Here is a 144,179-nt window from a genome sequence, read left to right on the forward strand (position 1 = left end):
TTCACAGCTGTCTCAATAACTGCAAGCTGCCCAGGCCCTTAGGACAAAACTCAACCATAACATTTCCACCATCATGCTTCACAATTAGTAAATTCTTTCATCCAAACATGTCTACTGTTATTGTGGCCAAACAAGTCTATCAGTCAAAAGGCCCGGCCTTTGCTTCTATGTTTAATGGCAAACTGTAATCTTACATTAATTAAATGCTTTACCCTGGTACACCTTATATGCAGTTCAAATTTGTGCAATCTGTTTCTCATTGCAAGCAACTTGATACCAACATTTTCAAGTGTTACCTGCAGAAGTTCTGGGAACTTGCTTTAGAAATAAACTGTCAGCTCTTGGATGAATTTGCTTTGATGGTTAATCTAGAACTATTAGTGATTGTTTGAAATATACACTTCTTGTGAATAATTTCCTTACAGTGCAATAATTCATTTCAAATAATTTGGAGATCTTTTTAAAATCCTTTGCCAGACTCATAGGCATCCATAGCCTTTGTTTCTGAGGTCCACAGAGATATCTTTTGATCTTGGCATGATGACACCATACAAGTCAATAGAGAAGAAAACACCAGACCCAGGATATCTGCAGTTTAAATAAGACAGTCAGGCACACCTGAAGACTCCCTAAGGGGGTGCTATTCATCTAGAACACCCAATTATAATTTTATGGCTCTGAAGTGGTGATAAATGTAGGGGTGTACTTGCTTTTTCAATGTGACAAATCTACACTTTTGTTATTTTAGATTAATGAAATTAATATATCATGTCAATTTTATGTATCATTTGCTCAAGTATAATTACCTTTGGGGCGGCACGGTGGCGCAGTGGGTAGCGCTGCTGCCTCGCAGTTGGGAGATCTGGGGACCTGGGTTCGATTCCCGGGTCCTCCCTGCGTGGAGTTTGCATGTTCTCCCCGTGGGTTTCCTCCGGGCGCTCCGGTTTCCTCCCACAGTCCAAAGACATGCAGGTTAGGTGGATTGGCGATTCTAAATTGGCCCTAGTGTGTGCTTGGTGTGTGGATGTGTTTGTGTGTGTCCTGCGGTGGGTTGGCACCCTGCCCAGGATTGTTTCCTGCCTTGTGCTTTGTGTTGGCTGGGATTGGCTCCAGCAGACCCCCGTGACCCTGTTTTTGGATTCAGCGGGTTGGAAAATGGATGGATGGATGGATAATTACCTTTGTCTGTAGGCATTATTTGTATACAAATCTAATGTTTCCCTGTTGAAAAATTCAACAATTTCAATGGGGTGTACTTAGTTTTTCACATGACTGTTGTCATACATTCACATCAGAGGACCTCCTTGCAGGCTCAGTCGATGTATCTGATAACCTTCTGAGATGAGAGGCAACTCTGCTGTTAACATTGTCGTCTCCTTCTTTTACCCACAGTGCACAGTAAGGGCAACTGATCCTGTCCATTCCGGTCCAGCCGCCATAAAAACTCGGGCATCCCAGAGAGAGGCATTATTTACTTGCTCAGAGCTCCGCTAGCAAACATGTAGTAACTGAGGCGTCTGTGGGTGCATCAGCATAAAAATAACAATGCGCTGCACTGAACTGACCCCAAACCTATTTCCTTGAGTCTCCCAAGAGTTCCAGTAGAAAGACATTGGGATGGTGAATTGAAAGCAGCTCAGGAACGATTCTAGGTGCTTGTATCCATTTAACAGAAAAAAGATGAAATGGTGAAAAGATACTAGGAGCCAGAGGGTGGCTGTAAAGCCATTAATTATTAATTGTACTATTTTTACATGACTATAGGATAACACAGTGTATTTGCTAAACTTTTAATTTCTCCCTAATGTGCAGTGGCGCATCTAGGGGCGGGCGGAGGGGGCGGTCTGCCCGGGGCGGCACATTTTTGGAGGCGGCATCATTGGCCAAAAGGCACAGTACAATTCATGTGTAAGCAGTAGGGTTCGGAAAAATATCACTCATGAATGAAAAAAGTAAAATTCTCTGATTTTTATCCACAAATGCTTCAAAAATAATTTTCTGACTGTCCTTCTGTGATGGCAAAATAAACATAAACATTACACCGATAAGCCATCCATCCATTGTCCAACCCACTGAATCCAAACACAGGGTCACGGGGGTCTGCTGGAGCCAATCCCAGCCAACACAGGGCACAAGGCAGGAACCAATCCCGGGCAGGGTGCCAACCCACCGCATTACACCGATAATATTTTCTAGAAAGATAAACAACTAATTTACAATTTATAATTTCGTTTCATTATCAATCCGAATGCATTCTAGTTCTGCGCAAACAACATCCCCAACTATCACTTGTACACTACACCGTTTCTGGTTTTCACAGCGTAATTATATTAAACTAATAATTAGAACATGGCTTATAAGTGCATCTATACTATATTCTTGTCTAGATGATGCTTATAAATAATTATATGTGAAAAATTATTGCTGTTTCTCTATATATGAGTAAGTCTATACAAAATTTATCTTAGTTTTTCTCTTTACATCATTTTAATTTTCCATTGAAATAGGTTAACATATTCAGATACAGTATGTTGGAGGGGGCAAACTGAGGCACCGCCTTGCCCTGAGCGGCACGAACTCTAGCTATGCCACTGCTAATGTGTGTCAGCTTCAACAAAGTTGCACTGCATGACAAACAGGATCCCCTTCTTTTACAATTTTAGATATTTCAATTTACTGCCACATCTTCAGTTACCTGTAATTGTGTGCAGCCATGCTTTGTTCATTTGAAGTAACATTTTTATGGAGTTAAAAATTTCTAGACCTTTGAAAACCTACTTGTAAATTAATAGTTTGAAAACATATCATAATGTCTATTGAAGTCACCCCTGTGTCATCCCAAAAAACAGTGGCCTTGACTTTCCATTTGAAGAGGCAACCTCAAACTGATTCTTCTTCCAAAGAAAAATGGAATGAACCTGTTCTACATACCTTGCTTTGGTTTTAAGGTTAAAAAAGATGGACCTGTGCTTCACATTCAGCCTCTTAATGGGAGGGAAATCTAAACACACCTCTTTCCACTCAGTTTTGTGAATCGAACAATGTAAATAAGAACAGGATATTCAGCCTAACAAATGACCGGTGATTAAGCTTTGCGGAACTCAACCTGCACCAACTTTGAAATCTCAAAAGGCATCAATGATGCTCTTCACACTTTATTTAATTTTGAAAGTTCAGTTCCAAACATTGTTGTTGTAAGCCTTTGATCCTCACAGATGAGCTCATCACACTCAACCAATGCAAGAGTGACTGCAGTTGTTGGCTGGTGAGAGCAACACATGTTGATGAGCTCCACTTGGCCTTTCTCAGAACCTGCAGTCCATGAAGCCCAATGAGTAATGGTGCTTTTATCAACAGTAGTGTCTCCTTTCTCAAAACACAATAACTTCATGAAGAAATTTTCAGAGACAACTACACATGTTCCATTACTCTACAATAGGAAGCAGGACATTTTCAATTAACCGCTGAATAAGTTCTACACATCTAGTGATACTTTGACTGAGGCAACCATCATATTGTATGCTTTGTGTCCTTCCATGTGTTATGTATTTTTGAAAGGCAAGCTAACTTTCCAATATGTTTGGACCTTTCTTTGTGGGATGCTCACAGAGGTTTCAATATTAAAAAAAGAAAAAGAAAATAAACAGGCATATTTCCTTGTACTATGTAAAGTAATAATATCTGGCAACATCAGAAGTATAGGTGAAAGATAAGAGACACTCATACATCATCTTTGAACTCCAAATAACGGCAAGTGTCTTTAAAACAAGTGTGTTTAATGTGGTAAAGTTAAACATATGAAGGAATAATTACGTGGACAACACAAATAGAAGACATTGACAAGAAAAACAAGTAAGCTATTGCATCTCTGGCTGTCCAGGTCTTCAACTATGTTGACTTTATGTGGCTATCCCACTTGCCCACCTCTTCTATACTTCAGTTCAGTGCAAAGTTTTCATCTGTTTCTTTGTTACTCTTTCCAAACTTTGGCTCATCATTTTCCCATTAGTAAACTCTAAATTCCCGAGGCTCTGGTAGCAATAAACATTTGATCTTCTGGCTAAGCCCTGCAATCTTCTTGTTGTGGATGTCTTTCCATTTGCTTCAGTGACACTAAGCTGCAACTCCATTCAGTGGCTCCTGGTGTCTGCACTGTCATGTCTTACATTGATCTTAAACTGATAGGACTCCCAGAACTCTTTGAATTGGACTGCTCTTGCTTGAGTTCCCACCTAGCTCCATTCATTGTTTGCTACAACTGAGTGCCTTCTACACAATAGCATGTGTGACCTACTTCTGGTGATTTGTCATTGGTTTCATTACCTCTTTAAACAGAAGGTTAGAAATCCCTGGATCACCTGTTCTCTAAGTTCTTAGAGGAACATTGCATGTCTCCACTCAGGTGTCACTCTTCCTTCCTCTTTTTACAATGCCCCTTGTTCTAGTCCTTGACAAGCATCAAGTACACATACAGAATGCACTATTATCTGGCTGCACACTCCCTTCTGATCAGTTGTCCTGTTTTCAAGCCCTTTAATAGTGTGACTTCCCATGTACAGAAGCTAATTTTACCTAACCAAAAAATTCCAATCATCGTGTTTCTGACCTGTTGCCATTAATAATTTTAGCTCAAGATATGAAATTTCATTTCAATTCATTTCATTCATTTTGGCAAACTTTTTGATCGTAACCTGATTTGAACGTGTTCAGAAATGATCTACTGTACAGATCTACAATCTGCAGCTCCACTTATGGTCACAGTCAAGGTTGACTGATAAATTGGAAATCTACGTCCGCCTTTCTTTGATATTTATGACCCTAGGCAACAAGACCAGCACAAGCAGGAGAGAAGCTTTACACTTTTATTCATGCATTATAGATTAACTATTTCTAACTTAGGGTTCGTAAATGTGCCGAAAACAGAAACATTTAAATAAAAATAACAAATATAAAAATATTAAAATCCAGATGAAAAGCAGTTCATCTTGCAATATGCCTAGATAAGCAGATGGCTCTTCATCTTAGCAAGCTGATCTGTGTCCTGAATTTTCATAGTCCCTGGATGGAATCAGACCTGTAGTAAGGTGATCTGTTTCTTGAATTTATCCCAGACTTGAGCTTTCTTGATGCACCTCTTGGAGTGATGTTATGGCGTTGGTGTCAGCTCAAGTGTTTACATATTCAGGTCTTGTGGCCTTTGACCAGTCCAGGTTAGACATTCATGACTTATGTCCTTGAGCCTCCTACGAGCTCCACATTTCACCTTTGGCTGGCTCTAACAAGTTTTTTTTTTGTCCTTGTAGACTTATAGGCGGTCTCTAGTTTGATGTTCATGCTGGTTCTGATCTGGTATCACTGGGTAGAAAATGCATAACAGATGTTATCTATTTCTGGTTCTGACCTGGTATGTGATAAGTAGAGGATAATGTTATGGGTACAAGATGTTTTTCTTTCTAACTAATAAAGTTTGTTCTTAATACATGCTGTATCAATACTAAGATACATGTTTTACTATTATAAGAAAATCCCAAAGCAAATCACAACAAATGATTGTTTGAAAGTTAATCCCAATATCAAAGAGTATTAATATAGCTTATAACCATACACTGTGCTATAATGGAGATTTTCTGTTTTCTCCACAAAAAAAAAAAAAAAAAAAAAACTCCATTAGTGTTGTGAGTACTGTAACAAATTCTCAGTTTTATCAATTATGACAGATGGCCGGGGCCCATGCCTGGCCGGGACGCCCCTTCACCACATCTGCCAGGGGGACAAGGGTGGGAAGCCCAGTATCTCCCCCTGGACGCTAGATGGCAGCATCCCTGTGTTGCAGCGGTGCCTCAGACTCCCCCAGGGCTTCATGGGGGTTGGTGTTCTGTGCAGATCTGTGGGGTTCTGCAGGCGCCAGCAGGGGGTGCTGCAACAGGAGCAGCTGGCCCCTTTTGGGCACTGGTTTCACTTTACCTGGAAGTGCAGTTGGATGTCGCTAATCAACCACCTGGAGCACTTTCTGGTGCCTGATAAAAGGGAGCCAACAACCACCACTCAGTGGCCAGAGTCGGGTGGAGGTGGACGAAGCTTGCTAAGGAGGAGTGGTGGTGGAAGACAGGAGAGAAAGAGTGCTTAGTGTACTGTTCTTTATTTGGGACTGTGTTGTCGCTGGAGGGATTACGGGGAAGACGTATGAGAGAGTACTGTGGAACACATCGACTACATATCGGTGTTAAATGTTATTCCAACTATACAAATTGGCTGGGATTTTAAAGGAGCAATTTGAAAATCGAAAGGAACTGAGATTCAATGTTTAAAATCCATGCAGTCAGACCACTAAAATGATCTGATTTTGACTTTACTTTGTTTTCCTGTTTAGTTGATCTTTGTTTCACAAGTTACTTTTGGTCAAACAGGATGATTTGTACTGTGTCACCCATGGGAAATCTACAGATAACTAACGACTTATTCCTCAATCAATTGGAGAGGAATTTGGTTACTAGGCAGACCACAGCTCAAAAGTAAGTTCGCCCATTTGATCTTTGAACCATTCCTTATTGAACCTTGCCTCGTGTAATTGCATTATTATTCTGCTGGAACTACATGTTAGAAGATAAGTGAATGATGGCAAAGATTGGTTGCACTTTATTATAATTTTATAATTTCCATTTTTGCTTTGCCATTCAGATCTCACTTCACTTTAATAAGATGGCCCAGTTTGTGCCAGAAACACCCTCCACAAATCCTAACATTATTACTATTTGGCTGTAGATTTTAAATGAAAAAACACCTCAGAGCATGTCTTCTAAAGTTTATGTGCAGTGTTTACAAATACTAATGACACCGTCAGTTTGTTGCCTAAAGTTTCTGGTTCCTAGTAGATTAATGAGAGCCATGCATCGTCAAGTTAGGCAAGATTTGTCCATGTGGTGTGTCCAGTTGCTTCTATTTATTTATTTACATTATTGCTTTATTATTTATCTGGTCTTAGGCTTAGTGAGAAGTGCTCTGAATTGAATGTGCAGTGTAGCCTTGTATCATCAGAATTGCTCTCAACCTCTCTTTATTATTTCACATCAATATATTGTTCTTGGTGGTGAAACCTTGGTTTTTTATTTGTATTTAAGTTGTTATATTATGGATGTTTAAAATTGTTTCAATTGTTTAAAATGATTTAGGCTAATTCAGAGATAGAATCTAACCTTAGAGTATAGTTCACAAGGCAGGATCCAACTCTGGGTGCAATGCAAGTTCATCATAGTTGTAAACCAGGGCTGTCCAACTCCAGTCCTGGTGGACCGAATGGGCTGCAGGTTTTCATTCCAACCCTTTCCCTAATCAGCAAGCCATTTTCACTGCTAATTAACTCCTTTTCCCTTTGTTTTAATAGCCCTGTTTTTAAGGATTCAGTTCTCTGATTGATTTGCTTCTTCATTAAATGGCAGCCAAACAGAAATGAGACATGAAACGAGCCAACAGATGACCAGCTAAATTGGGGCTTCAAACTCCAACCAATTTCACTCCAACCAGTTTCTTAATGAGAAGCCAATTCTTGCTGTTAATTAAAGCCTTCATTGAATATCAGGACTTTTCGCTGCTCTTGTTCTGCCACAGTAAACTGTTGATTTTCTGTTTTTTCTAAGATCACCATCAAGATGTTTTGGTGGCCTGAGTAGACCAACATGACTGAGACCTTCACCTTTCTTAATTTTCAGGTTAGCTGGTCATGTGGCGGCTTGTTTTGTGTCTCATGATTGTTTGGTTGCTCATTAAGGATAAAGAAACAACTGAGGGATCTCAGTCACGTCTATTAAAACAAAAGCAAAACAAGTTAATCAACAGCAAAAACAGCTCACTAATTAAGAAGATGGTTAGAATGAAAACCAGCAGGCACTGCGGCCCACCAGGACCAGGGTTGGACACCCCTGTTGTAAACAGAGTGGTACACATCATGATATTCAGTATAACCTAATATTATGTTAGCTTTCCTGATCACTTCTGAACACTGCCTGGGTGTAGATAGTGATGAGTCCACCGTGACTCTTACCTCCTTCTCATAAGGTGTACCTTCAAATTTCAGACCTCCCATTGTGTATTCAAATCTAAGTTTTCTACATCCTCCATGTAATACTTTACATTTACGTACCTCAAATTTCATCTAACACAGATCTGCCCATGCCTGTGTGCTGTCCAGGCCTCTCTGTAACAATTTAATTGATTCTGTATTATCTGCCCTTCCATCTAGCTTGGTATAATCTGCAAACTTAACCAGCTATTGATGATATTCTTGCCCACTGCTCATTTTTCCTGTTACCTGAAGACACCCTCATTGTGCTGAATTTGGAAAGATTATGACAAAGTCAGTAACCAAATAATGGAATTAAGTCAAAAGATAGACTACAAAATTGTATTCTCCGTGACAAAACAATATTTGAAAACAGTGGTGTGATCTATTCCAAAATTACAAAAATGAAAGCTAAAGGTCCATTATTATAGATTGTAAATCTCATTTTTGGACAAAATCCCTGTAATCGATAAATCTTTAGGATTTCTTTTTCCAACTGCTACATTTAAAAATATGTCCATATCTTCAGAATGTAAGAGCCAACTCTTGGAACAGAAGGCCAGAAATCCCAGTACACCTTTAGAAGATCTTCCCCACTAGATTCTTAGGGGAGCATTGCAATTCTCCACCTAGGATCCATTTTTCCTTCCTCTTCTCAGTGCCCATTGTACTAGTCCTATCAAAGTACCAGGTACACATAAAGGGAACACAATTCTCTCACTGCCCCGTCCTTTTTGCTGTGGCATGACACACATCAGTTGTTCCTTTTTGGAATTCCTGCAATAGCGAGACTTCCCATTTCCAGTGGCTGCAGAATTTTACCTAGCCAAATAAATTGATTTTGTACATTTGTATAGAACGACATTCTCACTGCTCTCCACCACTGATTTTTCCATCCTCATTTTTTGTCCTCTCAGTATCATTCCCTCACACCTCTTCCAGGTTATCTCTCCCTTACTCATTTCTAAGTACATTAGAGGGTCAGCTCAAGTTGGACGGTTGGGAGACAAAGTCAGAGAGGTGAGATTGCGTTGGTTTGGACATGTGCAGAAGAGAGATGCTAGAAGGATGTTAATGATAGAGCTGCCAGGGAAGAGGAAAAGAGGAAGGCCTAAGAGGAGGTTTATGGATGTGGTGAGGGAGGACATGCGGGTGATGGGTGTAACAGAACAAGATGCAGAGGACAGGAAGATATGGAAGAAGATGATCCGCTGTGGCAACCCCTAATGGGAACAGCCGAAAGAAGAAGAAGAAGACTCATTTCTGTAGTCAAAGACATCATCATTACTTCACTGGGCATAACCAAATGTCTTCAAACAGACCATACTAACACCTCTCCTCATAAAGCCCCAATATGTAATAACAGATCAGTCTCTCTCCTCTTCTTTCTATTCAAAGCACTTGAATGGCTTTCTCTAATCAAGTCTCTTTCTTCCGTCTACATGAGAAATTGTTTGATCCTAACCAGTCAGGCTATCAGAGGGGTCATTCCACTGAGACAGCTTTGCTGACTGTTGTCTATACCTCACACAGGAAATGTTTAGAATCACAGCCTGAAGTAATTTGTAAGTCTTTGAAAAGAAATTGCAGTCCCTGAAGAAAATTCACTGCATATACAGTAGGAAAATAAATATTTTGAGAGACAGTGATTGGTCCTTGCATTAACTAATATGTTACTGAGCATCCAAAACAAAGTTTACAAAAAATAAATAAATAAAATGAAGAATCACTTTGTGTTATCAGTACGGAATAAGACAGGAGCCAAACCTGGTTTCAATGTAAGAGGTTTATTTCAGGCCTATTTATAGTAGACGATCAAGCTAACACGCACATCTTAGAGAAAAACCACAAAGAACATGCAAACTGTACAGTGACAATAATTTGACTATCTTGTCATTTCCTCTGTTTTCTCCCCTTCTCCATTTGCATACGTTCTGCACTTCTCAAGAGATTTAAAGAGTGAAGTCACTAAGATGGGGTCAGTTAAACCTGCCTGTAAGATTTGGTGGAGATGGATTTGTCACTTCTTTTCTTGGTGACCCTCTTGTTTTTAATTGAAGGTGAGAGCTGTAAAAAATAACTTTCCTGTTATGTGAATTCAACTAAGTAAAACTGCAACTGTTTCTGTGCAAACTAATTAAATTAATTGTACTTTATTCTCTCTTATCCAGGGTCCTCTGGAGATATCATCATGACTCAGTCTCCCTCAAGTCTGTCTGCACGACCAGGAGAAACTGTCAGCATTAACTGTAAGGCCAGCAGCTCCATTACTGGCAGCTATAAAAATCTTGCCTGGTATCAGCAGAAAGCAGGAGAAGCTCCAAAACTTCTGATCTACTGGTCAAGCACTCTGCAGTCTGGGATCTCAAGTCGTTTCAGTGGCAGTGGCTCTGGACTTGATTACACACTGACCATAAGTAATGTGCAGGCAGAAGATGCAGGACATTACTACTGTCAGCAGGGCTACAGCTATCCTCTCACACAGTGAAACACAGCCGTACAAAAACTTCCTTTACATTTGTGTACAGCTGCAGTTTTTACTTATGTTGGGGCTGAGAAGTCATTGACTTTAGAGTCACCTGAGAAAGTAAAAAAAACGAGAGCTCGGAGGACCATAGAGATGTGAGGAACATGTAAAAATGACCCATTCTGGAAAAGTTTAGAAATATTAAAATAACAAGTCAAAAGTTTTTAATTATCCAATGATACACTATACAAATGATAATGTTGTTTACAAGTAAGAAATTGCCTTTATAGATAGATTAATTCTTTAAGATAGATAGATAGATAGATAGATAGATAGATAGATAGATAGATAGATAGATAGATAGATAGATAGATAGATAGATAGATAGATAGATAGATAGATAGATAGATAGATAGATAGATAGATAGATAGATATTGTTTACATATAGAAGCTCTTTAAATAAATACATACAAAGGTAGATAAGCAAATAATTAAAAAATAAATATACACACATTGTTTGGTCTTAACACACACCAGAATTACAATAAAGCAAGAAAATTAAAAAGAAAGAAAACTTCTGACTTGCCCTCATTGTCACAACGTCACAGTGAGGCATTAAGCAGGCATAATGCTGTTATAAGGGAGCCTTCGAAGCGTTTCTTGAGACACTTCTGATGAATAATTAGTTGGCTGAAAGTCCTCGAATTTTAGTGTATCAGAAACAGGATGTGCAGCATTGTTCAGAATTGCATTGAGTTTTGTTTTAATTGTCTCCTTTTCTACAACCTCCAGGGGTCCAGAGTGTGTCCTATAACTGAGCTTGCCCTTTTAATTATCTTGTTGATTCGGTGGGCCTCTCTTGAAGTGAGGTTACCACCCTAGCACACCACAGCTTAGAACATTGCACTGGCCATCACAGAGTTATAGGAGACATGAAGGATGTCACTTCCCACTCTAAAGGAACACAGTCTATGTTAGAAAAAGGGACTGCTCTGCCCTTTATTATTATTATTTTTTTTTTTTAATTAATACATGATTTTATTTAAATTGCCATCTCTGTTTGTCTGGGTCGAATTTTGCAATCAATTTTTTACCCACTTTTACCAAACCGATTTACTTCAAACTTTGCATGCATGCTGTTCTCTGGTGACAATGCAATATGTCATCAGTTTTGACCCAGGATTTGTACGTTAATTACGTCAAGTTTAAATTTCTTATTTTATTATATTATAGTGAATACACACACACACACACACACACACACATATATATATATATATATATATATATATATATATATATATATATATATATATATATATATATATACTGTATATATACACACACAGTGGTACCTCGGTATACGTCCGCCATGGAATTAGTTCAACTTGGTATACATCCTGTTTGGACGCAAAAGATTTTGCTTGGTATACGACCTTTGTTTGGAATACAACTCGCGTGCTAGAACACCACGTGCTACCCTTGTTTACCTCTCTTGAGACAAAGCCAAGACTGCCTGTGGTATAGCGGGTCTGTATATCCGTGTCATTCTCCGTGGGCACGATTGCACGACTGCGGGGAGTTAATGAGGTAGTTGGAGCGAGTCGCACCTGCACATGTGGGTGCGATCGTTCTCAATTGCTTCATTGGCTTCCTGCGGCTTGTGATTAAGGCACTGCACCCACGGAGGTGCGGGTAGATGTATATATACGGGTCAGCACCAGAAAAGGGGGGATAGATGGATCGAGGAAAAGAGGAAGATAAAAGATGTTAAAGTACAGGAAAGAGCAGTTTTAGCAGGCACTCGACTCTTCTCAGCAAGGTATAGTGAGATTAAATTTTCATTTATTTCATCTAATTGCTTTTGTATTTATGTATTTTAGTATTAAGCAGTGTTTAAATTATTTTATACAACCCCATCAATGTATAATATGCCAATAACAACAGGATTTTTTTTTCATGGGAACGGATTAATCATTTTCCCTTTATTTCTTATGGGAAAAATTTGTTTGGTATAAGTCCTGTTTGGTATAAGTCCAAGGATCTGGAACGGATTAAGGACATATACTGAGGTACCACCTATATATATATAGTGCTTTTAGCCAACACACATATATATGAATAAGTGGTTAGAATGTGGGACCAATACAGACAAACCAATTAAAAAGGAAATCATTTAGATTAATTGATATTGAACTTTTGTCAAATAAAATTATGGGCCACACATAAAACAATTAATTTAATTCAATTTAAATGCATAGATTCCTTAAATGATGAAAACAAAAACAACTCTAATAATTTGAAAATTTCTGCAGGTATAACCATTATCCTAAATATTTTACTCAACTTTTATATGGTGTGTCATTTTCTTTCAATAGTTAAGCTGGTTAGACACTTTAATGAATCTATGCATTTTATTTGAATTAAATTAATTCTTTAAGATAGATAGATAGATAGATAGATAGATAGATAGATAGATAGATAGATAGATAGATAGATAGATAGATAGATAGATAGATAGATAGATAGATAGATAGATAGATAGATAGATAGATAGATAGATAGATAGATAGATAGATAGATAGATAGATAGATAGATACTTTATTAATCCCAATGGGAAATTCACATTCTTCAGCAGCAGCATACTGATATAATAAATAATATTAAATTAAAGAATGATAACAATGCAGGTGAAAAACAGAAAAACAGACAATAACTATGTATAATGTTGAATGTTAACGTTTACCCCTCTGGGTGGAATTGAAGAGTCACATAGTTTGGGGGAGGAACGATCTCCTCAATCTGTCAGTGGAGCAGGACAGTGACAGCAGTCTGTCGCTGAAGCTGCTCTTCTGTCTGGAGATGATACTATTAAGTGGATGCAGTGGATTCTCCATAATTGATAGGAGCCTGCTGAGCGCTCTTCGCTGTGCCACAGATGTTAAACTGTCCAACTCCATGCCAACAATAGAGCTTGCCTTCCTTACCAGTTTGTCCAGGCGTGCGGCGTCTTTCTTCTTAATGCTGCCTCCCCAGCACACCACTGCGTAGAAGAGGGCGCTCGCCACAACTGTCTGATAGAACATCTGCAGCATCTTATTGCAGATGTTGAAGGACGCCAGCCTTCTAAGGTAGTATAACCGGCTCTGTCCTTTCTTCCACAGCGCATCAGTATTGGCAGTCCAGTCTAATTTATCATCCAGCTGCACTCCCAGATATTTATAGGTCTGCACCATCTGCACACAGTCACCTTTGATGATCACTGGGTCTATCAGGGGTCTGGGCCTCCTAAAATCCACCACCAGCTCTTTGGTTTTGCTGGTGTTCAGGTGTAGGAGGTTTGAGTCGCACCATTTAACAAAGTCATTGATTAGGTCCCTATACTCCTCCTCCAGCCCATTCCTGATGCAGCCCACGATAGCAGTGTCATCAGCGAACTTTTGCACATGGCAGGACTCCGAGTTGTATTGGAAGTCCGATGTATATAGGCTGAACAGGACCGGAGAAAGTACAGTCCCCTGTGGCGCTCCTGTGTTGCTGACCACAATGTCAGACGTGCAGTTCCCAAGACGCACATACTGAGGTCTGTCTTTAAGATAGTCCATGATCCATGCCACTAGGTATGAATCTAATCCCATCTCTGTCAGCTTGTCCCTAAGGAGCAGAGGTTGGATTGTGTTGAAGGCTTTAAGGTTTAAAGGGCTCCGCATGATTTTATTTTTAGTCACACATGACTAACAAAATCTTAGTACAAGAAAAAAAATATTTTTTACTTTCTAGTGCATTTTTGAATAAAATGAAGTCACTTAAAATTGCATTTTTGTATTTTTTTGTAACTAATAAAGTTTGTTCTAAATGCATGCTTTATCATTACAAAGATACATGTCTTAATATTATATGAAAATATCACATAATACCACATATAATCAAATCACACAAAACAATTTTTTAAAAGTTCATGCATTTAAGAGAGATGCGATTAAAACTACACATGAAATAAATTCAACAATCCTACCAATTTGACTGGACTACCAATGGTGTCATTTAGCTGACCTTTGTTTTACATTGGCAAATAATGTTGTAAAACAGCACATAATTGTAATTTCTGATCTCATAATATAAGCCATCAAACATAATTATCTGAAAAAGATTGTTCAGATTCCTCCTTGCAGACATTGCTTTCAAAGTTTGCTGCGGTGAGAAGCCTTTTGGATTTTTAAGTTTAACGCCTGCAGCTTAACAGGATTTAATGATTTAACAGAAATCAAAGAGCCGACAGAGCCTTCTACTTTGGTTTGTCTATATTCATCTCTTACACCTTGTCTTCAGTAATGTTTATTAGAACATATTTTGTGAGCTGGTGCCTGTAAGAGTTTTAAATTATTTGCATTACATACATTTTCTTCCTCTCCTAATTTCTTTTTCCCTTACTTCATACATCACAGTGACCGTCCAAAATTCTCAATATATTTTAATGTGAAATTCTTGCATGTTTCTAGTGCCTACAATTCACTTCATTAATAATAATCAAGTGCCCATTTTTAGAACAACTTAGTACTTTAATAAACGCATGATTATCGTGGTATCAGAGAGTGATGACATGTTGCATGTACAGTCAGATGTACAGGTAAAAAATTCACACTGCTCATTATACACAACAGCAGCACTGCTACTACTTGTCTGTCCCTTCTGTGAAACTTTTCTTCACCGCCTGATAAGGTTTATACATTTATAGTCTGAAACCTTGCAAATGTATTTTATCTTAATAATTACTTTGTCAGATTTTCATCATTATACTTATGTTCAGAACTCTTTGAATTATGGCTCACTTTAGGTTCTTGGCTTTAATGGAATGTTTCCTTTGGAATATGTCAATTTTTCTCTACATACAATATAGTGTGACATGTCTTGCCATTGCATGGGCTGTAGGGAGTGGAAGCAGTGTTGAGGTGGAGTTTTGGGGGAAACACTTTTTGTAATGGCTTGGGGCACCTCCCTAGAAAGAGAGCTGAGTGACAGGGATCAGGGTTAATTAATTAATGGAGGCGTGGAGAAAAGGGGAGGAGGTGGTCGGAAGTGTAGTTACTGCTGGAGCGAGAGGAAGACAGCATCAGATTGAGAAGGGAGCGACCTAGTGATGGGCGGAGTGAAGCCTCACGAAGCATCAAAGCGTTTGAAGCAAGTGTGTCGGAAATCGTATTGAAGCTTCAAAGCATTTGACACTGTAAAAACGTAAAATGATGTAATTGAACAAAATGTATGTGTGTAAGTACAGAAAATAGGACAGAATGATCAAACTTGTTTGTGTTTTGCGTACGTGACAAAAAGCATATATACTTTCTGGAAGTTTTCTTTCAATGATGTGTGTGACAAGAAAATATACCTTTAGGGTAAGGACTTTACCAATTGGAATAATACAAAATGAGTCAGGACGCTATTTTTATTGCTTACGTGGTCAACGATCAGGAGACTAGAAAGCTATAAAAGAGCAAGGATATCTGCGCTCGAGGCAGATGAAGTGCGGTGTCCTAGGACTGTATTTCTCTGTCATTTTACCCTTGTCTGGTATGTATCAATAAAAGGTTTTTACTAATTTTAATTTTCTTCTCTGTCTTCAGTCACAAAAAGTGTCCACAGTTTTTTGGCGCCCGGACGTGGGGCAAGAGACGGCCGGTCGACTCCTCCAGCGAGACCATTTCAGTGATCCGTCTTACCAGCGGACTGCCGTCAACTTGAGCGCTCCGGCAGCAGAGCATGCAGCTCCGGCAAAAGTTAGGACTGCCCTGTCCTGAAACAGTTCTTGCGTGAGGAGCCCCTGGTCTCCTCTTTGCTACATCCACGGTGACTGAACGGATTTCCAGACAGAGCTTGCACACTTCCAGGCTGGGGTAAGCACCGGGGAATTTCCGAACATTTTTTTTATTTATTTTCTAAATTACGGGAGGGCGAGTTTCCTGTTGACCGTCTAGTCATATTCATATCTCAACGGGTTGCTTAAGGTGATGGAGACTTGACCCAAGCAGTTTGATGCATACGAAAGGTCTGACGAAAGGATACTGGCCTCACCCATATCCTAGACTCGGCTGGACGTATTGATGTAGTATTCTGCTGAACCGAATCGGACACGAAGTCACCTGAGCTGGAATCCGGGGATGTGAGCGGACAGGCTAACGGGACGAGTAACGGGGTGGTATATATATATATATGGAAACATAAACAGAAAAAGGGCACAGATTGCAGGATTGCTGTTAGGACGGAATAAATAAATCTACATACTAATAGGAATACCGTGTTCTCCTGGGAACTGGGACAGGACCGATAGTTAGGTGTCTCCCCTTGGGACTAAAGAAGGGAACAGTAAGGGAACAGTGAGTGGCACACTTAATACCTCGCTGATTCATACGTACAAGGGATTAGACGAATCAGTATATAGTTGGAAAATTAAATACAGGACCCGGGAGGGCAAGGGGACATAATGGGAACTTATAACAGTAAGCCTGTTAATCGCCGCACAGGGGGATCAAAATCATCAACGCTGGAAGAATTATTTTCGGAGGATCAACAGACGCCCCGTAAAAATGGGTCTCCTAGGAAATTTATAGAAAAGAAGACAGGTTTAGATTTCAAGAAGGCATGTAGGAAATGGAATAGACAGAGTGGTGGGCGTTGGCCGATAGAGGGGACAGGAGATGTAAGTGAAATACAGGAAACTAGGAAGATCCTGTGTAGGAATAAGCAGGGTTGTTATAATAGTGGACCGTATCGAATGGATATGTTCGATAGATGGGAATTAGTAATAAAAGACAGAAATTTAGAAGCAGTACAGAAACAGAATGAATTGTTGCGGGCAAATGAGGGAAAGGCTAAAAAGGAGAAAGAGGAATTACTAATTACATTACAGAAAGTTCAGACAGGCACTGAACCACAGGCAGACGGGAGGAAAAGGAAGAATAATCCAAATAAAGACCCCCTTTATCCTATTATTTGTTCCTCTCCTCAGTACCAACCTCAGGCACCTCCATTATCCCCTCCTCTATCCCCCATTCCGACTGCCCCCCCTGCACTACAACTGGCAGAAGTTTCCCCTGATGATCCCCCAGGCACAGATCACTATGACCCCTCTACCCATCGTGATGACCCACCCTGTACTAGACAAACCCCCGTCTCCAAATGCACTCGAAGTCAAACCTCCACTCACAAACCAGCTCCAACTTTTTTCTCTTCTGATCCTTCACCTTTACTTACTTGCCCTTTAATAGAAGTTCCCAATCCTCATTATAACCCTGCCCATCCAGCCGGACCCCAAAATCCCACAACAGTTATGATAAATCGGAACTGGGACATCCAAGAACTAAAGGATGTCGTGAATGCACTTCCAGATCCAAAGGAAGTAGGAGGACTAAAATTTGTTGAACAACTTGATCAGTTAGATAGCATGTATAAGCCTAACGCTGCTGAATGGACCCAGGTACTTCGTCGAAAGCTTGGGACCACATGGGCCACTGTTTGCAGGGGTGTCCGCAATGACGTTCCATGGGTATGGAACCCAGCTTTAACTCGAGGACAGGGGATTGGTGGAGAAGGCGAATTTAACCCACAATGGGAGGCGTTGAGACAAAATATTGCAGAAAAATATAAAAAAGGAACGGACTGGTCCCTTATTTCTGCTGCAAAACAAAAGAGAGACGAGACGGTTGATGAATGGGCACATAGGATTCAAGACCTTATGGCTAATCACTCAGGCTTGGAAAATGTTGATGACCGCACTCGAGCTGCAGTTCCACCTTTTGTTTCCGGTTTGTGCCTTGATATACAAAACAAGGTCCGCACTTCCTGTATTGAGTGGGAAAGTGCCACGTTTGATGAAGTCAAACGACATGCTGAACATGCCGAAAAACAAACTAAGCAGAAGGAATCGGACTCTCATGCCAAATTATTGGCAGCACAGATGAACTATTATACCAGGAATACTCCTGACCGAGGCCGAGGATATGGCCTTAGAGGAAGGGGACGAGAACGAGGAAGAGGACAAGGTGGTTTTAGAGCTCCTCCTGTTGACCACAATAAGAATCCTTTTATTCCCTCTCCCTTTAATCCCAATGTTAATTCCTACTCTTGCTACGCCTGTGGTGAAACTGGACATTTTCGTCGGGAGTGCCCTCACAGACAGCAACAGCCCCCACCTCCCCCTATTCCACCTGTTTTTTCTGACACCCCTGACCAACAATACTGGCCATAGGAAAACGCAGGGACCTCCAGCCACTCTTTTCAACTACCTTTGCTCACCCATAATTCAGAGACTGATCCTTTACTGACATTGTTCGTTGATGGCACTGAGACTATTTTCTTAATCGACACTGGTGCCACTCGATCTACCCTCTCGCTGGCAAAGGTCCCTGCCTCGAACGAGACTGTTACTGTGCTTACTGCTTCTGGACAACCTCACCTTCTTCAAGTATCAAAACCTCTTCAAGTCCAGTCACGTCCTGGCGGACATACCTTACTGCATCGTTTTCTTTTAAATCAGCTCTGTCCAGTTAACCTTTTAGGAAGAGATCTCATGACAAAACTTTCTCTTTCTATTTCTATGACTGACAAAGGTTTTTTCTGTTCTACCCCCAAGTTGTTGTGTCAAATTGCCCCTTACCCCAAACCCTTTTTTGCAGCTTGGACTTTAGATATTTCCCCACACACCATTCTCCTCAAAGCCCTACACTCTTTTTCCCCCTGTCTCTTTCCCAATTTACAGGCCCCTGACATTTTACACTGTACTGCCCAATACTTCCCTATAGAAGTAGACACCCCCTGGCTAGAATCTTTCCTTACTTCTGGTACTCGCCCCGAAACCCTTCACATCTCCTGTGTTTTTATTTCATCCACAAAGGCAGCTGCTTCTGTTCATCTTACATGCTCACAGTATATATTTTATCTTGGTAGCTCAATGCCTCATATTTCCTTAGCTAAATCACGCACTGTTAAATGGGGGGAAATAGGACCATGGGTAGAAAAATGCCTTGAAAGAACAGACTGGTTACAAGTTACTCCAGGTATTTTTGATACTCCTGAGCGTTTAATAACTAAAGTGGTGTTTCAAACTGATTGTTTAGTACATCGCGCTTTGTGCCGTCCTTCCTCTTTTGCTTGTTCATTGCAAACCACTTTCCCTTCTTGGCTCTCTATGCTCCCTGATTCACTATGGTCCCAGGGAAAGAATGATTATGGAAGGATAGCCCATTGTGAGCCTCTGGTGATCCACCCGAAATCCTCCTTCCGCCCGCACCGTGCCCAATATCCTCTGTCTCCCGAAGCAGAGGCTGGCATCTCCGCCGTACATTCCGATCTCGTCAAACGCGGTGCCATTATTCCAATTGAATACTCTCCAGTCAATTCCCCCATTCTACCTGTAAAAAAGGCTGACGGTTCATGGCGTTTCGTACAAGACTTGCGACAAGTAAATTCTGCCATCTTCCCTAGGGCCCCTATCGTCCCTAATCCTTCCACTATCCTCTCTACTATCCCTCCTTCCGCTCGGTACTTCTCCGTTATTGACCTAGCTAATGCTTTCTTTTCTATCCCTGTACACCCTGATTCTCAATTTTGGTTTGCTTTTACTTTCCAAAACCGCCGTTGGACATGGACCGTCATGCCTCAGGGATACACTGAAGCCCCTTGTGTATATGGACAAGCTCTTGCCCAAAATTTAGAAGGCTTTTGGCCGGACAGAGGTAGTACATTGATACAGTATGTAGATGACATAATGATATGTAGCGCTACGGAAGATGATTGTACAAAAGATACCCAGAAATTGTTGCTGTTTTTGGGGGACAATGGCCATAAAGTTTCTAAAGTTAAGCTACAGCTAATCAAAACAACTGTAAAATATCTAGGTCATGACATTACGTATGGAACAAGAGCTCTCTCTAGCGATCGCATTACAGCCATCCAAAATCTTCCTAGACCGGTCACAAAACAACAGGTTATGTCTGTTTTAGGTATTCTGGACTACTGCAGACAGTGGGTTCTAAATTTTACTGAAAGAGCACAGCCGTTGCAACAATTGGCTAATACTCCTGGCACCCCCCTTTCTGGCCAGGTCCAATGGAATGAACAGGCTGAGAAGGCTCTCTGTGACCTAAAAACTGCTCTTCTATCTGCGCCCGCGCTTGGTTTGCCTGATCATTCTCGTCCATTCACTTTGTTTGTGGACGAAAAGCAGGGATTTATGAATGCAGTACTGACGCAACAACATGGAGATAAACAAAGACCGGTGGCTTATTCTTCTAAAAAACTGGATCCAGTGGCCGCAGCACTTCCTCCGTGTCTTCGTGCTGTGGCTGCAACAACAGAAGCTGTATTAGCAAGCACGGATGTAGTTCTCATGAGCCCCCTAACAGTTAAAGTGCCTCACGCTGTACATTCTATCCTAGTACAAGCCAAAACTTCACATCTCACTACTGCTAGGGCAATACACTATCAGAATGTACTCTGTACTTTGTCAAATGTTACAATTGAAAGATGCTCCACTTTAAATCCAGCCACTCTTCTCCCAATTAACAACGAAGGAGAACCACATAATTGCCATGATGAAATAGCAAAGGTTGTAAAACCTAGAGTAGATCTACAGGAAACACCTTTAGAAACTGGAGAAATGATTTTTGTGGATGGATGTTCCTTGCGATTGAAAAATGGAGCACCCTCAACCAGTTACGCAGTGGTCCAAGGGGACCTCCTGCTGGAAGCAAATCGAATTTCATCAAGCTTGAGTGCACAAGCAGCTGAACTCGTAGCACTCACTCGAGCGTGTCACCTGTCCGAAGGGAAGATCGTAACAATTTATACGGATTCCAGGTATGCTTTTGGAGTCTGCCATGATCATGGAGCACTATGGAAACTAAGGGGATTTAAGACCAGTACTGGCAAACCCATCCAACATCAGAAATTGATCGAATCCCTTTTAGAAGCTATAACCAAACCATCGAAGCTAGCGACTGTTAAATGTCAAGCTCACACAGGAAAACAGGATCCTGTTAGCAAAGGAAATGAATTAGCTGACCACTTTGCTAAAGAGGCTGCATATAATAACACACCAATTTCTTTATTCCAACAGAGAAATGACCAGGACCCTGATAATCAAATTATTTCTTTACAGAGTGCAGCCACGGATATCGAAAGGAGAAAATGGTCCAAAGAAGGGTCCCTCTCTGATGGAGTCTGGACTCATAAACACACTAACAAACCTTTTCTCCCAAAAGCCTCTTTCCCAGGAATGGCAAAAATCGCCCATGGCCTCGATCACGCAGGTAGAGATGCCATGGTTCGAGATGTTGAAAAACATTGGGAAGCTGTAGGTTTCTCTACATATGCAGAGCAATTTTGCAGATGCTGTGCAATATGTCAAAAGTTTAATATGGGAAAAGGTACCCAGGTAAGTCCCGCCGTTACCCCTAATCCAATGGGTCCGTTTGAACACCTCCAAATGGATTTCATTGAACTAACCCCGTCTAAAGGGTACCGATATTGTCTTGTGATTGTCGATGTGTTCTCCCGATGGGTAGAGGCTTTCCCTTCAAAACACAACGATGCCAAAACAGTAGCTAAAGCACTAATTAAAGAGATTATTCCAAGATGGGGTATCCCTCAAAAGTTACAAACAGATAATGGCACTCATTTTGTGAACTCCGTTATAAATGAATTAACCACCTGGCTCCAAATTAATGTGCACCATTATTGTAAATACCATCCCCAAAGCGGAGGCATCGTAGAACGATGCAATGGCACTTTAAAAGCTAAACTCGCAAAAATTTGTGAACAAACTAATTTATCATGGCCAGATGCACTACCCTTAGCTTTAATGGGACTAAGGGGACGGACACACCGACAACTGGGACTATCGCCGTTTGAGATTCTGACCGGACGTCCCATGCCCATTGGCATGGTTGTAGGAAATGTGAATTTGCATACTGTGGACAATGATCTTCTCTCTAGTCTTGCAGGTCTGCGAACCTCGTTGAAGGAAATCCACCAGCAGGTTAATCAAGCCTGGAGGACCAGCCCCCTTTCTAAGGATTTACCAATTCCCTTGGGCACCTGGATCCTGGTTCGAGATACTCGGAGGAAATACTGGCATCAGCCTAGGTGGAGAGGACCATTCCAAATTCTTCTATCCACACCACACGCCGTGAAAGTTGAAGGACTGCCTGCCTGGATCCACGCATCGCATTGCAAGAAATGGCTATCTTAAAAATACTTTTTCTGTTGACTGTTACCCGCACCCTCTCGGGCTACCCAAGGATGGGTGGTGATCTTTATCTTTATAAGGTAAAACAGAACCAGAATCAGAGATACCCGAATATCACAGTCACACAGGGACTCACCACTTCAGTGCAAATTGATTTCTGCTCAATTGTGGACTGTGGAGTCGGACGACAAGAACAATGGACCTGGTCTGATAAATATGTTTGTGTTTCAGCTCCTACGGATTACGAAGACTGGTGCAGTCGGTGGGGTTTAGTCTTTGCAAATACAGGGTCAGATGACTGGGGATATTCTCCTTATAAAAGCCTGCAATACAGCTTGAAGACCCGATTCTCTATAATTAAGGGGCATGCTGTTACTAAATGTGATGAGAATCAATGTAACCCTCTAATTATTACGCTTAAAAACCCTACTGTTCATGATGCTGGCACTTATATTCTTGGGGCTTATGTCTCAGGAACTGACCCCTTAGGAAAATTTAATATTAGAGTACAGGACCCCCTTCTTTCGCCCTCCAACGTTTCCTTTGAAACCTCCACCCCCACCACCATTCCTTTACCTGACGATTCGGCCCCTATAGTTCGCGTGTTAAATCTAACCACTTTAACAAGCACTTTTTCAGTAGAAACTGGTTATGGGGATCAGAATAGATGGTTGCAGTGGGTTCTCCATTCAGCTAAGCAAGTTAATCGTTCTCATTGTTACGCGTGCGCTGCAGCCCGTTCCCATTTAGCTACAGTCCCTTTCCCATTATCTAACGTTTCTGACCCCGCGGGGTTGCCCTGCCTTCTGTACTTATTCACTACTTCCAAGAAACCCCTCTCTGGTTCAAAGTGTTCTAATCTATCTATTCTTTTTCCCCCCACCCATCACATGACTACCCCTATGTTTCAAACTCACGAAGGAAATTATAGATGTTTCAAATCTAATGGAACGACATGGGTAGGAGAATTACCATTTTCTTTCTGTTCTCAAACTTTTCAGGTCAACTTTTCTCTGAACACCGTTCTGTCTTCCTTTCTCCTCTCCCAAACCACTCCTAGATCAGATATTTGGTGGATGTGCCGTAGGTCCAAATTATTTGCCACCCTTCCCCCTAACTGGTCTGGTACCTGTGCTCCAGTCCAATTAGTAATGCCTTTTAGACTTCTATCCTTACCTCCCTCTCACTCCCCATATTATTCCACCCCTCCTTTTTATTTCCGACATACCCGCTCCCTTTTCCATATGCCTACTAATATCTCCTTACATGGCCCTGGAGTATACATAGATGCTATTGGAGTCCCCAGGGGTGTCCCAGACAGATTTAAAGCTAGGGATCAAGTTGCTGCCGGTTTTGAATCTATTATACCCCAAATTACTATTAATAAGAATGTTGACTGGATTAATTACCTTTATTATAACCAACAACGTTTCCTTAACTTCACCAAAGACGCTATTGAAGGCATACATGAACAGCTTGACCGTACTTCTCTGATGACTTGGCAAAATCGTCTAGCCTTGGACATGTTACTTGCGGAAAAGGGAGGCGTCTGTGCTATGTTTGGCGATGCTTGTTGTACATATATTCCTAATAATACCGCGCCAGATGGATCAATAACTCGTGCATTGGCAGGCCTCACTGCTCTCTCTAATGAACTTACCACTAATTCTGGCATTACAAATCCCTGGGATCAGTGGTTTACATCCTCCTTCGGATCCTGGGGACAATGGATAAGATCTGTTTTCATTTCTTTGGTTGTGGCATTTTGCCTCCTCCTCCTGGGTGGTTGTTGTATTATTCCTTTGTTTCGCTATATAATATCTAAGTACTTTACCGCCTCTATGGAAAGGGCATATATGCTACATGAGGAGCACATGTCTCGTATAGCTTCTTCCATTTTCTCCTCCCCATCCCCTTTCCCCCCCCCCTTCCCCTTCATCAACCATTTCAATTTAATTCTACTGCCCACATCATTTTGTTCAAAAAGGGAGGAGTGTAAAAACATAAAATGATGTAATTGAACAAAATGTATGTGTGTAAGTACAGAAAATAGGACAGAATGATCAAACTTGTTTGTGTTTTGCGTACGTGACAAAAAGCATATATACTTTCTGGAAGTTTTCTTTCAATGATGTGTGTGACAAGAAAATATACCTTTAGGGTAAAGACTTTACCAATTGGAATAATACAAAATGAGTCAGGACGCTATTTTTATTGCTTACGTGGTCAACGATCAGGAGACTAGAAAGCTATAAAAGAGCAAGGATATCTGCGCTCGAGGCAGATGAAGTGTGGTGTCCTAGGACTGTATTTCTCTGTCATTTTACCCTTGCCTGGTATGTATCAATAAAAGGTTTTTACTAATTTTAATTTTCTTCTCTGTCTTCAGTCACAAAAAGTGTCCACAACACTCACCTCTCTAGTGGCACCTCCTGGCCATTTTCATTAATGTTACACAAACTCATGATCCACTTCAATGACGTCTGTTAAAACTCTTATTGCTTTTACTTTTTCGCTGCTACAGACTGGCAACAAGGAGAAGGGTTCGTCAGAGGCTTCTAGTGTCTGATGTCTAAAATATATATATATATTGTGGTAACACAGACAGGCGGACACATTGAAGTCACCCAACACACATTTATTTACACCGTCCATTATATACAATAAAGTGCACACAAACCCCAATACCCCAAAGTCCTGGCCAACAACAATGCCTTTCTTTCTCTTCAGGCCGCCTCCTTGCCTCCTCCCAGACCTCATCCTTCTTCCACCCGACTCAAGTTGCTGAATGAAGGGAGGCAGCCCCTTTTACCTACACCCGGACGTGCTCCAGGTGTCCTCCAATGAGATTCCTCCGGCACTCCCCAGTATGGCGGAAGTACCGGCTCTACACCAGGAAGCACTCCAGGTGCCCCTAATCCTCTCCCCCGCAACACTTCCAGGTGTGGTGGAAGTGTTGAGGTCCAGGGCTCCCAAGGCATTGGGGCACCACCTGGCGGTGACCACGGGCCCCTACAGGGTTGAGCTTCAAAGCTCTGTACCTGTGGTCCCCATAGTAACCAGGGTGGTCGCCCCCACGTGGTCTGAGGGAGGCGTAAGCCCTCCTCTGGTCCTCTGGGGCGTCCTGGCTAGGTTGCCCCCCCAGCCACCTGCGACAGTGCCCCACCGCCAGTGAAGACCCGTTGGGCGGAGGGGCTCATCCCGCAAGGGCAGCTCATCCTTGAAGTGGGTCCTACTCCTGAAGCTCCAGGATCCGCTCCTGCAAAACAAAGTGCAGAAACAGGGGCAGAGACGCTGCCTGGACACCACCACCTGGCGTCCTGTCGTGCCTTACACAGGCAGCGCTCCCCCCTCCTACCAGCACCCCGGGGCCTACTCCTTCGGCACCCCCTCCGAGGTTTTTGTACCCCCTTGGTTGGAGCTACTCGCACCCCCGTAGCCTCAGCCAGCTGTGACAATATATATAATTAACGCCGACAGGCAGAATGCATTATACGATAGCAAGAGTTAAACAAAATAAGATGCCTCACTCTTGCATCCCCGGTTCTTTCAATGAATATTTACTTTTGCACTGTATCATTATAATCCATCCATCCATCCATTTTCCAACCCACTGAATCCGAACACAGGGTCACGGGGGTCTGCTGGAGCCAATCCCAGCCAACACAGGGCACAAGGCAGGAAACAATCCTGGGCAGGGTGCCAACCCACCGCAGTCGCTCCTGTTATTAGTATTATAATTAACCCTCATCTTTTCTTGAGATCATATTTAATAGCCTTAAATGTTTTCTTTGGTCTGACTTAATTAAAACGGAGTAGACAGAAAATAAAGGTTTATCCCTGTACTTTGCCATGATATAGGTAAGCACATTTGAAAAAGAAAAGGTGAAATCCTTAAATCACAGATGTTATTAATCGATCAAGTATTGAGATATTTCATTTATTAATAGGACTAAGGACCATAAGCGAGCCGTAATTAGGATTTGAACTCGCGTCAGCACACCTTACCGATGCAGCAGGGTCAACTGCTTTTACGCTTTGAGCCAAAGAAGATCAGCAGACGAGTGAGTGACCAAATCGGTTGCTGACTGTGCAGATATCAATGATGTCATTACGCTAGCGTGCCTCAAAATCACATGACGGGCACATTTGAAACAAGCCTCAAAGCGGTGCTTCAAGCACCAGTGCTTCGAAAGCTCGACACGGTGTCAAAACCTCAGTATCGAGCGGCCCATCACTAGAGCAAACAGTTAAAGAGGTAGATAGGACGAAGGTGAATTATCTTTGTTATTTTGGAGGTGTCCCCGGGTCCCAGACAACGGGTGGTGGTAGGGCACCGTTTATATCGCGGCATATTCAATAAAATGCCAGTCGGCATTTGGAAGACTCCCCAGGACAAGTGGCTCCTGAGTGTGTTTATTCAAAGGGACGTCACATTGGTGATCAGAAGTGGGATTTGGTTATTAGACAAACGGAGTCGTGACAGTATGGAGATGAAGCGAAGCAGCAGTCAAAGTCCGAGTGAGAGTGTATTAAAAGAAGCGTTCACGCCACATATGAGTTAGCATTCATGGAGGAGGGCAGGTTTTCAGCCTGCGTGAAGCATGAGGGCAACATAGAGCCTCCTTTGGAGCAGTTTGCATTTATGAGGCTGAATGCTGTTGAGCGTGCAGATCGACCCACTTTTATGGAAGACGCTCAATGGGAGGCCGGATGGAGTGAAAGGAGTATTTAGTAAATACGTATGGATGGACAGAGGATTATGGAGCAGGGCAGTTGTTGGCACAAGTAGATGGAGAGGCAATAAACGTGTTGGCTGAAGGATTGAGCGAAGGGCGCCGTGGCTAAACAGAACTGTTATGCTGCATGGAGGAGAACAAGTGGCTGCGGACAGATAGGAAGGCGGTGCATGTGAGTGCTGGAATAAAGACATAACGGATGGGTGGGACCGTGTTAAAGATTGTCAGATTTGATGGAACTGGGTCTTGGGAAGCATGCAACACCTGTTTTTGCATGATTGCTTGGGCAAATGGCTGGAGTTTGAGGTGGCACATAAGTTTGTAAGGGGCCAAGTAAGAGTAGCAGCAGAGAAACAGAAGTAGCACTATGACATTTGGGTCCGGGGGCAGCCTTTTCAAGCAGGCGATCAAGTTTGGGTGTTTGGGCCAAAAAGACAGAAGGGATGCTCTACAAAGCTGGACAGTCCTTGGGTGGGATCCTGTCAGGTGGGGGAGGTTGTTTACTGGGTCCAGTTACCACCTCCGGGCAGGAGAGTGTTTTTGCATCAGGACCGTCTGACCAGCTGCCAGGGTTGTGCTCCTTCACAACCCTCACCTATGACTGCCACGACACCTTCCACAAATCCTGACTCAGATGTTACACCACTTGCCCGGCCTGACTCCACTAACAGATGCCCATGCCGGCGAAGACAGCTGCCAAGACATCTGCATGATTATGTGGGATGAGGAGCTGAAGAGGGAGCAGTGTGACGTGTCTTGCCATTGCATGGGCTGTAGGGAGTAGAAGCAGTGTTGGGGTGGAGTCTTGGGGGAACACTTTTTGTAAGGGCTTGGGGCACCTCCCTAGAGAGAGTGCTGAGTGACAGGGATCAGGGTTAATTAACGGTGCGTGAAGGAAAGGGGAGGTGGTGGTCGGAAGTGGTAGATGTTGCTGGAGCAAAAGGAAGACAGCATCAAGTGGTAAAGGGAGCGAACAGTTGAAGAGGTAGATAGGACGAAGTTGAATTATCTTTGTTATTTTGGACATGTCCCGATGACCCAGACAATGGGAGGTGGTAGGGCACCGTTTATATCATGGCATATTCAATAAAAAGCCAGTCAGCATTTGAAAGACTCCCCCAGACAAGCAGCTCCTGAGCGTGTTTATTCGACGGGACGTCACAATAGTATGGAAGATTTTTCCTGCCAAAATTAAATGCAATCCAATTTGTTTAACTACATTGAAAAGCAATACATAACCAAGTGGTCATTTAATTCTGCCATGCTTTTATTGCGTCACATTTTGATACCGATTGGTCATTTGATCACATTCAGTTTTGACCTGATTGACACGTGGTCTCAAACAGAAGTGCAATATGCATGGAGCTGCTGCTAAGCGAAATACAATACATTTGCTTTGCTTTTAGTTATGAGATGTGATCTATGCAATTAATATGCTTTTGTATTGAACCCTGCAGCGGGTGTCAGTCTTTTGTAGATTAACTGTTTTTCTTAAAACACTCTTGATATATATTATAGTTCTGTCTTGCACTCCGTTCAAAACCTTGAAAGACCTCATCTGTGCAGATGGTTTGAACTTATTTTGAACCAATAAATGTTTCCGTTCACCGTTCTTACTACATGCCCGAATGTCATTTGCATTCAGGAAGTTTATTTGCATAGCGGACTTGCTTTGCTGCTTTCTTTGCTTGGTTTAAATGACAGTTGACTTAATTCACTGACAAATCCTTGAGACAATGGCTTCCCAGATGTTGCTGGTGTGCATGGCAGTACTCTATGATTAACAATATACAGTACACTTTACAAATGTCTGTGTGTGACAATGTGTTTTTATCATGTTCATATCTCAAGGAGGGAAATGTATTTTTTTAACAGTCTGTTTAGTAATAAATGAACAATTTCTTTTCAGATTCCAGTGGACAGAATGTTCTGACTGGTACCTGCAGAGACCTGGTGAAAAACCTAAACCTCTGATATATAATGCAAATAACCGTACCTCTGGGATTCCAACACTGTTCACTGGAAGTGGATCAGGGACTGACTTCGCTTTGACCATCAGTGAGATCCAAACACAGGTGTCTATGACTGTCACAAGCCTAGGGATTCTGTCACACAGTGATAAACATTCAATCAAAAACTGCTCCAGTTGAGAAGTGCAGCCACAGCAGGGTGTCACACAGGTGCAGAGAGGCGAACTGACTAAATCAGCAGAACACTGTCGAAAAATAGACCTAGAAAGAGGTGAGTCTCAGAGTGAGGCCATGACCTGCAATGAGAGTGTATTTTGGAACACATCGACTGCATATCGTTGTTAAATGTTATTCCAACTATATAAAGTGGCTGTGATTTTAAAGGAGTGATTTATAAATCAAAAGGAACTGAGATTTAGTGTGTGGAATCCATGCAGTCGGGCCATTAAAATGATTTGACCATGACTTCACTTTCTTTTCTGGTTTGGCTGACCTTTTTTCAGAATTTACTTTAGGTCAAAGGGGATTATTATTATTTTTTTTTTGTTCTTTATTTCGCCTTATACAATTTCTTGTATTAGGAATTTGTTAGTTTTCGCATACCCCTTGGGGTCAGAGCACAGGGTCAGCCATTGTACAGCACCCCTGGAGCAATTACAGGTTAAGGGTCTTGCTCAAGGGCCCAGCAGAGTAGGATCTCTTTTGGCAGTGACAGGGATTTGAATCGGCAACCTTCTGGATACCAGCACAGATCCTTAGCCTCAGAGCCACCACTCCGCTCCCACAAAGGAGGAGATAGGCACTCTGGCCCACACATTGCCTATCTCTTGTGGGATTTGAGCCCACGCCTTGCTGGCCCACTTGTCTGCCTCTTAACCTGTTACGCCAGATGACTGTGACCCCATGGGAATTCTACAGATAACTATAGATAACAGATAGGCATGGAGCTGGACAGTTTGATAACTGTGGCGGAGCGACGGGCGCTCAGCAGGCTCCTGTCAGTTATGAAGAATCCACTGCATCCACTGAACAGTATCATCTCCAGACAGAAGAGCAGCTTCAGCGACAGACTGCTGTCACCGTCCTGCTCCACTGACAGACTGAGGAGATCGTTCCAAACTATGCGACTCTTCAATTCCACCCGGGGGGGGGGGGGGGGGTTAAACATTAACATTATTCAAAGTTATTGTCTGTTACACCTGCATTTTTATTACTCTTTAATTTAATATTATTTATTGTATCAGTATGCTGCTGCTGGAGTATGTGAATTTCCCCTTGGGATTAATAAAGTATCTATCTATCTATCTATCTATCTATCTATCTATCTATCTATCTATCTATCTATCTATCTATCTATCTATCTATCTATCTATCTATCTATCTATCTATCTATCTATCTATCTATCTATCTATCAATGTCTAATTCCTGACTCAATTGGACTGGGATTTGTTTACTAGGCAGACCACAGGGTAAAAGTAAGTTCTCCCATCTGATCTTTGAACCATTCTTTATGGAACCTTGCCTTGTGTAAATGCATCATTATTCCGCTGGAATTAAGTGCTAGACTAAGAAGAGTGAATGATGGCCATGATTGGTTGTATTTGATTAGAAAAACACTATTCATATTTCATATTTATTTTGTATTTGTTTTACCATCAGATGTTGCTTCATTTTAATAAGATGACCCTGTTTGTGCCAAAAAATCCCTCCACAAATCCTGACATTATTATCATTTGTCTGCAGTGTCTACAAATACTAATGACATAGTAGGTCAAGGAGAGCCATGCATCAAGTTAGGCAAGACTTGTCCAATCAGTGCATCCACAACAGAGAGGCTGGATAAACGAGTCTGTCATGTCTGATGATTTGTTCTTCTTTGTTACGCATCCCAATAATTAGTGGAAGTTTCTGCTTGACAGCATGTCTAAGCCTCACTTTGTTTTGAGTCTGTTCTGATATCTCTTGATTTCCAGATTTCTGAACTTTCAGAGTTTGATATGTCCCGTCATTCCTTTGGGGATATTCCTGTGACAACAGTTGCAAATATTATTGACAAGTTTAAGGTCCGTGGGACTATAGCCAACCTCCCTGGATACATCTGCAAGGGTAAAATCAACCCCTGAATGGTCAGAAAGATAGTAACAATGGTAGACAAAAAGCCAAGGATAACTTCTAAAGAGATACAAACAACTCTAGAGTCAAGGTGCATCAATGTCTGATCACACCATCCTCTGCTTTTTGAGTGGCAGTGGGCTCAAGGGAAGAAGACTCAGGAGGACTCCACTGTAGAAAGAAAAATATAAAAAAGCCAGACTGTAATTTGCTTCTGCAAAATGTTTCTGGGAGAATGTGTCCTTTGGACATATAAGACAAAACTGGAGCTTTTTGGCAGGTCACATCAACTCTATGTCCACATTATGAAAAAAAAAGCTTTCAAAGGAAAGAACACCATACCTGGTGTGAAACATGGAGGAGGCCCAGTTATATTTTGGTGCTGCTTTGCTGCGTCTGACATGGGGTGCTTTGAGTCTGATCAGGGAACAATGAAACCTCAAGACTATCAAGATATTCTGGAGCGAATCGTACTGCCTAAGAGCAAAAGCAAGAGAGCAAGATACGTTTATTGTCTCTGTACAGTACAATGAAATATCATTTGGAGCAAGTCTATAGATGTCTTATATAAGAGTAGACAAAAAACTAAGTAAACATTAAACTATGAGAGGCACGGATACTATTAACAATTCCAAATATACACAAAGTAAAAGTAAATGCTGTATGTAGTAAAAGTAAAGGTAAATATGTATGCAACAAGAAATAAAGAGAAAAAATGAACAGATAAGGAAACAAAACATGAAGATAAGAAGTGACCAACTATTTGATTCTCTATATTTTAGTTAAAATTGGGAAATCCTAACAAAATTTCCTATCATAAAGTGATATGAGGAAGAATGCCTTTAGCATTTTAGTGTGCCACCCATGGGGTGCATGTCTCCAAAACTATATTTTCATCAGGTGTTGTAAAACAGTTTTATTGCTATGATTTGCAAGATAAATCATTAGGAGAAGTGGACCTTTATTCATTATTAATTTGAAGAAAAAAAGCTATGCTGGAAATCGAAGAGTCTCTGTTGCCTAATTAAGCACAGAGGGCAAAGACCCTGCTAGCAATGAATATGGCCTTGCAAGTTATAACTTCACTGCATTCTGTACACATGACAATAAATATAATCATTTATTGACTTATCTGCCCTTTTCACAAGACTGGTACTTTGGATGTTGTATGATTTGGGACACTAGGTGGCAGCATTGCAGTGGAATCAATGAGCTTTTTAAAAAAAAAAAAAAAAGTCAAGTAGTGAGACCTTCTAACTGGTGAGAAAAGCTTGAGCATTAGAAGACATAAAGTTGAAAATGAACTGAGTACATAAAGTTTACAATAGAATAAATAGAAGTAGAGTCAAAAAAATGAAAGAAAACAACACATTGAAGTAAAAAAGAATAACATCTAAGCAAAGGAAAGCATGTCAAAGATTACCTGTAATAAACTGCTATATGAATATGAATATATCATTGTGTGTATGTGTGTGTTTGTGTATGTGTGTATATATATATATATATATATATATATATATATATATATACAAACACAGGACAAGTGCAAGATGGGTAAAGAATTACTCTATACCACAAGAAATAAATCATTAAATAAGTAATATATAAATGAATAGACAGTAATAATTTGAAATAGAAAGTATAATAACAATAAAACTAATTATAAAAACAATAGTGACAAGTGTAACAAATATACTACATTTAAATTTGCTACTAGGGACACATCTGAGGAGAGGGGGAAGCACAGAGTTCATAGTCTGGACAGCCAAGGGGCAGAAGCGGTTTAGTACCTGGTAGAACTGGTTTGAATGCTACAGTACCTTCTGCCAGATGGAAGTGGGACAAACAGACCATAGGAGGGGTTGTAGTGGTCCTTCACAATGCTATAAGATTTCTGGATGCAACACTTTACAAAGATGTAGTCAATGGGGAGCAGAGAGGACCCAATGATCTTTTCTGCATTGTGCACCATCCGTTGTAGGACCTTACGGTCAGAGACACTTTAGTTCTCAAAACTGGCAGAGATGTTGCTGGTTAGACAACTCTTGATGCAGCCTTTGCAGAATGTGGTGAGAATGGGGTGAGGTGGAGACTCAGCTGTGCCTTCATGGGAATGGAGTTGGTGTGTTGACCAAGTAAGATTATCTGTTAGGTGCACATCAAGAAATTTGGTGCTCTTGACCAGTTCTACCTCAGAACCCTCAATGTGCAGTAGGGTATCATCGGCATGAGCCTTCCTGAAGTCAGAAACTATTTCTTTCATCTTGTCCACATTAAGAGACAAATTGTTGCACTTGCCCTAGTCCACCAATTGTTGCATTTCCATTCTGTAAGCTGACTCATGTCTATTGATGATGACACCCACCACCAGCCCTGGGGGGTGCCAGAACTCAGAGCAATGGTACTGGAGATGATGTTTGCAATACAAACTGTCTGGGGTCTCTCTGTCAGGTCGGCGTTCGACCGTGTCCCTCGGGGAATCCTGTGGGGGGTGCTCCAGGAGTATGGGGTACCGGACCCCCTGATAAGGGCTGTTCGGTCCCTGTACAACCGGTGTCAGAGCTTGGTCCGCATTGCCGGCAGTAAGTCGAACCCGTTTCCAGTGAGAGTTGGACTCCACCAGGGCTACCCTTTGTCACTGATTCTGTTCATAACTTTTAAGGACAGAATTTCTAGGTGCAGCCAGGGTGTTGAGGGGGTCCGGTTTGGTGGACTCAGGATTGGGTCACTGCTTTTTGCAGATGATGTTGTCCTGTTTGCTTCAGCAGGCCGTGATCTTCAGCTCTCTCTGGATTGGTTCGCAGCTGAGTGTAAAGTGGCTGGGATGGGAATCAGCACCTCCAAATCCGAGACCATGGTCCTCAGCCGGAAAAGGGTGGAGTGCCCTCTCAGGGTTGGAAGCGAGATCCTGCCTCAAGTGGAGGAGTTCAAGTATCTCGGGGTCTTGTTCACGAGTCAGGGAAGAATGGAGCGTGAGATCGACAGGTGGATCGGTGCGGCATCCGCAGTGATGTGGGCTCCGCATCGGTCTGTCGTGGTGAAAAAGGAGCTGAGCCGCAAGGCGAAGCTCTCAATTTACCAGTCGATCTATGTTCCTACCCTCACCTATGGTGATGAGCTATGGGTAGTGACCGAAAGAACGAGATCGCGAATACAAGCGGCTGAAATGAGTTTCCTCCGCAGGGTGTCTGGGCTCTCCCTTAAAGATAGGGTGAGAAGCTCAGTCATCCGGGAGGGGCTCAGAGTAGAGCCGCTGCTGCTCTGCATCGAGAGGAGTCAGATGAGGTGGCTCAGGCATCTGATCAGGATGCCTCCTGGACGCCTCCCTGGTGAGGTGTTCTGGGCACGTCCAACCGGGAGGAGGCCCTGGGGAAGACCCAGGACATGCTGGAGGGACTAGATAGATAGATAGATAGATAGATAGATAGATAGATAGATAGATAGATAGATAGATAGATAGATAGATAGATAGATAGATAGATAGATAGATAGATAGATAGATAGATAGATAGATAGATAGATAGATAGATAGATAGATAGATAGATAGATAGATAGATAGATAGATAGATAGATAGATTATTAATCCCAATGGGATTTTCACAAAGACTATGTCTCCTGGCTGGCCTGGGAACGCCTCGGGATTCTCCCGGAAGAACTAGAAGAAGTGGCCGGGGAGAGGGAAGTCTGGGTATCTCTGCTCAAGCTGCTGCCCCCGCGACCCGACTTCGGATAAGCGGAAGAGGATGGATGGATGGATGGATAAAAATAAACCCTTTCGATCCTCAAGCTAAGGTTAGTAAAGTAAAATGTATTTAGAAGATAAATAGAAATTGGGGTGATGAATTATTTGCACCTGTTTCTTTTTATATTTTTCATTTTCTTTTTAGACTTTAAACTTTCATTTTAACTTTGCACTGTCACCTTATGGCAATAACTGAAATTGTGAATATAGCGATTTGGTTCTGCCTGAGAGAATACACTCGACTTTTATAAGTTGTTGCAACATATTTGACAGAAAGAAAAATAAAATACAATATAACATAATCTGAATTATAGAAATGTAACCTAAAATAACATGGTCTATCAACATAACACAACCCCACCTAATCCAGTTTAGGTTTGCACTGGGAGACAGCCTATCCCAGCATGGCAGTAATTAACACAGAATGCTAGTTAATTGGATTAATTTTTTTTATTTTATTAGTGTCTTTGGGCTGAAGGGAGTCTCATGTATTGTATGTAAAGCACTGGATTCCTATCTTGCTCTCCCTATGTGATAGTCAGAATTCTTAATAAAAGATTGTGCTTGTTTTAAGGTGGCTGTTGACCTCAGCCATCGGGTTGCTCACCGTAACAATGACTAACACTGTAAATGCCTTTGTGTACCAATGTGTTTTTGCGATGTTAATAATACACTAAGACACATTACAGCCTGTTTTGTAACTGATCAATATTGTGTTTTTCAATGGAAAGAATTTTCTGACCCAGACTCCAAAGATTCAGACTGATCCATTAAGACAAAAAGTCTCAATCAAGTGCAAAGCCCAAAGCTGGCAACTACGTGTACTGGTACCTGCAGATACTTGGTGAAAATCCTAAACGTCTGGTCTATCATGCAAGCAAGCAAGCTTGCCTGTGTAATGCATTTTACGGGAAGTGGCTCAGAGACAGACTTCACTTTCATCATCAGAGTTTCACAGAACTCCATTACTGTCACCAGCCTTGGAGTCCAAGCACATAGTGATAAATACTCTATAATAAAAAACCTTTGAGGTTCAGTGATTCAGCTGCAACAGAGCATCAAACAGCTCCAGAAAGGGGAACTGACTAAATCAGCAGAGCAGTGCAGAAGAAGAGATGAGCCTCAAAGTCAAGAGTAGAATGTAATTTAGGAAACATTAATGTATTTATTTGCATTTTTTATTTAGTGTATATATCACACAGTATAAACAATGTCATGTCTAAGCACTTTACACAGTTATAATTAACATAAAAGAAATAAAACCTACTAAAATAAGGATCATATGTTAAAATTCGGGAAATTAAATAACCCTTATGAATCACAAATAGCAAAAAAGATGGCCTTTGTCTGAAAACAGCGTATGATGATGATTTTCAAACAAACTGTGGAAGTTTGCTCCATAAACGTGGGCCAATAGATCCTAAAGCTTGGTCGGTCAATGTAGAGTGTAATAGTAGCTCTATATGGCGCCCGACCCGGCACAGACTGGAGACAGGAGGCAGGCACGTGTAAAATTAACAAATACTTTTTATTTTCTTCGACTGTGAGCGCACGTCTTCCCCGTGACCCACAGGCAATACACAGTCACACCAAGCACTCTTCTTCTCTCACTGGCACCACCACTCCTCCCAGGCAACCTTGTCCTCCTCCACCTGACTCTGGCCGCTGAGTGGTAGTCATTGGCTCCTTTTATAGTCCACCCGGAAGTGCTCCAGGCGCTTGATCACCGAGTTCCGGCTGCACTTCCGGGTGTGATGAATATGCTGCCCACACAGGCTCAGGAGTCCCAAACACAGTACCCCCTGGCGGTGCCTGCGGGACCTAACAGGGCTGCACCCAACTTCAATTCCTAGGGAGCCCTGCAGGAACCTGAGGCACTGCTCCACCCCAGGGGGGGCAGCCATCTAGCATCCAGGGGGAGGTATTGCACTGTCCAGGGCTGCTCCCTCTGAATATAGTGTACAGGGGCGTCCCGGCTGGGTATGGACGCCAGCCGCCTGCCACAAGAGGTATGTTTGTGGGACAGTGAAACCATTATAGGAAGCAGACTGCAGTATCAACAGTAGTGAATAGAGTGAGTAAGTCCTGAAGATATGTGAGTGCAACGGCAGTAGCAGAATTCCATATTGAATCTGCTCCTTAGCAGCCAACAAATGTAAAGAAAAAAGAACCAGGGTCTTGTGAAGTCAGACATGCATGCCAAGGGAGAGTCTTTAAGGTATTCCTATTGCAGAAACCAGGGAAAGGGAGAACATGGTGATGCAGTTGTTGACACCTGTTCTCCCTTTACTTATAGTACAGAGGACTATTTCAAGGAAGAACTGTGACGTTTTTTGTTCTGTTGAATTTGAAGTGACTTCCATCCTATCAACTATCTACATAAAAAGCAGACAGACCAGAATTTGGCATTCATTTCAAAACCTGTGACTGATGGAGAAGGGATTTGTTCATCAAAAGTACATTCATGATAATAAGAATTAAAAAACTCGGACCTTGATGGTCCTGACGATTCCCATTGATTTATTTCTGCACCTGCAATTAAATGAGGCCACTGCCTTGAACCCCAACTCTTCGTCTTGTGTTGTTTGCATCATTACAACAGGAATACTTTTGTGTTTTGGTAAGAACATGTTCAGCATTAATTTGGACATAATGTAGTTTTTGGATGATCTTTTGTGGGAGACCAAGTAATATAACATCATGACCAGCTCAACAGCCTCTAGCATCTATCAACAAAGATAATCCATCCATTATCCAACCCGCTATATCCTAACTACAGGGTCACGGGGGTCTGCTGGAGCCAACCCCAGTAAACACAGGGGAACAAGGCAGGAAGGAAAACCCTGGGCAGGGCACCAGCCCCCCACAGGGCGCACACACCCACCAAGCACACAATAGGGACAATGTAGAATTGCCAATGCACCTAACCTGCATGTCTTTGGACTGTGGGAGGAAACCAGAGCACCAGGAGGAAACCCATGCAGACACGAGGAGAACATGCAAACTCCAAGCAGGGAGGACCCAGGAAGCAAACCAAGGTGTCCTTACTGTGAGGCAGCAGCGCTGCCACTGTGCCACCCCAAAGATAATCTACTGTAAGTTTGGACGTATGCCTGAGGTGATAAAAAGACCATAGCATCTGACTCCTAAACTGGTAATCAAGGAGGACAAAAGAATCATCTGACCATTTGCCGTAGTACAAATGAAACCAGTTTTGTTAATCTGGCATGAAATGCCCACAATAATGGGTTCTGATTTTCTAGATCTGATGGTTTCTGATTCTGATTTACAACTGTTTAGTTACTAGTACATTTTCCTTATCCAGCACTTGCAATCATTCATGTATTTGCTGGTCTAATCTAAAATGGCCATTAGGAGGGGTCTTTAGACAAATCTGTGTGTCTTTGGCAAATCAATGAAAAGACATGTGGCGCCATTGTCAAATCTTACCTATAAGGATAACATGTAAGCCAAGAAAAGAACTAGAAAAAGTACTCATCGCTGAGGATGTTTTGACTTACATTTCCAAAGGTAACGTATTCTTTCCTCCCAGTGTGATAAGTTATGAGGTGAACCATTTTAGTGCAGTACTAGAAATTCCAACATCTCTGAAGTGACACAATAAAATTCAATGCTTAACTGTGTCAAAGCAGAGGTCAAGCACAGTAATTAGACTGCCATAACCCTGACTAAGGCTGGCTCAGCTCTATGGGTAGCTCAAACACCAGATTAAAAAGACTTCATTCTGAGTCTAGATGAGACAGCAACTACAAGTCTCGTCTTCACAAGCACATTACAAAGAAAGGAGAAGTTAGGACTGAGGTGATAATTAGATAAGATATCAAAAATCAAGATCTGTGCTTTTTAACCCTTTAAACTCTGCCTCATTTTTGTCCATTTTCTGCTACTTTGATTCAGCTAGCTACAACTTCATCATCCTTCATTCAGTATTTGTGTTCTACCCCTCAAAACAAAGGTCAGACATTTCTCTTTCAGAATTTTTACACCAGGGGAATTAATTATGCTGTCACACCAGATTAAGCTGTCCAACTCAACAAACATTTTTACCAAAATGAGAATTTGAATGTTATTCTTATATCCATAGGTGTTGGAATAAACTTCTAAGCACTATAAAAGTGTCAGTGAATGTGTCAGGTACACAAAGCAAAAAATGTTATGGAATATTTCTATTTTTGCTGTTTTGATGCTGTACAAAAAACAGGATTCTTTTTTCCCACTTTACTGTTTTCAATATCTATAGCATACATAGCGATTATTGAAGATCCAAGAGGCCTAGGAATCATTTTGAAGGGCAGATCTTCGAAAATATATATGTTGTGGGGGAGGAATTGGCTGAGAGAAGAAATTCGGCCATCTCTGTGGGAAGGAGAAAAACATTGCTGCGTGGTATTGGGGTATGTACTTTAATTATAACAATGAGGAAATGAATAGTGGGGCGGCACAGTGGCGTTGCTGCCTCGCAGTTGGGAGACCTGGGGACCTGGGTTCGCTTCCCGGGTCCTCCCTGCATGGAGTTTGCATGTTCTCCCCGTGTCTGCGTGGTTTTCCTCCGGGCGCTCCGGTTTCCTCCCACAGTCCAAAGACATGCAGGTTAGGTGGATTGGCGATTCTAAATTGGCCCTAGTGTGTTCTTGGTGTGTTTGTGTGTGTCCTGCGGTGGGTTGGCACCCTGCCCGGGATTGGTTCATGCCCTGTGTTGGCTGGGATTGGCTCCAGCAGACCCGCGTGACCCTGTGTTCGGATTCAGCGGGTTGGATAATGGATGGATGGATGGAAATCAATAGCTTTAAGCACTTTATATATCATTATTGTTAATAATGTTGGCTGAGTTTAAAGGGTCTCTGCTTTAATCCAAGAATGAGACTCATTTCACATGAAATTCTGTCCTGTTCTGCATATGAGGTAGTATAAACATTAATCTGAAGATAAATTTGACTTTTGAACAGTTGATGGTTGACTGACTGCCATCTGAATATGTTGTATTTATCTCATTAAGACCCTTTGCTGAGAGGTTTTCCAAAATCTTGTACGTTTTGGTCAGGTTTTAATGTGAATATCCCTTTCAGAGAATGTATTCATATGGCTTGTGTAATGTCTTAATGAGATGTGAAATTTATTTCTCTTTATAGTTTCCAGTTTTTCTGGCACTGGTGAAGGTGAAGAGTCCTGAAATGTGTCAGCCTGCTGGACAACGGTGTGAATAATCTTGAGAGAAGTTTACATCCTGGATACTTTAGCTATATTGACCATCTGGACTTTGTTATTTACAATATGTAATGCTGGGCTGTTTTCCTGACCTGCCTGTATTTTGAAAAACATCTAGTATTTTGGAAGTCTTTGTGCTCAAATTATAATATTGGAAACATTTGTACTTTAGTAAAGAAAACATGTTTGCTGAAGTGGAGTTTGGGTATATGTAAGCCAATGACCTGGCTGTTCTTTTGTTTGTATACTGTATATGAGAAACATAACATAGGGCAAGTGGGCAATGATAAATTTCCTTCACAGTCCTTAATGGGTAAAAAAAACAAATGCTAATGATTATAGGACAGGTGTAAGTTACTCCATCCACCTGGTAAATTTTTAGGAGATGAGAGGGAATCTGAGTACTCAGAAATCACAACACAGACAGTGGGGGAATGTGCAGGCTCCACACAGGCAGGTTTAAGATTGCACTCAGGTCTCTGGAGTTGTGACGTATGAATATTAGCCACAGCAATACCATAAAATTAATTGTTTGAAATAACAGCATAGCACTGCTGAATATTGTACTGTTTTTCTGAAATGTACTATTTATATTTGCATTTTACAGGCCTCGATATAGCACTATTACACTGAAGCTTTTTAAATTAAATGGTATTTATTTATGCCAGCTTGGATTTTATTTTTGCTTGAATTAAAGAGGTAAAATGCTTTAAAAAATATTACCGTATGTTACTTTAATCCTTCAATAATAATAATATTAATATAATTTTAGTTACTCTTATTTGAAAGAAAGTAATTTAGGATACATCCAGTTACAGGACTGAACACAACAATTGTAAAGAGAATTGTAAAGATGAATGCCTCATAAACATTAGATCATTCATTTTTTTTAATGAATTAGGGCTTACTATTACACATTGCATTTTTCATTATAAGACACTGCACCACTTGAAGGAATGCCTTGTTGTCTTGAACAGGTAATACTGTGCAATATCCAGAACTGTGAAGCATTTGGACACTTGGCACCCATATAAATCATAAACAGGAGGGTTGATTTTCTGTCTCTTTTTCTGCTATACCTCTCCAATGAGCCAACATAAAATCACCATGGAGCACCATGTTAGGTTACAAATAATTTCCTTTAGTGTTTGTTATTACAATAAAATAGCATATAGAATCTTAACAAAGCATCCTGCTCACAACCCAGAAATTGATAAAGTGGGTTTAAGATTTTTTTGCATATTACTTTGTGCTATCACTGTTACAATTTTGTCTTTCTTTAATTTATTTTGTCACCCTTACAAATGCCCATGACTTATTAGTGTGGTGTCATCTTTATATGTAATTTAAGTTCATTATATAAAGTGGCAAACTTCTTCTTTTATTATTTTTTCTCTCTGACAGTCAGAATTCAGTCCTGCACAGGGTGCCAGACCATTACTGGCATTTGTTTTGTTTTTTTTATTTCACTTTTTATTAGAGTGTTTGGGGTGAAGTTGAAAAGCACATTCTTAAAGGTGTGTCCCTTTAAGAAAACCCTGAATGGCTTTTCCTGTGTACACATTTTGAACTTATTTTGAACCAATGAAGGGCTATGTTCACAATTTTTATTATGTGACTGAGATAAATTTACATCCAGGACACTCGTTTGCATAGCTGACCCGCTTCACTGCTCTCTCTGCTTGTTTTAAACGACAGTTGACTTCAGTCTCTAGTGATTCACTTACAGAATGGCCTCCCACTGTCTGCTGATGTGCGTTGCGCTGGTCTTTGTTCACTGTAAGAATAACGCTCTAACCTTACAAACTGCTTCTGTGTAACAATGTGTTTTTTCCATTACATATTTTTCAAGACACTTTAATAATCAATGAACAATTTCTTTTCAGATTCTAGTGGACAGAATATTCTGACTCAGACACCACAGGTTCAGACTTTCCTAGCAGGACAAAGTGTCTCAATCAAGTGCAAAGCCCAAAGCTCTATAAGCAACAACTACCTGCATTGGTACCTGATGAGACCTGATGAAAGGCCTAAACTTCTGATCTATAATGCAAACAGCCGTGTCTCTGGAATCCCAGCACGTTTCACTGGAAGTGGATCAGGGACCGACTTCACTTTGACCATCAGTGATATGCAGACTGAGGATGCAGGAGTCTATTACTGTCACCAGCCTTGGGGCTCTGACACACAGTGATCAACAGTCGAACAAAAACCTCTCTGATTCAGAAGTGCAGGGCATGACACAGGTGCAGAGAGAGGAACTGCAGAAAAAGAGACCGACAGAGAAGTGAGCTCCAGAATTAAAAGTAGGCCAAGAACTGCAGTGAGAAGTCAATCAGTGGATAATGTCTGTTATTCTGGTTTGTAATTTAGCATGCACTGACTGCAGGTCTTTTCTTAGCCATTCAAGTGGGTTATGATTAAGTTTAGAGGAGCTAATGGCAAATAAAAGTCCTGACTTTTTATAGATAGATAGATAGATAGATAGATAGATAGATAGATAGATAGATAGATAGATAGATAGATAGATAGATAGATAGATAGATAGATAGATAGATAGATAGATAGATAGATAGATAGATAGATAGATAGATAGATAGATAGATAGATAGATAGATAGATAGATAGATAGATAGATAGATAGATAGATAGATAGATAGATAGATAGATAGATAGATAGATAGATAGATAGATAGACTTTATTAATCCCCAAGGGGAAATTCATATACTCCAGCAGCAGCATACTGATAAAAACAATATTAATTAAAGAGTGATAAAAACTACCAGGACTTTGTAGTATAGGTCATTGCGTTTATGATAAATAATGAACTCTATCAAAGAATTATATTAAAATCAACATTTTTTTAACTGTTAATTACTTTCTTCACCAGCAACATAACTAAATGTCTACATTTCAATGAGAGAACTAGGCCCATGCCACCACGTAGAGTTCCAACTTAGAAGCAAAGTGCCCCAAATATAATGGGTTTCTTTGCACTGTCCATTCGTGTTGTACACAACACATTTGGTAGTTGGTGACTGTTTGCAGTAAGTGGGCAACAGAATGTTCAAATACTGCTGTCCTGACAGTTGGGACAAGTCGAACACTTAGTAATGAAGAAATGCAGCTTTATATGTTTTTCGCAACAACATTACTATGAACTGTCTACTTTCTCTGCTGTTCTTTTTTCGGTATTCTGTGGTGGCGATCTGCGCCGCCACCGCCACCTGATCAGGACACCATGCAGTCCCTATATTGATGGATTGAAAGCCAGATGACCACATGACCGTCATCATCTAATTCTTCCACGTGAAGCCTGAAAGCCATGAGGACTGATTGAGACCATTTATGTTACGTAGAATGCCTAGAGGGGGCTGGGTGGTCTCGTGGCCTCAGAACCCCTGTTGATTTTGTTTTTTTTTTTTTTTCTCCAGCCCTGTGGAGTTTTTTTTTTTGTTTTTTTCTGTCCTCCCTGGCCATCGGACTTTACTTTATTCTTTGTTACTTAGTATTGCCTAATCTTATTTTATATTTTTCTTTTTCTTTCTTCATCTTGTAAAACACTTTGAGCTACATCATTTGTATGAAAACATGCTATAAAAATAAATGTTGTTGTTGTTTTCTATTTATAACACTATGTTCCATAAGCTGTTGACAACAAAGAAAATTAAATTCTATGGATATCCAGTTGGCAGCACTATGGTACGTAACTGAGATGCGGGAGCAAAGCTCACCAGCAAATGACTGTATACTGAAGTACAAGTTCTCTCTTATGTTTTGACAGGCCCAATTAGATACGTCTTGTATCTCATGTTCAAAGTGTTAAAAGTTGCCAAGGTTTTTCTTCAACTACATGTTTCTCAAGTTTGTTCCAGGTTACTGCAATTTTTTGAATAAAGAAGTGCTTCAAGCCTTCAGTCCTAAATGCATTTCTCTGAATTTTCCAATAGTGCCCTCAAGTTCACATTCTGTCATTTAATTTAAACAATTAAGCACTGGATCTACTTTAATGATCTCTTTGAAAATTTCCAAGGCCTTGATTACGTCCCCATGCAGTCATTTCTGCCTGAGATAAAAAAAGGGTTTAATTCTCAGAACCTTTCACAATAGGACATGTCCTTAAGTCCTGTACTTGGTTGCCCTTCTCTACACAGCTACAGAATTTTGGTAAAATTCTTACTTGCATGCTCTAATCAACATGCAACACGTTACCAATCTCCAAATGCCAGAGTTAGTGAGTATAAACCACCTTTACCTCAAAATTTCTTCTTTATTTACTTGAAAAAATCTACATATTGAATCTTAATCCTGTAATTATGTTGCAGTATAGTTAAGGTTACCATGATACATGACATAAAACATCTGACCATGCAAAGAAATGTATTCAAGTGTTAGTACAAATTTTGAGCTTTCAAAAATAATGGAAGCAATTCAAAATGTTCTAGCTCAGTTAAAACTAAACCAGTAATCTTTGCATGAAAGCCTATATTAGTTTTGCTTTTCCTTTATCTTATATACCTGTAGATGTTACTGGCACTTGTTTCCACCTGCAGCAAACTGACCTTTTAAATCAGTACTTTGAGAATTAATTCAGGGTTAAGAGCTCAGAAGACCAGACCTATCCCTCCTGATGTTGCACGTGGACGTTTCCATGAGAAAGAAACCCAACTGGAGATGTGATTGACAGGACGCATGAACAGAGTGTCACTTTGAAGTCTGTTGGCTTGCCAAGAGTGCTCACTTTGAGATTTAGTAACATACAGAAAAAAACATCATCTTCTTAATTGCTTCTAATATTTTATGCTTCCTCTGTGAAGTGGTCAAACCAAGGGAAAAGAGAGGGAAAACGTTACCTGATATACTAAAGAGTACTGGCAATGAAATGTATTTCAATGATTATTTCAATGACACTGAATGGAAAAAGCAAAGTTTTAGGCCTTCAGACCTTAAGGTACATGATGGAGTGGCCAGAAGACACAAGAATGGTACAAGCCAACAAGTAAGAAATCTTTGGCCTTTCAGGCACCCAGGCATTATTAAAAAAGTCTACAATATATAAAAACATACAGTTTATTAGAGTAGAAGAAGATGTCTGGGGTACTTAGAAAGTCATAGATAAAGACCTCAGGGCTGAGTGGATAAAAGCTTTCCTGAGGAGAGAATCAGAATAAATATTGAAGATGGCAATAGAAAAATTCCAAAGTAAAAAACAAAAAGATCTAGTTTGTGAAACAGTACCTGATATTTTGAGCACTAAGTACAATCTGTAAAAGAGAAATTTGTTCAAAACCTCTCACTGCCCTAAAGAAAAATATAAAGAAAACAACAACATACAGTATATTTTGTGAGACTCCCTAAATACTGCGAATATGTAAAAAAAAAAAATATATATATTTTTATTAAGGCAGTAGACATATGATATTTGAGGGCCGACTGAAAAGTAATGGGACTGTCTCTGTTTCTCTTTCACTAGAGGTAGACATGGGAATGCTATGCAGGTGTTTGTGAATGACATACATTGATGTGAGTGAACCTGCAGTTAGACTGCCATATTCTTCAGTGTTCTGTCAAGGTGACTGGATGCACCTCATATAGTATTATCGTTACAGTGGATGAAGAAATTGTTCCTGTGAGAGTATGGAAGAGTTGTGTGATTGAATTTTGCATTAAACTTAGGAAGAACAGTAAGGAAACCCTTGAAATGTTACGCCAAGCATCCTCCTTTTGCTAATATAACAGCCTCTAGACGACTCGTATAGCCTTTGATGAGTGTCTGGATTCTGGATGGAGGTATTTTTGACCATTTTTCATACAAAATCTCTCCAGTTCAGTTACATTTGATGGCTGCTGAGCATGGACAGCCTGCTTCAAATCATCCCATAGATTTTCGATGATATTCAAGTCAGGGGACTATGACAGCCATTCCAGAACATTGTACTTCTCCCTCTGCATGAATGCCTTTGTAGATTTCGAACTATGTTTTGGGTCATTCTGTTGTTGGAATATCCAACCCCTGTGTAACTTCAACTTTGTGACTGATGCTTGAACATTATGCTGAATAATTTGTTGATATTGGGTTGAATTCATCTGACCCTCAACTTTAACAAGGGCCCCATTAGCCACACAGCCCCACAGCATGATGGAACCTTCACCAAATTTGACAGTAGGTGGCAGGTGTTTTTCTTGGAATGCGGTGTTGTTCTTCTGCCACGCAAAGCGCTTTTTGTTATGACCAAATAACTCAATTTTTGTCTCATCAGTCCAAAGCACTTTGTTCCAAAATGAATCTGGCTTGTCTAAATGAGCATTTGCATACAACAAGCGACTCTGTTTGTGGCGTGAGTGCAGAAAGGGCTTCTTTCTCATCACCCTGCCATACAGATATTCTTTGTGCAAACTGTGCTGAATTGTAGAACAATGTACAGATGTTCTTGCAGGTCTTTGGATGTGATCTGTGGGTTGTCTGTAACCATTCTCACAATCCTGCACATATGCCGCTCCTGTATTTTTCTTGGCCTGCCAGACCTGCTGGGTTTAACAGCAACTGTGCCTGTGGCCTTCCATTTCCTGATTCCATTCCTTACAGTTGAAACTGACAGTTTAAAAATCTGAGATAGCTTTTTGTAGCCTTCCCCTAAACCATGAGACTGAACAATCTTTGTTTTCAGATCTTTTGAGAGTTGCTTTGAGGATCCCATGCTGTCACTCTTCAGAGGAGAGTCAAAGGGAAGCACAACTTGCAATTGACCACCTTAAATACTTTTATACAGTTAGGTCCATAAATGTTTGGATAGAGACAACTTTTTTCTAATTTTGGTTCTGTACATTTCCACAATGAATTTGAAATGAAACAGCTCAGATGCAGTTGAAGTTCAGACTTTCAGCTTTAATTCAGTGGGGAGAACAAAACGATTGCATAAAAATGTGAGGCAACTAAAGCATTTTTTTTAACACAATTCCTTCATTTCAGGGCCTCAAAAGTAATTGGACAAATTAAATAACTGGAAATAAAATGTTCATTTCTAATACTTGGTTGAAAACCCTTTCCCGGCAATGACAGCCTGAAGTCTTGAACTCATGGACATCACCAGATGCTGGGTTTCCTCCTTTTTAATGTTCTGCCAGGCCTTTACTGCAGAGGCTTTCAGTTGCTGTTTGTTTGTGGGCCTTTCTGTCCGAAGTTTAGTCTTCAACAAGTGAAATGCATGCTCAATTGGGTTAAGATCAGGTGACTGACTTGGCCATTGAAGAATTTTCAACTTCTTTGCTTTAATAAACTCCTGGGTTGCTTTGGCTGTATGTTTTGAGTCATTGTCCATCTGTATCATGAAACGCCGCCCAATCAATTTGACTGCATTTAGCTGGATTTGAGCAGACAGTTTGTCTCTGAACATCTCAGAATTCATTCAGCTGCTTCTGTCCTGTGTCACATCATCAATAAACACTAGTGTCCCAGTGCCACTGGCAGCCATGCACGCCCAAGCCATCACACTGCCTCCACCGTGTTTTACAGATGATGTGCTATGCTTTGGATAATGAGCTGTTCCACGCCTTCTCCATACTTTTTTCTTGCCATCATTCTGGTAGAGGTTGATATTGGTTTCATCTGTCCAAAGAATGTTTTTCCAGAGCTGTGCTGGCTTTTTTAGATGTTCTTTAGCAAAGTCCAATCTAGCCTTTCTATTCTTGAGGCTTATGAGTGGCTTGCACCTTGCAGTGCACCCTCTGTCTTTACTTTCATGCAGTCTTCTCTTTATGGTAGACTTGGATATCGATACGCCTACCCCCTGGAGAGTGTTGTTCACTTGGTTGGCTGTTGTGAAGGGGTTTCTCTTCACCATGGAAATGATTCTGCGATCATCCACCACTGTTGTCTTCCGTGGACGTCCAGGTCTTTTTGTGCTGGTGAGTTCACCAATGCTTGCTTTCTTTCTCAGGATGTACCAAACTGTAGATTTTGCCACTCGTAATATTGTAGCAATTTCTCGGATGGGTTTTTTCTGTTTTCACAGATTAAGGATGGCTTCTTTCACCTGCATGGAGAGCTCCTTTGACCGCATGTTGTCTGTTCACAGCAAAATCTTCAAACATGCAAGCACCACACCTCAAATCAACTCCAGGCCTTTTATCTGCTTAATTAATAATGACATAACGACAGACTTGCCCACACCTGCCCATGAAATAGCCTTTGAGTCAATTGTCCAATTACTTTGAGCCCCTGAAATGAGGGGATTGTGTTAAAAAAATGCTTTAGTCGCCTCACATTTTTATGCAATCGTTTTGTTCACCCCACTGAATTAAAGCTGAAAGTCTGCACTTCAACTGCATATGAGTTGTTTCATTTAAAATTCATTGTGGTAATGTACAGAACCAAAATTAGAAAAAAGTAGTCTCTGTCCAAATATTTATGGACCTAACTGTATCTCATGATTGTCAATGAAGTTCAAGGCTTAACGAGCTGATCCAACCAATTTGGTGTTGCAAGTAATTAGCATTAAAATTAGCAAAATTACAAGGGGACCCACATTTATGCACAGCCAGTTTTTCACATTTGATTTAATTTCATATAACTAAATACTGCTTCACTAAAAATCTTTGTTCGGAAAACACCCCAGTACTTAGATGTTCCTATGAAATGAAGGACATACCACTGTTATCTTTATTGTTGAAAGGAGAGTAAATTATTCTGCAGGCTGAGATGGGTTCCCAAACTTTTTCATATGACTGTACATAGGTTTCACAGTGAGCTGAGAGATCAAATAACTATAAGCCGAACTATAGCAAGGATCAATCACTGGAGAAAATGCCAGGTAGGTTTTCAGCTTCATGAGTATACCCGTGCGTATAGAATTTTCTTTTTCTTTATCTTTTATTGAATTTATTAAAAGCAAGTAACATTCTGCATACAATCAAGTCAAACTTGACAAAACTAAATTCATTTCAGCCTCCACCCATGAGAAAGAGAGGAAGATCAATAGCCACAGTAAAACTTTTGAGAGTAGCAATGAGGGAAAGGATTCCTTCTCTCCAATATAAATGCTTATTCTAAAATGTTATCAATTAGATCCTGGCAGGTTTTAAAAAGTTTTGAACAGGTCCTTTAAGTGAGAATTAGATTTTTTCCAATTTCAAATAGTTTATAACATCAGTTACCCACTGACTTAAAAGAGGTGGGCTAGGATTCTTCCAGATGACCAAGGTAAGTCTACGTGCTAGTAGTGAAGTAAAGGCAATTACAGTTTGTTTGTCCTTCTCCACTTTGAACCTATCTTGGTGTTATACCTGTGCATATAGAATTTTAATCAAATATTTTTAATCAATAACATGATAATTTTTACAATTTAATACAAGTATCTACTTAAATGGAGTTATTTTAAATTGAAAGAACTATCAAATACTATGGGATTATTAAAAACATAAGTAAAAGGACTGAAGACAACTAAAGGGTTAACTAAACTTGGTTTAATAAAAGCCAATTATGAACTGATCAGAAAGAAAGGATGCCACTGTAGTTCAGACTGAACCAAGTCATAAATCCTCACCACTAAGAGAAATAAAAAGAAAAATAAACTTGCTTTGATGTATTTCTGGGATGTTTTACACTTCACAATTAAGATGGCCTTCAGTGAGAGGATACACAGCTAATACATTTTAGGTATAAACTGCTACTTTTTGTTTTTGTATGTTTTGTATTCTTAAGCACACCTATAAATATTGAATTAAACATAATTTAAAAAGTAAATTATTTACTGGCAGCACAAAGCTTCTGCCTGACAATATAAATTTAGCCACAGTTTCAGAATTCTGAGTGTTGTGTTTCTTTTTAAAACTGAAATGCTGAACTATTCATTTTTTATTCACTGGAAGCTGATCCGAAACCACTGGACTATTTTAGGATGTCTTATAATGAAATTATTTTATGCTGCAGCAATCACATTTTGGGGGGCACACTCATGAGCCCAGCCATACAAAGTCTTTCCAAATCAGCAATTAACCTGATGTGAGTGATGACTTTGTGAAAAAAAAATCAGCAGGGTACGGAGGGGCATCCAGAATTCCATTACTATGATGATAACCTCATACTCAGGCAGCTTTGGTTCTGGAGAGGGGGGAACCTCATTAATGTATCCACTGAACTCATTTTGGGTTTTCATGAAGGACAAAATGCCTCTGGCTCAGGTGTCACCCTTCTGCCACTAGACAATTCCAGAGACTCTCATAAGTCCAACAACATCCATCATGCTTGCTTTACACTGCAAACACTTCAGATAACTACAGGACTGTTCTGGAATGCATTGATGAGTCTGAGGAGAAGCTCCATGAATCAGCTCCTTTTGGAAGTGACTTCAACACAATGGAGCAGGTGACCTGTTTGTACTTCATAAAAAGCACCCAGCATCCCTGTGAGGTCTTGATTAGTTTTCCTGATGAGTGTGTTATTACACTAAGGCCAGTTGTTGAAGAGTTAATGCAAGGTCAGCTCTGGTACTGGAATGGTCAATTTCTTATGAGTGCAGAAGACGACTTGGTTTTAGCAATAGCAGAAAATGGTACTTCAGCAGTTAGACTTGCTTTAGAGGAGCTCAGCTCAGAGAAGAGGCAGCAGCAGTGGACCAACACTCAGTCTCAGATTATATCACTTTATCTAAATGACAGTGGTATGACTCTCAATGAAACTGATGGGCTTATAACTCTGCAATCCAGCAGCTCAGGGTTCATGCAAAAGTGGGAGTTTATTGAAAGCAATCAGGCTTCTCAAAACCCAGATTTGTTAAAATGTTCAGTAACTAGTCATGAAATTCATTTTCATTTTTTTTCTGAAATACAAGCATGCCCCTTGCCTATTACTCACATATGGAGTTAAGGGGGAGAGCCCTGAACTGTGTGGAAGCCGTCCCAGACACAGACAGGCGGACATGTTGACGACACCCAACACACATTTATTGTACATATTTACAGTGCACAAACCCCAAATACCCCAAAAGTCCAGGCCAACCTCGAATGCCTTATCTTCTTCAGGCCGCCTCTTCTCCTCTCCACCCAAGCTCTGTCCTTCTCCTCACCGGACTCCAGCTAATGAATGGAGGGAGGCGGCCCCTTTTATAATCACCCGGATGTGCTCCAGGTGCCTCCCGACAATCTTCCACCGGCACTCCTCAGTGTGGCGGAAGTGCCGGCTGCGTACCCGGAAGCACTCTGGGTGTCTTTGCTTCTCTTCCCCCCAGAACTTCCGGGTGTGGCGGAAGTGCTGAAGTCCAGGGCTGCAAAGGCATTGGGATGCCCATAGGTACCAGCGCAGTCGCCCCCACGAGGTCTGGGGAAGGCGCAAGCCCTCTTCCGGTCTTCTGAAGCATCCCGGCCAGGTCACCCCCCCCCCAGCCACCTGCAACAACTGAGACATTATGATTCTGACACAGCTCAGCTGTGGTACTGGGACAGAAACCATCTTGTTAATCTCCAGACTGGACTGGCATTGATAACTCTACCAATCAGTCTGTGTTATCTCCCACTATTATGTGGCACATGTTCACTTATGACAATGATCAGAAATGGCTGCTTCATGATGGTGCATTAAAGCTAAGGGTGAACCCAAAGTGAAGCATCACAATAGAAACAGACTCCAAAGGTACTACCAGCTTACAAAAGTCATGTTTTGCAGAGCCTAATGCAGAAGAGTGGGAGATGATTGAGCTGGAGAGGACTCTGAAGGATGCAGAAAACCTCATGGGTTTCTTTTTTATTCAGAGTAAGCAGTCACCTTGTGAACTCCTCACTGGGTATATTGAAAACAAAACAGTCAATATCCGACCTGCTGTGGAAGACCCGATTGACTCTCAGCTTTGGTACTGGCCAACATCTAATCCATGCCAAGACAAGCCTGGGCTTGGCAGTGGTAAACAGCAAGAATCAGAATATGGAGGTAAGTCTTGTCAATTTGACAGCCTTACGAGATAATGAGACCTGGATGCGAGATGGATATCACATTCACCTGCAATCACAAAATAGCAGTTTACTGTCTTTAATTGCAGAAAATGATGGCATGGTTCAAATCACGTCACCAGAGTCTAGCTTCAGTCAAGAGTGGGATTTTAGTAAGAAGGAGGATGCCATGGACAATACAGACCAGCTGCACTGCAGAGAAAAACAAGATGACAGATCCATGTTTTTCATTAAAAACTTTGCTCAGCCTTGTAAAGTTCTAACAGCAACACAAAAAGGAGAAAGTCCTCATTTTGAGCATTTCAGTGAAGATGATGTGGCTATGCAGCTGTGGTCTTGGAATGGAAATCAGCTAATTAACATAGGTTCTGATTTTGCCCTGCAATTAAACCAGAAGCAGAACTCGACTGCCTCTGTTAGTCTGTGGCCCACCTACTCATATGCTACAAATCAAAAATGGAAAAAGCATGGAAATACTTTGAAATCACTGCAGAATGAATGTTACCTGACAGCCAGATCAGTGCATGATGATTTGAAGCTTGGGAGTCTTTCTTGTGAAAAAACATCAGTCACTACCAGAGCAGAGCTGGACTTTTGTGAACTATCAAGAACTTAAGAAAGGCCTTGATGCTGTAGTCTGCTATTTTATTAGAAACCAGCATGAGTCTTGTGAATACTCAACTGGATTCTCCCAGGAAAATTCAGACCTGGTGCGGCCAGTTATTGAGGAGCTTCTTGAAAACCAGCTGTGGTATTGGGATGGTCCTTATCTCACCAACCTCAGAAGTGGTCTGGTCTTGACTGCAAATGATTTGGTATCAAGGGGCTCTGTAGTTTTAAGGGTGAAAGGCACACCATCTTCCATGAATGAAACACAGCAATGGATGATTGTAGGGAATGCCATCAAACCCCTAAACACAGACCAGTTCTCATTAGACATTGATGTTGTCGTACATTGCATGGGGGTCAGACCCAGCCGGGACACCTGGAGGGACCGAGAGGTGGCATATTTGTCCTCCGGGCCACGAGGGGCCACCTCCCTGGAGCAGAAGAGGGCCACGGAAGGGGAGCAGGGAGGCTCAAGTCCATGGAGGCCCGTATCCATCACCAGGTAGAGCACCTGGAGCTCATCCGGGTGAGGATAAGAGGGGCCGCCTCCCTCCAATCACCGAGCTGGAGTCGGGAGCAGGAGCAGGACAAAGCTCCTGGAGAGAGAGGCCAGGTGGCCCAGGGACGAGGAGAGAGAAAGCCCAGGAGAAGGGTGACTGGGGATAGAGGCACTGTATTGTTGTGCGGGACTGTGTTGTGTTGTGGAAAAGGAAAATAAAGACAGGATTTGGATAAAAGATGTGGTCTCCGACTGGTGGTGTCCAGATTGACATCTCACAGGCCTGCAGCCACTTGACTTGGACCTTCATCGAAAATGTGCATGGAGGCTCTGGGGTTGTTCTAGGCATAGTACCTCCTGCATCTCACAAGGTTAGGTACCTGTGCATTGTGACACTACCCTTGCTTCCAAGCACTTTTTCTGGGTCTGGCGAGTTTTTAGAGCTGTATTACTCTTATATACTTCTCCTTCTCCTTATTTACATATCATCCTCCTAATTAATTGTCCATTGCCATTGGTCGTTTGCCTTTGATATGTCCTAGTGGCGTTCTCACTTCCCCACTTGCTGTCTTTGATGTGTTGTCCACTGCATCTCAAGTCATCACCAGCCTGTTCTTGCTACTCTCCAATGCCCATAGTACTGTATTGTTCCCAGATGTAATGATGTTTGGATTATGCAAGAAGATCATCTCATTCACTGTCTGTCTCACAGTGGATACAATGACTCTTCATATTTCATTGTGTTGTTCCTACATTTCATGGTCCTTTGGGTTTGAGTTGTTGCATAGATAAGAAGGCTACAGTAGCTTACGTTCTCTACCACTGAGGTAGTATCACTCCCTAATCATGATGCTACTGTCTGGGCTGAAACCACAGGAGTTCCTGCAAGATCATTAAGGGTCAACAAATATCCCAGGCTTGAGCAATGTGGATTTTGTGTCTCTAAAATGGAAGACATTATTTCAGTTTGGGCTTTTGCAGTGAGTGTGCGTACATAAAACAGGAGAGATGCTATAGGTGACAGTCTAAAACTCTGATCTGAAAGTATTTCAGGTAGGTAGCCAGTAATATCTGATGTCAGTAAAAAAGTATCCTTCATGTGCAATAGCATGGGAAACAATATCTTACAAGTGTATTTCCTTCACAAACAAAGCTTTTTGGTATAAAACCAGTGGATCATTGTCAAAGTACTCCACATTGAGCTTGCTAATATTGTCTTATTATACCACACTGCGGATATAAAACAAGCAAACACATAGTGGCCAAAGGCGTGAGATTGTCAGCCTCCTTTATTGTGTCATACCATTTAATTTAGGTGCACTCATACTTTGGAGTTAAATTTTTTTGGCCAAACCCTCTCTAAATCATCCTGAAATGGATTCTTTTTACAAAAGTCACTACACCTTACTCCCAAACACCAAACGTTCATTTCTTGGTTTCCCAATGTATTCCTTTTTTCCTTTGTGTGCCTTGTGTTCTATCAAAATTTCTCCAGAACTTCTATGTTCAATGTTCACAAATCTTCAGTGCCACGTCTGGAAGGAATATGAATGATATGGTGCTATATGTGAGGTGACTATCATGTGCGGTTACAGTTGCACAGCCACTATCAGTAAGAGCATTTGTGAGGGATGTGTGACACTAGAAGAGTAAATTGAACCACTCAACAATGGAGCCTTCCTAAACTGGCACAAGGTACTGAGGCACCTGCAGACTAAAGACTAAAATAAAGCACTTAAAGTATCTAAGTTAAAGTTATAAAATGCTTAGGTCAGCTTACGGCTATAGAGATATACAAAAATTGGCAAAAACTGTTTTCCACAGTTTAACATTATGTATAGCACCATATATGACATGCACACACACCCAATAACATGGTCATCTACATGATACACTTGAATTGTAACAGTATATTCTCCAGATTTTTCCTAGTGGTCTATACCAGGGGTGGGCAATGTCGGTCCTGGAGGGCTGCAGTTGCTGCAGGTTTTTGTTCCAACCCAGTTTCTTAATGAGAAGTCAAGTATTGCAGAAGAAGCTCTTATTGCTCAAGTGACATTTTGATGCTTCATTTAAGTGGTCTCACTGGTTAAGTTTCCCCACCCTTAATTGCTTATTTCAGTCTTAAACAGCTGCATTCACTGTTTTTAATGACTCCTTATTAACAATGAGATGCAAATGACAAAGGAACCAGCAGTTCTCCATCTAACTTTTTGTCCATTTATAGTTTTGTGGATTCATCATGCACTATTTGGTTTAATAAAATGCTTAATAGAAAAATGTGACAGACTGAAAATTATTTGTTTTAGGCTTCAAATCATTTGGATGATATCCTTGGAAAGGACAAATCTATGATACAAGAACATTGCAGACCACCAAGCCATAAAATTAAATAAGGTCTGAGACTGGCAAGGATTGGTTTCTAATTAAGCAATTGGGTTGGAATGAAACCTGCAGCCACTGTGGCCCTCCAAGACCGGCACTGCCCACCCCTGGTCTATAACTGATACAAACTCATGATGAGGCAAAAAAAAATCTTGACAAAATGTATGCAAGTGTGTGGCACAATGGGAAATGGGAAGATGTGTGTCCCAAGCAAGATTTGAAACACACAGCAGCACATAGTTATGCACAAAATTAGGAATGAGACAACAAGACATGCTATAGATGGTGTTGGAGCGAGTTAGCAGTGTTTCTTACTGAAAGTATAGTCATTGTGTGGCAAAGGATTGTATTATAGTGTAAAGCAACTGTACTTACAATCTGCTTCATATACTGTGACAAAGTAAGGCATAAGAACACTCAACAACATAATTCTAATGTGATTTAAATAACCGATTATAAAGAAGTTGTAAGAAGAGTTGTCAAGGTCATTAACACAAACTTGTCTTAGCACAAAATGTCTTTCATATTTCAACACGTTAAAATGACAAAACTTCTAAGTTGAGGGAAACAGACAAGCGATAATAGGCTTTGCATAATAATAAGTAATATACAAAACACATTTTAGGTATGATGAGTAATATACTTAATAACTGGAGTTATGCAAGCATTGAGTAATGCAGCGTTGGACTACAGCTTTTGCATGAGGTGGCAGGCTGCTTACATACTAAGACAGAGGGACTGGTTTAAATCCTTTATAAGGAATGCAGAAAGAAGACGTAAAAAAAATCTGTTTATCCGAAGAGTTGTGTAACATGGAAAAATACAGAATACTCTAGTAACTGATGTACAACACATGCTGCCTGTCATGTACACTGGACCTCCAAAAAGGGGGAAGAAGTCAGTTTGAGAATCTTCTAGAAATGTAAAGAATGGGGTAGAACTTGTTCCTTTTGGGTGATACAAATAAATGAACCAATCAGACTGCATTTTAAAGCATTAATGAGGAACTGTTATGTAAGCTGTGCTATCTATAAATATGTAAGTTTGCCTTTGCTTGGGGATCAAACCTTCTGCTCTCTGATGAAAGCCAGTCCTGTCTGATTTATGACTGCTAAATTATTAAAGGGGTCTTTCTTTTTTACTTCCACAGAGTCAAAATTAAATATTATTAAAAGCCAGTACTCTATCCCCTTATGTTTTACCAGGTTACAAGGGCGAAGTTGAACTCAAAGTAATTTCAAAATGAAAATCCAAGGCAAGTACCTAAATTCTGAAATTAAAGGTCTTTACGTAGTTGGGTCTAAGGTTGGACATTTTCCAATGTGCACTTCTCTCTTCCACACCACAACTGTGCCAGCATCTTTCATTACACCATGATGCTCAGCAATGCAGCATGTCTAGAGCCACAAAATGCCAGAGCCTATAGGAACAAGGAGACATTCAATTGAATATCAGGCCAACACATTCCTAAAAACTCCATATTATGCCGACCCGCTTAAAGGCACAGTACCACCACCACACTGACAATATGACCAGCAGATACCAGAAGCAGCAATACTCATTATTCTCATTATTGCCATGACACAAGGTAACAACAACCCCTCCACAACTGCATCATCATACTGTGCTACAGATCCACATCCAGTACTGCCACGCACCTTCATTTAATAACAGTTGAATTTTGACAAGCTATGCAATAAGGGAGTATGTTTTCAAAATACATGAAGCAAGGAGCCAAGCATAAATGGTCCAAAAAAGAAAGCAACAACTTGTGGTGCAGGGAATTTCAGAGTCAAGGGAGGTCAAATGTGAGATGGCTGTTCCAATAATTTTACACAAGGAAGACAGGGACTGATTACTAAAATTATCTGGAACATACCCAACATAATACTGATATATATAGTACATATAAAAAGTATTCACTCCCTTGGAAATTTTGTATTTTACTGTTATACAACAAACTATTTTCACTTTGACCAATATCATCAGTTTTTAAAAAGCTGAGTTGAATTCACTGTGATTCTGTGTTGTATAATAATACCAGTAAGCCCGCGATTCTTGAATCCAAGAATGGCAATGGATGGATGAAATATCATGGAGGGTGGGTGCGTCGTCTGGGGAAATGTCATTTAATTAAATAAGCATATCTGTACTAAAGCGGTTTTGTTTTGTGGAGTCGTGATTCCTTTGCCTCTGCTGACACCGACTGCTGGCACAGTGGATCACAGCAAGTTTAGTTTACAGGTTGTGTTGTTCGGGTGCTACCCACGGACTCTGGGAAGCCACTGGGTTTGACTCTGGGGCGCTGAGGGGCTGTGCACATGCACCTCGGTGCGTCCTGCGTCCGGAATGAAAAGTGATGGAGGGTGGGAGTGTCCTGGTAAAGTTTTCATTGAATTAAATATAGGTATTTGTACTAACATTAACCAATTTATTAAAACAAAAATGGAATTGTAACTGTCACATCATGCAAGTCCAAAATGTCTTTGAGTTGTTGCACTTATAAGTAAAACCAATGCCCAAGCGTTGGAATTTAGGTTGGTTGGTTACATCAGAACGTAAATGCATGACAATATCGCGCGGTAAAATGGAGGCTCATCGTCTTTACTTTGAAACACAATTGCCACTTCATTAAAGATGGGAACATTGTATCATCTCGGATCCTGTTCTTTGTCCTTTATTAGCACTATGGCAATTTTAGTTGGTGCCACACCGTCCGCCTGTGCTTTTGTACTGGCTTCTTTTTCAACCTCATGTAGCATCTTTATAGAGTTAGCTAATAGGTGATTGTTTATGACTTCAGCTACGTTTCTCATTATGAGGTCTGTGCATTGCTTGTTTTCAGGAAGGTTCATTCGTTGATAAACTGCGTCATCTAGATCTAACACGTACATTTGGGCAAATTTGCTTTGGTGATTTGGCTCAGGGTGCACTGTTCCAATCCGAAGCAATATTTGTCCACACACGTGAAAGCAGTATGGGCCATTCCCAGGTGGTGGCTTGATATTTACCCCGGTAGATGCAAAAGAAAATGAACTACTGTAGGATCTAATGCATTCCATAAAGCTTTTACTTTCGGGTACATTGTTAGTCAAAAGCATATGTAAATATTCAGGATATTCATCCAAAGCAGGCATCTTAACTTGACCTTTTTGACAACAACGTGTAAACTCATCAGTTGTAGTGCCAGCTTTTTCTTCAAGGAAGTTAAGTGAATGACAATGACTGCAAATGAGTCATTAATCCCAAAAAATTTTCATGAACAGTGGACTCATTATAGAATGCGTTCTCAGCTAACTGGCGGAATTGTTCAGCGTCTGTCCGTCGTTCCTGTCTGTCTTTTTCTTTGTTGGAATACTGAACGACTTTGTAGCCCTTGTGCAGTTTCTTTTTGGATCCGTGCCTCTCTCCCATATAGTGTTTCAGAAACGCGTTGTAAGTGCCTTCGTTCATTGTTCATCCGTACGGGCTCGGTTTTGTATTTGTAACCGTTGAGCTCTTTATTTTTGTAGCCGTGACTCCTTTGCGTGTGTTGTTTCAGAGGCGCGTTGTAGGCGCCTTCGTTCATTGTTTTTATCCATACGGGCTCGTTTTTGTATTTCCGTTACTTGAGGTGTTTCGTTTTGGAGCCATGAGTTCTTTGCTTCTGGTGTTTGTGAAGCGCGTTGTAGGAGCCTCCGTTTATTGTTTTTATCCATGCGGTCTTGTTTTTGTTTCTCTGTTACTGGATGACCGTTATGTGATTCAAACATGCCACACAGACTGCTGGCACAGTGGATTAGAGCAAGTTTAGTTTACAGGTTGTGTAGTTTGGGCGCCACCTACTGACTCTAGGAAGCCGCTGCGTTTGACTCTGGGGCGCCACGGCGCAGTGCGCATGCGCTTCGGTGCGTCCGCCGTGCATAAATTAAACTGTGGTTTAGTAATATAGATAATGTAAAAACTTTCAATAGGGTGAATACTTTTAATAGGCACTATATATTAGTAGTACTTTCTGACTGTCACAATACCCACACAACAGCTACCACTATCACACTAAGTATTATCACTGACACACGCAGCACCATGAAAACCGAATATTAATGTATAAATAAGGGAGTTCATGTGTAATATCTTTCTATTAAAGGTATATATAATACATGCAGCCAACGAAAGGCAACCAGCACTACTAAAGACTTCAGTCATTTGGAACAGTCACATTTTGCCTTCCTTCATTCAGGAACATTGGCATCACACTGTTGTATCGAAGGACTGTATTTAATTCAAGATTAGAAGGCTAATAAATAGCCACGCATACTGAAAATAGAGTTTTTCTCATAAGTACTGTCTGATATATTTTAAGCATGGTGTTAATATTGTCTGCTTCTTGGTATTTTATTGCTAATATTTTACTACTGTTGTCACTAGCTTGTAAACATGAAAGTTAAGAATTTCATTTCACTTGTGTGTGTGCCATTAATTTCCCAACATTCTCCCTTTGTCCACCCATGTCTAAACTGAATGTTATTGTGTTCATTTTTAAGTTTATAGGCTCAGTTTTGTCACATGTAAACAGTATGGTGAAATTCCTACCCGCATGTAACAATTTGATGATAGTTATACAATTCTCCGCATTGGATTGGCCTCCAACTCTAGTTCCCTCTAAGCTGCTACTCAGACACATACTTCTGCGTATGCCAAAGTTCAAACTGTATGGTAAGATAAACAAAAGGTTTTAGTGGGAAACAAATATAAACTGGCGCTGGGGTGGCATAAGAACATAATGCTTAGTGTTTCATGATGGGTAGGTCAGATAAACTGGCAACTTTTACTTTGCCTAGTATAGGTGTGCATATTTAAATGTGTCATGGATTTAGTGAAGTCGCTGCTTTGCAACTGTTGCTGACAAGACAGACTCCATGTCTCGGTGACCCTGTAAAAGAAAAAAGTGGAGTTGAACTTAGATGAAAACATTATAATCAGACAGTTAAGTAACACTTTTATGCAGTGTTCTTTGCAAAGGGAGCAGCTATGAAAACAAACAACAGCCATTATATGAAACAATCACATAAGCATTATATTAAAATGTGATGCACTAACATACTACAGAGGTATACATGCAAAGTACCGCATGCCAACATATGACTACACACAGTGGAAAATCACAAAATATTATCTTAGCACGATGGTGTGAAGTGTTACACTGCTTTATGAGCTGAGTGGAATGGGAAGCAGAGTCAGGCTGGAGTCTTGGTGTGGGGGATATTTTTTTTGAGGAAACACAGCACCTCCGTAGAGACAGCCGAGTGACAGGGGTCAGAGATAAATAAAAAGTGCTTTCACTCCAAACAAGTAGCGTGTGATAGAACTCAAGGAAGAATATGAGCTGGGCAGGAAGACAGCATCAGGGTGAGAACAGAGTGAGCAGTTAAAGAGAAGGCAAGAGACAGCCCTTTAGTACCTGTTTTATTATTCTGGAGGTGTCCCTGTGACCCACACAACAGGCAGCGGTAGGGTACCGTTTATGTCACAGCACTCCAAGTAAAAAGCCAGTGAGCACTTGTGGACTTACCCAGAAAGGCAGCTCCTGCTTGTATTATGACAGTACAGTGAACTTATACACAGTGATAATGTATATTTTCCTAAATTCTGAACCATGAAAATATTTTCTTGGGACCAAATGATCAGCTAGCTTATCAAATGTAACAAATGACAGTCGTGTTGTCATCAGTGCAGTTTTTTTTTTTTCAATTTAAAAAATCAGGAGTGGTCTCCCCTAGACTTTCTCGTATACTCGGATATGGGGATGGATATTTGAGGAGTAAACTGCAAGACAATGATTATATATTTGTATTATGTACATTAAAGAACCATCAGCAACAAATCAAATTAATAATATGTTGAACAATTATTATAAAAGTAAAGTTGAATAAATCGGACTCTGCAGCTGTATGAATAAAAGGTAAAGTACCACTTCCAGTTAATGGAAATATGGTAGCCCAAAAGTTGATAGAAATCTATGTTTTATACCTAATACTTGTGTGGAAAATTTGGTTGACCTAAGTGAAAGTGTACTCAAGTTATTGTGTTTATACACACACACACACACACAGACATAATTCCAAAAATGGTATTTTCGGACTCAGGGAGGTCTAAAACGATGAGATTCATCAAAATCTTGAAATGGAATTTTTGGAGAATTCTAATACTTTCCCTATACTTTGTATCTGAGAAAGTAAAAAACAAAATTAAAAACTGGACTTATGGTAGAGACTAAAAATAAAATAATGACACAACTGCAAAGTAAGCGCACATCTAATTTCCTAAATTTGATGCTGCAGAAGCATCGTTATGATTGTGACATTATGAACAGCCCACACTTCCACATGTAGGTGTATGTGAATAGAAAGAGTCATTGACAAAGCACAAAAAACAATTAATTCATGGCATCAAAAGGAAATATCCCTAAAGGGGAGAACTTCATTGGCTGAGGCAGGGGGACTCTTCAGATTAATGTGTGCAGCCCTTCTCCTCAATGTTGGTAAATTTGTCTGCAAATCAATTGAAAAAACACTTTTTGGACTGGTATGAAAAAAAATTCTGTAATTATGAATTCCACTGTGGTGGTTTGAATTTTCTTTAATTTTCCTCTGAATTATACTTTTACAATTAACTGGATTAGATCATTTTGTTCTTAAATGGGTGCTTTACACTACACCTATAATATTAATATTAATATGTAAGATACACTATAGATTAGCACATTTTTTAATAAGTTGAGGCCTTTAGCTTGATCCATAAAGACATAAATTATGTGGTAACCTGATTATATTGGCAACTTTTCGTATGTTTAAATCTAAAAAACTTTTCGTATGTTTAAATCTAAAAAAAAAAAAAGTTATCAATCAGTAGCCTTTGCTTCTTCTATTTGAAAATGAAGTTAACTTGTATGTTAAGACAATAACATCAAGCAGCAGTAAAGTTTTAAGGACTTATTATTTGTAATTTCCTTTAATGTACCCTCTGGCAATGCAAGTATTTGTTTTCAATTACTGTTGCTATGTTTTTTCTTTCATAATAAAGATTAAGAAAAAAAGGAGTACACAAGATATGACACAATGTAACAACTATTCATGGGTAATTAAAATACACTAAATACGCACCTGGCCAGTAATGTGGTTCTATCTACAATGTCCACACACACCACCACTCTCAATCCCAACTCATAATGGTGCACATACAGAACCCTGTAAGAGCCCAGTTAACAGACCAAAACCCAAACCCCACACACTTACACAATGAGATCTCCGCCCTTAAGTCCAATCCATTTCCACACGGTGCTTGAAGTGGGTCAGTACTCACCGATACTCAGTGCAGGCACTTCTACTTTATGCCTTTTGGCGTTTGTTTGATTTCTTGTGAACACTGTCTTTGAAATCAGTTGATACAAACCAATATGTAGTACCAGCATGTTTACATTTTACTCTCCAGAGTATTGCTACTTTTTTGTCATTATGGCACTTTTCACAGCCTTCTGGCAACTATTATGCCAGAAGCAATGATCTACCAACACTATCTCTGAAGTCTCTTAGGACTGCATGTTTGAAGTGTAGTTCTTGCAAGAGTTGCCAGGTACTAAAAAAATGTATAGCCCAAGGACAGCTTAACGATGTGTTTTACATAGATTGCTGTAGACACAGAACAAACATGAAATGCATGTATTCCAAATAACGATATATTATTTACCATATACAGCTCCTGGCAACTCGCACGCAGGTAAACAGACTTGAGCTGAGTGAACTTTCTGCCCTTTCTGCGTTGGTGGGGGAATGGAATAGCAGGCTGCTTGCTGCTTGTGTTGACACATTTACAACACAAAAGAAGCTGACAGAGAGGTGCAAATGGATCATCCAGTTGCTTTCTTTTCTCTTTGGCCATTGAATTTGTTAGAACATTTTAAAAAGGCCCTCTAAAAAAACATTGAGTATCAAGTTGCAGGTTATTTCATGAACAAGGAAATTAACTTTGGAAGCTTTGCAACATTTTTTTTTGCCTTTTTCCTTGTTTTCATTGTTATGCTCCACTTGGGTAACTGTTTCATTTTTCTAGTCATTAACTTGTTTTTTTTAGAACATACTGGTTAGACCCTGTTACACTACAAGCCTCTTTTCTTAGCGATGTTGTAAATTTACTCTTTTAGGCTTCACTTCTAACTGTGCAGTAGTGTGGCAATAACATGGAATAGTCTGTTGTAGTCTGGACTGAACTGGGAGCCCCACATTGACAGAAGTTCATTGAAAATAACAGCTATAATTGAAAGTTTAAAATATTTTAACTTAAAAAAGTTCATAATTGCATTATGTGGATTTGAGCTACCCTGGGGTCCTGAGCACTTGCCTACCCTTGCCTAATGTTTAATTCCACCCCAATTTTGATTTGGTGGCATTGGCTGATATGAATGCCAACATGTGGTATTCAGATTTTTTCCTTTTAGATAATTTAGAAGAACTGCACAAATTAAGTTTCATATTCTTTCTTTTGTGTCCCTATTTATGTCGTGTGTGCATAGCTGATATTTCTGTGAGTGGGACCCAAAACCAAATACTCAGGTACTACCACTTGTTTGTTTACACTTAATCCACTGCTGGGATGGTAAGACTTGATGTCCAGGATTATCTCCTCGCCCATATACAGTGGATTCAGAAAGTATCCAAACCCCTTCACTTTTTTCATAATTTACTTTGTTGTATACTTAATTTTAAATGGATGCATTTGCCATTTTTGCCCATCAATTCTCACTCAATAAGCTATAGTGAAAAACTGCAAACATGTTTTCAGAAAGGTTTGCAAAATTATTCAAAATCAAAAATTGAAATCTCTCATCTACACATATAAAATTATTCAGAATGTGTGTGGAGGAACTCCAGATTGTGCTCAGGTCTATCCTTCGTGCCTTAATAAATTTCTTTGGAGATGTGTCTAGACTGAATACCACCCAAGTAAATTGAATTGAGTGGACACTGTTTAGAAAGGCGCACACCTGTCTGTGTGTACAATTCATACTGCATGTCAGGACAAAAAAACAAGCCATGAAGTCCAAGGAGTTATCTATAGACCTCCACGATTAAAAAAATGGTGAGGCATAGAGCAGGGCAAGGTTATAAAATAATTTCTACACCTTTGGAGTGTTTTCAGGACCATAGTGGCACTACATATTTGTGGAATGGAGTAAGCCTGAAACCACCAGAGCTCATTCTAGAGTTAGCCATCTGTCTAAACTGAGCCAGGCAAGAAGGGCCTAGGTCATGGAGGTGACCAAGAACCTAATGATCACTCCTTCAGAGTTTTAAGAAGTCTAATGCTGAGATGGGAGAACCTGTCAGAAAGGAGGGCATCTCAGTCCTACTCTATCAATATTTATGGTAGAGTGCCTGGACAAAAGCCAAACCTCAGTAAAAGGCATATGACAGGCTGCCTGGACTCTGAAATCAAGAGAAGAGATTTTCTGGTTCAAACTGAAGACTATGCACTGCCAGTACCATCACTCCAGTGAAGTACGGTGATGGCAACATTCATGCTGTGGTGCTTCTCAGTGGGAGGGACATGCCAAGGGGTTGGAACTTAGAGAAGGATGAGTGCAGCAAAAATACACCTTGAAGAAAACCTGCTCCAAAGTGCCCAAGACCTCAGACTGGGCCAACTGTTCACCTTTTAGCACGACAATAACCCAAAGAAAACAGCCAAGACAAGTGTCCTCAGGTCAAGTCTTTGACTGTCCTTGAGTGGCCCACCCATCACAAAGACTTAAAACCTATAGAACATCTATGTGAGGACACCTCAAGATGACAGTTTACAGATGCTTCACATCCAAGTCTAACGGAGCTTGAGTGGCTCTCCCAGGAAGAATAGAATAAACTGCGCAAACAGGTGTGCAAGGTTTATGCTACCAAGAATACTGAAGATCTATCTGTTGTAAAAGGGACTTCTACAAAGAACTGAGTTCAGGGTCTAGATACTTATGACAGTAGATAAAGTTGCAACCCTTTCTTAAAACATGTTTTGACTTTGTCATTATGGGATATTGAGTTCAGATTGATGAGCAAAAAAATTATCCATTTAAAATTAGATCTACAACAAAATAATAACGGAGAAAGTGATGGGAGTCTGAATGCTTTCTGAATCCACTGTATCCACAAAATCTTATTCACTGTCCTAGCTTCAGCAACAAGCAGAGGGCACATGTTCAGCACACTGACACTAAGGGTTGTTTGTATAGTTTGTGGTACAAAGGGGAAGTTGCCATGTAATTTATGAGAAGTTTGTCTCTTGTATGTCTCAAGTCACAAGTTTACACCTGGACTACACTGCACAGAGTGGGGTAGTGAAGAGCTAGACCTGGTGCACAATGAGGCTGATGGAATCAGACTTCACTGTCACACACAGTTGGTTTTGCAATTGAAATGGGAGGTTCAGCAATAAACAAGGCAGTAAAATGAAGTCTGGGAGTGGGTTTAGGGGAGAAACAGACAGTCAGGCAATCATAACAGCAAATGAGGGCTCTACAATCCAGCAAGCATTAATTGTGGTCTGGAACCAACTGAGACAAGTGGACCATTCCTCTTCATCTTTTCATCTTGGTTTCCTAAAAATGACATATTCCACTTTCTGTAGAAAAGAGATGAACATTAGCATTAAAGCAGACATTTCCATTTATCCATCATTCACGCACAGAAGCTAAAATCATTATTTTCTGTAGATTTTCATGGAGTGCTTTTATCACTATGCAACAGCAGGCAGTGCATGGAATGACAATACATATAATGGATAGAACCACTGAAAGGCACCACACATCTGATTCATTTCCCCAACTGTTAACATTTATTTTTAGTAAAAAATGTGCAAAGGTCCAATATTTGAAACGAGAAATTCATTAGAACTTATCTAAATTAATGATAAGATCAAGTTTTCAAAATATGTTTGGGAATGGCACATTTTGCAGAGGTGCAATTCCAGTGACTTGAGCTTCCTAAAAGATAGAAATCATTGCTAGTGTCACTACAATAAATACATACAATAGCATGGGTTGCTTATCATTTGTAGTAAGCTGATAAACTAATGGAATGTAAATTAAATGAGTGCAACTCACGCAAAATCAAATTACACATTTGTGCGTAGCAACTACTTGGTAAATGCTCTTCTGTTACTAGAAACACACAGCTAACTTACCAGGAGCAGGTGTTCTAGCTAAGTCAAGTAAAAAACCAAATGGATCAAAAAACCTGAGTTAAACCCAACACCCTGCTAGATGCATTAAACAAAAACAGAACAATTAACCTAAGGTGAATCCCACCAACAATACTCTCCTGGAAGACCTGGGCATCTTTGAACTTAGAGACATAAGAGATACATTGACAATGTTGTGGCATTAAACACAAGTCCTACAAATCTGTTCTAGAAATTGGTTGAGAACATTTTCTTCACTACTGTTTAGTAGCTTGATATGCAATTAAAATCATAGATGTTAATAATAATTGGGATGATTAGAGAAAAGCCTGAATTTTTTTAAATAAAGTTGTTCTTCATTCCAGCTGAAGGGGAACTTACATTTTATCCAACAATTGCTTGGCTTATAGAACAGGGCAACACCTAGGCCACAGACTCGTGATCTTCGTGTGCAAGCGGCTTTCGATCCCACCTGTTATTTTTCTGTAGCTGCTACCAAAAATGCTGTGATCAGAACACATTTCAGAGTATGTTAAAAACTGCTTACAAAACCAAAATTAACTTTATAGCCAGCCAATAGACATCATAATTAGACTGGGAATTAAAATCAGACTTTCCAAAAAGTCCTAAGAAAAGCTATATTTCTATGTTGCTCTGAATACCGTCTCAGAGTAATGGATGGAAACAGAAATAATCCTGTTTATGATAGTTGATAATTTGACAAATAAAGATTTTAAACTGCCATGTACAATAAAATCAATACACAATCTCAAATGTCAAGTCATTTTACAAGTGTAGTATTTATGTAGTCAAAACAGCATCACTACTTAAGCACATTGTCTTGGTAATTTAAAAATGTTAAGAGAATAGGAAATTTTCAATTTTAATTTCCAAAATAGAACCTACTTCTTGATTATTTTAAATGGGTAACAGAATGGGGAAATCGTACGTTTAATTTCTTCAATGAAGCCTAACTGTACTGACTATTACTTAGACCCATTCCCAACAAATCTAGATAAAAAGATCTCTGCTCTGTCGGTCCCCATTTTAAAATTATAAATGCATCTTTATTGTCATGGTACAATTTCAAATACACTTAATTTGAAGTAAGACCATTATTGAAAAAAATCAGTTCTAGTTATATCTAATAATAATTACAGACCTATGTAAAATTGACATTTTTTGTCTAAGGTATTTTAGATAGATAGATAGATAGATAGATAGATAGATAGATAGATAGATAGATAGATAGATAGATAGATAGATAGATATGAAAGGCACTATATAATAGATAGATAGATAGATAGATAGATAGATAGATAGATAGATAGATAGATAGATAGATAGATGATAGATAGATAGATAGATAGATAGATAGATAGATAGATAGATAGATAGATAGATAGATAGATAGATAGATAGATAGATAGATAGATAGATAGATAGATAGATAGATAGATGACAATTATTAAGTGCAGAGATTAGCCTGATACCAAGAGATGCATTTCTCATATGTTCTGCAATTTGCGGTTAGTATGCTGCAACATTTAAGCACAGCCTTTGCCTGAACTATTCTGTTTTTTGCAGAGTACCCTCATTCACCCACATTTATTCAAACCTTTTAAGGTAACAAGTAGAAGTTTAGTATGTGTGAGGGAACTAATTTACTTAGAGAAAATCAATGCAGATACTGAAAAATGTGCATACAGTCATGTGAAAAAGTAATTATACATGTGGACATAACAAGATTTGACCTTGACTTAAATTAAAATCTATAGACAAAGGTTGGTCAGTCAGTCATTACCCAACCTGCTACATCCTAACACAGGGTCACGGGGGTCTGCTGGAGAAAATCAGGGCAAAGGGCAGGAACAAATCCTGGGCAGGGCGCACACACACACCAAGCACAATTTGGGATTGCCAATGCACCTAACCTGCATGTCTTTGGACTGTGGGATAAACCGGAGCACCCGGAGGAAACCCACGCAGAAACAGAGAGAACATGCAAACTCCACACAGGGAGGACCCAGGAAGCAAACCCAGGTCTCCTTACTGGAAGGCAGCAATGCTACCACTGCGCCACCCCATGTTTAAAAGTAAATGGACAATATGAAGTATGAGCCGTACACAAATATAGATGAATAAATAAAATCTAAATCTCTGAGCTGTGCCAACATTGGGATTTCTGTATGAGCTATTAAATCATGATGCATCATAAATTTTGTATTTATTAGAGTTTGACAACAAATATAAACTCTATGGTCATTGACCAAGAATCTCCTTTCATTATGAAACTCAAAAAGTTTCAATCTATTAACAAGTGTTTCCTCTCTCGGCCAATTTATTACAATACGGTAACATACAATCAATGATAACAAGCAAATTTCCCACTCAAAATGGCCTAATCTGACACATTGTCATCATTATTTTTATTCTACATTTCCTGATAAGGTCCTGATATCAAATACACTTAAACAAGTGTTCTTGCAAATGATAATGATAAATTATTAACTTTTAAAATCAGACATTTCTCTACATTCACTTGTCACTCAGCACTTGTGGGCTATTCTAAAGGATAAATAATTTCAAAAAGGAATGAGTTTTTAAGACAAATAAAGCCCATTCTACACTGTCTTCTCATTCTAAACCATCTTTTTTCAGGTTTTTATAAATGTAGTTTATCAAATACACTTTTGTACAAATCCTAACTTCTTTAGTTCATATTATAGTTGGAAATTGAGATTACAGCTACAATAAAAGTATCTACAGGGGGACCAGAACACACATTAGATTGTTTTTTCCATATGAATTACAATATGAAATCAGATAAACTTAATAGCATTCAAATCATAATAGTGAATCTTGCAAGCATCATACAAAGGGAATAATGTAATCTGATTTTTTTAAACAATGCCACACAGTTGTGTTATTTTTTTATTGTTATTAACAAGGCATATCACAATCCCATTAAAGTTTGTTGTTAATTGTCACCATAAAAAATACTTACAATTGCTTTGTTAAAAAGCTATTTGTTTTACAGAAATTTAGACATGGAAACTCAACAAGTTTAACAAAAGAGTCACTTACAGCTTAACTTCATTTACAAAAGGCAACTGCTGTCTAAGCATTTACTGTATATTTGCTTGCTTGTCTGAAAAAATATAAAATGAAAATAAACAATAAAAACTTGGCTTAAAAGTGCAGTGATCATAAAAGACCATAAATGAAGATGGGAATGCAGGCCTATCTAGACATGGTCAGTTAGTGGCTAAGATCCAGTGGCATTAGAAACTTTCTTTGATACTCTGGGGTTTCTACTAATCACTTTCTTGACTGCAAGAAGCCTTGCAACAAGTTTGCTAGCCTCAAAAATGACGCACAGTTTTCTATTTACATATTTTTTCTTGAATGCTTTGCTTCTTACTTTGGATAGCAGTTCCAGGTGCTGCTTCCTCAGACGCACATATTCTTCCCAATAAAAATGTGTTTCTTCTTTTGCTACTGTAAGCAGTCTTTCCAGCTCTTTCTTTTCCTGTATGGTAGGAAACAAAGTCAGGTATTTTCTTTTACACCCCAAGACATTGTCAAAATAATAACACTTAATAAACAATGAAGGGTCAACATTTTAGAAATTGTATCACAATGTTAAATTGTCTTACCATGGTGCAATTCGTCAGCTTGACTGAACTCATTTTCATTTCAAGCTTCTGTTTATGAAACTCAGTCACAAGTTTACGGAGGTCCACATGCAGGCTGCAAAAAAAGAAACATCTTATGGTAAAATCTCTATATATATACTGTATATATAAAATTCTTTTCGCGTTTGAAACATAAATTACGTATGACCACGTGATATGGAAATTACGTATGAAACGGAAATTATGTATGATCACACGATATAGAAATTACCTATGACCACAGAACATATTATAATACAGGAACTAATCACTTCGTTTGTGGACGCGATTTTTATATCGTCTTTATGAATTGTTATTATTTGTGAGCCCCGCGTCGCCCTCTCCCAGCCCTTCTGTCCGGACTACAGTGCTGAGCCGTCCGCCGCCAGGCGCATTCTGACAGAGAAGTTTTATTTATTCGTCCACGTGACTGTCGCTGAAACTGCCACATTGTAACTTTTTTTTAGTTGGCAGTACTTGATAATAGAAGAGATGAGGAAAACAGCTTTGCATCTTTCTACTTTTTAACTGCGCCGAGCTGTAAACAATGTGAAGACGAGGCCGTCTTCAGGTGCGAGGGGTCGTGAGAACAAAGTGGATGCTGGGAGGCGTGGAATGTCAGCCTGCTCCGCCAAGTCGAGAGCTTCGCAGTTTCGGGCAGCGTCCTCTCTTCTCACACTGTTTGTGACACTTCAAGTCCCCCATCGGCTCCTGGGAGAGTGGAAATCTTTGCTATTGAGTGTAATGGGCGCCATCGAAGCGGGATTCTGTTTGTAAATTGCCCTGCACAACTACTTACTGTCCCTTAAGGTGAGTTCGGGGGGGGATGGGGATGGGGACATGCTCCTAATGAGACGATGGATCGTGTTCCAGGGGATCTCCTCCCAGATCTGGACCAGGGCATCACTGAGCTTATGGACAGTCTGAGGTGTAACCTGGCAGCGTCGGATGGACAGAAGCATAATGTCACACCCAGAGGTGTTCTATTGGACTGAGGTCAGACGGGAGAGCATGGGGGCCACTCAATGATATCAATTCCAATATCCCCCAGGAACTGCCTGCATACTCTCGCTCATGAGGCTGGGGATTGTCGTGCACCAGGAAGAACCCAGGACCCACTGCACAGGCATAGAGTCCAACAATGGGCCCAAGTATTTCAACTCGATACCTAATGGCAGTCAAGGTGCCATTGTCTAGTCCGTAGAGGTCTGTGCGTCCCTCCATGGATATGCCTCTCCATACCATCACTAACCCACCACCAAACTGGTCATGCTGAATGATGTTACAGGCAACATAATGTTTTCCACGGCTTCTCCAGACCCTTTTACATCTGTCACATGTGCCCAGGGTGAACCTGCTCTCATTTGTGTAAAGCACAGGGCACTATTGGTGGACCTGCCAATTCTGGTATTCTATGGCAAATGCTAATTGAGCTCCATGGTGCTGGGCAGTGAGCACAGGGCCAACTAGAAGGCGTCAGGCCCTTCATTCCACCCTCATGAAGTCTGTTTGTGATTGTTTGGTTAGAGACATTCACACCAGTGGCCTACCTGCTGGAGGTCATTTTGTAGGGCTCTGGCTGTGTTCATCCTGTTCCTCCTTGCCCAAAGGAGCAGATACTGGTTGGTGCTGCTGATGGGTTAAGGACCTTCTACAGCCCTGTAAAGCTCTCGTAGAGTAACTGCCTGTCTCCTGGAATCTCCTCCATGCCCTTGAAATTGTGCTGAGAGACACAGCAAACCTTCAGGCAAAGGCACGTATTGATGTGCCATCCTGGAAAAGTTGGCTACCTGTGCAACCTCTGTAGGGTCCAGGTATCGCCTCAAGCTACCAGTAGTGACACTGACTGTAGCCAAATGCAAAACAAGTGAAAAAACAAATGAGGAGGGAAAAATGTCAGTGGCCTCCACCTGTTAAATCATTCCTGTTTTGGTGGTCATCTCATTGTTGCCCCTCTAGGTCACCTGTTGTTAATTTTATTAACACCAAAGCAGCTGAAACTGATTAACAACCCCCTCTGCAACTTAACTGACCAGATCAATAGCCCAGAAGTTTCATTGACTTCATGATATACTCACATATATATATATATATATATATATATATATATATATATCTATAATAATAAAAGGCAAAGCCCTCACTGACTGACTGACTGACTCACTGACTCACTCATCACTAATTCTCCAACTTCCCGTGTAGGTGGAAGGCTGAAATTTGGCAGGCTCATTCCTTACAGCTTACTTACAAAAGTTAGGCAGTTTTCATTTCAAAATTATACGCGTAATGGTCATAACTGGAACCTCTTTTTTGTCCATATACTGTAATGGTAGGCAGCAAGATGGCCGTAGGAGACTGAGTTGCGTGTCGCGTCATCACGCCTCCCACGTAATCACGTGAACTGACTGTGAACTCAGTACGTAGAAAAGAAGGAGGAGCCCCAAAGAGCACAGAAGAAAACATTCATTACACAATTGACAAGGCAGCGAAACAATAAGAAGCGAGTGAGTGACGCATACAAGCATCTTCATAAGACACGAGGTATAAAAAAGCACGGTGTAAACCGCAAGTCTAAATTAACTTTATAGAACCGCTCCCGCTGCCGTTTGCAATACCATATTCGCGAGATACAAGTTTAATGAGAAGACACGAGGTATAAAAAAGCACGGTGTAAACCGTAACCTTAACTTTATAGAAACGCTCCCGCTGCCGTTTGCAATGCCATATTCACGAGATACAAGTTTAATGAGAAGACACGAGGTATAAACGAGAGTTTGCATCACTTTGTAACAGAGTTAAAATTGCTGTAGCGAGAAACTTTTAACTGCCGGGTCTTAGCTAACATTAAATAAACCCGTGGACATCGCAACATCACACAAGACAGTGGCTCACGTGAAGTGACTGAACGCAGCAGGAGTGATCTCTTCCATGAATCAAACCTGTTCAAAAAACACATTACACAATTGATAAGGTAGGAAAAGAATATGAAACAAGGCACGGTATAAACCGTAACTTTAAGTTTATAGAAACGCTGCCGTTTGCAATACCATATTCGCCCCTGCGAAGCGCGGTGATTTTGCTATATATATTAAACTATTTCAACCATTGTATGATCTGCTTCTCGCAACTGAAAGAGGGCACCGTGACAGATGTTAGCCGACTTGCTCACCAACCACAAGCGTTACCTGGTAGGTAACCACCCATACAATCAGATTGTGAATCAGACTACGAATGCCTGCAATGTAATTACCCCGATCTATATGCTGTCAAATGAACGAACCTCACGCCGTGGCACAACGTTAGGGGCTTCGCCTCTACGTCCGAGGATCGATTCCCGTAAGGGAGTGCAGTGACTGTGTACTCCTGATGAGCCCACAATTACGGCGAAACACGTGTCGCATACTATGCATCTTCAAAGCATGGTGTAAACAGTAAGTTTAAATTGAGTTTATAGAAACGCTCCCGCTGCCGTTTGCAATACCATATTAGATGACTTTGTAACAGAGTTAAAATTGCTGGAGCGATAAATTTTTAACTGCCGGGTCATGTCGCGTGTTCTTGGGTAGGTACACCAAAAAATGTATACATTTATGCATGTAATGGGCAAACAAAAAATGTACTATACCCGAAAGCACTACAGTAGTACTCAATGTATCTTTACTTCTTAAATGTTAATGTTTTACTGTTTAATAATTTATACGCTTCTTATATGTTATTCAGATTCTTTTATCAAAATACCAGTAACAGCGCACTGCACGATAACGTGGAGTGAATACACTTGACATGACCATTCATAGTATTTATCCTCTTTCTCTGTACGTTTACCATTCGTTTGCTCAGAGGTTGATGAGCTTGCTGCTTAATGAGCAGCTCTTGACCCTAGCGTCCCGCTGCTTCTCTTCTTTCGTCGGCATCTTTACCCGTTAAAACTGATTTTTTTTTAAAACTTAGTATGTTTTCTTTAATTTTTCAGTTAAGCTGGCACTTAACTCTTCAATCTGCCTCAAGAATGATTAGCGAAGGTGGTAGACAATGAAAACGTCAGCCGTACGCATCCGCCACGCACGCACTGGTGCGCGCAGCTGTGAGTTGATTCTACAATAAAATAAAATAAAGATAAAAAGAGTAATAACTTGCAGCACCGCTATTCAATTACACTTGCCTAACGCCTCTCCTAAGGGGAAATACTGTGGGATCTGGGCATCCGTCAAAGCAGCAATCACAAGCCCGATTAGAAAGCGGGAAGCTGTGATTTGTCCTCTCCCTCCCATGTAACAATCGCAGCCCGTGTTGCAACGCACTATGTATGTATATGTATATATGTGTATATGTATATATATATATATATATGTATTCATATGTGTGGGAAAGCGAATAGTAGACGTGACGTAGTATCTGTGTACCAAATTTCAAGTCAATAGGTGAAACGGTTTGCGAGCTACAGCTCATTTAAAATCCTGGACAGACAAACGAATAGCCACAGTAGTGTTTTATAGAAGAACATTTTACTGTTTAATAATTTATATTTATATGCAATGTGCTTCTTATATATTACTTCATATTCTCAAATGATAATGATGTTAATGTTGTTTATATTGATTTCTATGTTATTGTAAGTGCTCTTTATTTGTGGAAAAATAAATTTGGCAATTAAACTTATTTTATACATACATTTTATTTTTTTCTCTTGCACTCAGTCAGCGAATCCACTGGGTAATCAGCTATATATATATATATATATATATATATATATATATATATGTATATATATGTATGTGTATATATATATGTGTGTATATATATATATATATATATATATATATATATATATACAGTATTCCCTCGCTACTTCGCGGTTCACTTTTCGCGGATTCACGACTTCGCGGATTTTTAAATACAAGTGATTGCCCGCCTATCGCGGAAGTTATGTTCCAGACCCATCAGCAACAGGAGAAAATCCGTGATATAGAAAGACCATATAAATAAACATTTTTTTAGTTTAAGCCTTAAAATACCCATCCCACATGCTTTAAACACATGTAAACTTATAAAACACACTTTGTTAACACATATGATATGTGGATGTCGGGCTAAGGATATGAGTAACATCTCACTATTATAAAACATTTTAACTTCACGCAAGACAAGACAGTGAGACAGGAAAATTGGTGATGTACACCTAAAAGCCTGATTGTACAGGCTTTTAAATTATTGACACGCAGAGCGACAAGCAGCACAAAGCCAGCACAAAGTCCACTTCTCCTTAGCGTTCATTCAGCTCCCCACCCCCTTGACAATGCAAAGTGGCAGGAGCCTACTGCGCTTCCGGGGAGGGGGGGTTTGAGCGAAGGTGCGTTCAGCTCTCACACACCCACACCCACACACACACACACACACTCCTCGAGCAGAGCGACAAGCAGGCATTTTGGCAGAAGCAGCACAAAGTCCATTTCTGCTCAGCGTGAGTTCAGCTGCCCCCCTTCACAAAGCGAGTGCAGACACATTGACGTCTGATCGCTGCGTGCAGGCAGTGTGCAGTGTTGGTCTGAGGTGTTTAAGAATGTAGAAAGTGTTTAAGAGCATAGGAAGTGTTTATAAGAGTGTGGGAAAGGTTAACAAGAGAGTGAGAAAGGTTTATAAGAGTGTGGGAAGGGTTTATAAAGCCTTAAAATATGTATAAATAATAAAATAAATATAGGTCGCTACTTCGCGGATTTCACCTATCGCGGGGGGGGGCTCTGGAACGTAACCCCCGCGATAGGTGAGGGATTACTGTATATATATAGATAGATAGATAGATAGATAGATAGATAGATAGATAGATAGATAGATAGATAGATAGATAGATAGATAGATAGATGTGTATGTATGTACATATACAAATATGTATATATATGTATATATGTTTATATATATGTAGATATACAAATATGTATATATGTATATATGTGTATATATATATGTAGATATACAAATATGTATATGTATATATATGTATATGTGTCTGCGTGTGTGTGTATATATATATATATATATATATATGTATGTGTATATATATGTTGATATATGTATATATATGTGGATGTGTATATGTATATATTTATGTATATACAGTATGTTTATGTATATATATGTTTACATAACCTCTTTAACACAGTACTTCTCCGCTGCGAAGCGCGGGTATTTTGCTAGTATATATATATATATATATATATATATATATATATATATATATATATATATATACAGCCATTTCCAACCCGCTGAATCCGAACACAGGGTCACGGGGGTCTGCTGGAGCCAATCCCAGCCAACACAGGGCACAAGGCAGGGAACCAATCCTGGGCAGGGTGCCATCCCACCGCAGGACACACACAAACACACCCACACACCAAGCACACACTAGGGCCAATTTAGAATCGCCAATCCACCTAACCTGCATGTCTTTGAACTGTGGGAGGAAACCGGAGCGCCCGGAGGAAACCCACGGGGAGAACATGCAAACTCCACGCAGGGAGGACCCGGGAAGCGAACCCAGGTCCCCAGATCTCCCAACTGCGAGGCAGCAGCGCTACCCACTGCGCCACCGTGCCGCCCTATATATATACAGTGTACAGTATATATATAAAAACCTAAGCCTAAAAGTGTAATGATTTTGTGCAACATATTTTTTGTCACGCTTTAGATAGATAGATAGATAGATAGATAGATAGATAGATAGATAGATAGATAGATAGATAGATAGATAGATACTTTATTAAATTGGGCTACATATATATGTTTGGTATAATTCTTTTCAGAATTGATCTAACTTAAATATGATGTTGTTACATTTTAAAATTCTTATTCTGTTTTTAAATTATAAACTAAAAATATCAAGAACTCATGTCCTGCGAGACGAGATTTTACCACACCTGGGGCCGGAAATAAAAGACAAAGAGTAGATGACAAAGTATAGTGTCGTAGGACAAGACAATGAGACAATAGAACTACTGCTGTACAATAAGAAACACTACCTTATGATAGTTAGAGGATGTAGTTATAGTCAATGTGTAAAATACAGGAAGTCCTGAGAGGTACAAAACCCTCTAAATCTTTAGACCCCCTGAAAACCTCAAAACCAGAATGGCTTCTCTGAATATAAATTTTAAAAACATGTAAATATAATAGTGTCCATTTCTGGATTTTCAAGATACAATTATCAAATACAAATTCTTATGAAAGTTATTTTAGGGTGTTTCCTTTTCTTAGCATGCCTTACCTCTCAGATTGATGTGCTTCTGCCTTAACTAACTAGACCTGCAGCTGTTGCAGGTTAACACCATAGTTAATGTAGCTATTTTAGTGAAATTGTCTGAAATGAAGAAAAGTCAACAAAAGTCCTCTGTTCAAAAATGTTTTTACTTAAAAGAAATTCAAAATGAACATTGAAAATGTCTCAAATGAAATAATTCCAAATGAATGTTTGCTGCTGTTGAGAAACTAATTATCAGCACTTTGGTGATTTGATTGAGTTGATGGATTCTGCTCTCTTTCACAGAAGTACATTTGAAGGTTCTCTGGCCCCCAACAAAATTTCCGATTTCTACTCAAACCAAGCTCTTTTATTTGTTAAATACAACAATTTTTACGTTATTAACAATAAAATGAGTTAAAAATACAACAGGATGAATAAGTTCAATTTAACTTCTCATTCTATTATATTTTTAATTTCTAACTTCTAAGTATTTTTTTTTCCAGATAAGGAAGACACATATTGTGGCAATAGGACAGAAGTTTCAAGGTAAAATAGTTGTTCTCATTGATTATGTGTTAGAGAGTGCTGACATGCTAAAAGCTGATTAGCACATCTTAACTCATAACATTCTCCATCGCTAATGTATTGTACAATTGAGCGCTAATGGCTCCCACTTGTTACCACAGTGTAGTTCACACAATAATTGTAGGGAATGTCAAATCTCCTTAATCCAATGTAATTTTGCAGGTGACCAGAGCCTGTATGAAAAGCACTGGGTGTAGGACATGACACCAGTCCAATATGAAGCTATAACAACACAATTCCCTGATGTAAAGTATTGGTTCAGAGGACCAGTAGAAAAGTTAATAAGATGCAAGATTTTATTGTGCAGAAATGTTTCTGTCAAAAGCAGACATCCAAAGAAAATTTCAATTAGGGTAATGACAATATCCTTAAACTTTCCTGCTACACTTTTCACAGAGTGCAAAATAAAATATTTGGACAAAGAAAAATCTTAAGTAAATTGGGGGGAAAATGGATGAAACAGGGGAGCAAGGTAACTAGGGAGCCGTTGTAAGGTTGTGTTCAAACTTTCTCAACACCAATAAACAATGCTTGCATCCAGATACATTCAGCTCTCATTTCCGAATATTTCGTCTGTGACGACGTCCATACCAAGGCAATGTAAATGGCACTTAACATTACCAATGGAAAAATATGACCAATACAAAGAATTTTGATCTAAAAAAAGAACTAAAAGACAAATAACCACAACAAAAAAATGCCTTATTGGTTTCTGTCTCTTTAAAATGTGGCACTATAATAGTCCACTACTATAGTGTCTGGAAAACTCAAAGTTTATGTGGATTTATTTGAATAAATGCTTGTAGTTAAAACAAATCCATATTTTATTTGCTATTCTTTCAGGAAAAAAGGTACAAATTCTAAAACTGAGTAGAGGTGGTATCAAGGAAGGCATCTAGTCGTAAAAATTAAGTTGAAACATAAAACATTGACCCCAAAAAGAAGTGGGAAAAGATGAGGAGGAGGAGGAGAAGGAAGAAGAAGAAGAAAACCAGTAAACCACAGGAATAAGATGTATATAAGAGTAAATATTATTTCTTAGACTCTGGAAAAAATTGTCTTTAAGCAAGTACTGTATCTCTGACATCGAAAGCCTTTCAGGTCTGTCTGTCTAGAATATAGTACCTCTGCCTTTTGTCTGTCTATTATGTAATTCATTATTCATCCCTATGTTTTATCTACAAAGAAATAATCAATTCTTGAGTAACAATGATGCACTGGTGAGTAGAAGGAATATGCTCTTGAGTTTAGGTTTAGAAATCTCCAGGGGTCTTATAAGTAGTGATCAGTTACAAACTGTTTAATTGTCTTTGCGGTGTTGGATGTCATCACCCCTATGACAGAAGACCTATCTAGGTCTGGATTTAAAACAAAAATAAAGTCGCCAGCCATTATAATTTTATGAGTGTTCACATTGGGAATGGATGTAAATACATTTTGCATGAATTCCCTATCATCAACATTGGGTACATAAAAATTTATTAAAAACACTTTACAGTTAAATAAATTACCTATGACAATCACATATCTCCCCTCAGGATCAGATTCTACATCTGATACCACACATGAGACTGTTCTATGTGTCTATGTCTGAGAATTCCCACACCTCTAGTTTTTTTTTGTAAAGCGGGAATGAAATATTTGGCCAGTCCAGTCTTTGTGCAGCCCGACCTGATCCTTGCTTAATAAGTGGGTCTCTTGTAAAAACACTATTTTAGTGTTTAAACCTGTTAGATGAGAGAATACTTTCTTTCTCTTTAATTCATGATTCAGGCCTTTAACATTCCAGTTCACAAAGTTAACTGTCCAGTCTTTGAGACATTGCTTCTGAGCTTTAGTTGTCATTTTTTAGTCTTAACTGAAAATAAGACCGCTTTGACCTTAATTTCCAATTTTCTCAGGAGTTATTGCCTTGAAGGCTATTGTTACGTTGACATATATAGATAACTTGTTCTCTTTCTTTCTCCACCTAGTCTCCCCCCACCACCCCCCGTTTTGCCTCCCTACACTTCCCAAAGTCCCAGTCCTCTGACATACATAGAGACAGAACACATCCAAAACAAAACAAGCCCCCCAGCAGCGGCGTATGAGGAATAAAATTGAAATATCTATTGCCAATACAGTCCAATTACTATAAGCATAAAATCTAATCTTCAGAAATCTTGACATAGTAAAATAGTAAGCCCAGGGAATGGTGTTAAAAAGTGGCCCTGGATAAGCATAGTAAACCCTAATACAATAATAACAATAAACCAAGGGTATGATGTTAAACAGTCTCCTTTAGAAGACTAAAAAAAAGAAAAAGTATAATACACACATAATTGTAATTAAAGTATAAACAAAAAGTGTCTGAGAAGATATATAGTTACATATAGGATGTGACTCCAATCGTATTTCTAAAAAATGTTGCAGTGGTAAAGATGTAATGCTTGTCTTGAATATCCACTTTCAGTTTGGCAGGGTACAAGAGGCTGTATCTGATCTCGGCTTTCCGTAAGCGCTGTTTAATGTTGTAAAAAGCTGCATGCTTAGCAGCTGTTAAGGATGAGAAATCTGGGAAAATGCCAATGTTTTTATTTTCAAACATAATCTCCTGCTTCTGTCTGAGAAGTGGCATTACATCTAATTTAAATTGTAATTTATCAAAGCGCATGATAAGACTCATAGGTTTAAAGGTGTTTGATACCCGTATGAGGTAAGCTGCTGCTATTTCAGTGTCAGATTTACAGTCCTCTCCAATTATTTTAGAAAATAGCTCAGCTAAGAATTTCACTGGGTTTGGACTTTCACGATCCTCTGGGAGACCTTCGATTCTAATATTATTCCTTCTGCATCCATCTTCCAGTGCAGCAAGTCTGTCTGAGTTTTTTGCATCTGGAATTTGCAGCCGTTGCTTTCCTGTCCGCTGTAGATGCCAGATGTTTGGCTGTTTCAATTCAAGTCGTGAATGTTCACTTAACGTCTTCCAACTGATCGCCAAGTGCTCTCACTTTTTCATCAGACTTAAACGCATTCTCCTGAATTTTTTTCCAGCATACCTTTAAAGGCTGCCTCCAAGCAATCAATTATATACACATTTCTCCAGGACTTTATTTTTCTGCTGCTCCTGCCACAGCTTCTCGTTTATCTTGTGCACACCATTTACTCCTTTCTTTATATCTTTCTTAATATATTTCTTGAGATCATTTATGGCCGTGGCCATTGTAGCGATCGTTTCAGACAGATTGTTTTGGCTTTCATGCTCCACAGGTGAAGCAGCAAGCTCTATTACAGCCAATCCTCCCGGCTTGCAAGGAGTAGATGAAAGCACGGACTGCAAGGCCATTTCCAGTTTCAAGTGATCTTCTGGAATCGACGAGCCATCGTGACTTGCATCACTTGCACACTTGCTCCCACTTTCGCTGTCAACTGGAGATGATGAAGAGGCCCGGGGTCCCAGGAGATCTGTGCTTCGCCTGTCTGCTCTGGGTCAGTCTCTGTAAGGCCATACCTTGAGGTTGGACTTGGACGTGATGCCTGTCTGGGCTTGGGTTTAGCTTTGGATTTCTTTTCCATTTCTTTCTGAGCCCCTTTCTTACCGTTCATGTTTATATATGCATGCATATACTGTAATAGAACCTCCTCGAGTTGGGTAAATAACAGTATACCTCGGGATAATAAAAATTAGAGAAAAATTAACACCGCTGCTAACGGAGTTGCGCTTCAGACATCCATCTCTCATAACGAACGAGACCAACTCATCCCTATTTTTATTATTTAGTGAAATAGTTCAATTTTTCCAATGTGCAGTAATCACAAACACTTCTGACATCACTTGCCCTGAAATGGGGGGACCATGTATAAAAAGTGTTGTAATCTCTTCATGGTGCGACCAAAATATATGTAAATACCTTTAAATGAAAGTCTGCAATGTGCACTTTAATCAAATCTGAATTGTTTGATTTCTTATTTAAAATGTTAAACTGTGCAACAGAGAGGGAAATCAAGGAAAAATGTGTCATTGTCCCAGGACAAACATTATGGAAATTATGTCCCAAACAGTCCCTCTCTATCTATCTGCCTCGGTATACATTTTTAGATATTGCCCATTTTTGATTATTGTTTACTTTTTATGTTCTATTCTGGAAAATGTTTTGTGATGGGGCTTGTGGTGTGAGGTACTATATTAAAGAATCACTAAATTACATGGCAAATACCCCTTCCACAAAAATTTAACCATTAAGTAACAGAAGAAATGACCTTTACTGATGAAGCATTTAGTTATTTCACTACTACAGATGGGATAACATAAAAAAGTAAATAAAGTGTAGATTCAGTTATAGCTGAGAATTAGCCTTTGAATAACACGAGGCAAAATTCTCAATCCTGCTTAATTCACTTACAGGTCAGAGGAAGCCAGAGCCCAACCAAGAAGAATCCCAGATAATAGCCATATCAGGTATACTCAACACACCAAGATATGACAACTACTGATCAACAGTAGGTGACATTTGCTCAAGATGTGATGGAAAATGCATGTTATATGTAGTATACGCTTGTACTACTTTAATGAATGCTTGAGAGAAAGAGTATTATTTTCTTATGTATAAACATATACACATGGAAGTTTGTGTCTGTCTGGCCCAGACGTGCAAGGCTACAGCATGAAGCTCAAAGAAAGCAACTGTCACCAATGTGAAACTGCCGAGAAAAGAGAAGCTCACTTAGCCACTATTACATAAGCAAGGCGAGCACATTGACAAAACGAAACCTCCAAAGAGAGAGAAACTCGCTTATCCGCTCATAGACAACAGAGGCTAGCACATTGGCAAAACAAAACCATAGAGGAAAGAGAACCTAGCTTAGCCACTAATGCACAACCAATGCGATTGATTGATTGAAGTGCCAGAATCCATGGTTTCTAGGAGCCCAGGCTTTTTACAGCAAGGGCTTACACAGCTAGTTAATGTAATAAAGCTTCTGCAGAAGTGAATGCTAAGCCACAATGCCCTCCAAAATGTAAAGCAATCATGTTTTTTAAGCTGACTGTGCTAACACAGTTTCATACTTTTAGACACTAAAGTGTTGATATGAGAGGACCCATTTTGGTAGAGCTGTCCAATGAATTCTTTTACTTAAATAAATACTATGAAGGGCAGCTCCCCCCCATTAATTTTGACAGTGACTCTGGCCAAGGGTTTCTTTTAAGTGTTCTTAAGATAAAATTATCCAGTGGGCATACGATGCAGTTTTCAAGTTGTAATTTAGAGACAGCCATCTTCTCTAACTTCTCTAGATATATTTTACCATTGTTACATTGTTTTGTAGAATATGAAATTTTCAACATGGACTTGGGGTCCATAACAAAATCTTTTCAACTTTATTTTATTTTTATGGCTTATATATTGTAGTTACTGGCTAAGTAATTAGGTGTGTTCAATGGAAACTTAAAAACTTATCAGTCAATAAATCAGTTACCTTTGGATGCATTCTCTTTTTGTATCAAGCGATGATTGAATTTCCTCCAGGCTAGCAGTGTTTTCTTGATGCTTCTCACCCTCCACCTGGAAAATGTTCAGATTAAATATTTGTAGTCAGTTGTGTTCACCTTGAATGCCAAAGTTCTTTACTTTTTCTTAACTGATATTATTCAACCCTAAAGGCAGAAAAGTCAACTGTCCGCTCTATAGCAACATGAAATTAATTTTTATAATAAGTGTTTAGGCTGTCATAGAACATTATGGTGTAAGCAAAATACAGGTATAGATGCATCCATTAAGATCATACTAGTATTTTACTAGCAAGCCCGCGATTCTCGAAAGAATCGCAAATCCAAGAATGGCAATTACTTTCTGTTCCCTCCGATATTTGGAGGCATGAAATATCATGGAGGGTGGGTGCGTCCTGGGAAAGTTCATTTAATTAAATAAACATATTTGTACTAAAGCGGTTTCTTTTTGGAGCTGTGACTCATCTGGTTCTGGTGTTTCAGAAGCGTGTTGTAGGCGCTTTCATTTATTGTTTTTATTCATGCAGTCTCTTTTTTGTTTTTCTATGGCTGTGTCGTCAGCGAGAAGTCATTTGCTGACGGCAGCAGATTCGCGTGCTGAAGTGACCATGGCGGCGGATCTGGGCATGGAGGGCCACATTACTAAACGAACGTGGTATATGCGGTGGTGTGGGCGGTCACGTTCGGGCAGCTGTACAATCTGGCGTGCACGCTTTACCTCAGGTTTAGTTCACAGGTCGTAGCCATAGTAAAGTTTTCATGTAATTAAATAAACATATTTGTACTAAAGCGGTTTCTTTGTGTGGGCGCCTTCGTTCATTGTTTTTATCCATACAGGCTTGTTTACAGGTCATAGCCATACGGGCTCGTGTTTGTATTACTAATTGTTGAGCTCCTTCCATTTGGAGCCGTGCCTCCTTTGCCTCTGCTGTGTCAGAAGCGCGTTGTGGGCGCGCTCATTCATTGTGTTTATCCATACGGGCTCGTTTTGTATTTCCGTTAGTTGAGCTCTTTCATTGTGAAGCCGTGACGTCTTTGCTTCTGGTGTGTCTGAAGCGCGTTGAAGGAGCCTCAGTGTATTGTTTTTATCCATGCGGTCTCGTCTTTGTTGTCTGGAGCCGTGACTTCTTTGCCTGTGGTGTTTTTGAAGCGCGTTGTAGGAGCCTCCGTTTATTGTTTTTATCTATGCGGTTTCATCTTTGTTGTTCTGTGGCTGTGTCGTTAGGTATAAGTCGTTTACTGTTAGGAATCATAATTGAACATGCCACACAGACTGGTGGCACAGTGGATTAGAGTAAGTTTAGTTTACAGGTTGTGTTGTTTGGGCGCCACCTACTGACTCTGGGAAGCCGCTGCGTTTGACTCTGGGGTGCCGCTGCGCAGTGTGTATGCGCTTCGGTGCATCCATCATGCATAAATTAAACTGTCGTTTACTAATATAGATTATTATTATTACTATACAGTAAGTATAAAACAGGACAGGCAGGATATTGTCCGCTCTATAGCAACATGAAATTAATTTTTATAATAAGTGTTTAGGCTGTCATAGAACATTATGATGTAAGCAAAATAAAGGTATAGATGCATCCATTAAGATGATACTAGTATATTATTATTATTACTATAAGTATAAAACAGGACAAGCAGGATATTATTGTCTGAAAAATACTGAATTAGACTGAATACTGGCTTAGCACTATAATGTACACTAGGGGGCTCTGACCCCTGCTCACTTCACTCGCCAACCCCCGGGCGGGCGCTATAGTAAATAATAGTAAAATATAATAAATTCAAAGAAAACTATGTTTCATGTTGCATTAGAGGTATTCATTGTGTTATACGTTTTCGTTCTGTGTGGGTTTGAAATAAACATGCAAATACTTTTAAAACGTTTACTGTACAATTTCAGCAAAAACAATATTTGGAATTAACTTTTCATCAATATTGCATTGAATTTTGATTCAGTGTTTGGACTTACATTGTGACAACGCAATGTACAACTATCGTTTCTTTCTCTCTAATAAATAAACTGACTTTTTTGAATGTTTGTCCCTGTGATTTGTTAATTGTCATAGCAAAAACTGTTCCAATGGGAAACTGTAAGCGTTTTAATACGAATGGCATATCAAGATCTCCTTTGGTGTCTAACGTTATCTGCGGAAGATCTATTCCTTTCTTGTCACCTGTTAAAATTTTACATGTCAGAATTGTTCAACCAATTTTGAATACAACTAATCTTGTCCTATTGCATAGCCTATCACTCATAAATTATGCAATAACATTACGATACATCCTTTCAACAGTAATTCTGCTGGTGGAAGACTGGATGGTGTTAACGGTGGTAGATATTCTTCGGGCTAATGTAAATTGATGTTTTCATCTTACACATGATCACCACCAACTGTTTCAGCATAGTCTATTGATACGCATTTAACCAATTTGCTGTGTAACCGATTTTCGTGATAATTCGTTTGACTTCATCATTTCTCTGTGCTAGGATTGCCCGTGTACTCACTTGTTCTGTTAATAAACCTACGGGATTCAAATTCTTCAATAAGATTTGGACATAATAAGTCTTCTTTTATTGGGAACTTAAAGTGAGAAAAATGTAAAAATTTATAAGAGCTGAGAGCGCAGGAACTGAGTCTGACAAAAGCATTCACACGAATGAGAGGTGAGAGGACCGTGGGTGTGGGCTGTTAAAAATAAATCTTGTGGGCCAATTAAAAAATCTTTTGGCGTCTCGTCTCAAGATTGTCTTTTATAATAGAGAGATGTAGTTTTGAGACAGAGAATGCAATCAAGAAATGGTGTGGACAGAGAATTCAAAGAAGAATTGTAACTGGGGAGACTAAATTTAAATAAAACAAAGATCGGGATGTATAGACAGAATCATAGTCAAGGAACGTAGGCCAAAAAAACATCCTGAGCCAAAAAAATTGAGAGAAAAGTAGTCATAACAAGTAACTATATAATAAGTGTGAAACGCTGACCTTTGTGCCATCTTAATACATAATTCGCCAGTCTCCTCACTCACTCACTCACTCACTCACTCACTCACTCACTCACTCACTCACTCACTCACTCACTCACTCACTCACTCACTCACTCACTCATCACGTCTGTCCGAAGCCGAATGCACAGTCACCTTCTGTGCAGATGTACGAAAAACCTTACGAGACCGACATCGTGGCAGCTGACGGATTTACGGCCGCGAAAATTCAAAGAGAAAGGCGACTTCGACCGACATCCAACCCCAACATCGCGAGAGGCGGCGGATTTACGACCGCAAAAATTCAAAGAGAAAGGCGACTTTGATTAAAACTCTAGAGGCCTGAAAGGTGATTTCGACTACAGCTCAAGGCCTAATTACGCATTCATTCAATACACCTATATCAGGTTTATGATGCTTATACTTATTATATATTATACTATTCCACTCATGCCCATTTCATCTTACGTTGTTGAAACGGGCTCTTTGTCTAGTTAATGACATTGTGCGTTGTATACAATCCCAGTTGTCAAGCCTAGCCATGGTATGGCAACCACTAATAAAGCTATTCCAGTTGGGTAATGCTAATAAGAAAATCAAAAGAGCACCACGGAAAAAGTGAACTATTTTTAACAATGGTAAAAGAAAATGGGAGAAAAAAATTCATATTCCAAACCCTAGGAACCATTCAAAAATAACTTGTTAAGGTCAAATAACCATTGAAAAAAATGTAAAATAAAAGTCTTAAACGGGGCGGCATGGTGGCGCAGTGGTAGCACTGCTGCCTGGCAGTTAGGAGACCCGGGTTCACTTCCTGAGTCCTCCCTGCGTGGAGTTTGCATGTTCTCCCCGTGTCTATGCGTTTCCTCTGGGTGCTCAGGTTTCCTCCCACAGTCCAAAGACATGCAGGTTAGGTGCATTGGCGATTCTAAATTGTCCCTAGTGTGTGCTTGGTGTGTGTGTGTGCACTGATTTAGCAGGTTGGATAATGGATGGATGGAAAATCTTAAGCCTGATAATAACATACTATGTACACTGAGTGTTAAAACTGTCACTGGACATTATTGTCTTGAAGTTCCAGTGCTAGGCTAAACCACTCCGATTGCACCGGCTTATCATTCAGTCCATATTGAATAACAAGGAGGATATAAAAGATATTATGGTCTAGAAAAACCAAAATTAAGCTATATCACTCAGATCACACTGGATTAACATTAATTACTTTCACATTAATACAAACCATATCACCGATTATTTTGGTCTGGATATGGTGTAATGCACGTTCAAGTTTGTCAATATAAAAACCAAGGCATAGAAGGCAAATAATGCAACTTTGTAATCAAAATTATTGGGAAGATGATTTGAAAAATAATGTTTAAGGGGTTAATGGGAATGCAAAGGGAGGCCCAAAAATTCCCAGAATCAGTTGATAGCACGCAAGTACAGTGCAGTTCTGAAAAATGCCACTTGGTATAACATGCCTACAATCTTTTTCATAGTGTTGCTGAGTGGCATTGAGTTGAGTTGATCAAGTCCATACTTCTGCCGTTTATTCCACAGTACAATTGTGCACTTGACTCGGGCAATTTTTTTTCCTCCAAGCCACCATGGCAGATTTTCAAGAGATTTTGCATTTTTAGACATTGATGAACTACTTCATAAATGGTTTGTTCCCCATGGACAGACTGCTAATCAACAACATTACATTGATCTGCCGTGGCTTCTGAAAATATCAGGGAAAAAACATTTAGAAAACTGGTGTATGCATTACACACATCATGTTGTTATAACCAAAAGCAATGTGCTTATTGCTTCGTGGCACCAGCGTTTGCCAGACCTTATTTCCTGTAACTTCTTAATCTGTTTACAACATTAAAATTGAGACTGAAGGAAAGGAGATTTGCTACCAGGAAAAGAACACAGGAGGGCTCTAGGATCTCAAATGATGAGGGTAACAAATGATGAGCTCAGGAAATGTTTCCAGGAGTAGGAGAAGCCCTCAAACAAGGGTACTGCATCTCAAGTAGGGTATTCTGAAGGAAAATAAAATGTTTATGTTCCCCACCATATATGATATGCGGCTTCTGCATACCATTCATATATTTCAACCGACTAGATTTCCTGTCTTTAAAAGACAAAATAGTAATTGATTTGCACTATTATATTGACTTACATTGATAAACCCTCCCTAAAGCACATACAGTACATGTGCCAATCCAAGGGTGTGGTAGGGAACTGTGTTGATGGTATACAGTACATGGAAAAGGAAAAACATTACATTAGGAAAGAGATTAAAAGACTTGCTGTTGTAGTCTCAATTATTACGAAAACCTGTTAATAAAATAAGCTAACAGAAAAATGTATCACAGCGTACATCAAGGGTTGCTCTCAAAGAAATTCTAAATCATTCTGTTTTGTTTTTTGAACATTTTATTGAATTTGTTAAAGGCAAGTAACATTCCATACATGCAAGTCAAACTCAAATCAACCTTCTCCATCTGTGAGAAAGTCAGCTAGGCCAACAGACAGAGTAAAAATTTAAGAGTAGGGGAAAAAAAAGGGAAGGAAATCCATTTCCTCAATTTAAATGCTTATTCTAAAACTTTATTGATTAGATCCTGCCAGGTTTTAAAAAACGTTTTGCACAGATCCTCTAACTAAAAAAGTTTTGCACAGATCCTCTAACTGAAAATTAGATTTTTTCAAATTTCAAATACGAGGGACATTCAAAAAGTTTCCACACTTCTATATTTTCGTTGGAAACAGTGAAGGTGGGAGGAGTAGTAATTGAGCATTAAAACGTTAGTACAATGCTGGGAAAATTGCATCGCAAATGAAGGTGACTATGTCATTTGTTTTTGAAATTCTTAATAGTTAAAGTGCAGAACTAATTGAATGTCCCTCATAGTATATACCATCAGTTACCCACTGTCTTTAAAGAGGTGAGTTAGGATTCTTCCAGTTAAGCAAGATTGAGTCTACGTGCCAATAGTGAAGTAAAGGCGATCAACAGTTTGTTTGTAACTCCTTCTAGTAAGATACATTTTGTAAATTTCTGCTTCACTGACTGAATTCACAAAGTATTGAAATTATTTTCATCAATAACAGTATTAGATTTTCAGCATCAGTAATAGAGTACTGCATTTTCACAGATACTAACGGATGAATTTAACATTCTTACCATTCGTAACAAATACTGAAAGATTTTTCTGGTTGACTCCTGCTGTATGATGATCTGAGACTGAATTTGTTCTTTCAGTGATGTTAGCTGATCCTTTATTTCCCTTGTAGCCTCCTTCTGAGCCGTGATTGTGCTTAACATTGTCTGCACAAAATTTTGCAGATTAACCCCTGAAATCTAAAAACAAAACTAATTAAAAAAGGAAGCAATCAGGCTATGAAGTTTGAGGTCTATTTTAAACTGAAAAAGCTGTGTAATTCAGGTTCACCATTTGCATGCCACTTGCTTGTATTAACACGGTTTAAATAACTAACGGTGATAATCACCTATAATCTATTTTTTTGTAGTGTAGCAATAGAGTTGATACTAGGACTGATAATCTCTTAATGTTTAACAAAATTTACTTTGATACAGCACTTATATAAATTAATAGCAATAAGTGTGCTTTGCAAGTATACAGAAATATTGTAATTTTGCAGATTGCATGGAACTTCCCATCAGAAATATTTCTACTACTTCTAGTGATGCAGTATTATTAGTGATATAAAATTTCTGGTATCAGTCACTATTGGATCTAATTTATTAGATCATGAATGTTTAAATGCTTCTTCTGATAAGAAGGTAAAGAAATAATTTTCCATTCTTCTCTATTATGGCAAAATTAACAAAACAAAAAATAAAAACTGAAAGCTTCTAGAAGTAAAAAATGAGAAAGGTTGATTGTTAAAAGTCATTTGTACATTATTGGAAGTAGTTCTCCTGAACCATGAAATAACTCAATTGGAACAAGAGGATTTGAAAGAATGAATAAATCAATTGAAAATAATGAAATAATGTTACTGACAACATTAATGATTTTTAACACTTTTTAAAGTGGACCGTCTGTTACATATTCTGTATTCTCCATACTGCTCTTTTTCTGTATATCAAGTTGTCAGTTAAGTGGAAAACTTTTTAGATATTAAATGTTAATGATTATTACCAGGTGACTTTCACGATTCCTCCTCTTCCTTTGTCGTAACAGCTTCTGTCTCTTCTGCAATTAAACACAATTCAAACAGTTAATACATTACCATAAACTAGAAAAAGTGCCTTAATCTCATGAAAATACAATTCCAATCAGAGTTCAATACTTGACGTTGAATTTGTGGCTAAATTGTATCTTAAGAAAATAGTTAATATTACTCTTAAGTGTTTTGGAGTAATGTACATTTGGAGTACAACATTTTGCCTTTACAGAAATGAAAATGGAAATTTTAGCCAGGTGAAAAAAAATTGTCTGGTCAAAGAAAGAATAAGGGTAACTATAGAGATTGTACTTTAAGAAGCACACAAAATGTTAATCTGTAAATGTAGCAGAAGTTCAGTGAGCCAAAAGGACAAGAATGAAGAGAGCAACTAAGCAAAAACAAGATCCAAAAATCTGTTGTAATTCAGATATCAAGAGGTCTTAACCATTACTGATAATATCAAGCCTTTAACAAAAATTGGAATGACTAGTCACAAGCGTATTTGTTGCTTTCACCCAAAAACTTCTACATTAAATAATGCTGATCACCATCTCAAATAATCTTAGCAATCTGATGTCACACACCGTGTCTTTATCATGTGCTTGACAATGAAAACTATGAGACAACATGTAAAAACAAAAATAGTATTACAATATAAAGCGAGAAATAACAGCTATTAACAAATCAGCAGCACAAAAATAAAGAAAATATGAATATTGCTGTTTCCTAAACCTGCTCATGGAAATATTAAAAATAAGTTAAAAACACACTGAACACATTTAATCAATTCATTTTAAATATGTTCTTTAGGCAATGAGGGTGACAAAATTCACTTAAGAAAGAGCCGATGCAATTCTCAGAGAAAAGGTTTCTAATACAAAGCCAACCACACTGTACATGTTTTACTCAGGGGTCTAAACCATGCTAAACCATTTCTAATTTTCCACTGAATTTAGAGTATGTCTGTGGTGGGCTGGCACCCTGCCCGGGGTTTGTTTCCTGCCTTGCACCCTGTGTTGGCTGGGATTGGCTCCAGCAGACCCCCGTGACCCTGTAGTTAGGATATAGCGGGTTGGATAATGGATGGATGGATGGATTTAGAGTATATTAGTTTACTGAACATAAGAGTTTTTTAAAGCTAAAAAATTGAAAATTCTGGAATAGCCAAGCCAGTCACCCGATTGAAATCCAATTGAGCAGGCCTTCCATATGCTGAAGAGATAACTTTAGGGGACAAACCCCCGAAACAAGCAGGAGCTGAAGAGGCCTGGCAGAGCTTCACCAGAGAAGATCCTCAGTTTATAAATCATAGACTTCAGTTATTGCATGCAAGGGAAATGCGACAAGATACTAAATATAACATCTTTAATATACCTGTTGTCTCAAATATTATGGCACACTGAAATTGAGGGGCCATGTATTAAAAGTGTCATTTCTACATGGTGTGACTGAAATGTATACCAATACTCAAGTGAAAATCTGCAAGGTGCACATCTAAATTGCTTGATTTGTAATTTGAAACTGTGGAGCAAAGGGACAAATCAAGGAAAAATGTGTCATTGTCCCAAACATGTTTTTTGGGCCCATGAAAAATACATAGAAATTATTTTAAGATGTCCTTTATGGAAGTTTCAATCCATAAAAATAATTTATGGAGTAGCACAAGCCAGGAATGTGTTTGACATCTTCATGAGCTGCCACAGCCCAGACCATGGTGTGATTAAATCTTTTACTTCTACCTACTTGTTTTCTGTTTGATGTAGGAACAGCTCTACCATCTTCTTCTTGCTCATCCTGGGATGTCAGGGTAGTACTGTTTTCTAAAAGAGAAAACAGGAAAGCACACACAGAGTTACCTTTACATGGGACTTCTTATGTTATAACCGTTCCAGAAACACACTATGTATTTCAACATATATTAATTCAATTTTTATCCATAAATATATTGAGAGTATGCTGGGTCAGGGAATGAAGTCACAAAATGTTTTTGTTGAAACTTTGTGGAATCTTATGATCATTTTAAGGCTTTCATCTTTTTCTTTTTGTTATCAATTGCATTACCAACAGGCAGGTTACAAAAAGGTGAATCTTCAAACTCACATATAGAAAAGCAAGTTATTTTAGGAAAAGTTTGTATGTCATAGTTGTTCAATAGATGCAAATATGTTACTGTAACAATCTCATAAAACTCCAATATAAAGCACTTTCCACATTTGATAAATCAGTGGATATAAGTTTGTTTTCAAAGGGTGCAATTTATGAAAGATGTAAAAAATTTGCAGAGATAACCATTATTTCATTTTTTGTTTATTATTGCTTATTGCTGTATTTGTTTCTACGTTGGGCTGGCGCCCTGCCTGGGGTTTGTTTTCCTGCCTTGTGCCCTGTGTTGGCTGGGATTGGCTCCAGCAGACCCCCGTGACCCTGTGGTTGGGATATAGCGGGTTGGATATGGATGGATGGATGTATTTGTTTTATTTTTATTAACTGACTTGCACGGAAGAAGAAAAGTAAAAACTCTATAATTGATACTTTTGTCAATCTTATTGTCTCGAGCTTGAGTTTATGAGAAAGATGCCTAGGTGTCAAAAATAATGGCACAGAACAAGTGTTTCAGATCCTTCAAAGTCCGGAGAAAGCTAGACTAATAATGGCAGGAGAGGAGTCAGCAAGGACACCTTGTAGGTGTGCAGTGTGCCACAGAGTACATTAGGCCTGGGCAGCCACACAAACAAGGGACTGCACAATCCAAGCAGAAGCATCCCGTTTTCTGCGTTGGTGCCAGGAAAAAGACAGTGAAGACAAGGAGAGAAGACAGTGAAGCAAGGAGAGAGACTTTCTGACCCATCATAGAAGCACACGGTCCTTGAAACAAATGTCCGAGACTGAAGTGACCCTCTTAACACACCAAGTAGCCGAGAGGCCATCTTACATACTTGACCACTCAAGTGCCTGGGGCTAACAAATAAGCTCTTGTTAGGTATCCCAGTAGTAAATGTAGGTCTACTTGTAACCTTGGAAATGGTACAGGAATTGATTTGAAGAAAGCTACCTCAGAGCTCTTGGTTCATTGGGTCTGGGGTTGGAAGGAAACACAGGATGAAGGCTCGACTGTCAGGAGAAAAGAAAGAGGAGGCCACTTGATCCCATTTTTGTGGGAAAATAGAGCAGATACCCGGGAGGGATGCAGGTTTGCTGTCATTTTCTCTTGATTTGTACTTTGCGTTTTACCTGTATTCCCTCAGCTTCTAGTCCCTGATCTTGACAGTATATCTGCATTTTTTATATGCCAGAGATGCTTAGATGTAATGTTAAGACATTTTGTAAACAATTCTGAAAAGACCACTGTTTACAGTTTTTTGCGATTGCTTTAGCACATGTCTCAATTGACAATGTTTACAAAATAGTTTATCTTATTTCCACACAATTCTGTCACATGTGCATAACTGAATGGTATTTCTCATTGTCTCCTACAAATTTCAACATTTTTAGTAAGTATATGCAAATGGTATAATACAAAAACAATTATTTGGCATAACTCTCAATTGCTTACGTCTTGTTGATCAAAATGGATCCTGTATGTTTCCCGAAGCCTCACTAGTAAAACGTTGCATGTAATCTATCATTGTTTAAACCAGAACATACAAAATAATTCAACAAACTTTCATAACAAGTCACGAAAATACTGTGGTATGTCTGATATTGCAATATCAGTCACAGTAAATGATGAAATTTAATTATGAAGGGCGTGTGTCATACATAATGGCTCAACCAGTTGGGTTGGATGTAATCAACCTTACAGGTGTACTTCATGCACTACATTATAAGTTGGAAACAGGAATCTGCAGTAGGAAGTTATTACAATGCAAGAACCAGTGCAGGAAAAGCAAGGGACAGGAACAACAAGTCTGCTCATGGAAGAGGTCGAGGGGGAATAAGAATCTGTGGTGGGGCTAGGTGGAGGAGAAGACAACAAAGCGAAGGCAGAAGAGATGAAGGTCATCAATTTATCTCAAATGAAAGGAGGGAAACAATTGTGGACCGTGTGATCAACCGTGGCCTTACAATGGCAGAGGCTGAACAACATGTCAGACGGTCAACCATATCCTCCATCATTCAAACATTTTGGAGGGGAAACAGGTGCGTAATGTGTAGGTGTGTAAATATTGTTACTCAATGTTGCACATTTACTGCCATTATTTTACAAGGAGGAGGAGGTTAGGAGCATGCGCTGATACAGCACATTACTGCGCCCACCACATGACAAACCAACTCGGGACCCCAGGTTAGGACCAGAGTACATCCATGCAATGGGTGACAATTCATCACCACACTAGTTCAGATGGAATGGAACCAGTGTGAGGTTTTTTATGGCGGCTGATGTGCCAATTCTGCCACCAACCCCCAGGTTTTTCCCTGCAGGTTGGAGGGCCTACCTACAGGGCTGGGTGCAAATTAACGTCATACCCAGGACAGAGTAATTACAGGTTAAGGGCCTTGCTCAAGGGTCCAACGGAGTATAAGAAAGCAAGTAAATGAATTCATAAATGTATAATGCAGGATGGAGCGTCTGCCTCATGCTGGTGGAAGGAGAGCAGTTTTCACAATGCAATATGCAACATGGTGATTTCCAATCATTCTGTTAGATTTTGGGAGATCCACAGTGCCATCATAGAAGATAATCAATCAATTCTTTCAGTCTCCCTACAACAAGTAAAGTTCTAAACAGACTTCAAATTACAATGAAACAACTGTATAGGGCACCATTTGAAAAGAACCATGAAAGAGTTAAGGAGCAGCGATACCACTATATTCAGGTAACGATTGGATATGTACTTCACAGTACTGCATTACCAGATCTTTACTATAGGATGTACTGTGGCTTCTTTAGAAAATATGGAACAATAAAATTTTGAAGTAGCTGTATGATTTTCATCTACACTTATCATTTATTATTGGTTGCAGACAGTCATTGAACTGGAAATCAAGTGAAATCCCTCACAAGTTTGTGTTTGTAGATGAAGCTGGTAAGATGTGGCCAACATATGTAATAGGTCAGCAAGCAATGGTAGAAGTCTCAGGCCAGCAGGGTGGCAATACTATAATGTGTGCAGCCAAATCAGAGAATGGTGTGCTCACCCATAGAGCCATTCTTGGGCCTTACAACACTCAACTGCTCATCTTCCTGGACACTCTCTACACAAATCTTATTCCAGAAAATGAGCGATTTGGTCAGGAAAGATGTGCCAAATTATGTAATTGTGTAGGACAAAAAGATTTTTCCCATATTGCATTGCAAAAGAAAATATAAAGTGCAATATGGATGAAGATATGTAGCCTGACAGATGTGAGTGACAAGAGGTCCAGTGAAGATTTCCATTGAGCATTGTTAAATTCTGCATGATGTTTAGTGGAGTACAATGTTGTGATTTTTGGTTTATGGATATTTTGTTGCTGTTGTGTATACAGTGCAGGGTGTATTTCGTCTTTTGGTCATTTGGTGCATTGTACTGTCTTGAGTGTGTTCCAGTAAAAATAACATTCATATATGTGTTGTTTTTTTGTTTTTTGATTTGCTAATAAAATGTACTGTACTTGGCTACATGCTTTATTGTTCAGTCCAGGCTATTCAGAGAATTTGTAATGTTATGTTGTTATTTTAACATTGTTGCACTCGTGTCTGACATTACAAAAAATGTGCCTAAATATTTTGTTAGTTGTGATTTGTGTGATTTGAAATGCACTTTTTGTTTTGACTCTGACTAACTAAAGAAATTATTTGCTTTGTAATACAACTTAAATGTTTTGTGCATCACCTTTTTGTTGATTAACTATTGTGTTCGGCCTATTGTATGAACTGTTGTGTAAAATTCACATATAAAGTAATGAGAATGTTAAGAATGTTTCATGAAATGTGCCAAAGCAATTGTGAAAAACTAATATAGCTTCACTATTTATTGTTTGGCTGGATGTGGAGGGATCTAATAAGGGTCTCTTCATATCACGATTGTCAGACATGGTTTTCGTTTCCATTGAGACAGACAGACAGTCATATGAAAACATTTGGGAACCCCTCTTAATTCTTTGGATTTTTGTTTATCGTTGGCTGAGCTTTCAAAGAAGCAACTTCCTTTTAATATATGACATTCTGTCATTCTGGAAACAGTAGTATTTCAGCAGTGACATTAAGTTTATTGGATTAACAGAAAATATGCAATATGCATCGTAAGAAAATTAGACAGGTGCATAAATTTGGGCACCCCAACAGAGATATGACATCAATACTTAGTTGAGCCTCGTTTTGCAAATATAACAGCCTCTAGACGCCTCCTATAGCCTTTGATGAGTGTCTAGGTTCAGGATGGAGGTATTTTTGACCATTCTTCCATACAAAATCTCTCCATTTCAGTTAAATTTGAGGCCTGCCGAGCATGGACAGCCTGCTTCAAATCATCCCATAGATTTTCGATGATATTCAAGTCAGGGGACTGTGACAGCCATTCCAGAACATTGTACTTCTCCCTCTGCATGAATGCCTTTGTTGATTTCAAACTGTCTTTTGGGTCATTGTCTTGTTGGAATATCCAACCCCTGCATAACTTCAACTTTGTGACTGATGCTTAAACATTATGCTGAAGAATTTGTTGATATTGGGTTGAATTCATCCGACCCTCGACTTTAACAAGGGCCCCAGTCCCTGCACTAGCCACACAGCCCCACAGCATGATGGAACCTCCACCAAATTTGACAGGAGGTAGCAGGTGTTTTTCTTGGAATACGGTGTTCTTCTTCCGCCATGCAAAGCACTTTTTGTTCTGACCAAATAACTCAATTTTTCTCTCATTAGTCCAAACCACTTTGTTCCAAAATGAATCTGGCTTGTCTAAATGAGCATTGGCATACAACAAGCGACTCTGTTTGTGGCGTGAGTGCAGAAAGGGCTTCTTTCTCATCACCCTGCCATACAGATGCTCTTTGTGCTAATTGTGCTGAATTGTAGAATGATGTACAGATACACCATCTGTAGCAAGATGTTCTTGCAGGTCTTTGGAGGTGATCTGTGGGTTGTCTGTAACCATTCTCACAATCCTGCGCATATGCCGCTCCTGTATTTTTCTTGGCCTGCCAGACCTGCTGGGTTTAACAGCAACTGTGCCTGTGGCCTTCCATTTCCTGATTCCTTTCCTTACAGTTGAAACTGACAGTTTAAACCTCTGAGATAGCTTTTTGTAGCCTTCCCCTAAACCATGAGACTGAACAATCTTTGTTTTCAGATCTTTTGAGAGTTGCTTTGAGGATCCCATGCTGTCACCCATCAGAGAAGAGTCAAAGGGAAGCACAACTTGCAATTGACCACCTTAAATACCTTTTCTCATGATGGGACACACCTGTCTATGAAGTTCAAGGCTTAACGAGCTAATCCAACCAATTTGGTGTTACAAGTAATCAGCATTGAGCAGTGACAGGCATTCAAATCAGCAAAATTACAAGGGAACCAAAATTTTTGTTCGGAAAACACCCCAGTACTCAGATTTTCCTAGGAAATGAAAGACATACCACTGTTATTTTATTGTTGAGAGTAAATTATTATGCAGGCTGAGAGGGGTTCCCAAACTTTTTCATATGACGATAGATAGATAGATAGATAGATAGATAGATAGATAGATAGATAGATAGATAGATAGATAGATAGATAGATAGATAGATAGATAGATAGATAGATAGATAGATAGATAGATAGATAGATAGATAGATAGATAGATAGATAGAAAGTCAGCCCCTAGGGGGTAATGTGGCAATGAATGGATGAAGTCACACTACTACTTTTATGTACTGTTGATTTACTGTGTTAAACACTGAAATATATTATTTGGTTTGATATTATTTGGCATCTGCTGAGAGATGCTTTTTATTCATATTTTGAATTAATGACACAATAGGCACATTACATTACCTGAATTTGCAGGTTTGAAGTATGATTGACTTGATTTTTTTCCCCAGATTAACTAATGTCATACATTATAATACCATAAAACTCCTTTTTTTCACCTGAAAATGTAGTCTCACTACTCTCTGATGGAGACATATAATCCAAAGTTGCATTTTCTTTCATTTTCCCATTGAATTCAGAAGGTACTTCTTGTTCAGTTGAGTTCTCATCTTCAAATACCTGAAACAAAACCAGTCAGACATCTTGTGTGAATCACATTCCATAGTTAAACACTCCAACTTTAGTGCCCACCAATATTAACTTTACAATTTTTTTTTTAATAAATTGCATGTAGCATTTATTAGCATTAACTTACATCAGAGAAGTCTTAATCATATTAATTTCCAAATTAGAATTGGGCTACAAAATTATCATTAAAATGTCATTAGCAATTCCCCAGTCATGATAGTATATCTTCATTTTTTATATGCCAGAGAAGTTCAGTTTAAAGAATACAGGTTAATTTTTAAACAAGACTGAAATGACCACCATCCTAGTATGCACAGTAAACTTTATGTTCGTCAATAAAGATGCGGTGTTGTTATAAGGAGGACACATTACCATTGGCTCTTCAGGGATGGTTTCCCATTCATTATGTAGCATGATCCTATAGACCTGAAAATGCAATAAATGTTCATATATTAAACACAGGAAGTTTTTGGAAATTTGGTATGAAAATATTAACATTAATTGTAGCAGAGAAACGAAGGATGTACTTTAAATATAATAGCCAAATAAGAAGACATGTTGTGAAGATATGACATGGCACTGATGGAACAACTTTGAAGTTACATTTATAAATTGACTTGTATGCAATAATTTAGACTTCTTGAGCAAATTATTGGGAACACCAATGCACGTGTTCTAGTTAACGAATGAGCCAAAATAATTAATTAATCAGCCAAAAATATGGCAGCACGGCAATGTCCAGGTTAGGAGCTTCAGTTAACAATCACATCAAACACCAGAATGGGGAGAAAATGTGATTACTGTACCCGGATTTTGACTGTGGCACGATTGTTAGTGCCAGACAGGACATTCTAAATATTTCTCTTAACTGCTGGTCTCCTGTAATTTTCACACACAGCAATCTCAGGTTTACTCAGAATAGTACAAAAATCAAAAACATCTAGAGAGATCAGCAGTTCTGCAAATGGAAATGTATTGAAGACGAGTGAGGTCAGTATAGAATGACCAGACTAGAATGAGTTGACAGAAAGGCTATGGTTAACACAGATAACCACTCTGAACATCTTTGATGAGCAAAAAAGTAACTCAGAATGCACAACATGTCAGATGGGCTACAACAGTAGAAGACCATGCCGGGTTCTACCAGTGTCAACCAAAAGCACATAGCTGAATGTGCAGTGGGCATAGGCATAAAACTGGGCAACCGAAGACCGGAAAAACGTAGCCTGTTCTGATGGATCTCGATTTCTGCTGAGGCACACGGATGGTAGAATCAGAATATTGCATGTCAACAGTACAGGCTGGTTGTAGTGGTGGTGTAATAGTGGGGAATGTTTTATTAGCATACTATAGGCACATTAATACCAAACCATCATTGCCTGAATGCAATGTTTATTTATTGTTGCTGACCATATGCATTCCTTCAGGCTAGATTTTACCAGTGGCGGGCCGTCAGGGCCTTCGAGGCCTTCTCTGCTGGCCTAAAAAAATATCTGAATCACAAACTGATGTTAATTATATTTTGTCCATGAATACTTATTAAATAATTCCTAATAATCTGTCCGCTTCCTTTCATAGCTTTTCCGATGGCTGTGCTGCTTCCAGACATGTATTTTCGTATTAAAGCATTTAACCAATCACATTTCAGCCATCATTTGTTGCCAGGCAGGGTCAAAGTCAAAGAAGTCTGCCCGGAGGCCTTCACAATCCGTTCTGCAGGCCCTCTAACACAAAATAGATGTCGATTAAACTGTTGCTTCAACCAATCAGATTTTGAGTTGGTGTCACTAGGGCCCATTAGCAGGCGTACGGCAACGTCACCGTATTCAGACCCGTTGATTGGATAGGATGGTGTAATATAAAAATCTGAATGAGAGCATCATGGGGCAGCTGTACACATTGGTATGTTTGGCGGTGAGCATTCCTGTGTCCACTGCTTCTGTCGAGCGGACATTTTCAGCCCTAAAGCGAATTAAAACTTATGCCAGAAGGACGACAGGGCAGGTTTGACTTTTAGCATTAGCTTCGATGGTGATAGAAAGGGACTTCGTGATGGAACTGAAGCGCACAGATAATCTGTACAACAGAGTCATTGAACTGTTTTTGGGGAAAGAGAGGATGGATATTGTTTACAAATAATCTGAATTTTTGGTGAGTAAAATGTTGCGATTTTCCTAAATAATATTGCAAGTTTATGAGTTATTATTGATGTTTTTTATGTGTGTTGCGGGCTCTAGCTGCAGTAGAAAGGAACTTGTTCACCTCTGGTTTGTCTATTCAATAAAGGCATTTATTGTGTTATCTATCTGCGATGCAGATGTGTTATCTATCTGCGATGCAACGGCTCTTTATACTGTATTTCTGCATATTAAGATGGTTTTTATAACCATAAATTAATTTTTGAGGGGCGGGTTGATTCAGACGGAGCACTACTGAGGCCTAGGTGTGAAATGCACGGTCCGCCACTGCATTTTACCCATCTTCTCTAATGGGTTCTTCTAACATGATAATCCATCATGTCAACAAGGAAAAGTAATCTCAAACTGGTTTTATTAACATGACCATAAAATACAATCGAACACCTTTGGTATGTGGTAGAACGGGAGAATCACAACATGAATATGCAGCTGACAAGTCTGCAGAAAATTGAAAAATGCAATCATGTCAACATGGACCAGAATCACAAAGGAATTTTCATTTCATCTTGTGGAATCCACGTCATGAAGAATCGAGGCTCCTTTGAGAGCAAATGAAGGCCCTATGTAGTATTTGTATAGTGATCCTAATAATTTGCTCAGTGAATGCATTTTATTTATTAGACAAATGACAATACTCACTTGCCATGTCCTGTTGGCCATTCTCTGCAGCATGCAGCTTCTACCAGTTGGACAAACTGAACAGCATTACAAAGGCTAAACCCAAATGAGTCACCAGGACAGGGTGACATCATCAATTCACTGATGCATACTTACTCCATGCTCAAGAAGAACCTGTGCCATGTATTATTATTGTATGCTTTAATGCTTTTATTATTTTTTTAACCTTTGAATTGTTATTTCTGTGTCTGTTATTCCTGTTGATTTCTTGTGTAATTTGCTAATAGTGTACTGTTTAAATGAATGTACCCAGTACTTTGTGGTATTAGCCCCTGGAGCAGGGACTATTAGCCCCTGGAGCAGGGACTACTCTGATGTCAAGTCAAGTCAAGTCGGGGAACATACACTGGTACAGTGTGTTGCCGCACCCACCACATGATGAAACAACTCGGAATCCCAGTTGGCAACCCCCCAGGCAGACACGCGGTCCAGTCCCACCCTCCGGAAATGACCCTCTATCTGCCACAGCCAGTGGTTACGTGGGCGACCCCTTGGCCTGGTCCAGTCACTCAGGTCCCCAACAATGAGGATCTCATGAGCTGGATGGATCACCCTCGGGGAAACGCGCCACATGGCCGTAGTGCAGTAACTGATACTCCCTCACAATGCAGGTAATGTGCCTCATTCGGGACTCCAAGAGCAACTGCTCATTCGACACAAAGTCAAACCAACAGTACCCAAGGATTTTCGTGAGGGACACAGTACCAAAGGAGTCCAGTCTTCGTCTCAGGTCACTGGATAGCGTCCATGTCTCACAACCATATAGCAAGACAGGAAGCACCAGGACTCTAAAGACTTGGACCTTCGTCCTTTTGCATATTGGGAGCGCCACACACCCCTTTCCAGCGACCTCATGACCCCCCATGCTCTCCTAATCTGTCTACTGACTTCATAGGAAGAGTCACCAGAGACATGAATGTCACTGCCAAAGTAAACCTCTCGACGAGGTCGACATACTCTCTCCGCAGACAGACACACTGCTGATGGCTGTGTCCAAGAGGTCATTAAAGGCCTGGCTCTTGGTTTTTACCCAGGACACTCGCAAGCCCAGACACTCAGACCCCTCACTCAGTCTCTCGAGAGCCCTGATCAGAACCTCCATTGACTCCGCGAAGTTCACAGCATCGTCAGCAAAGTCAAGATCCGTGAAACTTTCTTCACCAACAGATGCCCCACAGCCGCTGGACCCCATGACCTTGCCCAACACCCAGTCAATACGAGCATTGAACAGAGTAGGAGCAAAAACACACCCCTGATGAACCCCAGAATCAACTAGGAAAAACACAGTGGCTAAACTGGCTAAAAATGTTCCGAAGTGGGAACTATTCATTGTTTTTTTTTGGGAGGGGTATTGTAAGTATCACTTTTTGTTCTTTGTATTTTCTGGATTTTTGATTCTTTTCTTGCCCAATTTCATCAGAAACTGCCTATGGCCTGTGTATTGAGACTAGTTTGCTGTGGATGGACTGCCTTTTAGGCAACTCCTTTTGTACCTGATTTTTTGCTTTGCTGAGCCTTTCTTTGTATTTTGCTATTTTTGCAAATAAATGTAGCCAGTTGTAATAAAAGTACTTGCTTCCCGATTAAATGTAACCTGGGGATTTACATTTATCCTTTTCTTTGTGGGACTTTGTTAATAGATCCATCCATCCATCCATTTTCTAACCCGCTGAATCCGAACACAGGGTCACAGGGGTCTGCTGGAGCCAATCCCAGCCAACACAGGGCACAAGGCAGGAACCAATCCCAGGCAGGGTGCCAACCCACCACAGGACACACACAAACACACCCACACACCAAGCACGCACTAGGGCCAATTTAGAAACGCCAATCCACCTAACCTGCATGTCTTTGGACTGTGGGAGGAAACCGGAGTGCCCGGAGGAAACGGGGAGAACATGCAAACTCCACGCAGGGAGGACCCGGGAAGCGAACCCAGGTCCCCAGGTCTCCCAACTGCGAGGCAGCAGCGCTACCCACTGCGCCACCGTGCCGCCTCTTGTTAATAGATTTTCAGATTTTTATATTTTTTTGGGTTGCTCCAGCTCTGGCCAACAGGTGCCTTACAAGCCTGGCTGAAGTCTGGTGGGTCTCTACTGGGCAGACCAAGCAAATTTCTGGCCAGCTCCCTATCCTCACACATTTTGCCTTTGATGAAACTGTAATTTTTAACATTTAGAGAGCCAGTCTTGGCAGCAGACAGAGCCATGACAGACACCAACCCTGAATGCTACGTTAGTTAGTCACAAGTTAATCTTTTAACACTTTAGGTTTGCCAGTTAACCAAAATGTGTACAAATGGGAAATGGGAGAAAAACAAGCATACCCAAAAGAAAATGTGTAAACTGCACTCAGACAGAGACTGGATCAGCATTTGACTTCTGGATCCTGAACTGTGAGGCAGTGGTAAAATACAAGACTGCCTGGTGATGGGCTGGACTCTCATGCAGAACTGATCTCTGATCAAATGCTATTAGGCTTTGGGACCTCTGTATTGGTGGACTCAGATGTATAATCTTACATATATTATCAGACACAAGAGCATGGTGTGTGTCTTAAGAGGACTTAGTTAAGAGGACACCTGTGGGAAGGAGAAAGATTTCACCAGCTTTTAACTTTTCCACTTATCTCCAGGCAAATGAAAGTCTGTCCTGATGACCAATGATGTAACATCTGCTCTACCATAGCCCTACCTCTTCTAAGTCTGTGGACCATAAAAGAAGATCCCAACAGGAAAACTTAAACCAACACAAATGTGCTGTCCGTAACCAATGAAGACTTTCTCCTTGCATTTTTACTGACTGGTTTCCTGGCTAAAACTCAAAACTTACACTTTTACTTTATTTATTTCACTTTACATATCCAATACATTTAAAAGTATTCTGAACTCTTCACTTTCTGCACACTTTATCGATTTCTCTCATTTATATAAGTATTCAGACCCTTAACACAGTACATTTTAGAAGCCCTTTTAGCAGCAATTAAGAGTTTCAAGTTTTCTTTGGTATGTGTCTACAAGCTTTCCACATCTGCGTTTGGGCACTTTGTCCCATTCTTCCTGGCAGATCCTCTTAAGTTCTGTTTTACTGGAAAAGAAGCGTCTGTAAACTGCTATCTTCATGTCTCTCTCTACAAATGTTCTATGGAGTTTAAGTCTGGTTGGGCCATTTAAGTAAGGACAGTCAGAAACTTACCCCTAATGCCACTCCAGCATTCTCTTGACTTTATGCTTTTGGCCATTGTCGTACTAAATGGAGAACTGTTGCCACAGTCTTATGGTTGTGTGCTTTGATCCAAAACCTCTCTGTATTTGGCTGCACTGATTATTCTCTCAACTCTGGCCAGTCTTCCTGACCCTGCCACTAACAAACATACCCATAGAATTATACTGCCATCACCATGCTTCACAGTTGAGATTGTTAGGTAGATGATGAGCAGTGTCTTGTCTTCACCAAATATAATGCTTTATATTCTGCCCAAAGAGTTCAATGTCTATTTCATCAGACCAGAAAATCTTATTCCTTATGCTCTCAAAAGCAATCGGCAAACTCCAAGTGGGTTGTCATATGCACCTGATTAATGGAGGGCTGCTGAGATGGGTTGTCCTACTGACATGTCCCCCCATCTCAGCAGATGACTTCTGAAGTGCTGTTAGCGTGACAGCACATATTAAAAGGACACTATTTCTCTCTTAAATATATATCTGTCTTATGTAAGAGTACATTATTTATTGTATAATATTTATGCATATTTTTCCTTATCTAATTTTATTTTGTTTTTCTTTGCAAGAACCTAAATTATTTGGCATCTTGTTAAACACTTTCAGCTACATCCTTTGTATGAAAATGTGCTATAGAAATAAATGTTTAAATCGCCTGGTGCTCCACTCAGGTTTGGTTCCTGGCTCGAGTTTAATGCGGTCACTGGTGATTCTGAACATGAGTGGTTTTAAGAATCTCATGCTCTGTTGCTTTATATTTTACATCAGTGATTCTTAACCTTTTTTGAGTCACGGACCCCTTTAAGAATCTGATGAACGCTATGGACCCCCTTCCCCAGAAATATTCACATAAACACAACTTTGCATGCAATGAATATAATACAATGTACTTTATTTATCGAGATTTGATTGTCTCATACATATATGACTTGCACAAAGTATTATTAAACTTTAAAGTAAAGAATCTAAAAGAAACACACTCTTTTGTGCAAAAGGTAATTGCCACCATTATAATTATGAAATGCAATTCTCTTGTGTAAATTAAAATACATCTAATACTACTAAGTTTTCTACTACCATTACTACTACTTCTACTCTAAATCAACAGTAACAGGCTGTATAGTGAATATACAGTCATATGAAAAAATTTGGGAACCCCCCTCAGTCTGCATAATCATTTACTCTCCTTTCAACAAAAAAGACACAGTGATATGTCTTTCATTTCCTAGGAACATCTGAGTACTGGGGTGTTTTCCGAACAAAGATTTTTAGTGAAGCAGTATTTAGTTGTATGAAATTAAATCAAATGTGAAAAACTGGCTGTGCAAAAATGTGAGTTCCCTTGTAATTTTGCTAATCTGAATGCCTGTCACTGCTCAATGCTGATTACTTGCAACACCAAATTAGTTGGATTAGCTCGTTAAGCCTTGAACTTCATAGACAGGTGTGTCCAATCATGAGAAAAGGCATTTAAGGAGGTCAATTACAAGTTGTGCTTCCCTTTGACTCGCCTCTGAAGAGTGACAGCGTGAGATCCTCACAGCAACTCTCAAAAGATCTGAAAACAAAGATTGTTTAGTCTCCTGGTTTAGGGGAAGGCTACAAAAAGTTTTCTCAGAGGTTTAAACTGTCAGTTTCAACTGTAAGGAACGGAATCAGGAAATGGAAGGCCACAGGCACAGTTGCTGTTAAACCCAGTAGGTCTGGCAGGCCAAGAAAAATACAGAAGCGGCATATGCGCAGGATTGTGAGAATGGTTACAGACAACCCACAGATCACCTCCAAAGACCTGCAAGAACATCTTGCTGCAGATGGTGTATCTGTATATCATTCTACAATTCAGCGCAATTAGCACAAAGAACATCTGTATGGCAGGGTGATGAGAGAGAAGCCCTTTCTGCACTCACACCACAAACAGAGTCGCTTGTTGTATGCAAATGCTCATTTAGACAAGCCAGATTCATTTTGGAACAAAGTACTTTGGACTGATGAGACAAAAATTGAGTTATTTGGTCATAACAAAAACCGCTTTGCATGGCGGAAGAAGAACACCACATTCCAAGAAAAACACCTGCTACCTACTGTCAAATTTGGTGGAGGTTCCATCATGCTGTGGGGCTGTGTGGCTAGTTCAGGGACTGGGGCCCTTGTGAAAGTCGAGGGTCAGATGAATTCAACCAAATATCAACAAATTCTTCAGGATAATGTTCAAGCATCAGTCACAAAGTTAAAGTTATGCAGGAGTTGGATATTCCAACAAGACAATAACCCAAAACACAGTTCGAAATCAACAAAGGCATTCATGCAGAGGGAGAAGTACAATGTTCTGGAATGGCCATCATAGTCCCCTGACTTGAATATCATCGAAAATCTATGGGATGGCTTGAAGCAGGCTGTCCATGCTCGGCAGCCATCAAATGTATCTGAACTGGAGAGATTTAGTATGGAAGAATGGTCAAAAATACCTCCATCCAGAATCCAGACACTCATCAAAGGATATAGAAGGACAGTGTCTAGCAGGGGTGTCGAACTCCGGGCCTGGAGGGCTGCAGTGGCTACAGGTTTTCATTCTAACCCTTTTCCTAATCAGTGAGCAGTTTTCACTGCTAATTAACTCCTTTTCCTTTCATTTTAATAGCCCTGTTTTTAAGGAATCAGTCCTCGAATTGATTCCTTTCTTCAGCAGCCAAACAGAAATGAGATGTGAAACGAGCCAACAGATGACCAGCTAAACTGGGATTTCAAGCTCCAACCAATTTCACTCCAAACAGTCTCTTAATGAGAAGCTGATTCTTGCTGTTAATTAAGCCCGTTATTTAATTCAATGGCTTGTTGCTGCTCTCATTCTGTTATAGCAGACATTTCCATATCTGTTGATTTTTCTGTTTTTTCTAAGAGCATTTTCAAAATGTTTTGGTGACCTGACAGATAAACCTTAATGAGTGAGACCTTCACCTTTATTTATTTTCAGATATTGTGTGATGGGCACAGGTGAGCTGGTCATATGGTGGCTTGTTTGATGTCTCATTATTGTTTGGCTACTAATTAAGGAAAAAGAGACAATTAAGGGGCCTGAGTCAAGTTAATTAAAACTAAAGCAAAAGAAGTTAATTAGCAGTAAAAACAGCTCACTAATGAAGAAGATGGTTAGAATGAAAACATGCAGCCACTGCGGCCCTCGAGGACTGAAGTTCGACACCTGTGGTCTAGAGGCTGTTATATTTGCAAAAGGAGGTTCATCTAAATATTGATGTCATATCTCTATTGGGTGCCCAAATTTATGCACCTGCCTAGTTTTGTTATGATGCATATTGCATATTTTCTGTTAATCCAATAAACTTAATGTCACTGCTGAACTACTACTGTTTCCATAAGGCATGTCATATATTAAAAGGAAGTTGCTACTTTAAAAGCTCAGCCAATGAGAAACAAAAATCCAAAGAATTAAGAGGGGTTCCCAGACTTTTTCATATGACTGTAAATATTAATTATTAACTTTTTCATATGACTGTAAATGTTAATTTTAATTTAACCCACACAGAACCACTGAAACCCATCCAATGGACCCCCTAAGGGTCCACGGACCTCAGTTTAAGAACCTATTTTATATCATCCATGCTGACATTAGTGAGTTAAGTAAGTGGAGTGCTTTTATGCTTACATGCAGTTTTTGTCTTTGCATCTAATGACTGGCCTATTGTACAGGTTTTAGATGAAAGTAGAGATGAGTTAAAACTTATTTCAGAAATAAAGGGAATGGAATGCAAGAAAACTCTCAAGGTGTTTAGACTTTTGGCCAAACCTGAAGCAGAGATGTGATGAAATATAGCTTGATGAAAAAAAATGATACTTAAAAATGTATTTGTTGCACATTTGCAAATTTGGGTACAACTCAAAGCATAAGTGACTACATTAATTAGACCAAACTATGCGACTCTTCAATTCCACCCGGAGGGGGAAACGTTAACATTTAACATTATACAAAGTTATTGTCTGTTTTTTACCTGCATTATTATCAATCTTTAATTTAATATTGTTTATTGTATCAGTATGCTGCTGCTCTATCTATCTATCTATCTATCTATCTATCTATCTATCTATCTATCTATCTATCTATCTATCTATCTATCTATCTATGTAAACTTAAAGGAAAATACAGAAATGCAAAATGTACAAGAAAGTACAAGAAATGTGTTATTGAACAATAAAAAGTAGTACTCGTGGGTCTTTCAAATCTTTACACTTTATTATGGATAGACTAGAAAAACAAAAACATTCTGAGATGAAGGAGCTGCTCTTCTTAAATCATCTTGTGTTCCTCTTGGGGCCGCATTGCCGATGGAATCTTAGTCATATAAAGGTTGAGCAGAGTATCAGGCAATGCTCAGGAATGTCTGGATAAGTACTTCATACTACAATGAAGTGCAAATAGAGCTTGTTAAGTTTCCATACCTATGCTGCCTAATTTACCTCTGTTGACAAATGTTCATTCAATCACTCGATCTGACTATGTATGCATGTATCCATTACAAGATCAAGGATGTGTAGCCTATACTAGCATTATCCAGTAAAATGCAAAGGCAGTAGAGCTAAATTAGTGACACAAATGGTCATTTTATGGAACTAAAGGTAGATACCTCCTACACTATAACTTGCTTGCAGTACAAATGGCTGATGTGACAAATAGAATATAAATGAGGAACTGTTTTGAAAGTTATGTACCAGCCCCATGAGTGTTTCAGTTTGCAAAACAGAGGTGGTTTTATATATATATATATATATATATATATATATATATATATATATATATACACACACAAAAACAGAGAACATGTTTCTTTTTCTTAAGAATAACACAGTCCTGTAGCTTAATGTATATACTAAAGTAGATTTTTTTTTAAGCAATAAGCAATAAGCATACTCCAAACATTTAAAAAAAACTACATTAAGCACAATTTCTAGCAATTGCCATCTGAATTCTGACTCACCTCTAAATCCATTCTAAATACCAAAGAGCTTGCTCTTCTTCACACACCAGCCAAAGTGCTGAGCGTCTCAGCCACATGTGACTAAGAAGGAAAGAAGGATTTCTCTGTAATAAATCAAGCTTGGACTCTTCCATTGTTAATAGAGGTGGGGGTTTATTATAGGCAGATAAAGAAGAGGCTTTGACCATTAGTGGGATGCATTTTTTCTAGTAATCTCATTCTAGTTTAACATGTTGTAATGTATACTTGTAAAGCTTCAGATTTAATGTCAGGTACTTTGCATTCCTTCAGCTTTCCTGCCTTTTATTTCAAGTATAATTGTCCAAGGCTTTAACTAAGAAATTTGAAAGATAGTAACTCTTTGACAATAAAGCTGATTTTCTCGTAAAGCTGAACTCAACTCCTTCTCTCTTGTGCAAGTCACTGACCCACACATTACATATATATATATATATATATATATATATAATTCACTAATCCGCCGACAAGTAGCCACCCATGGAAAGCACGCCGGAAGGGGCGTGGATTCACTAAGCCGCCGACAAGTAAGCCGCCCATGGCGCACGCAGGAAGGAGCCACGCCCACCAACTCTAAGACCATTGGATACGACGACAACTCGCAGAGCCACGCCCACCAACTCGGACACGATGACTCGGAAAGAACACCGTCATTTATGTTCGTCTGGGCTACAGTACACATGCACCTCTGAGCCACGTTGACTTTTCGGTTACGAATCACGACCGCGTGCACCATAGCAAACTGTTTTACACGCTACATACAGCAATTCGCATCTGAGACAAACATGCGTCTTCTTAGATGGTCCTGCAGGAACACGGAAAACGTTTCCCCGCCCACCAGCACTCCTTATTCCCTGACTGGCGTATATATATATATATATATATATATATATATATATATATATATATATATATATATATAAAGAAAGCAATGCCACATTACACTATGAGGGAACACACTTCTGTTTGTTAACACCTTCTTCCTTTTCCTCATTAGTTCCAGGAGACACAGCTTCTGCTAAGACAGTTATCATTAAGTGAGTGATATATTATAACTGGCAGCTGAGGCTGTTCTTTTCATTTATTGAAAGGATTTATTTTTAACTGAAGAGGTATCCCAACACTTTATCTTGTCTCTGTGCTTACAGTGTTACAGCCGGATGCCCTTCCTGACAACTAACCCTCTCTATTTATCCGGGCTTGTAACTGTAACACCAGGTTGGGTTTGTTTGCCCCTCTGGTAACTAGATTGCAATTACTTTGTATATTTTTTCTTCTTTCAGCTGCTCCTGTTAGGGGTTGCCATAGTGGATCATCTTCTTCCATATCTTCCTGTCCTCTGCATCTTGTTCTGTCACACCCATCACCTTCATGTCCTCTCTCACCACATCCATACACCTTCGCTTAGGCCTTCCTCTTTTCCCCTTTCCTGGCAGCTCTATCCTTAGCATCTTTCTCCCAATATACTCAGCATCTTTCCTCTGCACATGTCCGAACCAACACAATCTCGTCTCTCTGACTTTGTTTCCACGTACAGTATATATATATTTTGGCTGCTCCCATATATATATATATGTGTGTGTATATATGTCTATTATAATAAAAAAATCCTGGGATGAGACATGACTTTTTCAGAGAGATACTTTCATGTCCCGCGAGACGAGACTTTGTGCCAAGAGATTTAACCATGCCCGGGGCCGTAAATAAAAGACAAAAAGTAGATGACAAAGTCGTAAAGAAGTCCATCAATGTTGGCGCGATACACATGCAGAGCAGGTTAGTGATAATGAAAGTACTAAAATTCGAAAGTCTGAAAATGGAAATTATTACTCGGTGAAATAACGGAATAGTGAAAAGAGATTGAATATATTGTTTGGATTTAAACTTCAAGTCAAATCCACATACTCGAGCGTCAGAGATGCGAAGTGGCTGGCGCTAGGAGGGTTTGATGGGCGAAGTGAGCAGGGGGTGAATATCTACACAATGTCTTGTATAATGTTTGGGACAAGGGCACAATTTCACTTGATTCACCTCTCTTTCAGCCCCCCCTTTCAGCCATATCACCTGTGCTTCACAACGTGTCATCCACCTGAAGCTAAGTATGTTCGGACCAGGTCAGTACTTGGAAAGGAAGACCATCTAGGAAAAGCTTGGGCTGCTGCTGGAAAATGTGTTTCTCGAGGCCAGCAGAGGGCGCTTACCCTTTGGTCTGTATGCAGATCCCAATGTCCCAGTCTAGTGACGAGGAGGTCCTGACTCTCTTTGGTCATAAAGATCCCTGGGCATCTTTTGAAAAAAAGTAGGGTTTATGTCCTGTCTAAATTGCCCACCACTGTCTCATCCATTCTGGACCCCTAATCATCTGTTGTCTCTTATTGGCTAACTTATCTCTCACTCTTTCTCCACCTTACAGCTAATGTGTGGTGAACATACTGGCACAATAATGGCTGCAGGCACATCATCCAGGTGGGTGCTACTTACTGCCGGTGGTTGAAAGGGCCTCCTGCTCTCTGGGTAAATCACTTTGAGTGGTGATAAAAGCACTATATAAATGTAACTAATTATTATTATTATTATTATTATTCACACTCAGACGATGTTGGTACTTTACTTTTTCTCTTTGTCACCCTCTTTTATCAGTTTCCCTACACAGTTTGCTGTAAGAATGATGCAAACCCCAATAACATTCTGCAAGTACCTGCAGGCTGTGCACAGCAGAGGGCGGGGCTGTCATTCTTCCTCTACCTATCACATAATTGTTTACTTTAATTCACTTCACACTCTCTGCCATTTCACCCGCTGGATCAGATTCCCACTGCAGTCTGTCATGAGAAAGACGTGATCCCTGATAACTTTGTCGAGGTTGTTTCTAGGCACATGTTGTGAGTATCAATAGGTTGTGCACAGCAGAGGCTGGGGTTGTAACTCATGTAATTAGCCTCTACAGTTCACTTCATACTCAGCAGATGTTGCTGCTCTTCTTTTTTCCATGTCACCCAACTGATAAGCTTCCCAATGCAGCTTGCCATAAGAAAGACATGAACCTCAATAATGTTTGCAGGGGATGGTGCCAGTCTCACGTTGTGATTCATCAGTGTGTATCATGTCATAAGCTTTCAGTTAAGACCAAGATCAAGGTGCCATGCAGTGGTTCACAAGAAATCAGATGACAGACAGTCAGAGCCCTTAGCATTTTATAAACAGTAAACAGAATAGACAATAACAGATAATTTAACAAGACAAATTCTGCTTTGTGTAACGTGTCACAATGATCTTTGCTGATTCCTATTTTCTGTCCGTTTTATGCCAGTCTCTGAAAGACAACCCTTACAGTGTTTTTACTGGAATTTTACACTTTTTAGGTTGTTATTTTACAATTAATTAACAACAAAAATGTAATTATAATACAGAATAAGCAATAGGGAAATAGGATGGACAGGAAAATCACAAACATTAATGCAAAATAAAATTAATTTACTAGTATAAGCACATGATGTTAGTATCAAGTAGCAATAAACAGCTACAAATCAATTTTTTATAAATTAACACCAAGTAATAGTCTGTCATACTTTGCATGTTTTAAGTTTATTTGGTTTAACAGTGCTTTGTTTTTAGTGCTGGATATTCAGAATCCTGCACAATCAAAAAAACCTTGCATAATATGTAACATAAAATAACTTAATAATGTCCTACAAACAAAAACAGAGAATTAGTTTGACTTATTGTTTACTGAGAATTGTCAAATAAAGAGACTTTTTTAAGAAAATCAACTCAGCTTTTACAATTTTAATGCTATTTGAGGTCAAACAGCTGATTATATAAAGTAGTTCATTTATATAGCAAAAAAATCAATAGAAATGTTTGAAATATTTTGATATTTCAAGCAAAGTCTAGTTAAAGTTATTTGCAGAGGTGAGTGTTTAAGCTTCTATCCTTTTCTATTTTTCTATTTCACTTTCATATTGTTTTTAAAGATTAAAGCAGCTCATTAAAAAGCTGAATGACTCCTTAATCTTAAAACCGGTAACCATACTGGACTGGTACATTTATTTGAAACCATAACGAAATAAGCATATATACCATAGTGAATACTCCACAAATAACTAGATTACTTTGTAGCATTATTGGCTTCAAGGAAGACTACGGTAAGTGCTGGCAGGCAGTGTGGTGGGCTTGTTTAGTCTTTGGAGTTCAAACCTGGAGATTGTGGAGTCAAATCCAGCTCCTCACACTGTGTGACCTTGAGCAAGTCACTTGACCAACCTGTGCTCCAATTGGAAAACCAAACAGTAATGTGACCAATTACGTCATAAGTGTTATAAGTCACCTTGGATAAAGGTGTCAAATAAATGTAAATGCACAGTGTTTTGAACTTACCTTACAGGCAGTTTAGCTCTGATAGCACCTACCAATTTTCCAAAGCACATAAAATTGTTAAAAAGCAAACTAGAATCTTACTTAAGTTAACTCTAAAATTAAAAATATTTTTAAAGCAAACTCTGAGGGAGGAGCTGGCAAATTAAACCTAAGAGGCAGATGCAAAGCATGAAGAGGAGATCAACTGTGAAGCACAAGTCAGAGGAAAGTACGATGGAGAAAAAGCCACCAAGGTATCATGTGACACAGGGCACAACACACAACACATGCTACAGCAAGAAACATCTTAGATAACTGAGAAGAGTGGATGGTCAATCTAGTACAAAAGAAGCCCCAATAAATTAGGCAGGCTTGAGTTAATTAGATATTGTGGCAGGAATAATGATGTTCTGCCATGTTGGTGAAAGGTAGCACTGCGTAAAGTAAGAGCATCAGGAGATGAGAAAAACAAAGCCAGGGAATGGCAGGCATATTAGGCCAGAAAGTACCAAAGTCCAATATTGAATCGAAAATCACATCAACAAAAACCTTTGCGGTCTTGGCTACTAAAGTGATATTAAATATCTAAATGCACTGTAAAAATAGGCACTGTATCTAGAAACTTTGTTGTCAGGCATAGAGCTCCACCAAGTCATCATCAGCCATTATAAATACACAAAAGATAGATAGATAGATAGATAGATAGATAGATAGATAGATAGATAGATAGATAGATAGATAGATAGATAGATAGATAGATAGATAGATAGATAGATAGATAGATAGATTATAAATACACAATAGATAGATAGATAGATAGATAGATAGATAGATAGATAGATAGATAGATAGATAGATAGATAGATAGATAGATAGATAGATAGATAGATAAGCTTTATTAATCCCAAGGGGAAATTCACAAGAGTGATCAATAAATAAAAATAGAAAAATAAAAGTAGAAAAGTACACATACACATACAGTCATACACGGAGCTGCTGAAAAGGCTGCCAATCTCAGTGGCGCCGGAACTCACAAAAAAAAAAAAAAAAAACCAATGCCTATGATAAACAAAAATGACAAGAGAAAAATAATAAAGTTAAAATTACATTGAATGTTAAAATGGATTCTGTATTTCAAAAACACCCAGATCATTCCTAATTATACCTTTTGTTCAATACTGCTGGGATAGGGCAGGCCTCCTGTGTCGCTATAATGGAATAATCATAGTCAAACAATGCATGTATTGGTGTGATCTCATGATTTCTAGGAAAGATTCCAGCTCCTGTGACAAACATAATTGTATCCAGAAAGTTCAGGAAGTGGATATACTTTTCATTCAAAATGTTTATTTTCTTCCAGAAATATTTACTTTGAATGTTATTTTTATCCAATCTCACTACTATTCATGTCTTTGGTGACTCTTCCTATGACGTCAGTAGATGGATTGGGAGAGCATGGGGGGTCATGAGGTCGCTGGAAAGGGGTGTGTGGTGCTCCCAATATCAATGCAAAAGGACGAAGGTCCAAGTCTTTAGAGTCCTGGTGCTTTCTGTCTTGCTATATGGTTGTGAGACATCGATGCTAACCCGTGACGTGAGATGAAGACTGGACTCCATTGGTACTGTGTCTCTCCGGAAAATCCTTGGATACCGCTGGTTTGACTTTGTGTTGAATGATCAGTTGCTCATGGAGTCCCGAATGAGGCACATTACCTGCATTGTGAAGAAGCATCAGTTACAGCACTACACCCATGTTGTGCGTTTCCCCCAGCTCATAGGATCCTCATTGTTGGGGACTCAAGAGGTTGGACCAGGTGAAGGGGTCGTCCATGTAACACCTGGCTGCAGCAGATAGAGGGTCATTTCCGGAGGGTGGGACTGGACCGCGGGTCTGCCTGGGGGGTTGCCAACCAGGATCAAAAGCTGTTTCGTCATTTGGTGGGTGTGGCAACACACTGTACCGGTGCATACTTCCCAACTTGACTTGACTACTTTATGTAGGCATAAAAAGATTTATTTAAATAAAATAGTTTTAGTTAAAGTGAGTTTAGCTTTAAGTCAGAGAAGGCAGTAGTTACACAGGGAGTTCCGCAGGCCTCTGTCTTTCGGCCGCTTATCTTTCTCATCTACATCTTCCCAATAGGCAATATCTTTTGACATCATGGCCTCCAATTTCACTGTTATGCTGATGACACACAGCTTTATTCACCTACTAAAGCTACCTCTGTTTTCCCTCAAAATATTCTCACTGCATGTCTCCAAGACATAAACCAGGAAGTGCTGCCGGAAGAGCATCATCAGGCACCTGGAGCACATCCGGGTGAACATAAAAGGGGCCGCCTTCCTACAGTCTGGGAGCGAGTGTTGGGAGAGGGACGATGCTCCAGGGAGCAGAGGAAAGGCGGTCCAAGGACATTAGTGGAACGCCTGAGTAAGGGTGTTTGGTGCGTGAAACACTGTGAGTGTGTGGGATTTGGACTTGTGGGGCCAATTCAGAATAAAAGCGAGTGTTTTTATGAACAGTTGGTGTCCGTTTGGTTGTGTCCGGGCTGAACCTCTCACACCATCTAATTGCTGAACTACTTTTTCTAGAATTTTATTAAAAAGGCAGGTTAGAATTAGGTCAGAAGTTGTCAAAGACATAAGAGTGTAGATTATTTTTTGTGAGCAGGGATTTAACTATTTATTTTTTACTATTTTAACTATCTTTAGACAATCTGGGAAGACTCTAAAATTGAATGATGAGTTGACTATGCCAAGTACAATAAAAATAAGCACTTTGGAGGCTTCTTTGAAAAACCCTGTTCAGACTGAGTCAAGGACACAAGTGGAGGGTTTTACTTGAGTAATTATTTAAAGATGTTCAGGTAAACCTTCTTGAGTGAAACAATTTAATTTACTTAAACGAGCATTCTGAGGTTCAACAAGATTAACTTTGAAGGAATGTATTATATTACACCTAATATTGTTTATGTTGTGTTTAAAAAAATACAGCAAAAGCTTTCAATGATTTCTTTAAACTTTCAGGAGGTATTCCATTGAAGAAGCTGAGTTTTCAAGACGATCAATAGTTGAAAATAATACTTGGATTTCCTGCATTAAAAATTAGGACTGTGTCTTAAAACAATCCCTCAAAACAATTATACAGTGCCTTGTAAAAAATAGTGTTTTTCCTGTTTGGCCGCATTATAACCTTGAACTAAAATATATATTTGGGGGAGTGTAGCACCATTTGATTTACACAGCATGCCTACCACTGTGAAGGTGCAAAATGTTTTGCTATTGTGACACAAATATTATTCTCATAAGTACATTCTCATAATGCACTTTCTCATGGCACTGTATACCAAATACAGTAGTCAACCAGCTCTTTCCTCCTGTCACACCTCGAAGGTCCCTTACCATTGCACGAGGAGCTTGGAATGAGATGTGGCGACAAGGACCATGCCCCAATCCCCTGGTCAGCAGAGCTATGATTGTAAAGCTGAGCCTGAGTGTGCTGCACACCCTTGAGATTCTCCTTCACAAGGGGTTGGATTATTTCGACACAGTCACGTAATTCAGCAACATTGTCGATGATGTTTCAGTTGAAGGGCGTTGCTTTCTCCTCCCAGCCCTCCCTGATTAAATTGAGAAATCTCCAGGGCTGTCTCCCATTAAGCAGTTCAAAGGGAGAAAACCACACTGAGGTTTGAGGTACTTCCCGGAAGGCAAACAGGATGAGTGGTAGGAGCTGGTCTCAGTCATTCCCTTTCTGCACTCACTGTCCTTCTCAATATCCATTTGAGCATAATGGTTGATGCACTCAACCAGACCATCTGTCTAAGGGTGGTAGCTGGAGGTTTAGAGGTGGGAGATGCAGAGCAGCTTAACGATTTTCCTGAAGGTACTTGATGTGAAGGATGTCCCCAAGTTGGTTAAGTTCACATTGAGGATGCCAACGCATGAAAATGGACAATAGTCTTTGAGCTATCCACCCACTGAGGTATAGCTTCTGGATATTGGGTGGCGTGGTCAAAGAGGGCAAGAATATATTTGTGGCTTCATGCTGAAGGTTTGAACAGACCAGCAATACCAATGCCGACCCACTCGAAGCGGATGACAATAATGTGCAACAGCACCAGGGGTATTTGAGTCAATTGACAATCTGGACAGGACCTGCAAAAGTGGCACACCTCCTCCGTGATGTGCTTAAACATTTTCTTCACCTCCAGATACATTCTCAAAATATGAGCATGCACCAGGCCACGGATCTTGTTGCAGTAGGGCCACAGGATGAGTAGTTGGCATTGTGTTTCCCCTTGGGCCGTCACCACCTGATATGACGGATCACCAGGGAGGACAAAGTGTAGCTCGGATGACACAAAATCAGTGGTGGGGTGACCCCACATTCCTTGTGAACCTCAAGGACTTGTCATTCCACTGCCCAGGATCAGTGCATAAGCGGCCTCAGGAGCACCACTATGCACTGTTGACCTAACTGCCCTTGGACCAGGATCCAACAGATAGTGTTGGGATACACCTGGACGTGCCGTTAGACTGACCCTTTTTCCATTGTAATGTTCCAACTGAACGTAATGACGGGTAACAATGGTGATGTTGCGGCTGGAGTTAAACAGGCTGAGAATTGAGTATCTGTTCAGTCACACCAGGTCTGAATAGGGAAGGGTGAGAGGGTTAGATGCAGCCACCGGTCACCTTTTCTCCACATTCGCCCAGCCACATTCCATAATATCTGTAATGCGGTCCTCATTGGGATTCCTGACATGAGTATCCAGAGACTTCAGTACATTCAGAACAGCGCTGCCAGGATCCTGATGAGGGTGCGAAAATATAGCCACATCACTCCTATCTTGAAAACCCTTCACTGGCTCCCTGTACCAGCTAGAATAGAGTACAAGGTTTCCCTCCTTACACATCAGTGCATCTATGGATCTGCTCCCCTGTATTTACAGGAACTCCTTATCCCTCATACATCCTCATGCACCCTTCGTTCTGTTCATACTAACACTCTTCAAGTTCCCAGAACTAAGCTTAGCAGTATGGGTGATAGGGCCTTTTCTTCGGTGGCGCCGAGGCTGTGGAATTCTCTCCCTGACTACCTGAGAGCCCCACAGTCGACTGATGTTTTTAAAAGAAACCTAAAAATCTTTTTAGAAAGACATTTTGTTAAATTATTTTTATAGATTATCTTGTTTGTTAATTTATTCTTATTTTTGTAGCACTTTGAGATTGTTAAATATAAAGTGCAATATAAATAAAATTTATTATTATTATTATTATTATTATTATTATTATTATTATTATTATTATTATTATTATTAATATCCTTTGTATGTTGGCAATTGGAGACAATGTGTCCACCAGAAGCAGCAAAGCTGTAGGTGGGTGAGATCATGCATCTGGGGGTTATGCTTCGCCCTCTCTAGGACCTCGGGATGCCAAGCTCTGCTGGTTTGTTCCCCAACTTCACTCTTCAGTGATCTTGACTAGCCCCTCCATATTCATCCAGGGTTGCCTCCTAACTGGATGAACTAGGCATTCTGGGAGGGCAGGGTAGTCAACTTGATCAGCTGTGTGTTCCCCCCTCTATAGCCAGTAGACCAGTTTACTCCAGAGATCGAAGGCTTAGGTTGGATGGTTTAGAGACAAAGCTAGAGAGGCGAGATTGCATTAGTTTGGACATGTGCAGAGGAGAGATGCTGGGTATGTTGGGAAAAGGATATTAAGAATAGATCTGCCAGGCAAGAGGCAAAGAGGAAGGCCTAAGAGGAGGTTTATGGATTTGGTGAGAGAAAACATGCAGGGGATGGGTGTCACAGACCAAGATGCAGAGGACAGGAAGAGATGGAACAAGATGATCTGCTGTGGCAACCCCTAATGGGAGCAGCTGAAATAAGGTAAGTGCTCATGAATGATGAATTACTTCAGAGATATTGTTAGAGAGGACCCAGATGCAAAGTCTGTTTTGGATGCAGGCCATCAGGTCTGAAGAAATGCTACCTCTCCCAAAAAATATCCCAACTGTCCACAAAATTGTGAATTTCCCCTTGGGATTAATAAAGTATCTATCTATCTATCTATCTATCTATCTATCTATCTATCTATCTATCTATCTATCTATCTATCTATCTATCTATCTATCTATCTATCTATCTATCTATCTATCTATCTATCTATCTATCTATCTAAAATCAATGTTTTACCTCTTGCACAGGACTCTCGTCCAGGTGTTCAAGACCAGAAGTCGTCTATAAGCTTCATCAATGGCAGTATTCCAGAAATGATGATTCTTGCAGTTGGGGTCCTAATTTTTGTAGCCTAAACATGGGATGTGAAGTCAAGTGTCAGTAATGCCAGGATGCAATATTATTGAACCATTAATTGAATTAAGCAATAATGATGACAATGTGCATGCCTATCAGACAATGACATGGGTAGAGAAACTGATGCATACAGCACTGTATGACCAAACTGCCGTGATTTGCTCAGTGAATTTGATAGCCTGAAGGTTCACTATGATGGAAGTATGCATGGCAAAAAAGGCAAAATAATTGTGACCAAGTAGAAGGGCAAGAAAGCTGTTAGACACCTAAGCACTGCTGAAAATGCAGCAGTTGTTGTTTATGTCAGGGAAAATATGGAAGTCACTAAGTTTTGCACTGTGGTAGCTTACAATAACACAAGGGGAGTGTCGATCATGTGGTTCAGGCATGCGTATTCTACTCTCTCATGCGAAAGGAACAGAAAAAGTATTATAAGAAAAGCACACAAAGAAACACACTTCTACTCTCCTGACTACAACATCAGTCTGTATGTAGGTGACTGTTTCAAAACATATGACAGGAATGAAGTGTACTAAATCTGCGTAAGTAAAGCAGTGGACACTAGACATACCTTTCCTACTGTATTCGTGTTAACATTTTAAGTTTTACATGTTTCAGTTACATGTAATAACATTATTTTGTTGTTAAAAAAATAAACATTGTCAACTCCTTTATTAGGAGTAACATAACACTAAGGAGGTTTTTAAATAAACAAAGACCCACAAAAAATGGAGAGGCAAGGAAAAATAACACAAAAGACAACCCTAGGGTAACAAAGCCAATCCATAATTTAAATGCAGAAACCAAGGCCAAAGGTAAAAACAACCACATATCAGAAATCTGAGCAATACTTACATAAAGAGTGACCTTACTCCAGAACTCTCAATGACCCACTGCTGGAACTATCGCCTCAACCTGATGGTAGACCCTCAGAAGTAATGTCATGGTGCCCCATCGTTTGAGGTGCCACCCACAGAGCAAAAGGAATCTAGCTTAGAGTCCCATATATACAATACATAAAAATTAAATAATATTTACTTAAAAACAATATTAACAAAAATTGTATAAAAATAATAATTAAAAAAACAGAAATAACAAAAAAATAAATAAACATAAGCCAGAGAACAAACCCTGGCTGTAACATAACAGTACATTTTTCACTGTGTCTGGGTATTTATTTTCCATGTTATGAATAAATATTGGGTATAAGAAGGGATTCATAACATAAAAAATATACATAGCTGCAAAAAGACGTACTGCGCAGGCGCAAAAAGAGTCCGCGAGAGTCGGCTGAGGAGCCGAGAAAGGCGGACAAAAGAGGGCGAGAGAGGCGGATGAGGGTCCGCGAGAGGCGCAGGCGCAAAAAGAGTCCGCGAGAGTCGGAGAAAGGCGGACAAAAGAGGGCGACAAAGGCGGATGAGGGGCCGCGAGAGGCGGACAAGACCACAGAAACAAGGAGTGAGCACATACAAAAAGGAGTCACAGAAATGAGGCGCAAACATAAAAAAGTAGTCAAACGCGGGGAAAGCACGAAACACATTGCACACGAAACTAGACACACCAAAACAAAAGAACATACGAGCGCACAACAGCAAGGCACGACCACACACCCCCCCCCCCCCCACCCTACAGGCACGGGACGGGACGGGACACACACCAAGAGGGGGATTCAACAAGCCCATGGAAGACAAAAAAAAAGAACACAAAACCACCCCACAGACCCTACAAACAAGGGACGGGACACACACAAAGAGGGGGATTCAAACAAGACACAGGAACACAAAAAGAAACAAGACGCTCGCGCAACAACAATCCCCCCCAAACATCCATAAGAAGTGACACCCAAAGCCACATATTCTAAAGTGAACGTCGACACCTTCACACTAGGCAGCATAGGTGTCGGCATAGGTGTCAGCATAGGTGGATGTCCTTTCAATAAAGCACTATTAACCGTTCAACTGCAGAAAAGGATACATATTAACAGTGAGTGCGATCCTCCTTATTACTTATCCATATTTCGCATGCTGAGAAAGAAACAAGTCATGAATACACGGTCACGGGTACAAAACGATTCGGAAAGGATAACGGGAACGTGCCCAAATGGACCGACACAATGAACGTAGACGCATTCAGCGCGCGTGTCAAAGTGCTGCATCGAAAGAAGCGCGATTTCAAACCGAAAGAGCTCGCGTATCAGACATACAAAAAAGGGAGCGAAGAGACAGAATAAATGAACGGAGACGTGTACAAAGCGCAAATGAACTGACAGAAGAAAAAAAAGCAAGACGCGAAAAGCACCAAGCTCAAATGACCGACATATAAAAACGGACAAGGCTCGATACAAACAATGCACGGCGTAGCATGAAACGGACTTTGCGCAAAGCGGAGGCGAATAAAAAAAAAGAAACAAATTGTGCGTCACAAATAATGGACACGCAACAAAAAGGCAATCAAACGCAAAAAGAAAAAAATGCCCGTCGCGGACATCAACGCCACACACCTGTTAAACGCTTACGCCAAATGGCTGAAAACGCCTTCAATAAGGAATCCACTATTGAGGAAAATTCATTGGGATTAATGAATGTCATTTGCAATCATTGTCATTCACTTAACTTCACAGAAGAAACAACTGGCAATACAAATAATGAATTTACACGTTGTTGTCAAAAAGGTCAGAGTAGACTGCCTCCTTTACATTCATATCCTGAATATCTAAAGAAGCTTCTAACTAACGATGTGCCTGAAAGTAAAAACTTTATGAACTGCATTAGATCCTACAATAGTTCATTTGCTTTTGCATCTACCGGAGTACATATCAGGCCACCAAAAGGCAATGGCCCATACTGCTTTCGCATATGTGGACAAATATTGCATCGCATTGGAACAGTGCACCCTGAAACAAATCAACAACGCAAATATGCACAAATCTACATCCTAGATCCAGATGAGGCAATCTATCAACGCATGAACCTTCCTGAAAACAAACAATGCACAGAGCTTATAATGAGAAACGTCACTCATGTCATAAATAATCACCCATTAGCTAAGTCTATAAAAATGCTACATGAAGTTGAAAAGGAGGCAAATACAAAAGCAGATGCAGAAGGTATAGCGGCAACTACAATTGCTTTGGTCTTGATAAAGGACAAAGAACAAGATCCAAGAGGATACAATCTGCCCGTCGTTAATGAAGTGGCGATTGTCTTTCAAAGTAAAGATGGTGAGCCTCCATTTCACAGAGATATTGTTCTACATTTACGTCCTGATAAAAACAACACACCTACATTCCAACGCAATGTTGCCTTCTCACGTGTTCGACGTTCATCTGACGTTAGAGTTAAAATTATAAATGATCCATGCCAAGGAAGACTCATTCAAGGACAAGACACCATCTTTACTACTAATGTTGTATACAAAGAAATATTCCAATAAAACATTAATATATGCCAAACACTCTATTTGTTATTTCTATGCGCATCATCCAAAGCTGCACACTATTCTATATCTAATTCATACATCTCACTCTTTGTCATGTCCCAACGCCAGGGGTTGGCGAGCGAAGCGAGCAGGGGGCAGAGCCCCCTAGTAATCAAATAAATAATACAAGTCAAAGCATATTATGGGCTATGAGGGGGGTAGGGGTAGTTTCCAAAAAATGCCAAAGCAGCTAAAAATCCAAGTGAAAGAAAGGTTTTATTACAACTACAGGCAAGTAAAGAAAGTTAAAGGGCAAAAACTCAACAAACGAGGCACTAAAACAAAATACTGTAAATAGACCTTTCACACCCTCCCCTGCTCACTGCACCTTCTGCCTTTCTCCCTTCTTGCACCAAAGCAACTGCCATTATAATCTTTTATACAGGATCTCTGGGCTACTACAGTAGTCACTTGCATTCTCCTAAGAAACACCTCCAGGTCAGACATAGCGCTATAAAACCCGAGGTGTATTCTGCCTAGCACTTCCTCTTGGTGGCCCCAGGTATTACTGCTAGACTGTTACTCCATTTTTAACCAAACTATCAGAGAAGCCTGCAAGGGTCATCAATAGCAGCCTCCCTTTCATGGCTGAGGAATGTGTGTTCTGTTCTCCTGTCCTCTCACTACATTTGCCTCCCTTGAATAATTCAAGAAATGCTTCTTCCTAAATCTCCATCTGGCATTTCTTCCAGGGCAAGAAATGACTGGCCTGCTGTCTGAGATGTGTTCTAACACCAGTTGATGCAAGTCCTGACCCCAATCAACTTTACAACATAAATAGCAATAGAATAAAATGACATCAGCACAGTAATTATCAAGAAAATGAGAATAGTACATAAAGTCATGCAAAAAGTAAGAACTCCCCATGGAAATTGTTCACTTTTTCAACATATTTGAATAGGCAAACAGTAACTATTCATGCAAACAGTGCCTACAAATAAATGTGATCTACTTGAACAAAAAAACAAGGGAAATTTGCATCCTCAATCATTTATTCAACAAATACATCAATATATGTAATGGTCTACTGGGAAAAAAGTAAGTACACCCTTAGCCTCAGAAGCAGATATTTCCACTGGATCATAGTTAAACTGAAAGGTCCAGACGAAGCGTTATGAACATGAATACATTTGCCATTTCAAACTGCTCAAACACTGTGATGCTACTGTGCACTACTGAAATCTTAAATCTGGCTTTACTAAATATTTGAGCATCAACCAATAAGACTTTTTATATTAATGATCTTATCATTAATGGGAAAATACACTTTCTGGCAGTAAGTGAGATGTGGCTCAGCAGTGACTACGCTGCAGTATTAATTGAAGCAGTGCCTCCAAATTATAATTTTATTCACTCTGTTTGCCAGTTTTCTTGAGCTAATTAAAATGTAAAAATACCAGTTTCGGTAGTTATGAATCTTTCGGGTATCTTGCTGTAGTTATTCGTAGACTGTTGCAGTATCTCCTATGTTACATTCAACAACACACTCCAAAGGTAGTATGAGGGTAGAAACAAGCCTAGGTGTCTTAGGCCTCCACTAATGAAGCAATAAAACCCACCTGAGGAATTACAAACACCTGTGATGCCAATTGTCCCAAACATTATGGTGCCCTGAAATGGAGGAACCATATAGAAAAAGTGGCAGATTATTTAAGGCTTTGTAAACCGTAAGCAGCATTTTAAAGTCAATTCTAAATGACACAGGTAACCAATGTAGTGACATCAAAACTGGAGAGATGTGCTCGGATTTTCTTTTCCGAGTTAAGATTCTAGCAGCTGCATTCTGCACTCGTTGCAATCGATTGATGTCTTTTTTGGGGTTGTCCTAAGAGGAGTGCGTTACAGTAATCTAGTCGACTGAAAACAAAAGCATGAACTAATTTCTCAGCATCTTGCAATGTTATAAGGGATGTAACTTTTTCTATATTTCTTAAGTGAAAAAATGCTGTAAAAATACACAGTATTGCAGCATACTGTACAGTGGCAAGAAATAACGTTCACCAGGGGCATGGAGCAACATACTTTATACATAAACACAGTTCCATTCTAATTACTTTCATTTGCTCATTGTCTGGGGCCTTGCTCCAATGTTGAATGTCTAAAAATACATTATTGTTATTGTTACTGTTATTATTAAAATAATAATAATAATAAATGAAAAATTAAGCTGTCTAGTTCCCATCATTTTTATCTTCTCTGTATGTCCATTGTAACAAGTGTGATGTTCTACACTTTTGGTCTCCTGAAAAAGCAACCTGAACTCAAAAGAAGCTCAAATTCCTGAACAAACTGATCAGGAAGGCCAGCGCCATCACAGAGTGAACCCTGGACACACTGGCAGCTGTTATGAAAAGGGGATACTGGCAAAATTTGATACCATCGTGTTTATTATTCATTTCACATTTCAGGAAAAGTGAGTGAATAAAAAACCCTTAGATGTCAATTAAAAACTGTGTGCTCATAAAATATAAAACTAGTACAATTTTTAAAGGATTACTCCACATAAAATTGACATATTTTATATGTTACTTATCCTGTCTGATTTGGCTTTAAATTATGATCACGTAGTATTGATAGAGGATTTTAATGTACACATTGATGTGGAAACTGACATCTTTAGCCAATGTTTTACTTATTTGTTAAATTCTGTAGGATTTTGTCAGATTGTCATGATCATAACCACACATTAGATTTAATTATAACATACAAAGTTGAAATTCAAAATGTATATATTGCTCCATTAAATGAAGTTACTTCTGATCACTACTTAATTACATTTGATTTGGTTCTGCCTTTACTAATACACTCACAGATTAAAACAAAGACAGTGCGACATCTAGATTGTAATTCTGCTTCAAAATGTATAGATTCTTTCAGTAAGTCGAGTGTAATTTTAGAAAATCATTTAGATCAGTTAACATCAAATGTAAACATGGAAAACAATTTAGATCAGCTAACATCACATTATAATGGAGTGGCTCCCCTTAAAACAAAAGGTATCAAAGCACATAGAAACTCTCCCTGGTTTAATGAAAACACTTGAGCTCTTAAATTAGAGTGTCGAAAACTGGAGTGCAGATGGAGAACAACAAAGCTACATGTCTTTCAAACTGCATGGACAGAGAGTGTTAAAAATATAAAAAAGCTCTCTTGAAAGCTCACTCAGAATACTATTCTATAATAATAGATAGCAATAATAAAAATCCTCGGGTACTGTTTGGAACAGTTGCTAAATTAAAAATGGGAATTCTGATCTACAGTGCAAAATGCCAAAATACAGTATATTAGCAGTACAGACTTTATGAACTTCTTTAATGAGAAAATTAAAAATATAAGATCCCAGATCTCAGCATCACAGTACAAACCACATACTAGCTTGGCAGACCCTGCCTCACATTGCATTCAACACTTTAGTCATTTTAATCCTGTAACTGAGCAGGAAGTCTTGACTTTAATTTCTAAAATTAAACCTACTACTTGTTCCCTAGATCCAGTGCTAACAAAACTAATAAAAAGTGCAATGGATGTTTTTGCAGTGCCTATTCTTAACAATATCAATAGTTCATTATTGCATGGCACAGTACCTGATGCACAAAAAGTGTCAGTCATTAAACCATTACTTAAAAAGTCAGACCTAGACCCACACATTATTAAAAACTATAGACCCATTTCAAATTTAGCCTTTATCTCTAAAATACTTGAAATATTAGTCACCAATCAGCTTCAGTTACGTCTTACATATCACAATTTATTTGAGAAATTCCAGTCTGGTTTCCACAACGGTCATAGTACAGAAACGGCACTAACGCGTATTTTAAGTGACATGTTGATATCCTGTGATGAAGGAAACTCCACTGTAATTATGTTGTTAGACTTAAGCACAGCATTTGACACCATTGACCATTCTGTTTTACTGCACAGGCTAGAAAATGATGTTGGGCTTACAGGCACTGTGCTCACCTATTTTCGTTCTTATTTATCAAATCAATTCCAATATGTACAGAAATGTGCTGACAGTACTCCATCATTATACACAGAAGTTCAATATGGTGTCCCGCAGGGCTGAGTACTGGGACCTTTACTGTTTTCACTTTACATGCTTCCACTGGGATCTATTATTAGAAAACATAATGTTAATTTTCACTCGTATGCAGATGACACCCAGTTATACTTTTCTTTTAGATCAAATGAAGTTTCTCCAATGTTGTCTTTAATTAGTTGTGTTAGTGAATTAAAGGAGTGAAAACAAAGTTACATTTGACAATAATCCAGTAGCTGTTAGCACTACTGGAAGTGTTTTTAGTATTTTGTATGTTCTCCTTTAAAATGGAGTATAGCCTTGGTCCAAGTATGCATGGAATGACAGAGTTGATGACGGTAGTCTTTTGTAATCTATGACGCCCGACTTGTTTGATCTTGTGCTTCAGGTTTTCTATAGATATTGGGTGCATTTCAGCAACGGTTTTCTTTGATGTCATCCATGCATTTTCGATTGGCTTGAGGTCTGGCTACTTGCCTAGCCATGGATCTAATAACCGATATCCAGCCTATATAAGCCATGCCTTTACTGTCTTGGTTGTGTGACAGTGCACCCCATTCTGCTTATCCTTCAGCACCTTCAAATAAGCTGATCCTGTCATTGTGGTGTTTCTTCGCAACATCCATAGGCCTGCATACCTGATTGCTAAAAACATTGTTTTTCACACAGTTTGATAATTGGCACCGCATATTTTGCATTGTGTTGGCACCCTGCCCGGGATTGGTTCCTGCCTTGTGCCCTGTGTTGGCTGGGATTGGCTCCAGCAGACCCCCGTGACCCTGTGTTCGGATTCAGCGGGTTGGAAAATGGATGGATGGATGGATATTTTGCATTGTACCGTTGCCCAGATGGTCTCCACACATGCCCGGTGTGATTCTTAAACTGAGTGAAGGTCACTTCATTTGTAAACATCACCTTTTTCAAATCTGTGGCAGTCCATCCCATGTATTTTTTGTAAAACCTTGTTCAATTGCCATGTTTTTTGCACTTAAAGCTGGTTTTCTTGCAGGACGACACGATCATAGTCCTAAACCAAACAGTCTGTGACGAATTGACCACTTACTGACTGTATAGATGGTAGAGGGTGTCCTAAATCGAAAAATCTATCATTGTGATCTATATCACTTACCCTATTCAAAAAAACTGAAATGTGAAAGGTGACTTGATTATAGACCAGTATCACTTCTCTGTGGAAGGTACTATTTTTTTTTTTGCAATCGAGAAAACCTGTTTTTTGAAAAAAAATTATACTCTGTTACATAGAGGTAACTCCGTTGACATTTTCTTAGTCTTGGCTGAGGCATTCAGAAGAACTACAGTATGTGGGATTCCTTAGATTAGACCTGAAGACACTAATCGCAAATGCAGTAAATGATAAAGGGACCAGGGGAAAAACTACAAACATTAAAATAAATCTAAACAGAAAATAAACATGGCAACAGGGGAAATTTGTAAAAATGAAATACATAACAAAACAAAGACACAATTCTAACATTGCAGTTGCACTATTCTTTGTTCTAATGCCATGCTTGTGGTTGACTATGGATTGTTCTGCACATAATGTGTGAATGCGTTTTTCTCTTGATATTCTTTTTTTACCTCCCTCATTCTCATTCCAAACCATACACATACTAACAATTCCAAATTGGCCTCTGCTTTGGTGTGAACAAGTGGGCCCTGTGATGAACTGGCATCCTGTCCAGTGCTGTTTGATGACTTGTGCCCAGTGATTTTACGACTCTGGCATCCTACATTGGATTAAGTGAGTTAGAAAATGTCAGTTAGGCTAGGATTAGGAGGTGAGAGGCCATGAAAGCTCATCTTTCAGATCTGTCGGCTGTGTGCTAATGTCCATGCAGATTTTCTTTGGATACTTTATTTTTCTGCAAAAGGTGAACCTATTCAATGAAATGATATCGTTAAATTGGTGAGTATTAATGAACCTTGCCTTTTTCTGATTTTCTTTTTCTTGTTGATTTCAGCCTTTATACTGACTGCTGTAATGGTTCTGGCTCTCCATAACACATTTATATAAAAGGTAGAGTAGTAAAATCAGTTGTTGGACTGAGAGACTAAGGTAAGGATTCTCTCTGCCATTATGGTGTAGGCAGAAAATTAAATGACAGAAGGGCCTTTTAGTTATTTTTTCTCTGACAGATGCAGGTTGATGCACTCCTACTTTATTTCTTTTTGCTGGGTTTCATTTCCTAGTTGTTCAGTGGACCAATGCAGATCATTTGCATGAACTCAAATCCTTTTGATGATCTGACAATATTTATAACACTCTGACTTACAGACAAAGGACCTAAAACAACGATGGCTCCTCTCCTACAGCTCTTCTGCACTCTTGTCTTCTTCACTCAGGGTATGTGGACATACTGTAAAAAGTGTTTAGCTTAAAATGATAAAGACATTATTTAAAGCACATTTTTGGCATATTTTGTTTAGAAATGGAGCATGTTTCAAACTGAATAATATTATGCTAACAAATGTCATAAAATATGTAGATGAATGAACCTGATACAAATAATGAACCAAGGTTTGCAATCAACATGAAATCTTTTTTTTTTTTCAGATTCTTTTGGTGATATTATTATGACACAAACACCCAAGGCCATATCATTTATGCCAGGAGACACCATCAACATCAACTGTAAATCCAGCAGCAGTACCTCTACTTCTCGCTTGCACTGGTATCAGCAGAAATCTGGGGAGAAAATTAAACTTCTCATCTACAGCACAAGTTCACTTCATTCTGAGACCCCAGCTCGTTTCAGTGGCAGTGGGTCAGAGACTGATTTCACCCTAACCATAAGTGGAGCCCAGGCAGAAGATGCAGGAGACTATTACTGCAAACAGTATAATAGCTACCCAGTCACACAGTGATTGAGAGCTGAACAAAAACCTTCCTCCGCTCTTCTTTCAGTGATACTTGAGGCAGCTGCTGAGGGGGAAGCGGCTGAGATAAAGACATGTTTGAGAAGGGCAATATGACAGCTTACCGTGGGTGTCACAGAGTATAAAAATGAAATTAGAACATTGAAAGAAAGTTGAAAGGTGGCCATTAGGCTTAGCAGAAATTCAGTAATTTATTATAAACACAACCAACGGTCATAGCATTACAACATGGGGAATAAACATGGATTTTTGCAGAAAAGAAGGTTGCAATGCTATTAATAGCTATTGTTAACTAGATTATTTGTAAGCCTGAGTATTCCATTCCAAAGTTACATAGTGTTGAAGTGTATACTAAAAACATCGGGCAACTCCGGATAAGCTGTAAGTCTATCATAGGACCCAGTCACCCATATAGTAGAGCAAGGATAAAGCTCTTTAAATTCATGGTTTAAGAACAACAACAACAACAACAACATTTATTTATATAGCACATTTTCATACAAAAAGTAGCTCAAAGTGCTTTACATAATGAAGAAAAGAAGAATAAAAGACAAATAAGAAATTAAAATAAGACAACCTTAGTTAACATAAAAAGGAGTAAGGTCCGATGGCCAGGGTGGACAGAAAAAACAAAAAAAAACTCCAGAAGGCTGGAGAAAAAAATAAAATCTGTAGGGGTTCCAGGCCACGAGACCGCCCAGTCCCCTTTGGGCATTCTACCTAACATAAATGAAATAGTCCTCTTTGTAGTTAGGGTTCTCACAGAGTCACTTTATGCTGATGGTTATACAGACTTCTGGCTTTTAATCCATCCATCATTGTTGGAACATCATGGTGCTTTGGGTAGATGGTGGTGGCACAAGAAACTGAGGAAAACCCAGGAGGATATTGTGAGAATGTTCAAACACAAATGTCTAGACTGGAATTTGAACCCAGTACTCTGAACATGTGAAATCAGAGATACCAACTGCTGCATTTCAATTTCAGTTGTATGCATGTAAAGTGTGCTATAAAAATATCTTGAATCCAAAATAACCTCATTGGCTAGAACAGTGCAGCATTAATTTTTTAATAATTTTTTTTTTTAATATAAACTTGAGATTTGAGAAATGCATGTATAATAAATATACTGCGGTGGGCTGGCGCCCTGCCCGGGGTTTGTTCCTGCCTTGTACCCAGCGTTGGCTGGGATTGGCTCCAGCAGACCCCATGACCCTGTAGTTAGGATATAGCGGGTTGGATAATGGATGGATGGATGTATAATATACAAATATTATTACGCACACTTCACAAAAACAAGATCATATTCAAAATGTTTTGTATAATTCAAGATGAGTTGCTCTTTATAAAAGAAAGACCAAACAATATCTAAAATATTATGAATTGAAAAAGGCCAGAGGGTACATAAGGGCTGCTTGGAAGAAGGTTGTCAGAGTCCTGAGCTCACTAGATTTGTTACGGATTGGTCTGCTTCACACACACTTTAAGCTTAACGTTCTGTAAGAAAGAGAAAGACAGAGGCACAAAAAGTGTTGGGGCACCCAAAAGCAAACATACAAATGGTGTCAAAAAACGTCTTTTCAGATGGGAGTCTTAACAGAGATGGAATAAAGATGGCAATGACTTTACTTTTAAATACTTCCACGTGGAAGAGACAGATCTTGGTGGACGGACACTGGAAGCCACTTCATCAAAGTTATACCTGCCACTCTTCTGGTCTGCAGTGGAGGAGGAGAAAAAGCATTAGTGCTCAGTGCCAACCTGTGAAACAGTGGAGGATTACCATTACTTGATCCCTGAAGTTGTCCCTTAAGTGCACACATGTGACAATACAGAAAAAAAGACATATACACACAGACCAAATCCACTGTTATGTCTGTTGATCACCGTCAGGGTTCCTTTTTTTGGCCATGCCCCACCAGGCCAGGCCTCTCTAAAATCATGATGTCCCCCACTGTAACATATACCTTATTCTTATTATTACCTATTCAAAAAGTGAATTCCTACTCACATGGAGGAAGCCCATAGTGTCATTAATTTGGTCCAAACAAGCTTCCAAAGAACATGGAAACAAAAGAGGGTTAGGACAGTTGAAGTACTGACAAAGAAATCACTAAGTAATTTTAAAAAAAATAATATATAAAGCAATATGAAAATACAGCAAATACGGTTTTGAAAACATATAATAAGAGATGTGATACTCATAAAGTGGGCGGCACAGTGGTAGCACAGCTGCCTTGCAATAAGGAGACCCAGGTTCGCTTCCCAGGTCCTCAATGCGTGGAGTTTGCATGTTCTCCTCGTGTTTGCGTGGGTTCCCTCCGGGTGCTCCGGTTTCCTCCCACAGTCCAAAAATATGCAGGTTAGGTGGACTGGCAATTCTAAATTGTCCCTAGTTAGTGCGGTGGGCTGGTGCCCTGCCTGGGATTTGTTTCTGCCCTGTGCTGGCTAGGATTGGCTCCAGGTGACCCCTGTAGTTAGGATATAGTGGGATGGATGGATATTCATAAATATAAAATAACTTTAATGACAGCTTTTCCTGTAATATTTTAATCATTTTATATTTTTGTTATATTGCAAAATTTTATAATCATTGTTACAATTCATGTTATTTTAATGGTAAAAACGATTTCTAAGTAGAAAAACCCAAGCCAGTTGTAAAATCATAAATTAAAGGGTTCTTCACCATCCCTTGTATGTTTATATAAATATATAAATGTCTCTGTAAAAAAATAAAAATAAAAATTATGTGTTTATTTTTTTCTATCATTTTTAAACATGAATTTCTGTTTTTTCATTTTATAAATTGTTTAATGTACCTAAATTCTCAAATTGCCCCGCTAAAAAATCTAATTGCTCCCCAATGGGGCACGTTGGGAATCACCACTCTAAGGTATGTGATAGGACCGTGGGTGGGGAGGGGGCACTTAAGCTAACCATAACCTCTCCTATTTTCACCACAGCAGCGAAAAGATCAGGCCCGGTCTTAGGTATTATGGGGTCCTAGGCGAAAGGGGGGTCCAGGGGCCCCCTGAGGGGGGCGGAGCCCCCCGGAAGCTCTGTAAAATGCATGAAAATTAGACCAAGGAGTTGATCCGGGGCCTAGGCGGTCGCCTACTTCGCCTATGCCTAAGGCCGGGCCTGATTGGGATAAATAATGCTGTAGTATATTTAAGTATATATGACAATTGCTCACTCGGACAATTTGTTTTGGGGGCCCCCAAGAAGGCGGGGGCCCTAAGCTATAGCTTGTGTAGCTTATACGTAAATCCTGCACTGGAAAAGATGCAGACTGATGCAGACCTGACTTCGCCCCTTCTGGTTTCCTGACTACAAGTCACGGGATCAATGATAGGAGGCTTCATTCTGCGAGCAGAGTAAGACTGGAATGGAGCTCCTGTGAACTTAAACCACTACTTTCTTTGCTGTTCTTTTTCCAGTTAAAAAAATTAGTTTGCCAATAAATGGTGTCATTTTGCTTGACTTCTTACTAGTATTTTAGTGATGAAGGCTAATAAACAGGGCAATCCCTGAATTGAAAGTTCACACACATAAACTTGTGTTCTTTTGTTCTGCTCAGGTCTCTTTATTCACATTACACTATGGGCATATAAATTGCTGAGTTACTTTGCCTCATTCGTTTTGGCAGTGATTTGTCTTTTAAAAAATATTTAGGTACACATCACGTTCAGCTGCTTGTACTGTCAAAGCCCTTGGGTGCCCTCTACTGGCCAATTCTCCTGCTACACCTTTATCATTATTGTGAATATGCCTTTACTATTGACAAACATTCATAATGTTTCTCTTCTTTTGTCCAAATCACTAGCTTTTACCTGAGTGATGATTATAAAGTGAGGAGTTGAAAAACCGGATCGGCAAGAATTTCTCTTATTCTTTGCTACCTGGTCTTATTATTAATGTAACATTCATATATTTGTAAACTTTCTTTTATTTATGTTAAATGGTGCGACTCAAACCACCTACAACTGAGTACCTGTAAAACGAAGGAGCTGGTGATGGATTTTAGGAGGACCAGGCCCCTCCTGGACCCCATGATCATCAGAGGTGACTGTGTGCAGAGGGTACAGACCTATAAATACCTGGGAGTGCAGCTGGATGATAAATTAGACTGGACTGCCAATACTGATGCTCTGTGTAAGAAAGGACAGAGCCGACTATACTTCCTTAGAAGACTGGCATCCTTCAACATCTGCAATAAGATGCTGCAGATGTTCTATCAGACGATTGTGGCGAGCACCCTCTTCTACGCGGTGGTGTGCTGGGGAGGCAGCATAAAGAAGAAAGACGGCTCACGCCTGGACAAACTGGTGAGGAAGCCAGGCTCTATTGTAGGCATGGAGCTGGACAGTTTGACATCTATGGCAGAGAGACGAGCGCTCAGCAGGCTCCTGTCAATCATGGAGAATCCACTGCATCCACTAAACAGTATCATCTCCAGACAGAGGAGCAGCTTCAGCAACAGACTGCTGTCACTTTCCTGCTCCACTGACAGACTGAGGAGATCATTCCTCCCCCACACTATGCAACTCTTCAATTCCACCTAAACGTTAACATTATTCAAAGTTATTGTCTGTTATACCTGCCTCACACTCTCCACCTTGCATTTTTTAACTTGCACTTCATTTTTATCACTCTTTAATTAATATTGTTTTTATCAGTATGCTTCTGCTGGAGTATGTGAATTTCCCCTTGGTGATTAATAAAGTATCTATCTATCTATCTATCTATCTATCTATCTATCTATCTATCTATCTATCTATCTATCTATCTATCTATCTGTCTGTCTGTCTGTCTGTCTGTCTGTCTGTCTGTCTGTCTGTCTGTCTGTCTGTCTGTCTATTTGTATACATTCATTAATAAAATCACATGACATCATTTTTTAAAAACCACTTAATTTAATTTAAGGTGACACGTGGAACCAGCCTTTGAGCGACACAAGTCCATTAGAGGGCCTACACCCTCACTTACTCAATCACACACCCACACTCACAAGAACCAATTTATAATCAATAATCAACTGAATACCTATGAAATTGAGGAATGGTGGACAATGGAGCCTTGGGGAGAATGTGAAGCCTCCACAAAGACAAATGACTGAACACATGCTGGATCTGTGAGGCCACAGCTTAACTAATGTAGTAACATGATATCAATATAAAGAAAGCTTCTTTATAAAAAAATATATCAATGCATAATATGTTTCTGCATTTCTACAATAGATAATTCTGATTCTGCAAGTCATTTTGTTTTCTTCTAAAATGGTTAACCCAGTTAGCAAGATAATACATGTAGTTAGAGAGAAATATATTAAATACTAATGGCATGCCTCAAACTGCCAGCTTAGTGGTAGTGGACTGTTGCATAGTGGTAACTCTGTTGTATAGTCATCAGGGTTTGAACCCCACATCAGTTCATTGTGTGGAGTTGCAGTTTCCTCCATTTCCCAAAAAGTGCATGTGAGGTAAATTGGCAATTCAAATTGACCCCATGTTAGTTTTCATGTGTGTTTAAGTCAGTGGACTACAGTAGTGTCCATGACAATGTTGTTTGTTGCTTTGCTCCCAATTGCTTTGTTCCCTGTGGTAGTCTAAATGGGTTTGGAAAGGGGATTGGAGGATTTATGTTGTACTCGGGACTGACACCATAACTTTCTTGTATATATTGTATAGAGAAAGTACAGTAATTGTGAAAAAATTTGACCTTGAGATTTTGATAAATCGCCACATTTCATACGCTCCTGAACACTTTTTGACCATTTTTGCAATTACGTCTGTGTCTGTGTGGCTGTGTGTGTGAACGGAACCACTCTGATTGACTGACAACATTTCAAAATGCTTTCTTGACAGTTGATTCTGAGACACTGTTAAAGCAGGTTTTATATATTTTGACATTTAGGTACTTGTTACTGTCTTTCTTAAGGCAAATTGTGTTCCACTATTGTTTTGAGCTGTGGTTTTTTGAAATGTACTTTTTGCTTTTTTTGGGTTTGTGCTTTAATACAGTACTTTTAGTGATTCAATAGGGTTTGTGAAATTATCTTCATTGCGCTGGTTCTGAATTTCCATGAAAGGTTATTAATCTATCATAGAAATTACACAACTTTGTGTTAGCAAGTATTTGTTTTCAATACTTATCAAGTATGATTGGCTATATATGAACACTAACGGTAAGTTTGTTTTTCCATTGTTACATGTTATTTTGTCAACAAAATAAATTTGTTTTAGAGGTAATTACTGTGGTTGTTTGAGCTAATTTAATAAATTGTATTACAATCAATGAAATCATTGTTTTATAAATTTTGCCAATAAAAGATAATTTTTTATTTAAAGTATAGATATTCTTTAAAATTTAAAATGTATATACCGAACCTTTCTGATTTGCACTTGTGTCTCAAACTCTCACTTCCTCTTTCGTTGTGTCAAACTGACCAATCACACCAAAGCCAAACTGACCAATCAGATTGCTCGGAGAACCTGGACACACAGACCTTAGTGTTTTATTATATATTAGACGTTCATTTCATAATGTGGGCATTTGCTTGTCATTTTCTGTCACTAGTTCTCTGTTTGATTAGCATTGGAAAACAACATGGTAAGATTAGGTGATTCATTTATTAGTGTTACACTGTTAGTCTTTCAGGTTTGAGCAGACATTTCAGATTATCATCTCTTTCATATGAAACCCCATATAAGCAAAAAAGACACTGTGTCAATTTTTATAACTAAAACAAATGTATTTATTTATTGGCCCCTTTCCATTCTAAACACCAACTCATTCTGTCATAAATGTATTCTAAAGTTACTTCCATATTTCTATAATGAAATAAGTTGTAAAGCAGTAGGGTGGCACAGTGATCAACACGCCAGCCTGACTGCTCCAGAGGCTTGGGTTTGACCTTTGTTTGCTTGTTCTCCCTATGTCACTGTGGGTCCACTCTGGTACTCTGGTTATTCGCCACATTTTAAATATGTGAATATGAAAATGAATGGGTCGGAATACTTTCTGAATCCACTATAGCTTCTTTCATACCAAGATCCACAGCTTTAAAGTGTCATGACATTTACAATTCTGACAACCTTGTGTTCACATGAAACTTTGATAAAAATTTTATCTAACTTTCTGAAGTCATTCTCCTTTGATAAATCAAATTTAACGATTACTATCACATCTGTCCCTGCCTTGAATTCAAATATCCTGACAGAGACAAAAATAAAAATCCAGCCTGTGGAAATATGTGGAGGGAGGCTCCTCTCATTGACTGCAATTACATGTGCTTTAATAACCCACTTATTCACAGTAACCTGGTTTCAGAAATGCTATGTAAGCCCTTATCCTAATTAGAGAAGCTGGGTTATTGGTCTCTGAGAAACCTTGATAACAATGGTAAATTTCTTGGCAAGTATCCTGGTTATGTGGCCATGTAAACCCTTAACCAGGTTACAGTTTAGGATCTTGATGTCTGCGCATGTTCATTACATGAAAGTTGCACTGGGCTCATCACATTGCTAAACTTCCTGCATAATTTCACAAATGCACACCTTGACATTCTGAAGTTTTCCCTTAATTCATTGTTGGAAACCACTTTCAAAATAACTATTCCCCCACCAGTCCTTGCTTCAGATAAAAATCCAGCAGACATGGGTAGAAAATGGTAGACGCATCCACAAGGATAAATTTCCTGAGGCAAGTGAACTCACATTTTTCCTTCTCCTAACTTCAAGTAGGTCCTTTAACTTTCAAGGGAAAGTTTGGGGGTTGGTGGCAAGAGTGGAACTCCAGCCACTGTAAAAAAAAACCTCACACTGCCCCATTTGATTTGAATTAGTGTGGTGCTGATGTGTCACCCACCCAATCCTCAGGCAGTTCATCATGTTATGGGTACGGCAACGCGCTGTATCACTGCATACTCCTAACCTTGTCCTTGTCTCCTCCTAACTGAAATCATCTGTGTCAATATTTCAAAAACCTCTTGATTTACGTTAATGAAAAGAACATACATTGCTAATCTGAGCAGCACAAGCAGGTTACTCATCTTATCTTGGGTTTGCGTGTGTATGTATATGCCAGGGGTCTCCAACTCCAGTCCTGGAGAGATACTGTGGCTGCAAGTTTTCATTCTAACTCTTTTCTTAATTAGTGACCAGTTTTTGCTGATAATTACTGTAACTATTTCCCTTTATTTTAATTGACTTTTCTTTAGACTCTGATATTGAATTGATTTTTTTTTCCTTAAACGGCACCTAAACATAAATTTGATGTGAAGTGACCCAACAGATGAGCAACTAAGTTGGGGCCTTAAACTCCAACCAACTTCACTTCATTCAGTTTCTTAATTTCAAGCCAATTCTCGTTGCTAATTAAACCCGTTATTTAATTCCATGGCGCTCATTCTGCCATGGCAGACATTTCCAAAGCTGTTGATTTTAATTTTTAAGAGTGCTGTGGACCTGAGCAGGTCAGCATTACTGAGGCCTTCACATTTCTTTATTTCCAGTTATTGTGTGATGGACGCAGGTTGTTGTTTATGTGTTGGTATATTTTGTGTCTTAATATTGTTTGGTTGCTAATTAAGGAAAAAAGAAACAATTAAAGGGCCTGTGTCTTAAGTGGGTGACATGGTGGCGCAGTGGGTAGCACTGCTGCTTTGCAGTTGGGAGATCTGGGGACCTGGGTTCGCTTCCCGGGTCCTCCCTGCGTGGAGTTTGCATGTTCTCCCCGTGTCTGTATGGGTTTCCTCCGGGCGCTCCGGTTTCCTCCCACAGTCCAAAGACATGCAGGTTAGGTGGATTGGCGATTCTAAATTGGCCCGCGTGGTGTGTGGGTGTGTTTGTGTGTGTCCTGCGGTGGGTTGGCACCCTGCCCAGGATTGGTTCCTGCCCTGTGTTGGCTGGGATTGGCTCCAGCAGACCCCCGTGACCCTGTGTCCGGATTCAGTGGGTTGGAAAATGGATGGATGAGTCTTAAGTTATGCATCAATTAAAATTAAAGCAAAGAGTTAATTAGCAGCAAAATCTGGTCACTAATTAAGAAAAGGGTTAGAATGAAAACCTGCAGCCACAGTAGCTCTCCAGGACTGGAGTTGGAGTTCCCTGGTATATGCAGTGACTGTAAAGCCTTTGGAAAACAAGTAAAGAAAAGCCAAGCAAAATGACACTTTTTATTGGCTAACTAAAAAGATTACAATATGCAAGCTTCCGAGGCAACTCAGGCCCCTTCTTCAGGCAAGATGTAAAAAACTTTGAATTCTATTACACTGAAAATGCTGACATCTAGTGGACTGTACTGTAATATACAGTTGCACTCAAAATTATTCCTCTCGCATTGCAAATTAGCTTTATTGGCAAAATTCAAAACTTTCAGCTGTTTGCAATAAACACATGAAACAAGAACAATTTAAATAGGTCAACACATCTAATATTACAAGTGGTTTCTCCACATTCAGCACAAAATGCCACTTTTAATGACTATTGCAGTCTCAAAATGATTTAACGCCCTGAATAGAACCCTCCATCAGAGCACACATTTGCAAATCAGGAGTTGTCTCCAGCGCTCCTGATGCAACTAATCAAGGGCTTTATTAGTTTCATCAAGTTTGCTTGAGATGGAACACATCAAATACCTGGACTGGCAGGGCTGTGTTCACAGTGACATTTGATTGTATGTTAGAAGTAGGGGAAAGTCAAGAGAACTGTCCAAAGAGTTAGAGAAGAGATCATTGCCTTGCACAAACAAGGAAGAGGGTACAAAAAGATGTGAAAGGCACTGAATGTTCCTAGAGATAACATTAGAAGGTGTCACAATAACCAGACATAAGAGTCGTGAAAAGGTTTGGGGCAGCCACCCGTATAATTTGGTTTCCTGGCTAAAAAGATGCGTCCAATAGATATAGCACTGATGTGCACAAATCTGAGTCCAAAACAGAACTGAGGGAACAGGGAAAAGGTGGGGACTTTTAAAGGGGGAAGACAGGAAGTGAAGTCAAAGGGGTCGGGCTCATGAAGGTCTTCTGTCATTGATGCTAGCCCGGACGTGACATCACAGGGGCCGGAACCGGCAAGGTCTCCTTCCATTGGCTTGGTCCCGGAAGTGATGTCAAGAGGACCAGGTGGGATCTCCCGTGAATGGTCTGCAGGCAAGGGAGAAAAAGAGTCAGTGCACTCTGCCATATCCCGGTATGTCTCGGAACTGCCCTTACTCAAGCCCTTTAGCTGCCTCCCATGCGCACGTGTGTGACAAAGGACATTTTGCAAGTTCAAAGTTAAAGGAACATTGGCTACACTATCTGGATGAACCTAAAAACCACTGCCACCAGATTTCTGAGGTGGTAGGTGGCCAAAAACCCTTGAGTTACTGCAAAAGACCTGCAGCAAGACTTGGTGGCAGCAGGAACTGAGGTTTCAGTTTCCACAGTAAGGCATATACTAAATGGTGTAGTTCTCCATGCCTGAAACTCCAAGACTTGAAACACTACTGACCCAAAAGCACAAGACAAGTTGGCTCCAATAAGCTCAAAACCATATAAATAAGCCACAGATGGTTTGGGATTCTGTTCTGTGGAGTGGTAAAACAAAACTGGAACTTTTCGGGATTTGGTTCTTCTAGCACTATAAGCCTACAGCATGTGAAGAGCAAGACTGATTCAAGTATCATGAAATCCTTTGAGAAAACGTCATACCGAAGCTTTGGCATCACTGGACCTTCCAACAGAACTGTGATCTCAAGTATACCTCAAAGTCCACCAAGGCTTGGTTTCATGAAAAGACCTGGAAGATTCTAGAGTGGCTATCACAGTTGCCTGACCTGAATCCCCTAGAAAATCTCTGGTGGGATCTGAAGAAGGCGGTTGGAGTATACAAACCCAAGAATATTAGTGAGATGGAGACAATTGCCCACGAAGAATGGGCTAAGATTCCTCAGGTGCACTGTCAGAAGCTGGTATCTGGCCATCCATCATGTTTGCAGCAGGTCATAACAGGGTGCTCTACTAGGTACTAAAGATGCTTGTCATGGAGGGGTTGAATAATTCTGAGACTGCAATAGTCATTAAATGTGGCATTTCATGTTGAATGTGGCAAAACCACTTGTAATATTTGTTGTTTTGAGCTATGTAAATTGTTCTTGTTTGACTTGCTTATTGCAAACAGGTGAAAGTTTGTAAATGTTGTCAATAAACCAAATTTGCAGTGAGGGTTGAACAATTTTGAATGCAACTGTACTATTAATTCTATATCCTTTGTTATGCAGAATGCATACACCCATATACATTTCCTCTAAATAGAGATACATCCATAGATGCCATTAGAGAACCTTCTCTGGTATTGCTGCTATGCAATTTCTCATGGTGCTAGAGAGTGGCAACAGGTGGAATGTTGGTTGGACATGCAAGTAAGAATTTCCCAGCACTGTATGCACATGACAATAGTACTACTTTTTTTGTTCTTTATTTCACCTTATATAATTTCTTGTATTAGGAATTTGTTAGTTTTCACATACCCCTTGGGGTCAGAGTTCAGGGTCATCTATTGTACAGCGCTCCTGGAGCAAGTACAGGTTAAGGGTCTTACTCATGGGCCCAGCAGAGTAGGATCTGTTTTGGTAGTACCAGGGATTTGAACCGCCAACCTTCCAGATAATGGCGCAGATCCTTAGCCTCAGAGCTGCTGCTACTACTACTACTACTACTACTACTACTACTACTACTACTACTACTACTACTACTACTTAAAAAGGAAATTTTTTTTCCATAAGATTTTAAAATTCATGTGGATTTAACAATATGCATATGATCTGATCATTAAAAAAATGAAACCTTAGGCCTCTGTGCTTAAATCACATACTTCATTCAGAATTATTTTATCTACATATATACAATGCTAAGGGTTGTCTGTCTGTCACACAACAATCACAAACCATTGGATGTTGAAGCTTAGTTTTGGTCTCAGTTGAGAGTTTATTCTGTGATATGCATAATATCACCCACCAATTGGTCTGTCAGGCCTCCTTGGTCTCGAAATTCAGCTCTGGGTCCTTCTGACTGCAAGTGATAGTGTGCTATGGCTAACAGGAAATTAAGCAATACACAAGCACCAGGAAGCAGGCCAACACAAGTGGGATCCCTTCAAATATTATTATTGTATAGGTCAAGAAATTTTACTTCAATAAATAGTGAATAACCTTGAAGAAACTTTAGTACATCAGTACATGAAACAAGTATAAAGTTCCTCACCATCCTCTTTTTCCAATGTTAAAATTTCCTCCTGGTGTGGACAAAAAAAAATCCAATTGCCATACTTGCACTTCCATTCAGTTTATTTTAACAATGTCTTTTCCATTCATTTTGTTTAGTCCTTCCCACTTCCAGCATCTAGGAAAGATAGGGATTTCGTTCTACTTTCCCTGAGGCTCATCAGCCACTTGCAAT

At 39.6% G+C, this 144,179-nt stretch overlaps 1 protein-coding gene and 3 gene segments (V, D, J or C); 3 read left to right on the plus strand and 1 right to left on the minus strand.

Annotated features, from left to right (window-relative positions):
• Nucleotides 1–9,968: 9,968 nt before the first annotated feature.
• Nucleotides 9,969–10,559, plus strand: LOC114651609 (immunoglobulin kappa variable 4-1-like). The segment is given in 2 exon segments: nt 9,969–10,116; nt 10,228–10,559. Coding segments are annotated over 2 exon segments (366 nt in total).
• A 21,133-nt stretch (nt 10,560–31,692) lies between these two features.
• LOC114652597 (uncharacterized) lies at nt 31,693–99,567 on the minus strand. The gene is made up of 7 exons (XM_051928522.1): nt 99,410–99,567; nt 93,104–93,180; nt 91,333–91,386; nt 90,351–90,527; nt 84,147–84,232; nt 31,928–32,062; nt 31,693–31,756 (listed from the first exon to the last, which is right to left on the minus strand). Exons 1-7 carry the CDS (start codon nt 99,471–99,473, stop codon nt 31,693–31,695), a joined length of 657 nt encoding a protein of 218 aa, XP_051784482.1. The 5' UTR covers nt 99,474–99,567.
• On the plus strand, nt 42,217–42,824 carry LOC127527771 (immunoglobulin kappa variable 6D-21-like). The segment is given in 2 exon segments: nt 42,217–42,333; nt 42,441–42,824. Coding segments are annotated over 2 exon segments (357 nt in total).
• Nucleotides 99,568–131,055: 31,488 nt separating the features above from the next.
• LOC114651610 (immunoglobulin kappa variable 3-15-like) lies at nt 131,056–132,034 on the plus strand. The segment is given in 2 exon segments: nt 131,056–131,204; nt 131,415–132,034. Coding segments are annotated over 2 exon segments (360 nt in total).
• Nucleotides 132,035–144,179: the final 12,145 nt, after the last annotated feature.

The sequence above is a fragment of the Erpetoichthys calabaricus genome, chromosome 5, assembly GCF_900747795.2.
Source record: "Erpetoichthys calabaricus chromosome 5, fErpCal1.3, whole genome shotgun sequence".
In the NCBI taxonomy this organism is placed as follows: domain Eukaryota; kingdom Metazoa; phylum Chordata; class Cladistia; order Polypteriformes; family Polypteridae; genus Erpetoichthys; species Erpetoichthys calabaricus.

Coding starts and splice junctions, on each gene's coding strand:
- LOC114652597 (XM_051928522.1), bottom strand. CDS start 99,473: ATGAAAGAAAATGCAACTTTGGATTATATGTCTCCATCAGAGAGTAGT. Junction 93,181..99,409: donor TAGTGAGACTACATTTTCAG/GTGAAAAAAAGG, acceptor TTTCTCTTTTAG/AAAACAGTACTACCCTGACA. Junction 84,233..90,350: donor TTCAGTATTTGTTACGAATG/GTAAGAATGTTA, acceptor AACATTTTCCAG/GTGGAGGGTGAGAAGCATCA.